This window comes from Pipra filicauda, unplaced genomic scaffold (genome assembly GCF_003945595.2).
Source record: "Pipra filicauda isolate LSUMZ 115617 unplaced genomic scaffold, ASM394559v2 scaffold1_size10287979_pilon, whole genome shotgun sequence".
Classification (NCBI taxonomy): domain Eukaryota; kingdom Metazoa; phylum Chordata; class Aves; order Passeriformes; family Pipridae; genus Pipra; species Pipra filicauda.
Window position 1 is genome coordinate 2,889,650 of NW_024104310.1, and position 143,908 is coordinate 3,033,557.

The following is a 143,908-nucleotide window of genomic DNA, read 5'->3' on the forward strand; positions in this document are numbered from 1 at the left end:
GCATCACTCTGTTTAACATGTGCTATGTGCAAAGCTGTCACTTAAGTCCGTATTAAGTACATAATAGAACCTCACTAAATAACACAGAAATCACATCTGGAAGATGATTACTGAAGACTGATGGGTATGTCAGAATTTTTGCCCGGGGAGTTTCGAGCTGATGAATCTTTTTGAGTCCCCTACAGGACTGTTCATCGTTTTATCTTTAAGCACTCCTTGCTGGGGGGAATGACGTGGGACTGGGCAGGGAGGGTAATTTGAGCTGCTGCCTCCTTTTAATGTTCCATTGTGAAAGCTGAAGGTGCAGAGGGTATCATTCAGCTCAGCTGTCCAGTATAATGGGCAGAGGAAAAATTACATGAAGGAAAATACAGTACAAAAGAAAAGAACCTATTTAAATTTGAAAAGGAAGTAAGAGGCTGATGACTTTAAAGTGGAAAGATAGGGGTGTTTCAGGAGCGCGTTTCAGTAGCGCACTCCCTGTTGTGGAACAGAGCTCAATCCATCGAATGGCTTCTCCTACAGTACCAAGGCAAGTGTTGTTCTGTGCCTGCAGGAAGTAACAGCAGTGGGAGAGCAGCATAACCCGCATTCTCTGCGTTCCTAAATCCACAAAACTAGGCGTGGAAATGACTCAGAGGTGCCCCCAGGCGTGTGTTAAGGAGCTGTTTCCACGGCTTCTATTGCGAGGAACAAATGCCTGAGAACTGTCCTGTAAGTCAACTAAATTGTCTCCTGCAGTTGGAGACAAATACACTTCACGGCTGATAACACCATATTGAAGATACTTGTGAAGCCACTTGCTGTTTTAGTGGATTCTTGATGTGGCTTTTGCCAGGAAATTAAAAGGTTAGAAGTAAATTAGCTCAGCAAAGTGTAAATATCGGTGTTATCCTGTCTACTTATCTCCTTCATCAACAGGTCCAATTCTCATCAGCCAGGGGGTTTTGTGCTGCCGAGACTGATGTTTTACATGATCACCCAGCATCCTATAAGCAAGTGGGTGTTGGCAGAGTATTTCGTGCTGATCTTCTCCTGAGAGGGTGTAAATGATTGTTTAAACGATTTTACTGTAGGAAATACCCTTCAGCAGAAACCATGGCAGAACTCAATCTGCTGCCCAGGAAAGCTCGTTTCAACCACTGCGAGGCCTCTCTGTGTGCAGTGCCGGCTGCCTTGTGACTGTGGTGTCCAGGGCCTGGTTTGCAGAGGGGGCTGCAGCAGGGTGACCCCCCCCTTCCTGCTGCTGATGGAAGAGGGAAGCTCCTTTGGGAGAGGGTGTCCTCTCACACGTGCACTGGGGGCTGTGCCCTGTCGGGTTCCCTCATCCTGGTGGGTTGTCCTGCAGAGGCAGCACAGCTCCCTCTGCTCACACGCGCTAAGAAGGGAGTCCTGGTTCTGCCGCTACCACCCTCTGCCCCTTCAGCCTGGAGGGCTCCCCTCTGCCCCCCTGGGGACCTGGGCTTGAGTGCTGGGGAAAGGGACAAGCTGCCTGCTTTTCCTGAAAGAAGTTGATATTGCTGCTCCTACAGGTCTGCTTTCCTCTGGAACATGAGGCCGTGTGCTCAGGGCCATGCAACAGGAGATGAGCTGAGCCACAAGTCTCGAGTGGAAAGAACACAGGCCAGGCTGTGGTGGAGTAATAAAAGTTTCGACTTTAGTGTGTGACACTTTCTAGATCTGAGGTTCAGCTTATAATAACAAATGATGAGTTCTTCCCCTGCCATGGCTGAGCTCATCCTCGCTGCCCAGTAAAGCACTGTTGTGTCAGTGAGCCCACAAGGATGTGATGAAGCATGAGCCACACTTGTCATCTCACTGCTCAGGGCAGTAAAAACAGAATTCCCATCTGGGGTTAAAGTTCCAGCTGGTGAGTGACAGCCAGCACTAACCTGGCTCATGGCAGCTCCTGCTGTGGGCGCTGTATTGACCCGAGACCTCACGGCCACGAGAGAGCACGGGGAAAGATGGGGCCTCGTGCGCTGGGAACCGCCGATCCAGGGATCCCTGCTCCCTCCCTTGGATTGGGTCTCTGTTCTTCCTTTGGTCTGGAATCCCGGTTTGGCAGCCGGGCCCTGGATCAGTTCGGGATCCGGTGCCCGTTCAGCGCCAGGGGGCGCGCGGGGGATCCCCTGTGGATACCTTGGGGTCGCGTTTGATTCCCGGCGTTCGGCAACGCGACGGTCGCTCGGATCGCCCGCTGTCACCAGCCCGGGGCTCCCGGGCACCGCTGCCCCCCTGCCTGTGTTCCCGTGTCCCGCTGCCACGCCAAGAGCCACGTGTTCCCACAGCTGGCGATGCAGCTCCTTCCCGCCGAGCTGCATAGGATTGCATCCCGACATTAAAATACTGAGAAAAACTGCGTGTTATGTTTCAGAACATAACTGCGTGTTATGTTTCAGGTGCCAGAATATTCTCCTAGGCATTTCCCACTCTTTACTTAAACCTTTTTTTCTTTTTTGCTCAAGAAAATACTTTGAAATTTCACAAAAATTTATTTCCTTATTTGAACTGCAAAATAATGGTATAAGATGGAGAAAGTCAGACCTGTGCAGTGGGTGAATCATTATCAAATCAACTCGTAGGTGAAGCTTGAGACATTTTTGTATTTTTCTCTCATTTCCAGCTGACTTGTCTTCACTGATCCACAGACACTTGAGCAGCACGTGAGAGGTGGGAAGAGTCATTCCTGATGAGAAATGGATATTTTTCCCCCACAGTCATTATTGTAGAGGACTGTCAGTTTCCCTTGGCAGCCTGTACAATGGGCTTGCTCTGTAATAAATGCAGATAGCATTAAATTAATGTTTCATTCCCATGGTGACAAACACTGGCATCCAGTTCCAGGGCAGGATAATTCAGTGACAATACGACAGCAAACAAGTACTTTGCCTGTTACAGGCTAATCAGAGATGCAGTGTTCAAATTGGACTCAGAGCATCCACATAGCTTGGAGTGAGTTTATTAACCTGGTCACATGCTGGTGAAAATGAGCTATGGACTGGGAAATGAGAGAAAATGCATTAAAAAAAAATAAAAACACACAAAAAAAGGTGCCAAGATGCATAAAATAAGCAATTTTAATAAAAAATTTCCTTCTATTCTTCATCCAGCTGGAACCTGCACAGGAGTTGTCAGGGGAGGAGAACTGTATGCACACCTGACTGTGGGAGTGTAAGCACAAGTGGAGATGAAGAAGCAGATCCTTGGTTCATATGCTTTTCTGATAAAGCTGGTAGAAATTGGGCTATCAGCCTCAAGAATGGAGTTTGGCTTTGTCGTGTTCTCAGTCAGAGTCTGGCAACCTAGGACAAGGCAAGGTGACCCAGAGATGTTTGGAAAATATTGCATGAAAAAGCTGTAGCAAATGAGCAGATACCCACCACAGAGAGACTCCAAGGGCTGGTGAAGCCTGAAGGATGAACAGAGCCCCCCAGCACCCTGCCATGCTGCTGGGAAGGGACCTGCTGGCCCTCGGGCAAGACCTGATTCTGAGGCTCCTCTCTCAGCTTCTCCTCTGCTCCCTTTGTCCCCCCCTGCTGATGCATAGCTGGTGGGCCTTCATTAGGGCCAACAGTGGATGCATCTTTCTTTTGAAGTTGTAATACATACTCCAGAGGGAACAAGATGCTGAGTTTTTTGAGACAACTTGCAAACAAGAAGAGATTTTGCAAGGACAGGAAATTCAGCCTTCACTATTACAAGTGCCCCAGGGTTTTGTTCTGCACATCAGCAGTTCTGCAGGAGGGAAAGGACCAGCGTCAGCCTGGTAAAACACAGGGTTCCCCTTTCACTTTTGCTCAGCTTTCTGGGCTGTGTGTTTCTGAAAAGGCTGTTTTGCTGCATGTGTTCTCACGGAGAGCAATGCTTCAGTTAGTGCTTGGGATAAAATCTTACGGGTGCTAGTTGCTTTTTACTTTTCATCAGATTAGTTATTTAAAAGCATTTCATTCATGTCCCCTAGAATTAGTCTGAAGATTCTCATCACACTTGTTTTTTTATTAATGAAAGCTCTTGGAGACACATCTGGCATGTTTTATTGATGATAATCTCATGGCTGGAAGCTCATTTTTGGTAGCTATAGCAACAGAACTTTTTTTTCAAATGTCAACATAACTCCATGAAAAGTAGAGTAAGGGGGAGCAGATCATGTAAATTACTAGACAGCTAATAACTCCTTTTTCTGTAACCAATTCTGAGATTTCTAATTTGATACAGTGAATAATGGATAGCAACAGAATCATTTGACAACTACATCTGCTGTGGAAGCTCTTGAAAGCAAATAGCATGGATGCACATGGTGTCTCAGGAGTCCTTTTTGGTGGTTGTCCATTGCTCCCATCCTGCTGGGTTGCAGGGATCACAGGCGGCTGGGGGCACAGACCCTGGAGGAGCAGCACCATGGAGCACATATTTGCAGCCCTCCCTCTGCTGCCTGGACAGGCAGAGGTCTCAAACACTGCTCACAGCAACAGGGCTCACTCCTGCTCCCAGGGGGAAGAGGTGCTCCCAAAATGTGCCTGAGGGTTAAGACAAAATTATATAGACTGAAATGGTAACTCTCTATAAGTGTACTCTGATGCCTAAAGACCCCTGTGGGGCTGGCACTACCAGGTTGTACTTATCAGAAATTTTCTCAGGTGTGTCTACTCAGGCACAGGCCTCCTCTGAACCAGGGGTCATTCAGGTAACCTGGCCTGTGTTGTGGGCTGGCTCTTCCCTCTGCTTCCAGCTCTGGTGTTTGGCTCTGAGAGCATTCATAGCCATGTTTCTTCATCCTGCCTAATAGCAGCATCCTGCTTACACTTGAAAATGATGGTGCTGGGACAGCCAAATGAAGCGGTGGGTGGATGCTGTTACCTCCCTTGCTTTCCCTTAGGGCTTTCCAGCAAGGCAAGTGGAGAACCACCCTCAGCCTCCAGCCAGAGCAGAAAGTCAGATCCAGCTCTGGCTGGCTGACTTGAACAAGTCTGCAAGAAACAACATACAGAGATAAACAGTATTTCTAAAAAATTTCTAGACATTCAAACTTTGACATCATCTTTTCAGAAACTAAAAAAAAAATTAGCCCTTTGGAAGTGCTAGTCAGCTCAGTCCTGAGAAAATTGCAGAGGGTGAAGGGCAGTTTCCTTCCCTGGGGGCCCCAACTGCTGCCCAGGTAGGGGCTGGAAACTGTTCCCATCAGTTCTGTGGTTGGTGGGCAGAACAAAACACTTTGGTGTCCTTAACGTGTTCCCCCAGTTGGTGATTGCATTCCTCAAGTCCCACTCCTAGTGTGGGAGGTCTCCCTGGGCCACACAGCCTCAGGCAGAACTGAGGTTCTTGGCAGCACTCTACAAAGGGCCAACATTAATATTAATAATAATATTATTATTACTATTATTAAAATCAAGCATGCAGCTGACTGGCAAGTCATCATCTGGGGGTTCTGCTGCTCCAAATACCACCTCTGTGACCCCCACTTCTGTGCAGTCCTTCTCCCTGCAGCCCCACCAGCAATTCAACACGAGGCTTTCCCTGCACATGCCCTTTCCAGCCCAGAAACTGCATAGATCACCCTCTCAAAAACCAGGGTGGGTTGGGTTTGAATTTTTTTTTTTTAATCATCTTTCCTGGGCTGTGTTAAATCTCCATCCACCCCAGCAGCTGGCTGAGGACGGGTCTAAGTGGCCACTTACACCCGGATGCAGCCCCGGCATTCTTTCCCTGTGCAGATGATGCAGCTGCTCATGCGTGTTAATCCCAGCACCAGGTCACTGAGCGGGAACAAGGCGAGGATTGTTCCTCTGGAGTCTGAGAGAAAGCAGGAACACAAGGCACGGTGGAGGGGAGAGAAAAGACACACCACCCCATCCCGGACAGCGGCAGAGCTGTGTTTCTGTTGTGCTGTGGGTGATACCCAGGGCCGGTTGCTGGAAGCGATGCTGGAAGAGATGCTGCTGAATTAAAGTTGGCGCGGGTTGGCGCTGACTTGGTGAGACATGTTTCCCCTGAGCTGCACCCACAGAGCATCCTGGGAAAGGAGATAACCATCGGGAAAATATGCAGCTACGGTGCTGGCAGGGATTTGACACAGCAAAATACTTCTGCCGTTATCGGTTTCTGCTGGTTAAAATGCAACTCCCTGCCGGGGCAGGTCTCCCGCTGCTTTAGCAGTTAGAAATTTGGGGAGGTGAGGCCAGTGGGAAGGACCAATTTGCCACATGGTTAACTATGGGCTCCCTGAGGTTTTGCTTCCAGTTGAGTAGGTCAAGTGCATCACTGTGAAGGGTTTGAAATTTTATATGGCGAGAGAAAAAACGGAAGAATAAAGGTACACCCTTAAGAGCAGATAAAACCAATGTGCCTGGAGAGAATTTCAAAGACAAAATAACCCATGCGGTTGGGGAAAGTCAAGGGGACTTCTTCAGGAAAGTGAGTGTTGTGTTACACTGGAAAGACATAAAGGTGTATAGAGCTTCTCTTTCCTCAATTGAATTTTCCCCCTGCCTTCACATGTCCCTAACGCTATCCCAGGAAAAGTCTTTCACCTTAAGCAAATGTTTTATTGTATTAACATGAGGCCCTCTAACAGAGCAGAGATGGAAGTTTGCCTGGTGCTGCTGCTAGCAGAGGGCAGCATCACTGACAGGATCATCAACAGAAAATTGAGCGTCCACTGGAATTTTTGAACTTGTACAGACCTCAGATATTTTAGAAAAGATTAATGAAGCCAACTTTTATTTTAATTCCTGTTGTATCCTTATAGCTGTGTGAGTTACACACCACCCACTCGCATCTAAGAGGAGCCTCAGACAACATAATAACCCAACGTTTAGGTGTATCACAGCAACCTGCCCTCACCCTGTAAGGATCTAGTTCTATTATCTCCTGCTTTTCTACACTTGCAGACATCAAAGTCCCTCCATGTCTGTCACCTCCCAGGACACCACAGCCAGGGAGAGGGGAGGTGCTGATCCATCTCACACTCAGATTAGGTCTTGGTGGCAGGGAATGTGCTGCAGGACATGTTTCAGTATTTGGTATTTAATACTTATAGAAGTGAGGATGGGAAAGGGCTTTTCAACCTCTGCTGATGAGTGGTGACCTCTAGGCCAGAGACTCATGCTGACTTGACCCAAGAAATATTTACAGATTCTGTACCAAAAGGGAGAACTTGCAGCAGTGGAGCTGAGAGGGCAACAAGGGCTTGCAACATCTCTGGGAGGAGGAAGGGGCTGGACCAGGGGTTCCCACATCTTGGCTGACTAGTTTAACCACAAAAAACTACTAAACCAGTTGGTGAAAGTAACAGCAATGAAACCTGAACCCAGCACCTAAATGAACCAAAACAGAAAGTAATGACTCATGTATGGGTCTACACAGAGGATTCCCTACTCCCGCTTCCCTTATACCTTCAAAGAGCTCAAAAACCTCCCCTCTCTTTCTATTTTTTTTTTTTTTTTTGAAGATGAGCTTATAAAGAATATCTGCAAAGTGTTTCAGCCCTCATGGGAAGCAGTGCTGGGCTCTGCCCTCCTCAACAGCTATTCCAGTGTCTGCCCAGGGCATGCTGCACTCCCTGTGCTGGCTTTTCATGTTGTGGGTAGGAACCTACTTCTTCTGCATTCCCCATGTAGTTGGGATGTTATGAATGCTATTAAAAAATTTAAATATCACAGGGCACTATTGCAGCCTAAATCATCTCCGTAGCTCTGGTCTGTGTTTGTAGCTAGTCGTGTGTAATGATTGTAGCAGAACTGTTTTCTAGGCTTGGAGCCTCTAAACGCCAGATAGAGAAGGAGAGCAGGGCCGTGCATTTAGCTGAGGAGTTAGATTTGTTTTCTGTATATGTTACTGATATGATCATTTGTATTTGACTCAGCATTCACTTAATGCACAGGCATTAACAAACATTCATTAAAGTCAGATAGAAGCTGACTACTGTCTAATACACCAAATACCTCAGGTTACTCATAGCACTACAAAAGGTTACAGTATTTATTCAGGAGCATATATATATATATATACATATATATATATATACACACACACACACACAGATGTATACGTATGTATATGTATGTACACAAAGATGTGTGTAAATACATGCATGTATATGTATGTTTGGATTTCTTATTCCTCAAGACAGTTATGTTCTGCTGATCCTTCAATACCTAGACATCCTTGTGGATGCTCTCTGGTTGAAATGACCTCACTCAGTTTGTGCCGTGAGTGTGGGGCGAGGCAGGGCCGTTCTCACTGTTCATGCAGCCCCAACCCACGCAGCCTAAAGTCAGCAGCAGCCCCACCAGTGCCTGGGGAGGCCGTGGCCGGAGTTCCTCCCACTCCAGGGAGCAGAGCAGCTGAGAATGAGCATCCCTCCACATGGCAGGAAGGGAGCAGCTACTCTGCCCCAGCAGGGCATTAACTACATAAAACAACTTGGTGCAGATTGGGCCTGCTACTATTTATATGTCTGCTTCCACGGCAGAGTCTGAGTTGGCAACAATCCTGCATGGTGGGCTCCTTGCTGCCCACTCCACGGAGCAGAGTAAACATTCACCAAGTAGCACACAGCACCCTGGAAATGCAGTGTGTCTTTCTAATGCTGTGGTCACACCAGAAGTGCTGGCAGCAGCAAGGCAGTGGCTGCTCCACTGAGGGGGCACCTCGCTGTCAGGTACCAGCAGTGACTGCTGCCACTTCTGCACCAGGAGGGTGGTAGGAAGCTTCTTGCTATCACCTCTCTTTCTGCACAAGCATCCCCAGAGCATCAGTAAAGATCTTGTTCTGTACTCCGATTCACTTGGAAAAAGATATGTCACTAAATATTGACTCACTCTGCAGAGACTAATACTTTCCAAACAGCTGCATGTCTCTCCTACCCTCTGAAATATTCTTGTGGGGGAGTGACGTGGAATATGTTCCTCTCTGAAATATTATTTTCATTTGATGTGTGTGCTAATGCGTGTGCAATACTGTCAGTGAGATTACCCCAGACTGTCACGTGTTGGAGACTCTGTACAGTTTGTTTTCTCTGACTCTTACTGCTGAACATTTTAAATTTTTTTTTTAAATGAAAAACCGACATATAAATATTGGGAAAGTCTTGCTTCAGATAGAGAAAACAGCTCCCACGGGAAAACCATTTTTATTGTTCTTGGTTTATGAAACACTTCACAGAGGTCAGACTTCTTTTCTGTATAAAGATCACACATGGGGGTACAGAATGATTTTTTGAGTCTGACAGTATATTAGCAGTAGAGGTAGCATATATGTTATTAATTAAACATTAAATAATTAATGTTAATAACTAAGATGCTGATGGAAGGGCTGGGGTGGTAGGGCTGTGTTCAGACTAAAGCTCCTTGCTCCTGGTGTGCCTCTTAAACTGCTCTGAAGCAGGTGTACATGACATCTTGCCTCTGCCTGTGTGATTCAGCTGTTCTAGCTGAGCTCTGTCCTGGCCCTCCCTATCTTACCTTGCAAAGGACAACAGGCTTTTTCCCAAAGGAAAGGGTATATTAAAAGGGAAAAACCAAAACCAAAACCAATCCCCAAACATCAGGAAAGGGCATTGTGCTCCGAAGGAAGCCAGCCTGCTCACCCGCTCCCTGGTGACTCACGTCCTTGGTGGCTGTGAGCAGCAGCCATGGCATGAACCGGAACCAGGATGTTGATGGATACCAGGGACAGCTGTGGGCATGTTTAGACTAAACGGGAAGTTTGGGTCTTGGGTAGCAAGGCCGTGGCACACATTGCCATTTCTGCCACAAAACAGGCTTGTACCAGACTCAGCACAGGTGCTTGGGGATACTGTGCTTGCTTTGCAGGCACTTTTTGAGCACCTCTGGCTGTTTGTGACAGTGTCCAGAGTGTCACCTGTGCTGGAGCCATCACCTGTAATTGCTGGATGATTCAGTACCTTCAGAGGTGCAGGAGGCAGCTGAGGGAGGTGTTTAACAGGGAGGAGCCACAGCAGTGCTGCCCCAAGGAGCAGTGACTCAGTTGTGCTGCCGGCCCTGAGGCACCCGGCTGGCACTGAGCTGCCCCATGGCAGGCGTGGGTGTGCGCCAGCTGCCACCCTGCTTCCTGGAAGGAGCCTCTGCTGCTGCTCCGCTTTAAAAGTTATGAAATTAGCTTGTTTGGAAAAGTATTATTTACAGTCGTATTTCACCTGGTAAACCTCTGAGTTGGGTGTGATGCCAGAAAAGGTCTGAGGTCAACAAGCCAGGGAGTCAAAATCCACTCTTTCCACTTGATGGAAGAGTGCATGAATTTCACCCTCACACCATGACTTGGGAATGTACCTCCAGCTGGTCCTCAGCCTTTTGCTGGCACTACTTGCCTAAGATTCATTGCAGTTTTATACTTCTTGAATGACTGGCTTGGGTAGAGCAAAATATGTTCCTACCAACACTGTGTGTGAACAGGATGAAGTATAGAAACACTCATCAGGACAATAGTAATTAGTTGCAGCTTCTGATTCAAAATGCATAATTAATGCTGTGTCACATACTGAGTATCAGTCATGCAATGAGACGGTTGTGATGGCAATTATAAATTCCTGAGTTTTAAGGCCATTGCTGTGTCAAAAATCCTACTCAACTTGTACAAGTTGTCTAGGCAGTATCAATCCTTTTTGCAGCATCCAGTAGAGAGGCTGCTTGCACCTCACAGTAACCCTATTGCAACCCCACCTCTGAAGAAATGGCAGTTCCTCTGTCCTGGAGCACATTTCTGGGTAATAAAATAAGCCTGAGCCCAAGTGAGAAGCCAGCTCTCTCCTTGCAAAAAACAGTCAGTGAATATTGAAGTCCTCCTGCTCACCTTTCTTTGCCTAAAGTCTCCTCCTATGCAAACTCCAAGAGCTCTGTCCCTCCTGCACGAGCTTCTTCCCTTCCACAGAATGTGGGGAGTGGTCGTGCCACAGGCAGCTCATGGTTCCATCAAAGAGCAGGGGCACAGTGATGGCAGCACCTGAGCAGCACTTCCCTCCACCACAGTCACCACCAGGTTACATGAATTGCACACACCACACTGATGGTGTCTCTCCCTGACAGCACCTGGGAGGAGACTTGTCACCTGCCCTATGAATAGGGAGCATGGAGAACCCCCAGGTTCTGTGCTCTGATGTGCTGGAGGGACTAAAAGATTAAAAGCTTCACAAAACCATGTTTTCTTGCTCTAAACATGCCAGTTTTACAAGTGCCATCAGCCTTTACCTGCCACCTACTGGTTTGGGGAACAGCTCTCAGACTTGTGCATGCCATCAGAGATGTGTGAACAAAACTGAGCTGTGCCTGTTCAACAATGCTGTCACTGAAAACTCCGGGATATGCAGCTTGTCCATGTGTATCCTACCTCCAATGCTGGATGTCCTACACATCCAAAATACCTGTCCAAGGTCTGAGACACCTTTGCAATGACTAATCTCAGGAGCTGCCTACCAATAACATCTGCTGTTGCAAAAGACATCCTGGGCTGATGCCACCGTGTTTGTCCTCTGGTCCTGTCGAAGGCTTCTGACATCACAGAGGCACTGCCAGACACGTTTAATCTGGGGATTCAACCTAATATTTCACAGTATTGGGGTTTTCTCAGTCATGGTGAATGTTGGGGCACTTTCACGGTCATCTCTGAATACAGGGAAAGGATGGACCAGCTGCCCTACTGAACAAAGGGGGGACAAAGAAGTGGTGTCCCCACTGAGGCTGAAATTTAAAGTCACATTGCTTATAATATGCTAAGGCATTTAATAAAAGAGGGAGCTCGGTGCTGGTGCAGACAGCACAGCATGTCCTGTGCCTGTCAGAGGGAGGAGACTGAGGGGATTACTGATCTCCCCAGAGTCCCCATTACCATCTCTCCAGTTCTTTCTTCTTGATTTTCTAGAAAGAAAACTTGCTTTTGCATCAAGTGCCTCCCTCTTCTATACCCCAAAATCCTCATGGCCTGTTACTGGTTTTCCTAAAGCATTTTGAACTAAATGCTGCTTTCAAACCTGTCCTGAAGCCCTGCTGGTGCTGCTGGATCATCTGTTTTAGCCTTCCACCCCTTAATGGTCCTTTTACAATATTTATGGTTCACACTTTCAATAATGTGAGATTAATCTAACTCTGTACCTTTTTCACATAGTAATTGTAATTAAATCTCTGAATCCTGATGAAATATTATTGAACAGCTTCTACCAGCTGCTACAGTGGTAGGGCTGGATCCACAGACCACTGATTTCCTTAATTTTGTGGAAGCCATACAGGACTCAAGAAGAATTAAATATTATTTTTTGCTGCAGCCTTTCCACAGGTCACTAAACCAATGCCTGTACTAACCAGACTGACATTATTATTCTGAACAGGGAGGCAGCCCCATCCCAGCATTATGAACTGGTTTGAGAAAATTACTGATTTTTTTCAGTTCAGCAGCTGAACCAAAATGTTACTAAAAGAAACAAAGAGGTAATTATCAGAGTGAGCAGTACATAATATTTGCAGGTGTTTCTTTTAGCTAAAAAAAAGCCTTGTCCACAAAAGCTATCCTGTCTGACCCAAGGCAAAACACTTTCTTTCCTTGTATTTATTAAAAAAAAAAAAAGAAAAAAGAGAGACTCCATACACAGATTTCTTCCTACACATTCAAGATGCCAGCCAGCACCACGCTGACAAATCCTCCCTCAGAAAGCAGCTGTGCCCCCACTGCACTGGGTGAATGACAAGGCTCTACCAGGATGTCATGCTGACCCAAAAGGTTGCTGCTGTGTCCAATTGACCAATAAATAATGTCTTGTTCAGGGATGCTCTCCTGAATAGCCGGGTAATCGCTATTCCGCGGCTAAATGGTCCCTAATGGGTGAGGTTTCCTTTGGAGTGGATGTGCGTCTCTGATGCCTGCGGGTGAGGGTTTTTCAGTGGTGCAAACTGAAAGAGCCTCCGAGGGAGTGAGGCCAAGAGCATCCTGCAGAATCCTTGCTCTGTACTGGGGAAAATTGTCACCAACAATTAATCATGGTTTTGTTTTTTGTTATTTTTCCCTACAAATAACTATTTGGGTCAAAATTTTACAGTTTTTGGATAACTGAATTTCTTTCGGGGGAGAATTTGCAATTTCCTTCTAATTAACTGCTGAGATCTACCTCAGCAGTTAATTATTATTGGCAGCTCTGAGGATCCTTTGGGCAGGTGGAGACAGTGCGGAAGAGACAGAAGTGAGACAAAATATTTTCCAAGCAAAGATATAATTAGGGATTAGACAGACTGATCCTACTGCACAGAATAATTAGGAGATTATGGCGTGGCATTGGCTGGGATTAGAGTTGACAGAAAAATCTCTACCCTGCTATATAAAACCTTCCAGATTTTGAACTGGAAATCTGTTAAAAAAAGTCCTGACTGCCTTAAAGCTGTGTCCTGCTGCTAAGGCTTGCATGTTGAGGAATGAATGGAACCTTGTATGGTCTCCTGGGCAGAGGTGGAGAAACTCCTGAAGGGAGGTGACCACCAGCTCTGTCTGCTGCTTCCCCTTCCCTGCACGGAAACCGGTCCCAGCTGAGCCTCCTCTGGTGTCCCCAGCACCCCCTCAGCCAAATCTTTCTTTGACCACCTTCCAGGTGTTGGCACCACGAGGCAGTGGGGTTGAAGGCCCCCTGCTTCTGCTCTGGCTTCTAGGCAGGGTTCTGTTGGGATCCCCCCTAGGGTTTTGGGAAGAGGCTTCAAGTGCACCTGTCACCTCTCTAGCCCTGGGCATCATGTGGGAGGACAGAACCACCCTCTTACACAGTAAGGGGGGCCAAGGAAGGCACCCTGTGGGCTGGTGGGCAAGGAGAGAGAGAGAAACCAGCCTGTGCACAGCCCCGGTGTCGCAGTGGTCTGCATCAGCCAAGCCCGATCCTAAATCAAATGAACATGAATAAAACTGTGAGAATCAGCTACATGGATCACATTTCCTTGTCTCCTACTCTAAAGCATTTCTAAAATCAGTAACTCAAAAAAAAATAAAAATAATTAAACTATACCTCTAAATGAACCAGTAGCAGGATAGGCTTGGTGTGCTTTTGGTACACTAGTTGATTAGTTCTTGTTAAAATTCAATAAAACACTCCAGTGAAGCATCCCCCAAAACAAGCAATAAGACCAATGCTGCCATCCAACAGCAGTATTTTTTGTGGTGCCCAGAGATGTAGATTCCCTGAGGAGAAGAGGGAAGTGGAGAACTGTAGTGGCCCCCTGCAGCTCTGAGCACTTTGCCATGGGTTCGTCATGCTCTGTGGTTGCAGCATCAAGGCTGTCCAGTTCTCACAGCATCTTCTTCTCTCTACCACTTTTTTTTTTAATTTTATATAGTATTAATTCTTCAGCACCGGAGCCACCTTTTTACTATGTTGTATTTACTACCAGCTACTCATGGCAGTGTAGATTGTAAATGTGAACAACTCTGAGTACTTAATTTCCCTCATTATATTCACCAGCACAGGAGGTGAATAATAAAATAATAATTTCATCCTCTGGTCAATTAACATGAATAAATCTGGGTATGAGATACATGTGACAAAAGCCCAGTGTGAGAAGGTTCTTCAAGCCTCTGCGGATCCATTTTTTCATTTTCTTTCTGATGTTCAAAAATCAATGTATAGTAAAATTTGAACAGCCTTCACAAGAAGATTTTAACCAAATCAAAGACTCTTTTACTTTTGGGAGCATTGATTTTAACAAGGTCAGTTGTCTTTCTCTTGCTGTGCAATCACAGAATGAAAAATTGCAGAATTTACAGAAAATAGAGAGTCATCAGCACATCATCTTGTCAGACTTGTCAGATTTGTCTGGAGACAAATGACTGTCAGATTTCCTCAGCCAAGGAAGTTAATCTGAACACTATCTGTCATCTAGTAATTGTGTTAAACTTCCCAATACTCACATCAAGCCAAATATTCAGGACACTAAAATGAAGATTAAACATTGATTTTAATCAGAAATTATTCCAGAGCAAATGCTTGGATTCTTAAACCTTTTAAGATATTATTTTGTATTGTTTTGCAATTTTATCCAGCATATGAACTAAATCTTTGTGACATACCATAGGCTTGTCTAGTAAATGTACTTGTGTCTCTCCTCTACATTGTATTTTCCTTGGCCAAGATTATTACCCTCTGGAGTACTTCACTTAGCCTTTTTGCTGCCTGACAAGCTAATTAAAAAGGCACTTAAAGTTGCAAATAAAGAAGTAAAAGAAGATTTAGAACTATAAAAGTAATCTGTATGCTTCTATAAAAGCACCTATCTGGGGGATATTAAATTACTACAATGTACAGTCAGGAATAAAAGGTAACAGTAAATTGGAGCTGTAATTTCATCTCCCATTAAGAGATTAATTAATTTTCTTTTGACAATGACAGCAATTGAACTTCGGCATAAGGACACATGGTATGAAATCATAAAAACTTGTTTTAAAAGTGTGTATTGACAGTCATCTGTCTGAGATCCTACAGAATACAGTATACTTTTCCCCCATGTTTGGCCCATCAGGACCATTAGGTGTTTTGTCATAGGCTAAAGAAAGTTTCAGGAGCTCCTGAAATCGGAATGCATCTCTATTTCCAGAGAGGGTTTTTTGTTTTTGCAAGATGTTGAAGATTTTACTGCCTAAAATACCTGCTTTCTTACGGGAATTTTAAACATGAGTCTTCTCACTTGTGCTTGAGATCAATTCACCCTTGGGAGAAAGAAGACTTCTTGTATGTCTAACAAAATGGCCTGAAAAGATCTGTGTTTAAAGCAAGCCTACCATCCTGCCTGACAGCCCAGTTTTGAGGAATAATCCTGTTGCTTGGGGTTCCCCCAGAGCCCCAGGGGCAGCTTGGTCCCCCAACACTCCCAAAGATGCCACTTGTACTGCAGTGAGCACAACATCATGCACTGAATTTAAGGGGCCTGACCTTACCTCCTGGATGAGTTTCCCTGGCAGTCCCCCCTGGTTTTCCAGCAGATGGCAATAACCCATAATGGGTCAGTAGGAGGAGGGGGGGCCTGCACAGAGTCGGGGCAGGAGCCCTCCCAGCAGCTCTGCCAAATCCCTACGGTGTGGGGAGAGGGGAAAAGCAGGGAAGAGAGAGCAAGCCAATGAATAATAGATTACTAAGATCTAGCCAGCAAGAAAGTGCATACACAGGAGAGGGGAAGAGTGCATAATTCATCTATAATTGCTCGGGGGGGGGGATTTTAAATAAAGAAGAGGGACGGGTTGCACATTCCTTTTGTTTCTTTTTTAAGTTTTCCAGCAGTAGAAATGTGTTTTTATTCACCTGTTTTGGCCTTAGGGCTCAAAGGTGACCCAGCTACCATCCTGCCATCTGTCAGGTGATGTGGCTGGTCACACATGGGATACCAAGGCGTGACTGAAGCATGACCTAAAAATGACTGTAGGCACAAAGTGGTGAGCGTAGTGTATGCACCTTTAAAAAGACTGGGACAAAATTCTGATAGCATCTTGTCAATGGCTATATCACAGCTCCCTGGAGGAATTTCTACCTTGTGATTCATCCTGCTCATTTTGCAAACCATAGAATTTATGTGGGACTGGCTTTTGTCACACCTGTTTAACTTTCTTGTGTTTCTGCAAAATAAACAAGGAAACAGGAGAGAACAACACTGGTTGACTAACCTGGAGTCTATAAAGGATGTTTCCTAGGGAATTGAGCATGTTTGTATCTGAAAGTGATGATTTTATGTGACAACTTACACCCTGCATTTGTCAAGATTAAACACTTCAAAATTCTTATTTTTTTTACAGAAAGTCACATAAATATAAGCCCATAGTCTCAGCTCAGGGCTCTGTTTGTGCCAATATCCTGTCTCTGAATGTTAAAAAAATTCAAGCTCTTCTGGAGAAATAACAAATGAGACAACATGCCCTGGTTTCCTATTCACTGTGGGGAGGAACAAAAGGCTGGTGTCTGCTGTAAAACCTGAGCATTTGTGACTGCTCACAGCTACCTGTGAAAAATGCCTTTTGTTTTCTCATCTTGCTGCACTCCTGGCCTCAGTGAAAGACTTTGGCAATAAGTTCCATGTTCTAGTTTGTGTGAAAACCTTTCTCAGTTTCTGCTTTGTAACATTTCGGTATCATCGAATGTTCCCTTCTTTTTTCTTTTCTTTTTATGAAAAAGTTCACTTAGAATCTTTTGATCTGATTTGTCCTTGCCATGAGGATATATTTTGTTCTTAAAGGATGTCCTTGTACTGGTCTCTTCCAAAGATGAATGTTTTCGATGTCTTTAAAAAAAAAAGTTGTAATAAAATGGGAATAATGGGTAATGCCCACTCGTGAAACATGCAGAAGAATACAGAACTACTCTTACAAGAGAAGACAACTCTTCAAATTCCACGTCTCCCTTACCCTCTTTCAAGAAGAAAATGCAAAGGCTGAGAAAGGCAATTGTTTTGGGTGGGTATGTGATTACAAGAGCAATAGTTGAAGACCTGTAACTGTTAAATATTAGTGACTGTTTATTATTTCCCCACTACTGTATCAGCAGATTTATTTTAACTTCTGCTGGCATGACAGCTTCTCAGCCTCCACGACAACCTGTTTCATGCTTGTTCTTGAATTACTGTGCATTCAGCACCTAACAAGATACTCAATTTGTGGCATGCATGGACTATGTGGTCCAGATTACCAGCTCTGTGTTTATATTACTATTCTATTAAGATGATGCAGGGAGGTGAACACCAGCACATCATTTACTGCCGGATGGACTGGCACAGAAAACTGCACTTTGAGAGGCCTCCTCAAAAGTAACTGTCTCACCCTTTATTTTTTGACCAAGAGTCAGAACTTTTAAGGATAACTTGAGGTTCTTATAGCACAAAACAATGTCGATTAAACAGGAGTGGAAACGGATTATGTATTTGCCATTCAATAGTAAAATCACAACAAATATGGGCTCATTCATTCAAAAAGATTCAGATTTGATCTGAATTCATTTGAACAATGCTGCCTAGGGAGAGCAAAGGAAAAGGGATGTCACTGCATTCCCATCACAGAGCTGGGGAGGGAGGTGCCTCTCTTTGAACATTCACACTTGGCATGAAAAATGCAGGTTCAGTGTCTGCTTGAAGGGATTTAAGCCCCCTCTAACGCCGCTTTCTCAGTCCTTCACCGCTAATCGCCACACCATTAAGTATTCTGGGGTGCCTGCAATCCTGTTGCTGCTGTTCCACTTAGCATTAATAATTAAATCTTCACTGCAGAGGGACTGAGCTTCGAATATCTTCCATCCTCAAGGAGTGCTCCAGGCTGAGAGGCATTCACACCCTTTGTTGAAACTGTTTATATATTTTCCACACACCAAAACTGTGGCAGTCAGAGGAACTGAAGGTGGCCCATTTAGAGTGACTTTTATGGTTAGGATGCTAATCTGGAAGAGATTATAAACATGATTTTAAATCCAGTTTCTTCTTAATTTGAACTAAACTGCAAGGTCTTTGTTTTGCTATAAAAACTATCACATCTAAATTTGTTTTGACCCAAATTGGGGCCTGTTTTTAATTTTGCTTTTCCACCCCCCCGCCCTCCCTTGCTTTTTTTGTCTCAGCAGGAAGCCTGAGAACTCTCCCTCCCTTTTCATTAATTGCAAACATAATGTTAACAAAACTCTGAGCCAGTGAACATCACTCATTTGGCTTTGGAGTTTATTCATCCCTAAGGTAGGAGCTATTATTTCATAATTGGAAGCACCTTCTAGGGACTCTTTTATCAGTAGTTTAATAGATACTTACAGCTCTGCCACTACTTCCTCGGGAGTCTGCCTTGGTGTTAACAGTTTTTATCTTGGCTCAGATGTTTGCAACTGCTCTGGGGCCCCTCCCTTCCAGGACATAGTTTCATCCTGACCGAAACCAACGTCCTACACAGCATCACTCTGTCACTGGGGCGGACAGGTGCTGCATCATATTTCTTCCCACTCTGCAGGAAGAGATCATGACCTCAGTTATGTAAAACAGCGGATGGAGCGAATATATTATGTACTGGTAATGTCATGACCTAGTATACACAAGGCTTCTAGACTTTCTAATTAGGGACTGAGCTAATTAGAACTGGCTAAAATGCCCATATACTGCACAGGTTTTTATTTTATGGCCTTCAAAAGAGCTATAAGCCTCTAAAAATTTAGCATCTATTAAATTGAAACCTGACTTTTCAAATGAAGTCTGTGATTACATGAATCAAGGATTTTGGTGAAAATAAAAAGAGTTTGGGGATTGGCTTAATGACTTCGATAAGGGTAGGATGTTTCCATGAACACTTTAGGGAGTGCCAGCTCAGTGAATGGTGGAAAAGGCAGTGGACAACAACTATGGCAAAGAGGTGCAAAACAATGTCACAGCTGACACAGTCTTTGATTTCTCCCTTTCTTTATCACAGAGCAACTGTAGGGTCAACCTATGATCTACCAGAAATGTTCCAGGGGATCCTTCATGTCAGTTTGGGGGGTAAACCTATGCTGGTCCAGCCAAAATACAAAAAAAATCCATTCTTTCCAATCAATCTTCTATTTTACTATTTAAAAACCACATGCAAATAACAGAGACCCATCCAATCCCTTTTTATCACTTTCTCCCATGGTTGCCTTTCTAGTGAAAAGCTGGAATGACTCATTTCTGCCTAGAAGCAGGTGAGACAGCAGAACTAACAGCAGCATTGACTGTGTCACCTATGGCATTATTGCTACGCCAGCCTTCAAGCAATGAAATACTTTATAAGGGTTTCTTTTTGATTTTCAATGGAAAACAATTGGCCAAACAGAAAGAGCAAGGAAAACCAGTAGAGAACCTTGCAGGAAAGCAAACATAAGACAAAATATGGACTTGGATTCTTGAGGATATCTCTATTTGAAGAAGGAGTGACATGATTGGAAAGGGTTTGGGCTCTGAACTACAGTGACTCCTTGGGAATGGCTACAATATACTGAAATTACTAAGAACTCTGAGCCAGCACATAGTTTCCTTCATACCAGCCCACTCAGGAACTTGAAATAACTTTTTTTGTCAGAAGCAAAACACAGAAATGAAAGCTAGAAATACAGCTTGTCATGGAAATGTCATGACCTTCTACCTGACTCTTTCTGCAGTAGCTATTAGGATACGAGGATTGGGGTTTTTTCCCTTCATGAAGCAGAATTAAATAGAGAAGAGTTGGTGCAGGGGCTATAATGGAACAGAGGAACCGGAGAAGGAAGAACAAAAGGTAACATCTGTACTAGTCAATTAAACATGGTGACAGGCACTGGAACTTGATCATCTATACTGTGAAATTGTTTGAGCAGTCCTCCCCATGGCTTTGGTCAGAGACCAGCTTGCTGTCTCCCACACATGTCCTGCGATGGGACCTTTCCCAATAAGTAGTTTAGATGTGAACATCTGATTTTGAAGACGAAGAGCTCTATGACTGGGCTGGTTGGCCTCCCTGTCTGAGAGATGCTCAGGCCTGTTTAACTCATTGGTTTAGGCATAGCCTTAGAGAATTCAGGGACCTTCACTTCCTTCTTTCTTGGACATAGCAACCAAATCACATATTTTGTCTAAATGTATCTAACAGCATCTTGAAATAAGTTAAGATTTTTTCTGATTCTAGTATTCTCTCTGAAGCCATTCAAAATCTACACTCTACTGTTGACAAGGAGTTAAAAAAAAAAGGGTCTCTTCCATGCTGAATGATAAAAAGAGTATTTTTTACCCTTGCTACCACTGGCTACCCTAGTTATTATTTCTGTTATAGGTAGAAGGCACCTCCTAATTTCCAACTCATGTCTATTCACAGCTCAAATAGGAGAGCCACCCTGCACATACGGTACTTTGTGCGGGAGCAGGTTACCCAGTCGCATAGACAGCCCTGGACACTGAAGCTGTGTCTGCACTAGTAAATAGAACTGGCTAAGACTGTCCTCTAGCCATAGTGAACTGGCAGCATCTGTCAGCTACACTCTTCCATCCTCAAAACCAGGGTGGACGTATCCAAAAAGCCTAATGGGAACAGTCTCTGGCGTGTGCTAATTCTCAAACTGCTTGAACATGACCTTATGTTTGGCCAAAACCATGTGCCAAAAACATGTCAGGGAGCATGATAACAGTTTAACATGGTGGGTGGCCCAGTTTGTTTACCAGCACGGCTGCAGTCTTAGACTGTCATCTGTGAGAATGTTTACCAAGTTGATTATCACAGTTATCAGATGAAATATTTTTCTGAATCACTGAGATCCCTAAAGTGAAACCTCTTCCAGCAGGATTGCTCTCTAGCTCAGTTTTCTTCAAGACCAACACCATGGTGACCAAGCAATACCATTTCAGAGAAAATAGCATGCCTATATAAGAAAAGGTTTCAGAGAAAAACTGAAATATAACACATGAGTGTCTATTTTTCTGGTGATAGGTAGGATTAAATTAATTTCGGGCAGCCGAAAATTAAAATCTAAGTCACTTTTTTCCTCCATGAATTTGTCTAATTCTTTTTGAACATGAGAACTTCTGACATTTACCAATTCCAGTGATAGTGATTTCCACTGTTTAAGTACCTGAACAGACTCTAGAGTGCAATTGCTCTGACCAGAAATGAGAGCCTACTTTAAAACGAGATGAATTACTCTCCAGACTCCTTTTACTGTAACAAATAGAACTCCACTGAGTCCGAAGGGAGCTTAGACACCTATCTTTGATGCAGATACACACTAACAGACACTCAAAAAACCTTGGGCAGGATGAACCTCTCCCCTGACTCTTTGCTATGCCTGTTAAACTGAGGTGAACCCCACCCAGTCTATCAATTTTTGCTGTTCCTCATAAAAAATATTCAGTATTAACCAGACAACCTCACGTAACTTCACTTTAACTGCCCACTGGGAACTTCACTGGACATTGAGAAGCCTCTGGGGTTGCATGGGTCTAGAAACTTGCAGTATGAGTTGGAGCTTCCAGTTTCAGAGCACCCATCAGCAAGCGGGTTGTTTACCAAGTCATGCTGGGCCCTTGCACTGGAGCAGATTCTGAACTTGTGTGATTTGGGGAACCAGAAACTCCCTCTTGTATCTTCCTTAAGCCTGAATTTGGAGCAGTACAATAAAATGAACTTAAAAATGAAAAAAATTTAACACGCAAGGTTTTGTTAAATTTTTTTTTTTGCACAGCTATGTAACATCTTTATTCTGCTTATCAGTGGTTCATAGACATATTTCCTTCCTTTCCACTGGACAAAAAAATAATGTATTTAGAAATGAAAGACACTGATGCAGGACTGTCCTTAATTTTCAAGGTATAAATGGACATTTACATAATGCTTTTTTGAATATCAGCATTTTTCATTATAGGTTTATGCCAGGAAAGAGATGTCATTATTTAATGGATTAATTGTGCCTTTTGTATGTTTTGTCTGGTAGCTCAGATCATGATGAAATCAAGACACAACTGGCTGTGCAGAGCTGACTAAGATTTAGCTTACACAAAGGTCTTAAGTCAAGGTAGCACAAAGAAAATGTCCCACTTCAGCCACTGTCAGCTTTAGCTATTCTGTCAGGAACTTATCCACTACCGTTCTCCACTTTTAATTCTGTGCTGTGACTCAGAGGTATATTTTTGTGCTCAACATAGAAGTGATATAGTTTGGAACACCATGCTCAAGGAGACATAAACAGTTTAACTTCACAGGTAAGCAGTGAGCCAGGTCCTGGCAAGAGTAGAATTAAAGGATCAATTTTACCAAAACAAACCCCACTTTGTTCTTTAGTAATGCTGACAATCAGATAGTTGTAAAAAACTGTCCTTTACTTGCAAACTGAGACTGCTAATACAAACAATAGGCGTGTTTGAATTTTTGTCACAGCTTCCACTGGGTGATGTGAGAGAGATGTAAATGCTGAACACCATAAAAGCCATGTGGCTAATGAACAGAGCAAAGTAAAAAAACATGTGTTGGACATTGTCCACTCTGGTTAATAAGATTTGCAAAAATAATCTGCTGGCAAAATGGAAAAAATTTACAAATTCCTTGCTGATTTTTCACAGTAAAACAAGTAATTTTCTCTGAACTGTGGATAAAAGTTCCTCCTTAAGGCAGAGAACATTCCTTTGTAGTGTCATGGTGAAAGAAGTTCTTTGCCGAACTTCAGAGGAATCTGGGTTCCTTTTTCTATGTTCTTTACTTTAGTTGTTCCCTTGTCAATTGATTTTCCATATAATGCACAGTTATATAAATAAAAATGGCTCATCTGTTAGTTGAGTCAGGAGATGGAGAGTAAATTGTCAAGTTCATGCAAAAAGCCCACAGCATCTGCACTTTGTGAAAAAGTGCTTTTGTAGTACTGAGAAAGAACAGAAAGGAGGGATTGATTGTATGTCTATGTGTAGGTGGTAGAAGTATTTTTAGATAGAGGTGAGAGGCTGGAAGCTGTAAAAAACCCGAGAGTAGGAGCAGAGTAGACAGGAGATGCCACAGGTAACGTGTTTTATATCAGGCAAATTGAGCCATTTAATAAAATAAATTTTTAAACAGTATTATAAGTAAAATAAAAATATTTTCTATTTATATCAGAACTGTTTGCTGAATTAAGTGCCTTTGTCTAAATTCAGAATGGTTTCTCTAGTGCATATCACTGCTGAGATTATAGGATCAAACAGAGAAGAAGTCTCTAAAAAGGAATGAAAACCCAGGGAAATATCAAATGAACAAGGTGGATATTTGCAGTATCTGCCTTTTAGATGTGACAAAGCTTCTTGTATTTGCTTTCTCGGTCACTTCCGAAAGAAAGAATCAACATAGTTCATAATGAGATTAGTCTGTTTGGTGAGGAGGGGTGGCAAACAATGAATAAACAACCCAGGTTTAATACTGATCACGTTTTAAGCAGCACATTTCTGCTGGTTACCTAACATCAGTCCTGGCACTATGAGTAATAGGATAGCAACAGGCACTCTCAGATATGCGTTTCAAATTAATTAAAACATGACACACATCTAGAATTACTGAACTGAGGCATAAAATAATGGACAGCTGAACTTGCAGAGATTTGAAACAGAATCAGAAGAAAAAGAACAGAAAAAAAGTAAAATGGGAATTTGCCCTTCAAAATTAGTAGCTCATCTTTTTAGCCATATGACCCTGGTACTTCAGAACTTTGAATCTAATGAAAGAAAGTAACATTTCTATGTCTAATTCAAACACCAGAAATGGATTTTTCCAAGACCGGATTTTCAGAACTATGAAGACTGTTTTCTATGGATTTGTGTTTTATGATAGATTGTAAGTATCAACTTTTTCTCCAGAATTGCAGCATTTACAATGTCACTTTCTTATGTGGCTTCTTCACCTTTGTATGGCTGACTGCTTTAACAGAATGTGTGGGAGCTTACCTGCCTTTAGGACAACTCCTTTTTGCAAACATAATTAAATTTGGACAAAGGTTTTGAAAGTCTGGCCTAACAGAACAGACAGGCACAGTTCAAACTCTGACTTTTTGTAAGGAATCTGTTTATAAATACAGAGATTGATGTCATTGTGTGGAAGTTATTATACAGAACATTCAGAATACAACAGATACATGAACTGTAATTTCTACCATAGCTTGCATATGCTACACAAAGCAATTACAGGTGGCAGTGTTTCAATCTGAGATTTGTGGGGTCAATACATGTACTGGATGTTTCCAATTAACATATACATATAGTCCCATCTGAGGTGTCAGTATGACAGCACTCCTGCATCTCCAAGAGAAAAAAGTCACAGTGAGTAGAGGTTGTGAACTCCAGCTCCTTCTACTGCAGTGAAATGATGGAGAAATCCTTCAAAGGCAGAAAACATAACAGATGCTAAAATTGGAACCTGGACTGGACAGTTTATGTGTAATGTGGAATCTTTCATGACTGCACTTGGGCAGGGACTCAAAATTACATATCTTCTGGCACCTTTGGCTCTATTATGCATGTTGATATTGTGTGGGACCATTGGTTCAACATTGACTCAGAGGGAAGAGTGCCTCAGACTGAATCACTAATGCCATATCCTGCAGCACTCTAGTAAAGCCTTGGCAGTAAGGAAGGATAATTACAGTGTGGTTACTATGACTGATTTTTGAGATGCTTTTATATATACCTGAGGCATGTCAGTAGGTAAAATGCAGTCAGCTTGCTCAGAAATAATCAAATGTCCCAAGTATATTATTCTTTACCGCAAAACTGGACATACAGATAGAATCCTACTAGACAAAAACATCCAGCCAAACACCCTACCCTGAATTACTCTATATCTTTTTCATTATATGTAATTTACAAAAGTGTAAGTATGAATACAAAACTACTGTCCTTTTACATGTTCCTTTTGCCTTTTAATGATAAATAAACATCCATATACAAGATGTTATTTCCCTTACAATAGAAATCCTGGTCTCCAGTTTGTTCTTGAAGACTGTGAATAACTGCTGAAGGAGTAGGTGTGACAGTGGTATCAGCCTCACAACATCAACAGAATTTTAATAATGTTTTTTTTTGTAAACAGACAGCCCAGAGTCAAATGATTCTTGGTGTGTCAAGGAGACATTCTCAAAAGTATTCAGGCTAAGATACACAGAAGCAAAACTATAAGGTATGTGCAGTGTTTACTACTTGTCTTACATGTTTGTCATATAACACCTGCTATGAGACATCAAGAAAATATCGATAGTGCAAATTCAGTATGAATTGGGGGTCAGTATGAAAATAAGTCCACATGTTCAATTACGCCTATTGATGTTATTTTTTATCTTTTCCTCAATAAGAGTCTGTTTCTCTCTGTCTCTTACTGGAATTCATCTGGTTTCTTGCCATTGCCTTTCCTTCCGTCAGCAAACCTGTTCTTTCCACCTTCTGACGATTTTACTGTCTCCTTCCTTCTTCCGCGTGTTAAAATAATCAAAGAAAAAGTCAGGCCAGCATTAGCCTTCATTAGATTAATGGAGTGCAGACAGTTTACAGTCTCCATGCCATTGTTTCAGGATGTTTGCAGATTCATTCAGATACTGCTGTATCAGTTACAGTCAGTTCATGCTTTCAAGGTTATCTTTGCAACCAAGAGAACTAGACGCCATTTTTTAAAGGAGAAAGATAAGATTACTCATAATTTCAAAATGCTGTGAAGGCCACCTAAATATTCCCATACAATGTGTGAATACTTTTAACAACAAGAGACAACAAGTAAGTTGTAACTGACAAGGTGTAACAGACAAGGACTAATTAGTTATTTTATTATTTATTTTATTACTCAAAAAATATAGTTTCTTCAGTTATCCATTATTTAACACTCAGATCGACCCTTACTTGCAGCGAGGAAGGGGTGCAGTTTTTGTTTTCCATCTGCTGTTCTTACTGGGGACAGAAAGGCCGAGATGTTTCACACCACCGTGTGAATTAGATGATGATGGTATCACTGTAGCGGCCGCATTGGGTCGGTTTAGGGGGGTGTAGTAGGACGGACGGCGGGACGGACGGAATGCCCAGTGCGATCCCCAATTTCGGGGTCCGGGGCCCCGCCCCCGCCACGCCCCCGAGGCCACACCCCCGCGCGGCCCCGCCCCGGCACGTGACGCGGAGCGGTGACGCCGCCGTGCCCGGAGCCGACACTCGGCGGGGCTGCGGCGGGAGCGGAGCGGGAACCGGAGGGACCGCAGGCGGAGCGGGGCCCGGGGCGGCAGGTGAGCGGTGGTGCCGCGCCGCTCGGCCCGGCGCGGGGAGGAGGAGAGCGGGGAGGGGGGGGAGCGGGGAGGAGCGGGAGCGGGGAGGAGCGCGGGGCCGCCGGCGGGACGATCGGGCAGGGCTGGGTGGCCCCGCGGTGGCACCTCCGCGCCCGGGCCGGCGCAGGGCGGCCGCAGCGCCCCCGGCGCGGTGCCGCCCCCCGGTGCGGTGCCGCCCTCTCGGCCAGTCCCGGGGCGCCGGCGGGAGCGCCCCCCGCGCCCGGCGCCCCGCGAGGGGTCCGGGCGGCGCCGCCCCGCAGTGCCCCCGGCGGCGGCAGCGGCTCCGCTCCGCGGGCGGCGCCGGGAGGCAGCTCCGCACCTGGGCAGTGCCGGCGGGCCCGCCGTGCCCGGGGGCAGCCGGGCAGGGCCGCCCGAGCCGCCGTGTGCGGGCGGCGCTCGCTCACCTGCGGGAGACAAAGGGAGGCAGCGGCGGCCCCGCGGCCCTTCCCGGGCGCCCCCGCCGGGCCGGGGGGGTCTGGCGCCCTTGTGTGAACTTGAGCGCGGCACCTCGGGCGGGTCGGTGCGGGTGTGCCGCGCTATTTGTGGCCGGCCCTCGGAGTCAACAACTTAACAAAAGCCCACACCGAGGAACCAGCGGGGCCGGTAGGGAGCTCGTGGAGGTGCGGGGTGCTGCAGCCCGGCTGGAAAGTTGTCCTGACAGTTGTTTGAAATGCATCACTTGTTCAATATCTGAGTCACGAGGAATTATTAAATGCTTACTTATTATGCCGTTAGTGTTTAGGGACGTGTGAGCTCCCGGAAGGTAGTTTACTCCCAGGTACTGCTTGATGTTAGTAATCTCTGAGAAAACAGTGAAGGGCTAAGCTTGTTTTCATAAAGCTTGCAAGTTGTCTGTGTTTTGGTTATATACGTTGTTTCCATTTGCATGTTTGCATCTATTTTTATACAACTTTTGCATGTTCTAGATGAACACTTTGCGGGTGGTGGTTCTTACAGGCATCGGTGAAGGCTGGTCTGCATGAAAATACTGGCTGAGGAGTCAGGTGTGCTCGACAAGGAGTGGTGCCCCTTGGGAAGAAAGGTATGAATAGGGTTGGATTCTGACAAGGTTATTGTAGGACCAGTCTCCCAGGCAGTGGCAGTGCAGAGTACAGCCTGAACCCTTAGGAAAACTGCCCAGGGAGAAGCAGAACCATGGAATCTATTGAGCTGTAGCCAGGGTATCTCATCTGGCCTGAACTGTTAAGAATTTATCTTAATTTAACCTCTGTAATTGAGTTTATTTCTGTATCAGCACTGTGGAAGGGTTCATTTCAGCAGTGGGTGAAGTTTGATGCTGAAAATGGAAAAAGATTACACAAGTCAACTGCTGCTGCTTTATAGGACACTGTGAACAAGGTCACACAAAGAAACTTAAGGCAATGAGTTAATAGTGGCGTTTTTAACAACTTATCTTCTTGTATTATAAAGTAAGTAACAATTCCATAGCTACAGTGAGTAAGGGGTTTTTTTCCCCAGAGGAAAATAAAAGAAATATCACAAAGTATTTTTAGTATTTCTCAAGTCAGTTACCTGGTTCTGGAAGATCAGAAGAAAATACTCTGTGCCTGATAATCTCAAGAGAGAGGTATGAAATACCTATTGCTTAAATCCTGATTTTTTGGGGGATGGTGGGGAGTCTTGAGTTCTAGGATAATGCTGAAGTTAGGAGTGATCATATCTAATACGATATATGAGCCAACTGTATATATATCATATATGATCATACTTACAAGACTGTGTCTTACGTAAATGGTCTTGAAGGAAACACGGTCTTGTGTTTCAAGGTAATTGAGTGAGCATCATTCTGCAGTTAAGACTGGACGCTACAGGGAGGTGAGGGTGCTGCTGCGGGGTTTGGGTTGCCCTAGGAAAGGCTCACCTCAGAGCAACCCTACAGCTCTCTGAACCCTACCTGTCTGAGGGTGGCTGAAGCTGTCACATCGGGTCTAGATAAACACAGTGTCGTTTTGTGGGGACACACGAAATCTAGCTAGAGGCAAATGTTTGCATGCAGAATCCCTGGTGCTACGCGTGCACCCGCCTGTGGGGAGAGCTGCCCCCGGGCCCTGAGTGCGGAGCGGGCTGTGCCATCCCGGGAGGAGCGGAGCTGATCGGGCTGTGCCATCCCGGGAGGAGCGGAGCTGATCGGGCTGTGCCGTCCCGGGAGGAGCGGAGCTGATCGGGCTGTGCCATCCCGGGAGGAGCGGAGCTGATCGGGCTGTGCCGCCCAGGGCAGGGGCGCGGCGGCGCCCGCGGGCGGAGTGCTGGGGGAGAGGGAGGAGCTGACCTCTCGAACACCGAGGGTTGCCAGCCTTACTCAGCCTTAGCTGAGTAAGACGTGGGAACAGTTCCATCGGCAGTCGGAGTCCGAAGGGATCTCTGCCTCGAGTGGAAGACCTGCTCGCCTATCGCTTCCCGGACGTGGCCGGGCTGCTGCACCCGGGGCCGTGCGTGTCATCACCCGTGTCCTCTCTCGCGGGACAGCGTGAATGCTCCGTGAAAGACGTGGTTCATGTTTCCACATAGGGATGTGGCCCACCTTAGCTACCCTGTAGCGATTGGGTTTTTCCTCACTAGAATAAAAGTGAGGCCTGAGTCTGTTTTTTGGTGTTCATGAATAAGTTTTCTTAGGTCTTCATTGCTAGTGAGACCATTTGTTATTATTAACCTCTTAATCAGATATTGAGACTGTATTTGAGGTATTAAAGCTTACAGTAAATGATTTTTCATACTTATTGTCCTCTAATTAGGGTTCTTCAACCTTCTTTACTAAATTGGGTGCCATCAGCGTTACAGGTAATTGTAAAGGAAAACAAATGCAGTGAGGTTACAAGGTCTGACCAGCCATATCACTTCAGTTGTTGATTAGTAACATAATGAAGTCAGTACTCCAAATGTCAATATTGTGCATTCACACCTGCTTCATTGTGAACCCCTCATAGGGGAGGTCTGATCAAGGCTTCCATGGCTCTTCAATCTGTGTTCTCTGAGACAGCTTCATGAAAGGACATTACAATTAGCCATCCTCTGTGCTGCACATAGAGTACGTGACACAACAGCTGCATTAAAAAAATTCAAGCAAAATAAAAATTAATGCATTTGAATTAAATCAAGGTCATGGTATTTGTTTGCAGACCTACAGGGTTAATTTCCCACCTATACCATAGGTATCTCTTTCTTCTGTGTTGTGGAGGAGAATTAGAGCCTTTCTTGATCCTGATGATGTGATCTCTTTGTATAACTGCTTTGGTGTTCTGGCCAAACACAGAACAGAGCCTGTCTCTTTTTGATCATATGTTCAACATTACCAAATGTTTGCTATTGACTTGATAATTTTGTAGCTTGGATGAAAGAACAAAATTTCTGCTGTTTATTTTTGTTGTTTCTTTTTTTGTTGTTGTTTTGGAAAGGGATGAGACTGCAAAACTGACTTCAGAAGTGGATAGAACTATTTTTGTAGCGGTTCTGTTTTATTTAACTAGTATTTCTTAAAATTTTGTGGTTTTTTAAACATAAAATGCAACTTGTTGAATCTCTCTGTCTTGAAAAAATTTTAAGCATGCATTCTCAATAAATAGTCATTTGGAACTGGCAGAAGAGAAATGAAAAATTCAAGCTTTTAAACACTTGTTAGCCCTGTGGGAAACGGGAGGCTTATGTTCTGTTTTTGGTTTCTGTGTGAGAGAAAGGGCAAGGACCCATTCACTGTTTCTCTATATTCAACTTTTGTGGTAGCAGAGCTTTGAGGTAGACTGCAACTCGGTAAGACTTGCATTTTTCTGGCATATGACCTGGAAGCCATGAAAGGTGTTGGTAACAACTTTGAAGAAGTGTTGCAAGAAGTCTGGTTTAGTAACAAGAAAAAAATAACACTTGCATGGCAGAGCTTCCAAAACTAGGAACAGAGTGGGAATGGCTGCAATTTGTTCATGTTTACCTCCTGCTATTGTTGCTAAACAACTGCAGAGCTGCACTTGAAAATATCTATTTATGTAGAGCAGCAGGTAAGCAAGTTGTTTTGTACCGAGGCTGCAAATAGACTGTAATAATATGAATGTCAACGTACCATTTTATGGTAGAGAGTAAACACCAGAATCCTGGCATTCTTTTCTACTGCTTTGTGTTCCTATTGTCAGCTTTGTTGAATGTGGTACCATCATTCCTTCTGCCAAGTCCTCGATAAAATTGTAAATCTGGCTTTGTGATTCCATTTAGAGTCCTGTAAATGGTGGTTGCTTTCTAGTTACCTGTAGGAAATGCTTTCTGGAAGTAAAAGATGATGGATGCAAGAGAGAGAAAGACACATATTAAAGATGGGCACTTCTGTCTTGGCATCATACTTTAGCTTTTTACCTTCTACTTTTTCTCCTAAGTTATGTGGCAAATGTATTTTTTTCAAGGCTCAGATCAAATAACAGAAGTGGCAAAAGAAAACTGAAGAACTCTCAGTGGTTTCTGCTTTAGCTCTCCCCAGAAGTTCTTTTTTGTTATTTCTGTCTGTAGTACTGTTTAGGAACTGAGTTCACTCTGCATGTGTGTGCCTGCATAGAATTGCATTAGTTCCCCTCTGTGGCAGGGTAAATGCTACAAATCTCATCATAAAGTCTTAACTTGCAGAGCTACAAGTTTCTACATAACTTTTTTTATTCATTAAGCATGGATTTAAAAATGAAAAGATGTGTTTGTTAATCTTTATAAGATTAAATGTGGCAGCATTTTACTTGAATTTTCCTATGTTCTCTGTGAATGCTGGAGGTCTTTCCATTTACTTTCATGCGTTGTTTTTCAAGATTAAAAATCACATCTTTCATGTTAATTTACTATGTTTTGTTCAGTGTAAGTTGGCAAGACTGATGCTTATCCACTCATGAATTCTGACATTAGTGCTACATGATTAAATAGAGAGAACTTGTAATTCATGGGTGTGGATGCAGTTGTCTGGATTATAAGGTGCTGAAAGTACTTTTAAAAATTTTCATGTATTATTATCCTTTCATTTATTATCCATTTTAGTTTTGGTTCATAGTCCTTTTTTATTACTGTTGAGGTTTTTGTTTGCATTTTCAGTTTTAACCCTTAAATCTTTGGTTAGATCAGGTTTTCTATGAGTTAAGTATCACAAAAAGCTCTCTTAAGAGCAAACTTAATATACAGAATTTAAACCAATGAAACCAAAGTATTTGGGAAATGTTGAATACTTTTATCTCATACTACCATGATTCTGGGTGTTGCAGTTATAGTAGCAATTTAGATAAATGAATAAGAAAAAGTGATTATACCACTTGTTTAAAAGGCAACATGACCTGCAGCCTTAGGCAGCGTGGGTCATGCAACCCCCGGTTGTCTCCTGCTCCAGTGAGAAGGTGAGCAGGCTCTCTGGGGCCTGCAACACATGTGGGTCAGGGATTGCCAGTACATTCTGAACCTAGTGACTGGGGTGTAGCACTGCAGGAAGATTGAAGGGATTCTGTAAGGAATGCTGAGCACTCTGAAGGAAGTCCTGAACTGAAAGAGGAATCAAAATAAGGGAATAATAGTCTTCTTTTGACTATTTTGATTAAAATCAGTGTAGTAACACAGTTTCGTGAAGAAATTAAGCCTGTGTGTGAGCAAGAGATTGACTCAGACCAGTCCTCCCACCAAACCTCTGATGATCAATCAACCTTATTTAGTAAAAGAAATAACAAGCCATTTGATAGCAGGAGACTTGTGTGAATAGGAGAGTTAAATCGGTGGCAGCTGTTCTACTGATTTTTCTGTTTCATCACCAGGAGAGATATCTGAAAATACTGCACTTTTCCATCAATTAATTAGTCTAAGGTTGACATAGGCAGGATTACTTTTGAAATTATTTTCTCCTGTAGTTGTCTTAAACAATCACTTTATTGCATATACGCTTTTTGTCTTACAGCTCTGATTATTAACGGGAAAATAATACTGGAACAGAATGTTGCTTACCTTTTGCCTGAAAAGGTGAAATCTTTTCAAACAGAAATGGCTGATAAGGGTGGAAAGATCCTTCCAGGACAATTGTACATTCAAGTGGAGTACGACTATGAGTACGAGGCCAAGGACAAGAAAATTGTGATTAAGCAAGGGGAGAAATACATCTTAGTGAAAAAAACTAATGATGATTGGTGGCAGGTCAAAAGAGACGAAAATTCCAAACCCTTTTATGTGCCAGCACAGTACGTGAAGGAAATACCCCGAAAAGCACTGATGCCACCTGTTAAGCAGGCAAGCATGCTGCCAAATAACACTTTGAAGTTGACACATGGATTACAGAGATCGACAGAAAATGTGAATAAGTCACCAGAGCTTTCTAGTTTTGGAAAATCTCCAGTTCAAGTGTCTTGCTTAGTTCGAGATGCCAATCAAAATCTGGGACCGAACAGTACCCCTGCTCAAACTCTTGGTTTGAGTCTGGACCTTACCCAAAACAATGGAAAACTTAACAACGAGTTGCAATCTCCCAAGGTTTCCAATCAGTTTAGAACCATCTCCATGGGTCATTTCCCATGCCCAGAGTTCTTGGAAATAGAGAAGACCAGCTTTTTGCATGAACAATCTTGTGATTCAGCAGGAGAAGGCTCAGAAAAAATTCACCAAGATTCAGAGTCTGGAGATGAACTCAGTAGTAGCTCCACGGAACAAGCACAGGTAAGCTAAAAAATGGCCCCTGTATGTGATTTGTTTTCTCTCATTATTGCCGTAATTGCTTGCTACTGTTTTGAGATTTATTGCTAATAAATTCAGAGGAAGTAAAAATGTCTTCTCTCAGCATGAACTTGTTATTGGAATCTGAACAGTTGATGAGTATAGCTCTAGTCCTTGCAGAATTACTGTGCTTTGGGAATTCCATTTACATTATACTGTGATTGAAAGTTACAGAAACGCTATTGTTCTTTCTTTATTAAGATTGTTTTGATATGACACTGAATTTGGGTTATATTTTCTTTCAGAGGAAGGGAGCCTACTGCTGTAACTCCTCACTACTTGGCTTGTTGAAATAACAGTGCTAGTTACTGTTAATTTTTCCTAGGTGTGTATAGGTAGCATAAGAGCTGTAAATTAATTTATGAGTGGGTTTAATAGTTTTAAAATGTTACACTTAAGATTTTCATGGAGTTTAATTTCTGGCTTGATTATTTTATTTGTAGACTTTTTTAATGAGTCAGCCCTGCCAATTCCGCTTCTCACAACTTTACTCTAGATTAAAACTCAAAACATGTGAGTTTGTTAATTAGTATGGAAGAATCTCAGGAATGGTGTACTCCTACTTCAGGCTAAAACTGAGCATTGATGGCCTTTGTCCTTAGTAAAGCAGTTTCTCTCAGTCTTTATTGTTTTTTTTAACAGGCCTACCCCGCCCCCACCAAAAGATTAGAACTGACTTAATCAGGTCACTTCTGGTACTGGTAACCAAGTTAATTAGTGTGTTGTAATCCAGGTTTGTTCTTAAACCAGTGATGTATGTGTACATACACATAATTATATATGTGTGTGTGTATGTAGATAATTCCCCCACCTCACATCTGCCTCCCCCATCTTTCTGTAGGGAGATGTTAAATTATTTTAAGTTCTTTTAAACGCTCCCTGGTCTTGAACTTTCTTACTCTGTAGTGTGGAACTGTTGTTGAAACTGTTGTTGCTTGGGTAAAACTGATTTGGTTAAATTCCACTTGGCAGCATGTATTCAGAGTACCAGAGGATCTCAAGTCAAACTTGATGCTAACTTTAGAAATTGAAAACCATTGAGAGCTGTGAATCAGTAAGATAAGACACAATGAAGACAAATCTGCTTAGGAATGAGTCAGTGTAGGAAGATCTTAAAGATAGAAGATTTATTAGGTGATTTATGTAGTCTTGAACTGTATGAGCTCATATATATTTATTGAAATACTTAGAATCATTGGTTTTTCAATATCCTACTATATTTTTGGCCTCATTCTTGAAATTCAGAGTTTCTCTAGTTATGGGACAATATGCCTCTAATATTTGTATATTTCATGATAATTTTATTTTAGCTTCACTCCCCTGCCCCCAGAGAAGGAATAAATACGATTGCTGAATTTAATTTCTTTTCTTCAATAATGTCTTTTGTATGCAATGAGTTACCAATTGTATACCAATGAGCTTTCTTACACTTTCTTTACAGCACTGTCCTAGCTCAGTGTAGTTGATATGAGCCAGTTGGAACGATAAAATGATAATTAGATATTTATTTTAGAAGCATGTGTTGGCCTGTTGACTGCCATAGTAATCGATTGCCAAACAGATTATGAGAATATTAAGGAATGCTTAGAAAGTATATCCTACTTTAAATAGTTTACCACATTAAAATTTATATTGCATGTTGGGACAGTTCCTTCTTCTGTGTTGATATAATTTGATGCATTTCCTTCTCTAAAGTAGATGGAATTAATATTACATGGGTGTCTTTTGTGAATAATAAATATATGGCCTGCTGCTCAGTTTTCACTGGACTTTGTGCCTGTTGGTGCAGTGACACTTAATCTTTTCACCTTTCTCCCCTCTCTCACCCTGCCCCACTGTACTCAACCAATTTATAACTTTGGATTTAAACGGGGCAGCAATGCACATACTGTAGACTTCACTGGGTTATGGAAGGTCTGAAGAGGGGAGTTTTCACAGTGCTTAAAAATAAATGCTAAAAATCCCGGATTTGGGCTGTGGAAAACTTGTGGCAGTTTCTGACTGATGTTGCTGAAGAACTTGCCATTATCGCAGTCTAGGGCAAGGAGAGCGCGGGTGCTCGCTGTGCCTTGCAGTTCGTCTTATTTTGTAACTTAATCTCATTGTGCGTAATCACAAGCTCTTTAAATACAATGAAAATGTTTGACATTTAGTAGCCGTGGGGATTAAAGCAGTGGTAGCACTGATGTCACCGTTAGCTCAGTCTAAATATTCGGAGTGCCAGGCTTCTCACTGGAACAGCCTGGCGGTTTTTTAGAATTCTTTCAATAATGAGCATTGTTTAGTAGAAATCAGCTGTGCAGAAATTAATGGCTCAGAAAGCTGTTTTTATTGCTCTTAGTCTGTAGTGAGAACATCAAGTTCCCGGCTTTCACGCATAAACAGGATTTCACTTCACAAGACTTGACTGTGCTTCTCCCTCCCCTGCCTGCTGTAGAGTTCAGTTTTATGCAGTCTGCATTGTAATAAACTCTTAAGCTACAGGTGTTTTCTCTTAAATTTGTAAGATTAGAAGCTAGAATGACCTTACTAATAATACCTTTGTGTGGGTAATTTTTTTGGGGGTATTGAGGTGATAGTATTCAGCTTTGGCCCAACCTTCAGTGTGTTTTCAGAGGAATGCTTCTGTTAGGAGATTCTTCTAAGAGGTGGTTACATTATTCCCAGAAGATGATCCTCCTTCTCCTTTGCAGTAATGAAGTGCAGGTTCTGCAACTGTACAGTCTTGAGCTCATGGGCATGCTGGCTGTGGAAATCCTGGAAAATCCAGAGCCTCCAAAGTACTGCATAAAAGAAAGATTTTTTTTTTTTTTTTTTTAGCAGATGAGATATATGAAATGAAGGATAGAGAGGTGGCAGTGTGAGCAGAAGTATTTGCTAATGGAGATGTGGCACAGGATCTGGTTAAGAGAAACCTCAGGACTGGGAAATGAACATTCTTCACATTTTATGCAAAGAAATTCCCACTATTGGGTGCAACTGTGGTGCATAAGGCATTGTAAGAGTCATGTTAGTTTATGGACTAGGAAGGCTGGAGGTAATTAGAGGAAGTAGGGCTTGACAGGAAACAAGTTTCAATTTAACCAGATTTAAATCTCTGGTGGAGACAGTAACTGCTGGTAGAATTGGAACTGAATGAAATGGTTCAGGAGCGAATGCACAGCTGGGTGTAAGAATCACTGACATGATGGTGTCACTTGAAGGTGTGAGAATCCATGCAATTCAATAAAATTTTAGGAAACTGTTGTCAGGTGTGATGTGCTGATCCCCTAGGAAGGTCAAAAATACTCAGAGGTGCTGGAAATGCGAGGGAAAAGAAAATTTTGCAAGAGGAATTCTTCAGCAGATATGGATAGTACTTGAAAGAAGCAGATGGGAGGTCCCAGCAATATGCAGTAGGAGAGACCTCAGTAATTGTTCTGAAGAAAAAAAAAATTACATGTTCAGGCATGCCTAAACAGGCAGGAAAAGATGAAGCAAAAGTAGAAGACATTTAAAATGGTCTTGAAATCAGCCTTGGGCAGAGTTTGCAGGTAAAATCTAATAATAAGTTTTGAGAGAGAAGGTGTGCAGACAGGGAGAGAGTTGGGTAAGTTCAGAGATCATGTCCAGGATATTTAAGTGTTATCTTTGAGGATAATACTTTGGAATAAAGTTGTTACAGAAAGAAATTAGAGTCTGCTTTCAGCAATGCTAATGCATGACCTATGGGAAATAACTTTGTGTCTGATCAGTGCTACCTCCTCTTCTGTCACAGGAGACATAGTATATATTTAAGAGTAAATACATGCCTGGTCTTAATGTTACTTTTTATGCTTATTAAAAGTTACTTTTAGTAGCAGGCTGGTTTTAATCATTATAAATATAGACAGTGACCTATTTGCAAAGATTGTTCTGTCTTTCATCCTCTTTAGTAATTGACTATTGCATAAACTGTGAAGCACTAAAGGGGATTATCACTAGGATGACTGTTTTGCTTTGATTAATTCTGAATAGTAAAGATCTTAAAGGGCTCTTCCTGTCTTACCTTTGCGTTTTCTTTGGGATTGCTGTAACTTTTTAATCAAGAAAACAAAATATTTTGTGTTTCTGTAGTGTCAGAGCAGATCTTCTGGAGATATTGGCATTCTTGGTTTTGTCACTTAGTTTAAGGACTGGTGGCAAATGATTAGTATTAGATTGCCTTGCTGGTCAAATATTAAACCTCTAAAATAAATGGCTATCACTGGTTTGTGAGGCCCAGAATTAGTTTGCTTCAATGATAGGAAATTTCATGCTGTTATTTTCCTCATTCACTTGTTCAAGAGATAAATAATTTGACAGCATCAAGGAAGCATACAAGAACTTTTTTCTTAATAAAACTGAGCATATTTGCAGATTCATGGTGTCATGTATAATGTAATATTTTGAATTATGCTTTAAGTACCATCCTTTAATCTCTTAACTCCCTAAAATCAGTATTTGTTATTATAGTGGTGCTAAATGCTGAAATAAGACTATTATAATGAGGTGAAGAATAACTTTCAATGACAAGGAACTAAAAGCTTTATAGTTTGAGTTTTATAAAACATTAATTAAATTTTTTTTTTTGTAATTACAGTAACTTCAGCCAGAACTTTGTAAACAGCTTGAAATGTTTGCTAAGTTACATCAGTAACTCAAAGGTTCTAGGCAGATGACATTAAAGAATACTTTTCCTGGCTGGCTTTGTGTGTCTTTGTTGTTGTTTGTTTTTTTTTTTTTTTCCTACCTAGTGTCAACAGGTCTGGATAGTTTCACTTTACAGTGATGCTGTTTGTGATCAGCTTGGTCTCAGTATTTTTAATATGTAAGTCAGATAGCAGATAGTTGTCCCTCTCAGTCTGAGTGAGTAATTCTGAATTTAGATGCCCTAAAATGAGAAGCCACCGTGTCCCATGAACACTGCCCGTACGTATCCCATATACCCCTCTGAACGTCCCTGCTGCAAATCAGATTGACCTTCTTTTAAAAAAGCCCAACAAACACAAGTATTACCTGTGTCAGGCAGTTGTCAAAAAATTGTGAACTGCGAGACAGGTTGGTTTTAGTTGTTCTAATGCTGGTGTTTGAATGCTCAGCTGAGTAAGGTACAGATCTACTTGTTACGTGCAGTTTCGTGTTGAGCTTTTAGAATTGAAACAAACATCTAGAGCACGATTAAAATTCTGCAAGTGCCAACGCAGTCTTTTGACTTTTCACCCCTATTTACTTTAATTTCATGCAGAAAACGATAAAGTGGAACTTCCAAGACTTCAACTTACATGAATAAACTTCTCCCTTTCATCCTGCTAGAATTACTTACCAGCTCAAATGAAGCTCAAGCTGCACTGCCTAAGGAATAAGGGTCATAATATGGAATTGATTTTTTCTCTTTTTATCTAGAAAAGTGTAATTTCGAGTGTGCAATATGAGTCTTGTTGCCTGCTGTCCCACCTGCCTTTTCTTTTGAATTAGTGCAAAGTGCCAGCCTCAGCAGGGTGAGGACAGAATCTTTACAGGTGGTGGAGTAAATGCTTAAACAGAAAAGTGGCCCTAGGAAAAGGAATGGGTGTTTTGTCTTGCTGCTTTCTAAATTGAAAGCAGCTGGAGATACTGGGGACTTGCTTGTTCTCCCTTGGCAGTGCTTCTGTCATTTTAAGTTGGGAACCTCCAGACATAGAAAAGACTTTGTAGTAGATAAAACTCTGTTTGAGGCTGTTTGAGAATATTTGATCATATCTTGCTCTCTCACATAACTCTGGATATAAACAACTGCATTTGGTATGTCTTTACCTAGTTGTGATCTAGGCAGTTGTTTAATATTGCAGTGCTTGCCTATGGAACAAATGTGCTGTTATTCTGTAGAATGCTAAAGAAAGTGTCGTTTGTTTCACAGCAGCGTGACAAAACGGTGGGGAACGTATGACTCGGTAGAACAAAATACAGAACGCTTTTTTCCTTTTCTTTAGACAGCTCTCTGGAATAATAGACATTAGTGCTTAAAAAAAAGAAAGTAAAATCTATGCATATCTAGTATCCAAACAGCTGATATTTCTCTGACGTGCCCTGCCAGGTATGTTTGATTTAAAAATGATTGAGAGAAATGGGTTTTGTCTTTATGTGGAGTTTGTTCTAATGATAAGAACAATACTTTTGACCAAAGCAGTCTTTTAGGATAGCATGAACTGAAGATTTTCAGATCACTTTTGCGATGGTGAGTAACTGGACAACGTACTGTTAGTTTACATGTATCAATTTTGAATTTAGCCTATCTTAATATGGCTTCTGAGCTAGTTCTTGGGAAAGACAGTAGATTTCTAGTGGATTTTAGTTCTATTGTAGTAGATTCTTTTATGAAAGTGATAGGTTAGTGCAGAGAAGCAATCAAATAAGCATGGAGAATGTCAGTAGTAGGAAATGGAGCAAAACAGAAATGCAGCATGCTAATTCAATGGTATTTCTGAATTCTAAATAGCATGCAGTTGCCAGCTTCTCTCATCTTGAAAAGGAGATAATAGTGCTGAAAATATTGTAGAAGAGGTGAAAAGTAGGAGCAGAGACATGGAATAGTTCTGTGAAGGCTTCATAAAAACCTTCTGTGATAGTCAGTACACATTTGGTGCTGCATACAGAGGACTCCCGATTTTTTAAGTTGTTAATGTGCTTATTGTTGCTGACATGGCTGAGAGATTGTTGAGAACTAAAGCAACCTTAATTTTGGTATTTTTTCCTTTCAACGTTTTTTATCTGCTTGTCTTGTCTTTGTAAATTCTTTTGACAGAGATTTGGAGCTTGTGTACAATGATGCTGTGAAGACTGGCATAGGTGTTCAGAGTCTATATTTTAATTCATTCTAGTTCTCTGATAAAAGTTTTGTAAATGAAAGCTAGAAGTTGAAGAGCTGTCTGAGTTAAGGTTATTGCTTATGTTGGGTTTTGATGTTACATTATCTGTCTTCAACTTCTGTTTGTAATCAAAATCATGATTAGAATCTTACTTGCTCCTGTTTTGAATCTGAAATTATATATTACATTTTGAATTTAATTAACATAGTTTTAATTGTTCCCTTTTTTAATGGTTTACCTAGGGCTTCTGGATGATCTTCAGATTATCTAGTTAAATTAAGCAACTTCCCTGTGTTTTGTTTAAACACAGTGCTGAAGAGCAGAGTTTTGTTTATGATTTCTGGACATGTCTAGTGTACACAGTTTCATCTTTTGCTTTTTGTGGATTATTGTTCAGTTGAGTCACTTTGCTGCTCTAGTCACCACCTGAAGTAAATACAAATATTTACTTCAGTACAGCAGTGAGATGGTGGTGCTGGCCTATGTGATATTGTGATGAGCACATCCGTTGCCCTTTATTGCAACTTGAGCAGTCATAGTCTAGTGCCAAGTCAGCAAATCTGATGGACTGACTTTTTAGTGTCATTGATGTGATGGGACACACATGCAACAAATATGCTTATGTAAAGACATACTGTAATAAAATGTTGTGTCTGATAAAACCAAAAATACAGTTAACAAACTTTCTACACTCTCAACTGCTTGTTCAACATATCCAGGAGTATTGTATATGCTTTTCTTTTCCAGAGGCCTTGAAAGATTGCCAGGACATTGTCTAGAAATTATTCATGCTACAACAGAAACTCTATAGTATTGCACTTAGCCATTGTTTATCTTTTAAGTATTTAGAAGAAGTTTTATCCTGCCTTAAAGTGTTGTAACACTAAATATGAGGTTCTTGAGCAACTTTGATTTGACTGCTTTTCCTGTTGAAATTGAATAAAGGTGCTTTCCCCTTGCCACTGATGATCTATCAACATGCTTGGCACTATCCGTATCAATTCTTGGTTATCTACATCCAATTGAAAAAGTTAATAGATGTTAACATGTCACGTCATAATATGTCATGCATAGCTGCATTGTGCTTTAGACATAGGGAACTATATATGTGCATGTGTATATATGTATATACATATATTCTCTACATACAATTATATATATGAGATACAAAAAAAATCAGGGGTTGTTGTTCTGTTTCTTGATAGCACTTTGCTCTTGAGATGCACATCATAGAGTGTGGCTACCAACTTTAAGCTCCTTCATGAAAACCCCATGAGATGTACTCATCAGTACTCTTTTCTGTCCTCCAAGTAAGTCCATTTGTCCTGGCTGTGACTTTGTTCTTATCATCCCTCCCAGGTGCTGCACTCTAACTTTCAGTGGCATTTTCACGCTACCCTGGGGCTCTGTACTTTTCATACTGCACGTAGTGTGTTACTCCTTCGTGCTCACGCCCCCGGGCTTTGCCAGAGGACGGCATCGCCTCCTCCCAGGCGAGATATTCACAGCCAGGCTCTGTGGCTGCCTTGCTTTAGGCAGGGAGCTGAATACTGAGCGCTTCAGAAGAGGCAGTGTGGCCCTGCCCGTGGCCCCGTGGTCACACAGCATTGTCCTCCCGACCCTTTGCTCATCTCTCATTCACTCGCTGAGCTCATCTGCTCGCGCTTGTGCCCGTGGCAGCTCCTAAACCGTCGTCCAGTGCAGCCTTCTCAGTAACAAGCTACAGCCTTCAGCTCCACTTGCTTTCCTTCCTCTTGCCTTTGCCAACCTGAAGGTCATGTGACTGCCTAAGAAGACACAACATACAGGATGAGGGAAGTAAAACTTCAGATACTTTTTCCTGTTATTTTTTCGTACTTCAATCACAGAGACACCTGTCTCTGTTTCCCAAGGTTGAGAGCACTTGTTCCTATAGCAGGTTGTGGGTTGTGATGCACCAAGGTGTAAGTTTTAATTTTTGTTTACTTTTCAGTTAATTATATATATATAAACTACATCTGCTTGGGCTTGGGGTTTTGGTTTTTTTTTTTTTCCCTTCTGTTCTTTTATGGAAAAACAGAAAACCCCAAATCCCAAGTGCTGAGGCAAAGATCTAGCTCTAAACTCTTTTATTATTTTCTTCTTATGTAAATCTTCTTATGTAAAGCCTCAGCAGATTGTGTCCAAACTTAAGGTGTGATGATACCCTGTACAGCATTTGTGGGGGCTGTAAGACAGTGCTTTCTAGCTGCTGCAGGTCTTTGGTATGCTCTTTATTAAAACAACTGAAGAGAACGCTGTGGGGTAAGATGATACTACACTGACACATTCTTTCTTTGCAGTTGGTTTTCTGAGGAAAGTTTTTGACTGTAGCGTGAAGAGCTACATTTAAATTCTGTGCCTAGAGGTGGTCTCAGGAATTCCATATGCTTATCCTGCTCTGACATCATCTTCTCACAGTGGCTTCTTACTCTCTGTCCAGAAACTGCTGCTTTGCTTCTCAAAGTATTATGTTAAACAGCGATTTGAGTGCCAAGCCAGGCCTCTGTGTTGTCCTTGGTATGGCTGGATCTGGGCTTGAATACAGCCTCAAACTGTAAAGTAAATAAAATTCCACAAATACTAAGTCTTTTTGTGTCTTCTTAACTGTCATCTGAAACAAAAATTGCTGGTTTAATGTCTAATTTCATTGAGGTAAAGTGGTAGTTGCAGACTTACTTTGTTTTAACATCTTTTTGAATGTTGAAACATGAAATAAAGTGACAGAGGGATACTTATTTGCTTTGGATACTGAATTGCAGAAATAGCTGTTCTTAAAAATGAAAGACATTCTTGCTAGTGTAAGGAAAATAAAGGGGAAGAAAAAGTGGAGAAATGCATGGCTGACTGTTTCATGCTTTCTGCCCTGAAACTGGGTGCCAACAAACTGTCTGCAAGTAGAGAGAAACAGACTGAGAAATACAGTCAAAGAACAAATACTTTTTTTTAGTTGTAGGGGGGAAAAAGAGATGAAACCTGGTTGAGATTCCCATAACAATTTTATTGCTTGCTTAGTTCTGCTGCAAGCAGTACGAATAGCCCATGGCTGAGTATTTCTGGGGTTATGAGATGTCTTCAAATGTACAACTGTGTACTTACTTGCCTTCAACATTTAAAAAAACCCTCAGAAGTGATCTTCAAATATCTCTAACTTCTTGAAGTTATGCACAGTAGGTTGGATGTATTTCTAAAAATATTCATCCTACTATTCGACATACTTTTGTAAAACAGGATCGTAGTGTTAGAAGTAGAGTTATTGTAGCCTATTTTAGCTCAGTTAAAAGTTGAAAATTAAAAAATATCTTAGAAGCACCATGGCATAATTATGTACAGGCTTTTCTTTGCGTGGTCTTAAACAGCTACTAAGGAAAATATTCCTGCTTTGCTCAAAATTTGAAGCACCTCTTATATAAATATATAAATATGATGTATATAAATATGCCAACTGCTGACACTTACTTTGTTCACTGTATTATGTTTTTTAAGGCATAATTTTAAACTGAAGTCTTGATTTAGTGTTCTCTGTATGTCTTCTCTGGCATGAGACTTGGCTTTCTACTTTATCCTTCATTAACAGACAAAAATGTTATACATGATGTAGTAGTAGATCTTCTTTGTCCTAAGTCATTAAAATACATGAGTTTGAGGTGGTTCAAGCAGCCCTAACAAAACTTGAAAGTTTTGCTTGTGTGCTGGAGCATATATATTGTGGAGACAATGTCTTGTGAATTTAGAATTACTTGTGACATTTTGTCTTAATTCTTTATGTATCTCTTCCCTCCAGTATAAGTGATAGATGTTAATATATGTGGGATTTTTATGGTTTATTTAGAAACTTCAACATGCAAACTAAACAGCTGATGTAGGTATGTGTACTGGAGGTGACAATATGTAAAGAGCCTGTTAAAAGCCCAACTTGTAAAGGAAATTTAATTTTTAAATATTTGTCCAGTGGAGCTGTGAACTTTATTTCCATAAGTGCCAAAATCAGAAGTATTTTTTTTTTCCTGGTCAGAGGAGTTTTCAACACAAAACACATGTGAAGTATTGGAAAAACAACAAGTACATTCATTTTAATGTCAGGCATGTTTTCCATCTATTGCTTTTTGCCTTAAGATTTGATTGCTTCAGGGAGGCTGGTGAATGTCCCATTCCGATGTACTGGGAGACAGTGAGGATGTCAAAGAAATACAGTGTCCTAAAATACCAAAGACTCCTTTGAAAATGAAATTGTAATCTCTTCTCTAAGTTGTTATACAGTGACTGTCTTGCACCTTGTACAAAATCTTGCTGTCTGTCACGGAACCCACTAATTATATTCAGTGTTACACAGTAAACATGTGAGAGGATACTGGATCTGAATGCAGATTTCATAAAGGATAATCTAGTACAGGGACTGGTGGTTTTTAAAGACAGGAAGGTTTAATGTGTTGACTGTTGGTTGAAAGCTGCCAGGTGAAAATGAGTTTTGATTTTAAATAAATGAAATTTTAGATATCTATTTTAATAATGAGCTAAGTGAATAAGTGGGAGCATGACATCTAATTTTAATTTAACAATTTAAAAGATTACTTGTTAACTGAAATTATGTTTATGTGTGTTAAAAATGATGAATAGTGTGTGAAAATGTCTTTTTTATCATCTGTAATCTTCACTGTTTCTTGAGCAAAGATTTATGTGGAGAAAGAAGCTTATGAAAACAAGCTGCCAAAACCATCAATCAGCTTCTTGGTCCAAATAATTTGTTGGGGGAATCTTCTCATAAGAGCATATTATGCTAAGAATCTCATTAAGGGCATACTTTGTGACAAGTGACTTTTTTTTTAATTGATATTTGTAACTTCTTGCTGCTCCTAGATGCATTTTGTCCTGGTATGCCAGCTAGTATGGCAAAAAGCTCTGTGCTGCCATGGCAAAAGGTGGCATAAAACTTCAGTTTCTGCTCAGAAGGGATGAATCCATATTCTAAAATGTGAAGCAGGTGTTCTTAGCGGAGCTTAGCTGTTTAACATCTCGCTGTGTTCCTCTGAGGGGATTGATGGCTGCAAGGCTCATCTTGAAGCTTGAGGCTTCATTGTAGGTTTGTTACCACTGCTGCACTGTTGCTGTGCCAGATTGCTTGCCCGTCCTCTAATCCCCTATTTCAATGGCAATCTAAAGAGCACGGCTATAACACTTCCAATAAGTATTATTTAGAAGATACAGCTAATCACCCTCTCTACTCAATTGCTGCTCTTGTGAAGACAAAAGCATTTGGAGTAATCTTAGCCTAGAGCCTCTTCAGGTATTTAAATTTTCCCAATAAGCTTTATGTTTTTAATATAACTGTTGTACTGGATGTGAGTGAACAGCAAAATTTTAACAGTCAATAGGAAGAATAAGCTCTATGAATTGACAGCTGTGCTGTAGAAAGGTCTCTGGGCAGTACACTGATCAGCTTTCAGCACTTTTACTCTACAGGCCCTCATGGGACCTGGAACCCGGAGCTCCTACAATGTCTGCAGTTGCTATAATACACCTTTTGAGAGGAGCTCAAAGGAAATGTTGCTAGAAAACAGCGTAGAAGTCAATGACAAAATATTCTTGTATACAGTAATTTTAAATACATTTGTTTTTCTGGCTGTTCTATTCATGGCAAATTAATTGTTTTTCCTGAAATAGAAATGCTTTAAATGTCACTTGTTTGTGATACTCTGTTTTAGCTAAATCATCAAACAATACAACAGATATCTAAAGGTGTGTCATTTACTGATGACCATTGTAGAAAAATAACATGCCCTTTGCCCAGTATATGTTTCTCTTGGAGATCCCCAGAAATTTCAGCTTCCATTCAACCTGTGTTTTCTGCAGATGAACAGCTGCTTTCTGTCAGCTTTCAAGAACAGCTTCATGTGCTCGACTTTACTATATGCTCTAGGGTAGAGATTTTTAAAACATACATGTCCTTAAAAGCATTTTTTTCCCCAGTAGCTTGGCAGATAGTGCTGCCATACTTTATTATACTTGTAGTTTCAATGAGAATGTTCTCTAAAGGCTGGTGGCTCCAGCTGATCCGCTGAATGCTGAGCACAGAATTATAATTCAGCAGCGTGGGGGAGGGCCGCACTTGCAGTGGCGAGCACAGGGCACCGCTGACTGCCTGTTGCTTAATCAGCATGAAACTATTAGCAAATTCTTGCTATCTCAGCTATAATGTACTGCTAATAGGTCTGCTTTATTGCATAGGACAGTCAAAAAAGCCTGGAATGTTTTAGTAATTTTGAGTAGCATAACATTCCTCTTAATGAAGTTTGACAGCGTTTTCTGAACTCCCTCATGCTGTATAACGAGTACCATAAATGCATTCCTGTGTACTAAGTGCTGATAACTTGTGTCTTTCCTAATGCAGGTCTTCTTACATGAAAGCTTTTGACATAATTTTAAATTCTAACGTTTTATATAAATTAGATGCCTGACAACAAAAGCATCTGTATAATTAGTTCATTTAAACGTACTCTCTAAATTTTGTCAAAAGTTTTACATTTGTCAGAAGACTCTATAAGGCTTACTTCAGTTGAAAAAATGTCACAGAACTTGTTTGTTTGAGGTTTTTAAATTTAGATTACCTTTCACCCCTGATATTTTAGAATGTGCTTTGTAATCTGGAGTACACAGTGCACAGGAGATGTGCGTGGTGTGTGCTACTGTGGCCTCTTTTGCTGGGATCATCAGGAGTAAGTTTCAGAGAGGACTGGTGTCAGGTATCCAAATCTGACTTTTTCTTTTGCCTCTCTGCCTTTTGTTTTAGGGGCAGTATTTTTTCTTTTTAATGGCAGTTTAATAACTTCTTCATTTACTGATAAATCAGAATGGATCTTTGATATCTGGGGCTTGGGATGATTTTCAGTTTTAGTTGTCAGCAGTGAAAAATGGTGTTGCGTGGCAGAAAGACAATTCAATTATGTCAGTTTATTTTGCTTTTAGTAAGTTGCGAATTTGTCTTTATAATCATGGGAAAAGTGGGAAGGGTCACTGTTTTCCTGTTTCCCAGCTTGGTACTGGGCAGTCTGCACAGACAGTCTGCATGGTGAGCAGGGATGTGACAGAGATCTCAGTTTCCTATTTTTATTGCAGGGTCTGGTTTGCTTGCAGCTGCTCTCACTCATTTCTCTCTTACATCTGAGAGTCTTATCTCGTTCCTGGAGCCAGAATTCAAGAGGAGTTTTTACAGTCTTAATCCAGCACTGCTGCTCATAGTCAGAATGGCTCTAGCTTGACTACGGTGCCATGCCTGGGAAGACGTAAAGATATGATCTTTATGATCAGTGCATCTTTAGCAGACCTTGTCTGGATTGATCTAACTGTGACAGCAGACCTTTGGAGACAGAGTCTATTTCAAATATCAAAATACTTGACTCCCTCCCCACACACACCACCTCCTCTTTTCTGGCAGGCTGTACCTCTTTGTTTCAGCTCTTCATAAGAGGTCTTTCATCCTCAGGACCTGCAAACAAGCAGGGGGATTTCTGTTAAACATTTAATTACAGTAGTTGTTGATACTTGTCTGAAGGAATGAAATGCACACAGAAAGCTGGAGTAAGGCTTTTTTTGTGTGTCTGTGTCCCCTGTTACTTACACAGTTGGCTTCTACATCAAACACAGCGTTATATATTGAATAGATAGTTCCAAGCCTTTGAATTGTTTAGTCGTCCATGCAGGACATAAGGGGCCATTGGAACGTGTTCTGACACCTGTTTTGTAACACATACCAGTGGACATAATGCAGTAATTTTCTGTGTGAAACCTGTAACTGTTATGTTTAAGAAAGACTGTTGAAGGAACAGAGATACTCAGATCTAGTTTTGGCTTTTGAGGGTAGATGGCTGTGCTGAGCTTTCGGGGGAATTGTTGAGGAGCCCATCTATTATTATTCTTTGAATCTGTGGCACACACCACTTCTCCTTCCCCCCCTCCTTCTTTTTTTTACCTAAGTTTCTAGACCATGTGACACCCTGCCTTGGTCCCTTCCCAAATTCTTTTATTGAAGATATAATAGACATGCTATATGTAGTATGCATTGATGCTATTTTGTGGATCTTTCTCAGTTACTGTAGCATACAATCCACAGAATTTTTTTTATCCTAATGACCACATAGAAATTATATTTGAACTCCAAAAATTACAACTAACTGCTTCTGAATAGGTAAATATTGAATTTTAGATTGCACTGCAGTTACTCAGAAGTGCAAAGAAGTTATGCAAAAGCCCCAAAGCCCAGTTCACTTAGTTTGCAAGACCCCTATTTTGTATTACAAAATGCAACTTGTTTCATCATTTGCTTATTTGCAACTTCTCAAGGAAGACAAGTGACTTGAAAATTTCCTGTCAGTGCTGCAGCTGTATAAGTGAACCAGGGGGAAATGGCCACAGGTGCCAGTAAAACTGCTCTTCATTAAATGTGTGGTTTGCCAGCTCATAACAGTTTGGGGTTATTTTTGCAAATTGTACCTGGAAATTAAGTTACTAGCTCTGATTCTGAGGGCTGTGAAGTGATAATTCACAGTCAAAGCACAAGCATTTCTACTTGTCTGGCACATTTCAGGATATTGCTTTGGGTGACTTAAGTTCTGTGCTGGAAAGCTTCTTAGTATAGAGGTGATTTTACTGCCTTTGTGATCATCTCTGAAGACAGAAGTGGATTTGTCCACTGTTGAACTTTCTTGCTCTGAAAAAAATGTATGTATTATTATAAAAAACATATGTATTAATCCCACAAAGTATAGCACTGTGTATATTTTCTTTGTTTTGCATATTACTGATTTTTTGGGGGTTAACCACCTCAATGAACAGGACAGGAGCCACTAGAGGGTCAATGTGATTGAGAATGGTGGCATGTCCTTATTTTTTCTGAAATCTGAGAAGCTTGATTCTCCAAATTTCATCCCTCAGATTTGTGGGGATGTCTGAAATAGGAAGAATGAGTGGACCTGGTGGAAATTTCTTGCTTTATCCATGTCAGTTTTGCTACAGGTTGAAGAAAATTGTCCTCAGATTTTTTGTTTTTGGGAAAGGTGCGTGAGGGGAGGGGAGGAAAAAATCTCCCCTTCCCTTATTGGTATGTTTTTATAACACTTCTGGGTTGTAACTTATTTTGAGTGTTGATATACCCTGGTGGTTTGCAGAGGAGAGGAGAATATAGCATCTTTTCTTGCTTAAATTAAGATATTCCCACCATTCCTAACCCAGATTTTTCTACTAAAATTAATGTCAGTAATATTTTTTTAATTTTTTCAAGAAGTGACAATAAGCACTCTGAGTAATGCACTGTTCCTATTTTTCTTGAAAATAAAAATTAACAGACGTAGCAGTGCAGCATGTAGTCCTTTGCCTCCATATGTTTTCCATTCCATCTCATTTGATGACACTATGGCAAAAGTATCCCTTTTCCTTCTAGTTCTGTAAGGTTATATACTAGATGCAGACTGATGGGCAGTTCTCTTTGCTTGTCCATGCAGACTGGTGGAAGCCCTTCAGCATTGCCAGAATTGGTGAGTGCCTCACTGGTAAGCACTCTCACTCTAGTCTGTGCCACAGCTGAATTCCCTAGATGGGCTTATTTTACAGTTACCTTGGTTTGTGTGTTTCCTGAAATAGTCATAATGAATAATGCTTTTCATCAGGTTTTATCAGCCATCGGTGGTGTGTCAGCCATGTATGGTACCCTTTTTCTTGTGGTTGGAAGGAAGGGTTTGTGTGGCTGTGAGGAAAACGTTTTATTTTTTAGTGCATATGTAAATTGTTGCATGTGTTAAATTTTGTGTTGAAATAGTTTTTCTCAAAATGCTAAGAGAGTTCAAAATTTTTGTTCCAAGTGGGGGACTTAAGCTGGTAAGCAGAATTATCTTTCTCTCTTCGCCTTTCATCCTACTGCTGTGTTCAGTACTCTGAGGTGGCAGGAAGAGCTGTCCTTGTTCATCTTAAGAATCTTTGTTATTCTCTGCCTGAGTTACTTGGGTTGCATGAGGCCTCTTTTGCTTCAGGTATGTTCTTTAATGCTCCAGTCGCTATGGTACCATATTGCTCGTTCTTACAGACTGTTAGTTTTTCATGAGAAAAACCAAGGATTTAAACCCAACCTTTCTGTTGTGCATACTTGTACAACAAATCAACTTCTTACTATACACTTTTAATAGCTTCTCCATTTGTTTCTAACTTCAAATGTGAATGTGCTGCCTTTCAGGATTAAGGATACAAATGTGTGACATTGTGAGAGTAAGAAAAATAGAGAACAACCCATTGTGGTTCTTTCTCACTGCATAGAGACAGGAGCAAGAATGCCAAAAGTGCTGTTGAAAGGTGTGGACTAAACTGCACGTAAACTTTCAAGGAAAGTTCCCTGTTTTCCTGATCAGGCTGTTGCAAAGTTTAATTCCTTGTTTGCTCTGTATCTTAGTATTTTTTTTTTTCAATTTAGCCTTTTTTGCCCTGTCCCTGGGAGAAATAGACAATTATTTACTTATTATTGTTTCTATAACTGATTCTGTTTTAGATACTTGAAGATAATTCCTTCTCTCAACCACCTTTGGAATTTATTTATGCACCTAAATCTCCTTAAGAGCTGACAAAGATGTTCTGAAAGAGAAGGTCCTGTTCTCCTGTCACCTTAGTCAGTCAGACACTTAAAAGGTGTCACTGGCTGACCTTGCCGTGACCTACAAATACCTAAGGAGTCTAAATATGGGGTTTTTTGGTTGTTTGTGGGGGTTTTGTTTGTTTTGTTTTTAAAGTCTCAGTGGGGTTAATATATTGCCATTTCCCTTTCTTCCGACAGTTTGCTGTAGGGTCACATTGGCATCACAGGGGCAGAGGGCAAGAGAGATGGGGCTGCTCCTTTTGATGGCCGGTGGCCAGTAGACCAGCTTAGCTAGACATTAAAAACATGTCAATAACCTTTTATTTTCTGAAATAGATAAAATTTGTGGTTTCTCTTCTTTACTAAACCTGGAGTTGTTGCTTGAGTCCATTGAACTATGTGCTTTATTAATCTGGTGACATGAACTGAATTAGCAAAAGCATTTGCTGAACTTCTGGTCTGGTATAAGCAGAAGTGTCAGTGTGACTTCTGCCTTTCTGCACAAAAGAAATTCTTTGCTTGTGTGCATGGGTAGTTAGGGTAACTAACTCATTTAAAATGGCAAGTTACTGTTCTCTTGGCTTCCCTTTCTACTAAGATGAGCAAACTAGTTTTTCCAAAAGGAAAAGGAGAAAAAAAAGTGGTTTTTATTTTGTTTTTTTAATAGTAGGTATTCTGATGTGTTAAAAAGGATAGCTGTGATAAATTTACCTGAAATTAAAAACATGGACTTTGTTTGTACAGACTTAAGAACATCCTGAGATTCTTATTTCCTTAACTCAAGTTTGTTTTATATGTATGAATACATTACTTGATTAACAGGTTTTATCATATTTTTTTTTGACTTTGGGTGTGTAATTTGATTTTTGGTTTGTAAAGGTCTAGAGTTAGCATGACAGCATATAAAATGTAATTCTTCAAATCATGTATTTTGAAGTTGTATAGCCAGTCGGGATCCCTAGAACACACTCTTCAGGTGTTTTTCTCTGTTTCTAAATTGGGCGGTGTCGAAACTTGTTTCTCAGATTTTTAATGTAATATTTACGGAAGTTAACGTGAATAGCTACAGCTACACTGGCTATTTTCTGGAGTTTATTCCTGAGGGGGACATTCTAATCAAGGAAGTTACCCGATGGAGATTTGGGGTGCATGAGTAGTGTAGTACCTTGTGAATGGTAGTTGCAAGTAATAACTCAGGGAATGCTCGGAGAGGCAGATGTAGAGGGGGCAGCGAGGTAGAAAGTGACTGGGTGTTCAGGAAAGGATGGAGTCTACCAGTTACACGACAGAATATATTACTTTTAATATATTAGTAAGGCAAACCAACAGATACTATTCCAGTATCTGGTTTGATACTGTACCACAGTTACTTCCCACACCAGTTAACTGTTCTTCACTGGGATTTGCCACCTTAATTCCATTATGTATTTCCAGTATCCCAGTAAGTTTGCTCATACTTTAGCATTGCTTGCACTGTTTGAATACCGGTGGTGTTCTGCAGCTGCATATGTTATTAAAAACTTCTAAGCGCTGCAGTTCATAAACTCAAGGAGATATTTTGAAATTATTCTAACACCTAACAAAAGAATACTAACATAACAAATGCTTGCAGAATTTGCTGCCACAAGCAACATTTAGTGAAGCAGAGTTTTACACAAGTGAAATTTGCTTTTACAGCAGAGTAAAAGGACAGCAGCTGTAAATTGTGTGGGAGTTCTGCATTTTCTTGTCAAGTATTTGGAATTAAATACCCTTTCTAACAGAACACAGATTTGATGACTGCTCTGTTTTAGAACGGTCTATTGAAAATTGTTATTTTCTCTATTTTTGAAAAAAACCTTCAACTATATATTGTGAAAGTGAGCCATTAATATATGCATATATAGTTTTAAAATTCTTTATGGCTCTACCTTTTTCCTTCTCTTTCAAATAGTAGAATATTACAATTTTTCTTCTACTGAACAACCTACATGGTAGTAGTTAGACTTCATTCTGTTTCTCAAGTGGTTCTCAAGCTGTCTTTTTAGGGTTTTGAGCTTGCTCAGTAGTACAACTTAAGTAACTTTTGAGTAACCTGGGAATTTTATCAGAGGTGATGTTTACTTTCCCATCTGTACTTTTCATGGGCTCCTGGCTTTACACTGCTTTGTGTAAGCACTGGACCCTCAAAAGTACACTTAAAGGCTATGAGATCTGTACTTTTGAAAATGTAAAGTGTAGAAAAAATTGCTATTCAGTTTGAAGTGACTATAATGGAAACTTTTCCACAACCTTTAAGCTATTATGAGTTCAAATAACAGCATTCTACACTCCCTTCCCACAGTAATATTTTGTAGGAGCTAACGTTTTAGATATGCTGTGGTCCTACATGGAGACAACATAGAAGTATTCCATGAAGATGTTAGTAATCTGTCTTTAAAAATACTTTGACATCTCTGAGGCAAATGAGATGTACATTAAAGCAGTTAAAACAGTAAATGGCTTGATAAGCAAGGGCTCCCCACTACTTCTGAAACTTTAAGAGATTATTCTGCTGTAACAGTTCTAGAACAACTGAAGAGCATGCTGTGCTCTTGTGATACTTCCTGTCTGAAAAGCAGTATCTATTGGCATATTACAGGACAACTTCCCAATGGAGAAAGCAAGCTAGGCTTTTCTTATGTTTTCTTAGTGTGCTGTCTTAGTTTTTATAGCAAATTATCCTTGAGAGACATCACAAATGATTCCCAACAGCTTTATTCTTCACAAATCTGCACTCAAACATGTACTATAGGTTTCACAGAGCTGATGAATTGTCAGCAGTTGAACTAAAATGCAGAATAAACTTGTTTCTGCTGGTGTTGTTGAAACATTCTTATTAGAGAACCAACTTGAAATGAACTTCCATGAAAGTGGAGGAAAACTAAATGTGTAAATCTCCTTCTGCATGGCACATCCAGATGCTGACTAAATTTCTGAGTTAGATTTCAGATACTACATTATGTGTGTTGAAAGTATCAGCGTTTTATCTGGTGAAGTGGACAGGGTGAAAAAGGAGGGAAGGAAGTTTGCTGTCTGACTTTTCAACATTGTTAAATTTGGCCACTCTTTCCAAATCAGGGTAAGCTTGCTGTGTAAGCATGTATGACGTAAAGTGTTTCATATGGTATTGAAATTTTCTACTATAGGAAAAGCAGCTTTGTCTATATCCTTGGACAAAAGCTTTTTCATGGAAGGGAGAAGCTAGATTGTGCAAGTGGCAAAGTACAAGTAGGGTAAACACTGTCATCTTTGTGCATGTTTTACAAAGGATCCCATTGTAAGGTCTTATTTCCGTTTTTTAAAATATTTGACATCACTGTTGCAATCCTTCAATATACTTTCTTTTATTGCTATAAATTTCCTAAGTTCCTATGTAATAGTTCGCTCATGCAGTGAACAACTGCAGAAATGTGGATGGGAAATCTGCACACCATGCAGGAAAAAAGGTTTTCCATCAACTTTGTTTGATCGGTCACTTACAGTGAATGACCTGGGAGTGGTCCCTGGTACTCTGAGGCTCAGCCAAGTGCTTCCTCCTGTGGCAGGCTGTGTGGTACCAGAGAGCCCTCCTGCTGCTGCAGCCAGTTTCCATTTCTGTTCCCAAGTGCTTGTAAATGTGCCAGAAGCAGCCACCTCTTGGCTTTTTGTGCTGCAGGATTTTATAGTACAATTAAATAAATCATTGTCTTGACTAGTATGAAAATAACCCACTTGTTTTAGGCTACTGAGGGAAGGGAATGTATTTAGTTTGAGAGGCTTTTTGCTATGCATTTAGATATTGATAAAGCCTTACAGTAGCACTAGAAAAAGATTTTATATTTTTGTCAACCTTGTTTTTTTTTTTCTTTTTGTGTGTGTCTTATGAGAGAGCTAAAACAGAAGGGAACTGAAATGGCTGAAATAACACAAGCACATTCTGGCAGACTCTCATGCCCTCTGTACTAAGACTTTTTGTTTCATAATCTGGTTTCATAAACCAAAATATTAATAGAGGTATATATAAAAATTATATTTCCAGTAATAGAAGGGAGTAATATCTCAGTCTATAATTCAGTGCAAGCAAAATGCAAAATTTACTGAAAGATAAAATTAGTGAAGGTGAATCAGATGCTTAATTGTTTCCAGGCTGATGGAAATTTACTGGCTAACCATTAAAAAAAAATTACTTGGAGTCTATCTGCTTAGTTTTTAAATGGGACACTTGGAAAATTTAACTGTTGAATGGCCATTATTAGGCAGATATATTTGAATTACTTGTATGGGATGATTTTAGTTCTGTATTGTTTTATAATGTCATATTTTTGCTTACCACTTTATAATGGCAAATCAACTGAACACCACAAGAATTTCAATGCTGTTAAATAACATTTGCATTACTAGAGCTTATTTGAAATTTATAGTCAACTATTAACGGGCTTATATTTACTGTCATTGTTTTATGTGTTCCTTAGACTTACAGAGTGAATTATCCAGCTAAAGTTGGAGAAGATTAGTGCATAAAAAATTTTTTGGGTTCCCATTTCAATTTGACTTGTTAAATTAGCTTGCTGTTGTCACTTCTGAGGCAGTAGAGGACTTGCTGAAAAATCTTCCTCATGGATTTTTGGGTATTACAATAAATGTTAAATATGCCTGTATCTGTTAGAAAGAAAATAGAGTCCAGAACATGTTTGTAAAAACATAAGCCAAGGGCAGAAAAGGAAGGAGAAGATGAGCTAATTATTCCAGCTGAAGATGTCACTTTGTGAAAATGAAACTGTAGAGTTTTTGAGATTTCTTTTGTATCACTTCTGTTGAATAAAGCTGGTATTGAAGTCCCAGGGCTTCGTAAAAGGACAGCGGCAATTCCTTGGCAAGAAGCTCAGTTGTTGAGGGAACTCGGATGCTTCATTCCCTGGCTCAGGATGCTGAGGGATGTGCCTGTTCTCCTTTCTTCAGCTTGCTGCTGTGAAGAGACAGTATTCCCTTGCTCTCCTTTAGTATAATGCTCTTCTTTCGAATGAGTATGGACAATCTGTTACTTGTAACTTCATAAAGAGTGTTGAGATTTGCCTTTAAATAAGCCAAAAGCATTTTCAGGTGCTGGTTAGGGAAGACATCTATACTTCTCTTTTTCTCCCAGAACTGAAGACTTACCCTGCTTAAGTACACTGAACTTTTTTTTTTTTTAGTTTACTTTAATTTTGAATGCTTAAATAAATACTGCCATCTGAAAAAATCCATTTGTAAAAGGTAACATTAAAATTTAAGGTAACCTCTGTGAAGCTGATAAGCATTTTGGTAACGAAAAGTATGTTTTGAAGAAGGTTTGCTTTTCATTGCACTGAGCTCAGGTTTTCAGAGGCCTGATAGCATATCTGTGGCCTTTGTTGAAAATGTTGACTGTTCATTCATGAATGATTAACAGGTTGTTTTATTTAAAGGCACGTATCTGCTTCCTACTGTGCCAGTAGAAAATCTGTGTTGTGAAAATGCTTTGTGTGCAGTCTCTACTTGAAGAATGCTGTGTGTTGATCCCAGAAACTTTGTCCTGCTTGCATGAAACTCTTTTTCTTATCAATTTGCAAGGATTTAGTGCTAGCAGACTTTTCTGAGAGACCGAAGTTAAACGTGGCAGATTTCTATAGTATAATAATACAGAGCATTGCTGAGCTCTGGGAGAGGTCCTTATGTTCTTGAAGTTGCCAGATTGCTTAATGGGGTGTACAATTTTCATTCGTGGTGTAGTGTCATAGAAGTATTTCTGTTTTCTAATTTTTCTTTATCGCTTTTCTAGCAAGAGTGCTTCACTGTTCTTAGCAGAAGAAAGCAACATGAAAAAGTCTGAAATCCATACCAAATAGCAAATGAATGTTGAAATGTTTGGAGTATAAGTCATTTTGTGTGTGCGTGCATGGGCACGTTGAAGGACGTGTTCTTGTGATTCTGATAGTGAGAAGACAAAGAATCTCTTTTGGCAGATTTAATTCCATGTTTATGAGCATTCAGAGTTTGTTAGTGCAAAAAAGAACCTCGGGGGGGTGAAGTTCTAGCTGGAAGTCTTGCTTAGTGTTTAGCATATATTTAAGTTTCCCTTAACTGCGTATGTCTGGTTTTGGGAAAACAGCCATGGAAGTGGTCAGAAACTATTTTGATCTAGGTAATGCTTTGTCTATTTGGATTTATATATTGGCAGTGAGTAATGGTTTAGGTAAATGAAAGGAATACAGTTAAATTAATCCACTTTTTGGCTTGGAACTATTAAATGTTTTTGCAGAACACAGTCTTGAACTCAAAAAATGGTCATCCGAAAGGAAAGGGGGAGGTGATGCAGGGCCCTGGAGCTTTACAGGGACATCTGTGGGGACCTGCCCCTCCAGGACTCCCTTCCCAACGTGGGGAGATGGGGGCGAGGGGGAGATTGACCTTCCTGCCAACACTGGTGTAGAAAGTACACTAAAGTTAATTACAGAAAACTTTGAACTTTCTAAAAGCTATTTTTCTTATCAATAAATAAGAAATTCTTGACAAAATTGGCCTTGATAAGGTTGGGTGCAGTTGAACCGAGCGTAATTGTAGACACAACAACAAATCTCATCACATGGCTTGACGTATGAGGAAGTATTGTTGTGTGCTACGTGGTTATTTAAAATAGTTCCTGATAAAGTTGTATCTCTCAAAATGTACTCAAGCTATGTGTTGTTTTCAGATTGGTGGATTTGCTTTTTTTTTTTTTTTTTTAAATTCTTTGCTGAAAGCAGTAACTTCCGAGGGCCTTTCAAAAATCTTGCAATTCTCCCTTAAAAGTCTGTCAGAAGAGAGAACAATAGGGAATGAAAGTAGCTGGAGGATTGGCTGGATTGTCTTGTTGCTTAGGACAAAAATTCTGGCTTTTCCTTGAAAATCAGAAGTTGGTATATTGAGTTTGGAAGCACTAAGCATTCAGAAGAAAATCCCTCATTCCACTTTCGTATCATGTTAGTGTTTTAAACATCACTAATATGCTGCTGGAGTGTGGCAGTACACTGGCTGTGAGCTCCCAGTATTGGCTTAGCACATCCACGTCCTGCAGTTTCATCTGGAGTTGTGCTGCTTGTGTTCCTATGTGCTACTTGAGAAAACGTTCCTAAAACTATACTAAGCATTCTGTGTCACAGCCTATATAGAAAACACTTTTATTAATACACAGAACTGTTCTTTTAATGATGGCATCTAATTAAAACAAAAAAAAGCAACTGGCAAGTGCGGTCCAGACAGAAAGCCTTCTTATTGTCTTGTGTGGAAGAGGAATTTCAGGAGGAGGTGAGAGTTGTGCAAGCCACCAGCCTCCCACTGCAGCAGCCAGGGTGCTTAGAGGTGCCACTTCCTTGAAACAGGGGAAGCAGCGGAAGGTTTGTGTGCTCTGTGGTGCAGGTGTGTGGTGTCATTTCAATGACAAGCCCTGTGGTTGTGTGGCAGGATGATTTACACGGGAAATGCAGCTCTGCAGGCTATTGGGAAACCAAAGCAGGAACTGCAGTCTTGCATGAGGAGACATCTAGGTTTCTGCCCCAGCATCCTGGGAAATCGAGGGTCGTCCCTGAAGGATGATGCTTTGTTCATAGTAGCGCTCTTTATGCTGTCAGTGCTCTCAAGATCAACTCTACCAAAGGCAGCCATTCTACCCTCCTCTCATAAAAAAAAAAAAAAAAAAGGCAGACATGTGTGACCTGGATAGTAGAAAAATAGTCTTTTACTGTTCATCAAGTTTTTTAGCAGATTTTTCCTTTGAATTAGGTAGAGGAGGGTACTAATTAGTTTTGGGTCTCTGATTTTACCAGTGCTGCATTTTTTTTTTTTTAGCACTTGTGGTTTGCCTTAAATGTACTGTACTTGCTATATCTAGTAAGCTGTGTTTTCTCTTTTAAAGGCATGCAAAACAAGTCCATGCCCGTTATAATCTCATTAAGTTCCTCTCTAGCTGTTTCCCCCTTTGGTTGTGGATATTGCCCATATTTGGTTCTAGCTGTGGTGCAATCAGTTTATATCTGATTGTGTGGTATGATAAGCTGTCTTGCCTGAGCAAACCCTGATAATTTATGATTAGATGTGGCCTAGATTAACATCTTATGATTTTAATGTTTAAAAGTACTTTATAAAAGATCTTTTATAATGCAATAGCAACAAGAGGCACAAGGACTTGCCTACAGCAAAGCTTCTCAATTCAAACCAAGGGGATGGTATGAATAATATAGTTTCTTCCTTTAGTGCCTAAATAATGTGCCCCAAAGTATGGAGACGCTATTGCATTACCAAGAAACTCTTCAATTTGGTTTAATAATTATCTGCTTTCACGATTTTATAATCACAGCTCTTGTGAAAACACATGCTCTTGAATTCTGAATTGCATGTTTGTATTATACTTTAAAATTTGAACATCTGAAACTTTATTTCTCTCCTAAGCACCTTAGTGGCTTATTTAAAAGTACTCATGGTTTCAGAAAGTACTGTGGACTTCTAACCATGATTTCTGCTGGCTGTTATGTTATAAAATTATTTATTAATGAGAAATTGTCAATGTAGGTATTTGTTGTTCTTCTTTTGTGCATGTATATCAGGTGGGTAAGAACATCCACTTAATTTCTACAAGAAGAGAGCATTAATCAAAACATTTGGTAGTGTTGCCTAAAATATTTTTAAATAAGCATCTGTTTGGAAAGGCATACAGGTAAACTGTCCAGGTGTTTTTCAGAGTTTCTTAGTCACAACATTGCGCTCATCTTTCCAGCTGAGCTTCCTGTTTAGATCGTGCTGAGAAAATAAAAGTGCTACTTTACATTCACCATCCTTTTATTAGCAGTGAGGAGGAAAGGTTGAGGAACAATCTTTGCCTAACAAGTGGCATCTGAGAAATGCTACGTTTTTGGTTTTTTTTGAACAAGATCACGTTACTTACAGTTTCTAAGCAATACTTGAACAGTAAAGCTGAAGTTTTCCAGCAAGGCAAGCATACAGTTTTTTGATGATGACTCCAGTGTATTTCAAATCCACTTTAAGACATAATTATCAGCTGTCATCTGGAAAAATGCTGAGAAATTGGTTCAGCATTAAGTAAAGAGAGCTTGTGATATCTACCTTAGAATTAACAATCTAATATTCTCCCACCCCAGCATCTTGTGGCTGTTCTTTGTGCTTTTGTACTTAACAACAAAAAGAGGAGTTTGTTGGTTTGTTTTGCTGCTGTATTCTGATTTGTAAGGGAGCATTCAAAAATTCATTTGCTCTTTAACAGTACATTTCTTCTCTCAATAGCCAACTACTCCACCAAGCCAAGGGAGGCCTGATTCACCAGTTTATGCTAATTTGCAAGAACTGAAAATATCTCAGTCTGCACTTCCACCACTACCTACAAGTGCTCCGGTCCAAATAAATGGGGAATGGGAAACCCATAAAGATACGACAGGACGCTGTTATTACTACAACAGAGGATCACAGGAGCGAACCTGGAAACCTCCACGGTGGGCCCGAGATGCAAGCATTAATAAAGGGGATCCCCAGAGCCATGCAGATCATGAGGTAGTTCCTTCTGAGATCACAAGCATTGAGATTGTAATGCATATGAATGCTCTTTTGTTGTGGAATTTGGTATCTCTGAGTTTCAAGGTGTCAAGGAGTGTCTTAGTTTCTCTTTTTTGTTATGTGTCTTGGTATGAAGTAGTCAGCAGTTTCACTCTTCAGTTACTTTTGTGTACAAGAATGTGTACATGAACTGTGTACAAGAGTACTAAGTTGTAAAAATGCCTGTAAAAACAGCTCCTCAGCAGGTATTGCAGGTTTTGACTAAATTATCTTCAGGCCATAAACATCTTTTTTAGATATATCAATGGATTTCTTTTCATTACATAAACATATTGCTTTTGGGAAAGCTTTGCTGCCAACCTTGCTTAATAGAGAGTTGAAGCTTACTGTGAAGTTATTTGTGTTAAAAGATAATTTTGGATAATATTTGAGGTGTCAATTTATTCTGTGCAGCCAGTTGGTAGGGAAAGCCAGACAGTGATGTCTGTTTATCTGAAATGCAATGGTTCAGATTAAGCAAAGGAATAGTTGTGAGTTGTATATTACTATTTAAATATGATTAAAATAGTGCTCTTGTGTTCAAACAGTACTTAGGTTAACCAGTTTCCTGATTGAAAGAAAAAACAAATACTTCTCAAGAAATCTTCTACACACTTCATTTTTATATACCCTTTTCAAATATATATAGTTTAGGTGGATTTTTTTCCTGGGCCAATATATTTATATAAACTATATATAGTATATATAGTTTATATATATATATATATATATATATATATATCTCCCAACTGTGGACTGATCAAAAGTTTTTGATTGCTGGAAGCCTGTCGTAGAAGTCTACCCCTGGAACAGTAGTAACAGAAACAGGAGAGAAAGAGAAAAAGGAAACCTTTCATTGCCTTTGGCGATGGTCTTCATAGTAGCCATGACATCCTCAAGCATTTAAATAGCCAAATTCTCTTGCCACAGGCTAATTGCAGCAATAGGTAAACAGGTGAAATGTTGGTGCCTTTCCCTTTAATATCTCTGGTGATGGTCTATTAATTTATCACTGACTGTCCTTTTGCTGGATAAGATTCTGATTTTAATCTGGATAAGGTGATTACTTTTTTGAGTAGTAATTCTCCTTGTAGTAAATGTAACTGGTTTTCTCATTGCCGTCATTCTTCCTTCTTTTCATGGAAGGTCTTGTAAGAATTCTTTCTTGCTTCCCATCTGCAAGTGATTCCTTTGATTCTTCCTCATACCTCTGTACCATTTCATCACATGGTTGCATCTTCAGAATGCTTGATTTTGTTAATTTTTTTTTTTATTGCCCGTAACATCTTTCAGCTCAATTCTTCTGTTTATTTGTGATGCTTGAGGTATCACAGATTGGCCTTCAGACTGTTATATCTATCAAGTTTTCAGTCTTTGTGAGACCAGTGGATGATAATACATGTTTTGATTTTTAACTAGACACTAATTTGTATTTCCAGTAGCATAAGCTCCTTAAGTAATTTGTGTCTTGAATGGATTATCAAAGTTTGAGTCTAGGGAGATACATGTTGCAAAGTCATCTCAATCCACTTACCAGCAGTCATGTGTTGATTTTGAAGCTGTTTTGGTTTTTGGTTTTGTTTTTTTTTTTTTTTTTTGATCTCCCTTCCCCCCGCTTGCCTTTTCTGTTCTGCATTTGAGATTGTACATCACACTCCACTGTTTGTGTTCCTTTTTGTTTTTGATCAAAACTTAAGATTTGGTCAAAAGTACTTAAAAAAAAAATAGAGTAAAGGTTGAGATCCAAGCCTAAGCTACAGTAAAATATAGGGCATCCCAAATTTTGTCTGATTGTGAAGAATTAGAGTAAATATGTCCTAATAATTAGTAAAACTAGATTTAATTTATTATAATAAAGTTAAGTTGTTTTTTACACTAGTCTGAGTTAGGCTCATTTAGTGATAAAAGAGTACATGCAGGAAGGTAAAATCCTAGTTGTATCTTTACTGGTTTGTCCTCAGAGGAACTTGTATCATATTAGGTAGCAAAATGTCAAGGTGATGTAAAAATGAGAACTTTGAATGATCACATATTCTAATATATGTGTAATATGTTAGAACATGAAATAGTTTATAGTCAGTCTTAGAACTTTATGGTTAGGAAATTGAATTTCATTGGCTAATTAAGAAGGGACAGAATTGCACCTAATTTGTCAAAGAAGTTGGTAACAGACATGGCACAAACAGTTGTAGCTTATGACAGTTGTATGGTTGTTATATGTTATATGGCAGGGATGTGGGAAAGCAGTGAAGTCCTATCGACACGGCCTCTAGGAAAGTGTATAGATTTTGGAATTGCAGATAAAATGTATTAGAGGTAGTGATTTCCTAAGGTATTTGAGGAAGGAGTGCTTAACAGTAACTAGGAGAAATTTGTCAAGTGAAGTGATTTAATTAAGTTGGACTGTAAAAGGAATGAGAATGTCACCATATCAGAGAAGGGCAAACCTCTAATACCCAGCTAGGAGGCCATAACATGAAGCAGACGTCAATAAATTACCCAACAAGCTATAGAAAAGCAAAGGAATTTCATTTAAATTCAAAACTACATTTAAAACATATGACCAAGGTGCAATTTCATTCCCTGTTTTTTTTTTCCAAAACAAACAAATGGTAATATAGGGATGCTAGCTTCTTTAGTTAATGTTCTCTATTATTTTCACTTTTAGAAGTAGTAGTGACTTTAAAAATTAGACTAGTTAAGTGATAGAAGAGAGACAGTAATTGTTCCTATTAAATGCATGGTGATGAACTGGTCTCCGCCCCCAAGAATTTTCCAGGTAAATGGAAAAAAAGCAAAGAAGTGATAATGTAGGGGACCATTTCAGTAATTCCCTTTAGTGTCACAGCAAGTTTCTTACAAGGTGAAAGGTTGGGCAATTGTCTGCTTAAGATGGCTTTATTTAAGTGTGATGTAGTATAATTGGGGATGGGACTGGGGAAAAAAGCATGGATCATACTTAAAAAGCATATAGGCAGTTAATACAGAAAAAGTGTTGAAAGTGAAATTGAAAGCTGTTGAATGTGGTTTGGCCAGCATTCTCTAACCCCTGTCGATGCAGCTCTAGCAGTTGTTCCTGCTAGCTGAGCGACAAGGAATGCCTTGGCTTGGCAAGCTTTGTAACAGCTCAGGAATTCTGTTGAACTTTAGATCTGCAAAGGTACAGGACATGAGTTAAACCTTGAAGCATCTAAATATCATTATGTGGATGCCTTACAGATAGACACATTAACAGTCATTCTTACTGAACAGCAGTTATTTTTCTAGGAGAATTTTCATTTTTAGGTCTTCTGTTTAGTTTTACATGTGTAGGGTGTTTCTTCAGTATAGGAGTTGCTTGGAAGGGGCAAATACAAATGCAATATATCATTACAATGATAGTAATAATAAAAATGTCCAAAGTCTACTAGTTTGACCATATGGCAATGCAATTAATATTTAACCATTAAAACAAGGTAAACAAAATACATGTATACAATATCATTCATTCACCTTTGAGCCTGCGCAGTGGATTTTTTAGGTGAGACGCAGCATGCGCGGAACTGGACCCACCCTTTAATCCTAAGGTTCATCTGCCAGGGCCAAGCGAGTTTGGACGGTGGCAGCGAGGTCCTTAGGACATAGGTTTAATTAGAGTGACCTTCTCTTAGATGGATGGCCTTACAGGGCTAAGTGAGCTCCATCTGCCTGGGTTTGGAATTAGAGTTGTCCTTCTCCTAGGATGACTGCCAGAAGGCTAGCGAGCTCATCCTGCCCATGTATACAATATAGTTATCTTATAAAACAGTAGTTCAAGTGGGGCCAATATCAACAACTCCTCAGTCTTAATTCTGCAAGTATAAAAATGGGACTGAAGACTCCCCATAGTGGTTAGAAATTGGCACATCAGAATTTCTCATTATCCCCTGTGCAAGAGAGGTAGCGTTGGTAAATCCATAGTTTACATGCTCACGTTCTGTAAACTGTGGAGGGCACTTAAATTTTTTTCATGTTCCTTTATTAATGATCTGAAAATGTCCTGTGGGTTTTGCTGTGCTTGTTAAGCTGGCTCGTGTCAGTGGAGGGAGTTTGTCACACAAGTGATAAGGTACTCAGAAAAGTACCACCAAAAACCTGTGTAGTAATCATTTGGAAATGTCACTAAACGTGTAGTTTCTAAACCCACTGACTTTTAAAAACCGTTTCTGATAACTGAATATTTTTTTGTAAGATTTAAGTTCTTAGGAGAGGTTTTTTCCTATTTAAAACTGAAATCCTGTTGTTCTCCTGCAGTCTTCTCCTTACAGTTTTTCTCAAAACTCTTATGCTAGTGTTACTGAACAGTAGTCAGTATTTTACTGCTGTAGTTTCTGAGTAGCAGGATGTTCCCTCTGAAGTGTTAATGCCTCCTGCTAGCTGAGGATCCAAGACACTGTGAAAGGCAATCTACATTGAATTCCTCAGGAGACCATGGCATAGAGATATTATGGGAGATGAAAACAAGGAGATTTTTTTTTGATGCACAGAATGGATGCTTAGACTAAGACTACAATACATTAGCAAGGAGACGAACAAGGTTTACAAGGAACAGAAATTATTTGACGTTTGTGCAAAATCTTTTTTCTGTATTGTGCACGTCAAACTTGTTCCACACATTATAATTCACTTCTATCTTCAGAGAATAATTTTGCATCTCAACTAGCTATGTCTGGTAGAAAGCCTTGCTTTTGCATTGCTCTTTGTCACGTGTGTAAGAGTTGAAAAAAGGACAGTGGAAATTCCTGGTATTTTAGGATGAATGGCTCAAGTACTGTGAAGTGTGGGGGCATAAAAAGGTGCAACTGGAGTTTCAAGTTGTCCTTAATGATAATTGTGTTTCCAAATGTATTTGAGAAACAAGAAAGGATTTAGGTATGAAAGTTGTGATATTGCCAGAAAACCAAGTTAGCAGGTATCCCAGGTTTTTTGAGGCAATGCAGATTACCAAAGCTAACTCTCTTCATCATTCAGTAATGTTAATTTGTACGAATAAGATTTAGATAAGCAAAAAACCCCGGAGTTTAAATTTGAGTAGACGAAACTTGGTATAGTGGAAATAAAAAAAAAGATGGATCAGTATAAACCAGTTGTTCTGAATATACTTTGAATTGTCTGTACTGTGAAAATGCATCTCATTCTCTGATGTAAGATATAAAATGTGAACTCCCTGAATTCATTACTATTCTCTTTCTAGTCAAATAATCTTTGATCTTTCAGATTTTAAAGCACTTTCATTCTCAAAACTGCCTTATATGTTTCTGACTACTTGTAGCATCTTTCATCAGAAGAAAACGACCACAGTTCTTGTTACAGCCAGTCAGATAGTCAGTATGGTTCTCCTCCAAAGGGTTGGTCAGAAGAGTTGGATGAACATGGTCAAACCCTATATACCAATGACTATACTAATGAAAAGGTACTTTTTCTTTCTTCTCATCACGTGTTCTAAATCTTTTCCACTAATTCACTTCTAGAAATGAAATCTGCATTTCCAAAAGTGAAAAGCATTCCTCAGGAGTATCTCCTTTTGTTTTCTTAAATATGCATGAAACTTTAGCAACTGAACTGACTTTTTTTTGTATGTATGTTCTTTGCTATCTAAAAAGTTTTCTTATTTCCAGTTGCATATTAGATGTTATTAAATGAACATATTATGTATAGTTGTAATTTCCACCCTCCCCCATCCTCCTGGTTGTACTTCAGGAATGAACTTCTTGCTGTCCTTTCAGAGCTGCTCTTGTCTACATAGACCGTCCAGTCAGGATGGTTTTGAACTGAATATAATATAATACAACTTTATCAGTTTCATGATTTCCTTTATCAGATATTTTCGATACTGCTTTCAGATTTAGACAAACTTTGTAATTAAACTACAGCCTTATCAGCAGATTTGTGCTCTATTCTTATTGTCTAATTGCTACAGACAACTTACTGTTATTCTGGGCATGTCATAAGAAGTTCTCCCACATAGGATAACGAACAGTAGTTGCCTATATTTGCAAAGCAGTCCATTTTTCTAATTGTTGACTAAAGTTGCATTTTGTTTTTTTAAACTTCAAAAGTATTCACTGAAACTGTCCTTTTTAATCGTATTATAGCACCACCTCTTCTCCAGTTGAAGTATACAAGTTTTATTTGCAAGAAGTTTTTAAATAATTGAGTTTTATCTCAGTTTTGGAATTTTATCCTGTTTAATCTGTTTCTGATGAACATCTGTAGAGAGCGTACCTCTGTTCTAGCAAATATGCTGACATTTTTTTAAATTGCACTGGGATTGATAGAGAACAGTGTTTCTTATCACATTTTATTGGAAGATGATTTTGTGAAACTTGCTTGAGCCAAGAGCCTTGCTGTGAGTGTTTCTGTGCGTATTTTTCTGCAATATTCTTGTAGATTTTTGCTCATCACAATTCTTTCCTTTCTGCATGAGCAGTCCCAGTTGTCATGGGTTTACCTCTTTGATTGTAGGAGTTGCTTGTAGAGGTTACAGGAATGATATTGTCTTCGTGTTTTATCAAGGAACTGCATCTCATGTTCCCATTAATGTTTTTTAAAAGTTGTTCAACAAATGCATATATCTCTTAAATTATCAGCAGTTGCTGACTGAGCTTCTTGTAATTTTATGTATAAGATTCTGACACGGATGTGATGGAAAGATTGTGCCATCTTAATATATATGCCATCTTAAAAGAATATCTATTTATCACAATCTCTTGTATGATATTGCAGGACTGTTTTCTGAGGAGTTACAGAAAGAAAAGATGTTAATGAACCCAATTCAGGATGTTGTTCTCATTGCAATCTAACCTTAGTTAATTAATGTAGGTTGTGCATTAGACACTGCTGAAGTGGATGGCACTTTATTAAAAATTAACTTTAAATCTCAGGTCTCAGAGATTTTGTTTCAACTGTCACTCTGATTACATTTTGTATCATCACATTTCTTTCTGCAGTGGATAAAACATGCAGATGAACAAGGTAGACCATACTACTACAGTGCTGATGGTTCCCGATCAGAATGGGAGTTACCTAAGGTGAGTGACCTAAAAAAGAAACTTTAACAACTTGGGACTTTCCCCTCCTCCTGAATACATGTTCTATGGGGCCTTTAATGGTACTTATTCACCACAAGAGGACTTAAATATTGCACTTTGTTGTTTATTGCATTTTTGTGTAATTTTTGATGGTGAAGAGGAAAAAAATATACTCGAGGACATGAAAAATGGATGTATGTAATAATTCAGATGTCAAAGGAGATCTTGTATCTCTGCTGAACTGAGCTTTTCATGCAAGGCTGCAGAATAATATCTGTGATTTTGCTGTGATAAGAAAACCTTTATAGGAAAAAAGAAATTTTTTTTGCTGAAAAATGTCCCTGAGAAACTGGTCTATTTTTAGTAGCCTTCTAAATGCTTGTAAGACAACTGTTGAAAAACAAAAGTTTCAGCAGAGTTCTGTGGTATCTTTGAGGATGACACAGTTTCACAAGATTGTGTTCTGGTATTTATTAGTTTTGTAATGAAAATAAAAATTTGTAGAGAAGTGACAGATCTAGGGACACTTGGTAGTCTGAAGGTGTACCTAATACTATTTCATTCTCATTTTCACTTTGAAAAACTATAGGGCGTTTGTCATAATGATATTGTTGTATACATCTTTTCTCCTATTAGGATGCTTGTTCAATCCTACATAGTAAGGTGTGGCCAGTAAAAAAATTGTGTTTCACACGGACTTGTGTGCATAAGTGTATGAAAGAGCATGTTTCTCCATTATTGTTTCATCAGTACAAAAATCAGTGTCCTAAGTCACTTTCACTTTTAAAGGAGCAACCTTAATAGATAGTGCTTTCATAATATTTGTGAGAAAATATTTACATTAAAGTTTGAGTGAAGTTAAATACTAAGCTGTTTTGTTATGTTAGTAGAAGAATTTGTATCTGAGTCACTGAAGAGTTGAGTTGGGTTTGGGAATTCTCCTATGTTAGTCTGACGTTAGATAACTTAAATTTTGTAACATGCATAAATGTAACAATATAATCTGTACCTATTGGTTTTAAAAGCTATGTAGCTATTGCTTTATTATCAGATTTATTAGACGTCTGAAAATCTGATAGACCGGGTTTCACCAGAAGCAATTATTGGTTCAGTATATATAAATGAAGTTAATTTTGGGGAAAAATTCCGCATGACTTCTGTAATGCGGAATGTTTTGACTTGGAAGAAACTGGTTTTCATTAAAATGGATTGAGTTTGGATTTGAGCTAAATAGCAAATTGCCTTTAATCCAACTAGAATAAGTCACAAAGATAATCTAGTACTGTTACCTGTGTCTTATTAGTATTTATTCTAGTATTTATTAGTGCATGCTATTTTAGTGATTCTAAAAAAATCTGAGTTCTGTTGTATTAGCAGCCACCTCCAGAATGAAACATAGCCTTTGGTTTGGAATTAGTGATCTGATATGCTTTAGTTCTTGTTTATATGAAAATCATCACATATTACTGTTACAAATTTTCCTTGAAAATTATTTCTTATTATTCTGTGGGCAGAATGTACTTTTTAATTCCTTCTTGAAACTAGTAAATCTTGGCTGGCAGCAAATGTAAGGTTAACAGAAGAAAATGAGCAGTTGACTCTTAGATTCATGATCCAAGAGCCTATGTATTTCCAGAAATCCTTAGATTTTAACTTTAAATGCTGTGGAATAGATTAAATATTTCAACAAAAGATTTTGGCTAGTTTATATAGCTATATATTTGGAGATGTTATTCCTGTAAGTAATTAAGTGTGATTGAAGATTAGTCTCAAAGATCTTGCTGAAGCTGGCTCTAAACGTACTTAGAACAAATAAATTGGAAAGACAATGCAGACCACAAAACTACTTTGAAGAAAAATAATCTATATTGAAAACTCTCATGAGTAATGAAAGAAAACCATAGAAACACTTTGGTGTTATAACACTTGCTTAAATGAAAAGTAAGTTACTAGGAAAAAAACCCTACTCTTGGTCAGTTTTAGATCCCAGTGTATTTAGCTCAAATATTGCCTTCCAAAACTTGTGAAATAAAGTGATGGAATAGCAGGTCATGTAGTGCTGTTAAACCAGAAAAAGAAGATAATCCTTTTGTTAGATGGTTCTTAATAATCTGAACTTCTTTAGAACTAAAAATGGTTCAGAGGTTTCTGGAAATAGCACACTAGCTGAGCTAATACTGTGACATTAAAAATCTTCATGGTAATAGCATTAACTGTAAATGTGCACATGCTCGGGAATAACACAGTATTCTTGTACGTGTGTTAAAAATTATGAGGGTATATGTTGGGAAGGGAGGGCAGTTACAAAACAAATTACTTTAGACAGTCTCACAGAAAGCCCTCCAGTCATGTGAATTTAAATAACATCTAGGAATAGCTGAATGCCTCTGGCTGAAAACGATGTTTCAGATGGAGTAGCTTTGACAACTGCTGCAAAGTCTATTAAGGCTCATGATGAGTGTGACCCAGCTTTCTGTAGTGGAAGAGAAGAACATAGTGAATTAATCTTTAAAATGGGTAATAATATTTTAACCATAGTCTCTACTACATCTTGCAAAAAGACTTTGAGTTTTCTGCTATGCAGCATTCTGTTGGTTTTTGCCAGTTATTAGAAAAACCCAAAACAGCCAAACAACAAAAAAAACAACAAACCAACTAATAAAAGTTCATTCCTGTGCAGATCACTATGATAAAATATTTTTATTTCCTGTGTAGTGAATGAACAATACCTAAATCATGCTGAGAAGGGCTACAGCCCTATTCCAGAAACCTAGTTTTCTAATATGAGTTTTATGACTTTAGCAAATGAGAAATCTGTATTAAGGGTGGGGGTAATTAAATTGATCTCAGGAGTGAGAACACTCTTAATTTCTAAAGTTTTTAAAAAAGTTAATCTATCAAAATGACAAAAAAAGTGAGGAAAGCTATGTAATAAATAATGAAAAATAGCTCAAAGGGGAATTAGAGAGGACAACCCAATAAAAAGTAGAGATCAAAGATCTCTCTGATTTTTTAAAATGCATTCCTAAGCCGATACCTACCCTCCTCTGAGTGAGCTTTCTGATCCGAAAGTAGCCTTTGAAAGAAAATAAATGTATACTATAATCCTCTGGAGTGAACTCATAGTTTTAGTGTTGATATTTACAGACTGTGACATTGCAATTGCATGTTTGCTTCTCACAAGTGCCTGCAGCATTAGCTCCCCTTGCTGTATCCACAGAGGAAGCAATAGGTGGAGGAGCTTAATTTTTAGCAGTCTTAATGGACCAGCACTCTGTTAATTCACTCTGTGCACTGTCAACATGGGGTATGAGCTCAGGGACCTCAGTTTCTGGTACGTGGGGAATGATTTTCCTGTTGGAGACCCGAATGCTGTCAGACAGAGCATGCTAGCTGAAAAAATGACAGTAAAACATGATGCAGGTCATGTCAGGAAGATATCACAAAATTATATGGTGAAAGGAAATAAAGATGTGAACATGTAAAGAGGGCTTGGTTGTCTTCTGGTAAATTTGTCTTCTAAGCTGTGCTGCTCCTTTTGAGGTTACAAACTGTGTGTGTTGGCAGTTGTATCTACTGCAAGTCGGTGTACTAGACAGTATCATTGGCAATACTGAATCAGCTTCACATTCTTGTCCTAAAATTTTGGACTGCTTGGTGGAAGTTGAGACAATCTAGCTGGTCCAAGGATCTAAATTGTTTTTGATGACACAAGTGGCACAACAAACCTGCAATAAGTATGAGAAGACAGATTTTTTCCCCCCCTTTTTCCTTTCTCTTTAATATGTATATTTGTACTCACAAAGCCTGGCCTGGTCTTCCTCATTTGTCCTGGTGTTTGGTGGTTCCCACCTGCCTTCCCTCTTCCCAGATAAGATGAGGGAGGAGGGGAAAGTGCCCCCAGCTTTTGCTTAGGCAAGCAGCAGGACCTGTGGCAATCAGTGCTGACTTAGAGCTGCTCATCAAAGATGAGCAGTCTTGGTGATCCTGAGGATTAAAAGGTGAAGCAATGGGCATCCAAGACAGCAAAGCAAACAAAGCAGGTTATCCAGAGGTGTCTTTCAGTCACTTGTATGTTAGAGCTAGAGCTTCTTGTCCCAGGGGTCTCTTCATTATGTGTGGGTTCTGTTCCTTCAAGTGCAGCTGATGCCTCCAACTGCTACCACTCAGGCATCCTATGGCATAGAATGAGGAATCACTTTCCCTAGAGAAGGAAAGGGAATGAAGTCCTTAAAAAGATAGAAGTATTTCTTATTTGCTTATGTAGGTAAAAAAAAAAAATTATTACTGATTTAGTTGATAAGAAAAGCATAAGCTGTAATGTAGGTGTTTATAACAACACAAAAAAAGTTTGTTCAAAGCCAATGACAGTAGTAGCACTAGAAAGTTGTTTTGTTCTGAGGCAACATTTAATTTTTTTGAAAAAAAAAAAAAATTCTGTTTCAGACAGTGTATTGGGACAACTGCCAATAACATATGAGGTGCTAAAGGGTACTAGGGTAGCACAATAATTTTTTAAATGCTGCTGTTTTGATCACTGATTGCATGAAGGTAAAATACTTGACTTCAGGTCTTTACTGACTTTCAGTACCCATTGCTTCCCAGTCTTTTTTCCCTTCACTCACCCAGTTCCTTTCATCTGACTGAGAATTCATCAACACAAACCAAGAAGAATATTTTTTCTTTCTTAAAGCTGACATATCTGTGTCATCTCTGTAAGAATGGGGACAACTGCTACAAATAACTTGGAGGTGTTACGTTTATTTCAGCCACAATTAGGCTGGGACAGAGCCTTGAGCCATGCCACGTATCAGGTTAAAATTAAATATAAATCACTCAGCCAGTTGAGAAGGTTAGTAAATTTTATACCAAGGCAAAGAAAGCCTTTACATAGACAGTGAAGGTATTGAACAAATTCAGCAATGAAAAGAATACTGTGTGACCTAAATTTGTACCACTGATGTCCTTAACCTACATCAAGAGCTGTTACAAGAAGATGTCTGTTTTACTTGGTATGTACATTCAGAGAATGAATAAATTGCTCACGTGCTCACTTAATGATAGGAGATGCTCCCAATGAAATGGGGAACAAACTGAGGTTATGATGGGTTCGTGTGATGTGACAAATTTGAATTTGTGGAGGATTTTCAAGGAGCATAAGTGTGTATATTTGGAGTTGTGTGCCACATTAAAAAAATGCTTTAGAATTTGGAGAATAACATTGCACCCTAAGAAGATGCTATTAAGGCACATGGCTGTAGCAGAGATTATTCTGCCAGTCAATGTGTAGTCTTGGATGGGTCAGTTTTATTGCAGTGTAGGGCCCTTGCCTGATCTAAAGATTACCCCAAGACTTAGGCCTAGAAAGCCTTCTTAGGGTTATGTAAAAACAAGATTTCATGCGAGGGGAGGCAAGCCCAACCTAGTTGCTTATTTTTGCTGGTAAACAGTGGTAAATATTGTAAAATGCATGTGGGAGAGACAGCAGTTCCTCTGCAGGTGGGTGTCCTGTAGAGGGTCAGTAAGTGAATCAGAGCTGAAACTGTTCTGCAAGGGCTTTTTGAACTAAGATTGAGTCAGAGCAGACCAAAGAGTTGAAGGGTGGTGTCATCCAACCTGGTGAGGCTACTGGCTCTGGCTGCTTCCCTCTAGCCAGTGGACTCTGCCTGGTCTAGAGGATGGAGAGTTCTGTTGGACAATGTGGAGTCTGGAGCAGTCTCTGAATCTCACTCTGATTCTCCTTGAAGATCACAGATCAGTTCATGTAATTTAAAAGTGGAGGCTTGTCTTGACCCAGAAATATATAAGGTTTTTATTTCCACATCACTTCCCCCCACAACCTTGCCAGTTTTACTATTTATAATGAATAAAACAAACAAATGAAAAACAAACCCTGCATAAAGATCTGAGCAAAAGATGTTTACTTGAAGTCCCTATTGTGAGGAAAATGGGGCAAAAATGTCAAATGTTCACTTTAAAGACTTGTCAGTTTACTAACACTGTATCACCAATGCAAATTATTTAAGCTGCTAAGATGCATATAGCTCAGTGTTCCAGAGTTTTTAGCAGAGCTTTGTTGATGAGCTTTGCTTTCTTGTTAAATATGTTTAATAGAACTTGAATTTTGTATTACAAGTCCTTTCTCCTTCAAGATGGTGTTGTCTGTTAGATAAGTTAACTCCTGATGTCTTGTGATAGTATCAAAGGCACCTTTTAAATATAAAACACCTGTAATTAGGCTTATGCCCATATCCTAACATAATTTAAGTCTATGTTGAGATATGGGCACATATCTGAACGTATGTTAGGATATGTGCCCATATCTTAGCATAGACTTAAATTCAAGATACATTACTTTAAAATACATCTTTGTTTAAACTTCAGTTCCTCAGGTTACTCAAATGGAAAGCGCACTGAGGATTTCCATAAATAATGTACACCAGTGTCACTAAAGTGTAAATCTATTTCTGAAATAAGAAGTTCTGTTTCACAGCAAGAAATGTATTTGAATTGCCTACTTAAATAGGTTAGAGCTGCTGCAGGGAATAATGTTTGTTGCAGCCATTTGTGACTTAGACATAGTTTCACTGAAAATTGTTTAGATTTTAGTTGTAGTACTGATGGGCAATTTTGTTGTAGATTGCTCAGCTTGCTGCTGCAGTTTGGGCTGTGGGAGCATCTGCAGAGTGGGTACTTCCATAACAAGAAAGTAAGCCAGTATTAGGGCCCTTGCAGCATGAATGATGGTTCAGCTTTTGATTTAACAAGGAGACTAACAGAGAGTTGCTTGAAACCTCACTATTGTAAGGAAGCATGTTGCCATGTGAGTGTAAATGTGCTGAACCCAGTACAAAGGCAGTGCAGGCTCAGAAGTGAATTTCTGCAGTGACAGCCGATACATTTGTTGTACATGAGCTACCAACTTTTATTCTCAGTACTGCAAGATCCATTCACCAGGGAGTATTTTTCTCTCTTATGCCTATTGAAATAATTTAATGAAACATTAGAGTTATTTAGCTTTTAAGCATCTGTTGACTTATTGGAGCATTAGCTCTCTTCATAGTGAAATACAAAGCTAACTCAAGCATCGTGACTACCATGGCAGTAGTAATGCTGGTTCTTTATTTGGGCAATAAATATAACTATTATGCAATTTAGCTTAGATTTAGCATTTATGTTGTTCAGGTTAAACCTTGGCATGCTTTGTTGTTATATGCAGGTATAGGTTATTCTGTCTGAAGACCTGAGGCTCTGAGCTTACAGTAGGAATCAGTAGCAAAATCATAGAACTCGGTGTGCTTGCGAAGATTATTGCTTTAGCCTTCTCAGATAAAAGGGGCACTTGACTTTTCCTTGTTACTTCTTACCTGGTGGATTCTAGTGCTTTACAGGACTCCAGAAATGCTGCCTTAAATTTCTTTCTGTGTGTAGATTTTAGTTTGATAATGACTAGAAAGAATGAGATTTTTTTTAATGACTTAAAAACCCATATGCTGATGTTGTCTTTTCTTGTTTGCATTTTAAACTTTGTTTAAAATATTTTTAGAACTTTTTATAATGTATTGATTGTTATGATGTAAAATGTCAACACTAGTAATGATAAGTATGCTACAGTTCTGAGATCTAATTAAACGCTGTGCTCTTCTGATGACCTTCACATTTTCTCAGTCTCTATATCTTTGCATGAGTTACTAGAAACCTATGTTATGGTGAATACAGTCTGTCCTTGGCTGTTACAGCTCTAATAAGTCTTAAAATTATTTCCTGCTAAATATTTATTTTCCGTGCTTATAGAATGTGTAGATTTGTACGTTGTGTGTTCGTTCCACACCAGAAAATTCTTTTATAAGTACTTTGGTGTGTTTATTCTGAAAAAGCAAGTCCTCACCCTCAAGTTTTCTCTCCTAGATATCCCAAATCTTTGGGTTAAAGAGGGTTATACCCAGGCAATTTTAAGAATTTAAGTACCGTACTGCAGGATAATAGGGTTTTCTTTTTCTTACACATGAACTGGACAGGTGCTATAGTACTGTCAGTGCAATATGAAGAGTGAATGATTAAATCTTATATTTATTGTGATTTCTTGGTGGTTCTCAATACCCTGTTGGGTTGCAAAATCAGCAGTAAGCTCTTGCACAAGAAATCGAATATCTCTCTGCCAATGGAGACTTATCCCAACAGGCCAGTCTTAGTTACTGCTGCAAAGAGGACTAAAGGAGAACGGAGAGTTCTGAAGACCAAATGCAAAATAAAGCCAAGGCTGTTTTCACATCCTTGGTGATAGTAGGAATCTGAAAGTTTGCACTGTTTAGGCATGAGTGGTATGTCCAAGTCTTGTTTGCATGAATCAGATTCTACTTACACTTTTATTTTTCTCTTCTTTAGTATAATGCTTCACCACAGCAACAGAGAGATATAATAAAGAGTAGGAGTCTGGACAGGAGGCTACAAGAACCAATAGTTTTAACAAAATGGAGGCACAGCACAATTGTGCTGGACACCAACGACAAGGTAGGAGCAAGTTCAACAGCATGCTGAAATACCAGCTGTTTCTGATGTGTGAAGTATTTAATGTAACAGAAATGAATAAGCATGAATTCCTGAAATTTCATTTGTATGTTTTCTTGTATCGTGTACAACGTTCAGCAAAACCAAGGGCTGTTCAATAACTTTACTACTGTTACTTTGTGAATAGTAGCTCTTTTCTTGTTGTCCTTGAAGTATTTTAACTAGTGTTAGTTCCGGGGTTGGCATGTACAGCGATTTTACTTATGACTGGGAATTTCCCAATTCAGTTTAAGCTATGAATTGTAATTAGGGTTTGTATTTGAGAATTATGGATGTGGGCAAGACTCTTCTGTAAGGTATAGTGATGTTTCAAGCCTGAATGTTTTAATTGTAAGAAACACCAAGTAGAAATACACTTGAAAGATTGCAGACGAATAATTGAAACATACATAGAATTGAAATAAAAGTTGCATTTGCTAAAGTAAAAACTATGACATAAAGATTTAAATAGCAGTGTTATATAGTGTATTTATCTTTTTAATGATGGTTCCATTGAGTGCCACTGTAATATCTCGAGGAAAGAGGAAAAGCTGTGTGTGGTTATTGCAGAGTTTTAATGTTGTTATTGAAGGGCAGACGATGGTACTGAAAGTGCTGAAATGCTTGGCTTTGATCCTGTCCAGAGCTGAGCTGGTGTTTAGTCTGAAAAGAGCTGTGGGTCAGTAAAAACAAAAGCTGTTTTCTGCCCCTTTTAGATAGTCTGTTTTGGGCTGCACAGTAACAGATTCTGCTTAGACCAACAAGGAGATGGAGCCTCTCTCTCCCTTGTTTCTCCCTCTGCCTGTCTCTCTTCACTTTGACTTTTGTCCCAGCCATTTCTGCTTGTGCTGGGACATTCTCCTCACCCACAGGCAGAGTTGATGTGAGCTGAGGAGAGAGGAACTGAAATGGGTGGTGTAGGGTGGTGAGTTGCTGGTTTCTTTACTTCACTGCAGTCTGAACCAAGATTCATGGAAAATGAAATACTTTGTCATGCTGAAATATTAGTACAGACTACTCAGAATGAGATACCAGGAAATGGCATTGTAAACTCCATTTTCCTAAAGATACAAGAAAAAATGAAATGAATGTAGATTTGGGAGTGTAAGGAAAAGCCTGTGAGTGGGCTTGCGTAATCGCAGATGTCAAAAGCAAATTTAAATGGACAAAACACAGTAGTAGGGATCTGCTACTCAGAACTTTACTTGCTTGGCTTGTTGTTTCCAGTACATTTTCATGGACTTCCTTTTCAGGAGTTGACTTAGGTCTTCAGAATAGGATTTATTGGATTTGATCTTGAGCTTTTGAGTTGTCAGTTTAGAATATATCCTATGTGGTGTTTAGGAGGCAGTGGACCATGGTTGGCTGGGGAGTTTGCACCTGTACACATTAGCTTAGCTTGAGCGATTCTGAGATCCCGCTGCTGCTCCTTTCCCCTCCTCCTCCTCCTCTTCCTCTGCCTTACACATCCTTCTGTACTCAGTGTGTGTTGTGGCATTGCATGAGGGACAGCCTAGATGGAGCCCTGATAAATCAAAACTGAGTAGACACTTCTAGCTTCATGTGCAGTTTATGCCTCACAGGTATGAACAATTTTTTTGGAGGTAGCTTAAAGTTTTGGCTTTGCTTTTAAAGTAAAACTTTTTAATTCTTGGCATAAGATTTACTTCTGTTTTGAAAAGACCTTCATGTAGTGGTGCACTGAATGAAGAAGCTTTTGTAACACATTGAATAAGTGGAGCTGTTTACTTTTCTTCAAGTTGCAGTGTTCAGGTATAAAGAACTTGAACACAGTGAAGCAAAGATGAATGTGTATAAATCCTAAGTTTAATAACCAAAAGAAATTGTATACGTCAGCCTTATTTGTAAAGCCTAAGGCAGTAGGCTTACATTCCTTTAACAGCTTCAAAGCGTGTAGGCAGCATGTATTTTTTAATGGTAAGGAGACTTATAGTTCATATAAAGCACAACATTAATGCTTTGAGAAAGTTAAACATATGTCGTGGAACATGAAACTGTTTTGTGGAAAGACAAATAATTTTTAGTGCATTAATGTACCTGTTTTATTACCACTAGCGGGCACACTGTTAGTATATTTGCTTTAAATTAGTATGTGGTTTGTTACCATAAATACTGGGTTTCTTGTTCCAGAGTTGCTTACTGTGTGAAAGCTATCCCACATCCAGAATGAAATAGGAAGGAAAACAACTGGTATTTATCTGGGTAGGCACATGAACTGCGAGTTTGCTTTTTAGCTGACTGCTAGAGAAGCTATCTTCTTTTTACTTATTTTGTTTTCCTGGAAAAACAACACAACTCAGTTGTATGAAAATAGGCCATTCAAAAGAGTACTTGAAATGTGTCAGAGTGAAAGTATGGGTTGCTATGGCTCGTGAGAATTTGATGATACCAAACATACTTATTAACAGTTTATTGGCTGTGGCGCATATCTGTGTATACCCATCAGCTAGAAAATTTCATAAGCAGAGGAAAAAATACCTTCCTGGGAGGGACAGTGTTGCTTTTCTTAAACTGAACAATTTTTTTGACTTTGCAGACATCTGAAAATATGGAACTTTTAGGCTGTTCTTAGGAGTGCTAAAGCTCTCTGTTATTATGCTACTGAAAACTAGTGGGCTACTTCTGTAGGTAGATTTACAAGTGAATTTTAAAGCACAGGTTTGCAGAGTGTTATGTAATGCTGCAAAAGCAAACTGAATTTGGGAGAGTTATCAAGGGAGTTAAAAAGAGGGAGTGGGGAAAATGTGTTAATGGTGGCAGAGAAAGTGATGTTTTTCTTCCATTTGAAATTCTTTAACAGATTTTCAAGCAGCATATTTGTTCAAAGCAATCATTACTTCAGAGGAAATGCACATGCCTTCGGTTTTTTTGCTCCAGATGGGCAATTTTTCTAGTTTTCAGAGATTTAATACTTTATTTTTATAAGTAGTTAACATTTAGTTTAAAACAAAAACCCAAACCTCTAGAGATTTTTAGTGTTTGATTATAAGGAAATTAATGATCATGACTCACAAAAATTAATAGAATTGGTGTATGTTTTTCTACACATATAATGACTTATTATACTAATCTTATATTTGAGAATGTCATGAGTAATGAAAAGAAGTACTTTTTTTCCTAATGTATGAATATGTAAAAAGAGAGAGGGAGAAAGTATCTTTAGGGTTAAAAAAAAAAAGAAAATAATTGTAAGAAAAATAATAACTTATATTGACTATTTGAATTTTATAGGAATCATCAACTGCTTCTAAGACCAGCTTTCCTGAAAATGAGTCCTCTCCTTCTTCACCAAAGCATCAAGCCACAGTCAGTATGCAAAGTGTTTAAATAGATAAGTAGATGTTGTAGAAACTGGGCTATTCATGACTAGAGAATTGAGGGTAAGCCTTCTTGTTGTTGGGAAAAATAATGGGATAAAACAATTTGAAGGCTTTACATTTTAAAAGGAATGCTTTACATCCAACTCTACTTTCAGGAAAAAATGTAAATTTCTTCGGTTTAAATGCAATTTAGTAATACAAGATTGAATTAGAAATTCACCATGGAATAAAGTTATTTCTAATTATGTAGAACTTGGTTGACTTTCTCCAACAGTCACGTCTTCTCATCTAACATCTTGAGAGGTAAAAACAGAAACAGATTCCCCCTCTTCACAGTATCCCTCACTGTCAGTAGTCAGTAATAGTTTGTAGTATTTGATATCTCTAATTTTGACTTGATTCAGTCTCCTTAAAGAGACAGAGGACCTGGCATAAATAAACTCTGTCCTTTTGATTTAGTAAAATAATTAGTGGGTGAAAAACCCGTTATGAATGTTTAACGGATTTTTTAATATCAGTTTATGTTTTAAATGTTATTCCTTTTTTAACAGCAGGGAATAATTTAAAAAAATGAAGGTTTTATCCTTTTTATTTTGGAACTGTACTACAGCAGTATTGAAATAAGTAACTTGATCAATTTTACCAACCCTTTAGTAGGAACCTCAGGGCATTAAAGGCACAACTTCTCTAGTTTCATTCTTACTCTGCATGCGGGGGAATGGTTCTCTGGCTTATTCACGATAATCCATTCTTAGAACTCTTCAAACAGTTTTTCACAATAAAATAAACATTGTTTATTGAGCAAGCATAGTTGATAGCCTTACACAAAAGGAACTATTACTGCATGTGATCCAATTTCTTTAAATATGGCTCAGACCTTGCATTTCTAAACTTGTGTTTTTCAGAAAGGCTCACTACTACTCTAGATAATAGAAAAAAAAAAATCCATATTTTTTTTAACTATCACCTGGGATTTAAATATTCCAAAGAAAGCTGGTAAATTTTTGAGTATATTCATCCTTAACTTGCTTTCCACTTCTTTTTCCTGACTACATTAATTTTCCCGTTAGTACCCCCTAGTGTTGCTGCTAAGTAGGACATTATGATACTTTTTCTGAATAGCTCTTCTGTGGAGCATCCCCACTGGTCCCATCATGAGTAATTTATTAAAACCATAATTTATTTCAGAAAGTACAGGTTGCTCAGTCACTGTGAAAGATGGTGAAAGGCTGTTCTGCTTATTAAAGCCAAAGGCCAATGAAGATATTAATTGAGTAAGAGTAATAGTTATCATTGGACTGAAATAACATCTGATCCACCAGCTAAACACCTTTGTCCTTTAACATATCCTTTCTGTGTTTTATGTGCTGGGTCTGAAACATGTAGGTAAAATTTTTAAAGTTCATGAAAAACAGATCCGTGTCTCTGGTAAGAGTGTTGTCATGGTATTCCAGCGAAAAAAGGTTCTTCAATATAGTATTCTGCAGTCAGGGTCCACTTAAATTTGAGATTTAGAGGAAAATGCTGAAGAAGATTTATCTTCTGTTTTCATTTTATCTAGAATTGAAGTAATTTTTTTAAGGATAAAACTAATTTGGATACTTTCAGTATTTGATTTTTTCAACTAATAGCTTAGTTCATAAACGAAGTTAGAAGCTGTTACTGAAAAGGAATTGATTAAAAAAATTATGTAATATTCTTTTAGCACCATTGACTGGGATGACAGGAGAAAATGATAGTGATAACTCATCTTGAGATGATGGTATAAATTAATGGTTTTACTTTTTATCCTAGAATGCTTTTTCAAATGTTCCGTTATACTATTATTTTTGCACAGAAACTAGAAATACTCTCTCCACCTATTTGAAACCTGCAAACACCCTTTTTGTTCAGCAGTGTTCTTTTTCCACCCGTCACTGACTGATCTCCAAATTTTTTAGTGGGCATACTAATATAGATGGTTTTCATCAACAAGACATAACTAAGTAGTTTAAAATTCTAATATTTTCCTTGGGGATAGGAAAAAAAAAATCAAAGAAATGTTTCTCTCATCTATTTTTAACATGAATATGTTAGTATTTTCATGCATTTCAACCATGTTTTATTTAAAATATGAAATTGTGTTAAAATTACTTGAAGAATTTGTCAGGGAATTTAGGCTGTTTGTCAGCCTTTTTTAGTAAAGGACAAAAACACTAATGGGCTATTACACAAATAATTATAAATTTACGTTCATAATTTCCACTGTCTACTATCACAAATTATTTAGTTTGGCTTGTCCAAATAACCTAGGTCTTGATGAAGGAAAGCTTTTTACCCTCTGAATGGTAATGAGTACTTCCCCAGAGGAATTTTGGTTTTGCTCATCTCTGCATATTTAAATAGGCTTAAAGACAGTTTCTTGAAGTTATTGCATGGGTAGAGATGGCTCCTTGCCAGCAATTGATTATTTGGAGGATTGAATTTGGTGATGTGATGTTAATAGAATCAGATTTTCTTTTATATTTCTTATATCTTACTCTTATCTTACAGGGCCAAGAAAAGTATGGTTTATTAAATGTGACAAAAATTACAGAAAATGGGAAGAAAGTTCGGTAAGTCTTGGACTTCTAGAAGTGCAGGTGCTTAAGGTTTGTGTAAAGTCTTTTATGTTAGGACAGCATGCTGGGATTTGCAGCTTCTTACTTTTTGTCTGAATTTGCCTTAGAGGCTTTCCTGTAGGACACAGTGTTAATCTTATCCCGTGTGTTTCTCCCAGTGAGCTAAAGAAAATGGACTTCAGAGAGCCAGAGGCTCATGTATGCCAGGACTTCACACAAGGCAGGGAATTCATGAAGGTGTATTGAGGAGCTTTTTAAAATGAGATTGATCGACTGATTTAAGAGAAAATCCGTATAGGCTATAGACTGTCTTGTTCCTTGGATAGAATTGGGGTAAGAGGAGCTTTCAGAGTTTCACTCCATGTCCTGTTATTTCCAAGAAGTGTACATGCTATGTGCTCCTTAATTCTTCCTTCACTCTGCATGTGAAGGGTTTGAAGCAGTGTAACACCTGACATCAGTCTCCCTGTAGGTGATGAGTGACCTCATTTCCAACTTCCTTTCTCTGCCTCCCAGGCAGGCATTTGCACTAGAAATCATAATGTGTAATCAGATAGTGCTGGCTAACATACATTTCTGGTGTTTTGCAGAGTCAATGAAAAATACTGCATAAGTGTGACACATCCTCAGATTTAACTTAGGTTTACTTTTTGCCTTTTTTTTTTTTAATTTAATCTTTTAGATCTAATATTGTGTTACCTCTAGTTCAGTGTTTCTGAGACTTCTGGTACATGAAGGATGCTTTTCCTGAGGATTAAATAATCAACACCCAGCTGATATTCTAGAGCCACCCTGACCTAGTCCAGTGGAGCTGAACAGCACATCTGACCTCCAGTTTGGTTCTGCAGGGATGCTCCTAAGAGCTCAGTAGGACAGAGTGGACAGTGGCTTATGTAAGCTGCTGTTGGTGCAATATACTGTCACCATTTCTGTTGCATCTGTTGGAGTCACTGGTCTGGATTACTGCTGCTGTACAGAAAAATGCAACATGTCCACCCTGTCACTTTGAGAGCTGCTGAGTCATAATTTATGTTTGGGTAATGGGGATAGATATTCAGGGCTTGTCAAGACTTTCTTTTTTTTTTTTTTTAAATGACCTCAGGAGGACAGGTCCTCAGACATAAGATCAAATAGACAACTGAAACAACTCATTTGTTCTTTATTTCCTTAATTTTTTTTAGATTTTCAGCAAATATTTTGTTGTCAGTGTAAATGAGCTTATTACATAAATATGGGACACTTGCATTTGAGATGTGATCAATGAATTTCAGAATTGTGCAGTACTTTAGCATGATCTGTTAAGTACACATTAGGCTGAGCGGTCCAGATTAGCCCCTTTGAAATTATAATTGCATGGTGTTTCTCCTGGTGAACTGCTTCCACTACTCTAATTAGCTTTGTTTGATTTAGACTTTGATGGTCAGGCTGGGACTGTTAACATACATTCCCTTCTACAAATATGATAGTAATTAAGACTTACTGATGCCACTAATGACTCTATATGCGCTTAAGTATGTTAACATACAGGTCAGCTGGGCAACAATGATGGGCAGTTTAAATATCTACTTTCAAAGTCAATTTATTTTGTTTGTTTACAATTATTTACAGAAAGAATTGGATGTCATCATGGGCAGTGTTACAAGGGTCGTCACTGCTGTTCACTAAAACCCAAGGAAGTGGAACTGGCTGGGTAAGCTCAGGAACAACCCCCACCCTCACTGAAGTGTTAGTCATGTAAAGCACAATAAATTAAAGCTCTCTTATTTGTATGGCCTAGACACCAATATATATACACCTAATTTAGAAAAAATAAGAGCGTGTAAGTTGGCAAGAAAATAGTTTAATGTAACAATTATGATGTACTGTAAGAAGGAAAACAGTTGTACTTCTGTGTCTATATTTGACAAGAAACTGATAAAGAGGTCTTCAGGTGCCCTGTAGGCTTGAAGTTTTTGCTCCAGAACAGATATTTTTGTGTTCCTTATTAATGTGTTTGTCTGAACAGTTTGTTTGTTTTACCCTTCTTGGATATCTTTTCATAAACTCCAAGTAATTTTGAATGTGACACATGTAATAAAATAGTCTGATACTTGGCTTCTTGTGTTGGCCTATTTGAGCAATGTCATATTGTTGTCTTATAATTTATGCTTTGTCTTGCTGGATTCCATATCTTGGTTTAGATCTGCTTAGAGCATGGCAAATACTTGTTTCTATTTTGTTGTCTGATGAAGACCTAAAGAGAAACATCACATTGAAGATGATGATTATTCAGTTTTTTATGTCACCTCTAGGGTAATAGCACAATAATTAAATTGGCTATATTTATCCAGCTACATTCCTACAATAATAGGTATAGAAATGGCTTTTTATCTATGCCTTACTTACCTACTTTTGAAGGTCTTGTGGATCTCCTGCAATAACTAAAGACAGACTGGATTCAGCGTTGGTTATTTTGGTGTATTATCATATGAATTCCAGCAAAATTGCCTGTTACAGATAATGCTGTCTTGCTGTTCTTTACTGATTTTTCTACTTGGCTCACTTTCTTCTGCTCTTCATTTTGGGTAGTGAATTGGAATTGACAATTCTTTTCTATAGCATTGAGTCCATTTCAGAGCTGTAAACATATTCTTTTTCCCCTTCTGCAGAAAGGGTGGTTGAAAAAATTGAGTGAGGATGGATAAATGAAATTTGGAGTAGAAGAGAATAGAAAGGGTAAAGTTGGCCAAGATGGTAAGCAAAGGGAAAAGAAAGGAAGGAAAAAACGTAAAGATGAAAATCATGTGAGAAGGTAAATTATGCTTTATGGTAGGAAGTGGATTTTGGTGACTTCTGCAATTTACTTTTATAGCTAAGGATCCAAAAAGTATTTTAGTTTTAGAGGTGTAAATATGCTTGTTTAGAAAGTAAAACATTTTGCCTGAATAACTAGTCAAGTTCCAGAGTCTTGATTACAGCTACTAATAGTCTTCATCCAAATGTAGCTGTAGATCAAAAAACCTTTTTTTCAGCTATGTGTTATTATCATTAAACACACAATGCCAAAGTGTTCATGAAGGTATGGTAATGTTATGGGTGATGTGTGCCCAAATGAATTATCCATAAAAGATAACCAATAAGCAGAGTTGCATGGCTTAGGGGCACCAGTGTAAGTTGTATTACACCATCCAAGTGTAGTCATTTGGTGGGAAAAATAAAAAGGCATAAATTCTTTTGATGATTTGAGTGGCGCAAAAATACCATAGACACAATATTTTTGTGAGACTCTGTCAGTTATGTGTACTATGAAGTATTAGAGTAGGGTCAGCAAAATGAGTATCAACAGTATAAACAATAAAGTGAAGCTGGAAATATTAAGCGAGAAACTCTTTCAAGGACTGAGTGTTGTGTATCTGCATACTCACAGTTGGCTTTGTAAATAATTAAGTATTCAGCACACACTCTTTTTGCTCTCTGTAGGAAATTTTTTTAGGGTATTAAAAATTCCACCTCCCCTCTCAAACTTGGTTCTGTGTGCATATTTTAATAAGGTGACGTCAAGTCTAACAGTTTGACGTAAAGAATTACATTTCTTATTCATCTTACAAGCAGAACATTTATTTAGCATTCGTCTAGTGATTGATATAACCATATCTTCTTTTTTTGTGCATTGTTTTGTGACTTCATCACTTTTCTTCCTTTTTCTCATCAAGTCATTTTGCCAAGTGGGCTCAATTCCTGAGCTCTTGCTCTCGCTGCTTTCTTCTTGGAAAAATGCTCTCAGTCGTCGACCTGCTGTCACCTATGTAAACTCTGCCCAAGTTTCAGCTATCACTGTATGTGTTCTTGTTGCATGCCTCGTGTCGCTGTAAGGCTATTTGCCACTAATCCTGAAAGTAAACTTGAATTTTTCCAAGATTTAGTTTTGACACTTCATATAACGCCTCACATATCTTGTTTGCTGTTTTTGAAAGTCATCCAAGGTGAAAATTAACACAAGTGTATTGCAGTAATTCTGTAATTGTTCTGCTGGAACAAAGCAGAAAGTGTATCTGGTTCATTGGTGCCAGAATTATAATCCCAAATTTGCCTACTATTTGAACCACTAGTGCCTTGACTAATAAGTAGCATGATATGGTTAGTTTTTTAACAGATATTTTATGTCTGATTCTTTCTAACACAACTAATTTAGAATCTTTGTATGGTGCCTATGGTAACTTTGATACAATGATGTAACTGTTGTTTGATAATTTTAGCTATAATTGGAATATCCAAAAATGTAAATGTTATGCATAAAGAGATGAAAGAAAAAGAACACAGAGACATTTTTGCTATATTCCACATATAGAAAACTGATGTAAATTTTATAGGGCTCTTTTTATATATAATTTAAGCATCTGTAGTTATGTTTTGAAGTCTAGATGCCAAGCACAGAAGCGCTGCTTATCAGAAACTCATAAAATGTTGGTAGCTAATATGGTAGCTTGTTGCTCAAGGTGAATGGGGAGGAATTTATATATTAATACTAGTGTGAAAAGTAAGTTCTGAAGCTCCCTTACCAGCCACAAAGGAGTATCTGTCTCCTCAGCTTTCTTTCTGCAGTGCATCCTTGGGTGAGCAGGACTTGGAATTAAAACATTCCACCCAGCTCTAATTAGAAACAGAATTACAAGAAAACCAGGTGTCATTTGCACATCCAAGGTCTTTGCATAAATAACATCCATTTCTGTTTCCAAAGAATGCTGCGTATGTCACAGTACAGACTGTGTGGCTTGTCCTGTGCAGGCGTTCAGGACTTAGAGAAAATCCTGAAAATTATCCTATTTATTGATGTCAGTATACATCTGTCCTTAAGCTGCACAGCATCTACTATATGCAAAGCAAAGAAAACACCCTATTCTTTCCAAAAAATAAAAGATATCTCAGCATAAGCACATCCTGTGACTGTTTTTTTCTTTTTAAAAAAGGCTGTCAGAAGTGACTGTAGGGACAGCTTGATATCTAAGACAGCTGGCAGCACCACGTGTAGACTTCTCCCTCTTTCTGCCTCACACTGCTGCCCTTTCCAAACTTTCTAGGCAGCTCAGAAGAGAAATCCGGTAAGGATAAGGTGTCTGCTCAGTAAGAACTGAATTTATCCTGACTGGTGCTGACTGGGTAGTACACTCTGTTTTGAGAAAGCAGACTTAATGTCTGTGTGGCAGCAGTTGCAAAGGGAAAGGCTTTTTTTTTTTTACTTCTGTCAGCAGAATCTACTTGCTTCAGGAGGGTTCAATTGCCTGTAGCTGACCTTTGTAAGCAGAGTGTCTGAGCAGCCCTGTTCAGGACTTGCTCCTTGAAGCTTTCAAGGAGGGAAATAGCTGCTGGCATCTCATCTTCATAGACTCACAAACAGAAAAGAGCCTTGACAGTAAAGCTCATAGGAGAGCCTGCATGGTAAATTTAAAATGTCCTGGAATAGAAAAGTTAAGTTTGTGAATAATTATGTAATATATTGGTATATCAGAAGAGCTTTGCAGTGAGGCTGAATTATTTGCATGGGTTTACCTATCCTTGGATCTCACACAGCAATTTGGCCACCATTTGAGTGAAGAAGTGGGGGGAGACTTCTTTTTTCCTCTTTTTTAGCTTCTAGTTTTTGCTTTCTTCTGTGCTTCTCTGAAATGCTGGAGTCAGGCCGAAATGATGGGTGGAGTGTAAAGGTGTTGGAGGTAGTGCTGCGATCTCTCAGTTGTGGAGTTCAGCAAGCTAAGTATTGGAGGGCTTTCCTTTTGGTCAGAGCAGCAGTGAGCAGCAGTGACTCGTATTTTTGTTGTTGTTGTTTGTTCACTTCACCTGCAGCAGGTCCTCTCCTCCTCTCCCGTGCTGCTCAGCATCATCTGGGTTGTGTTTTTAACTAATCACACGCAAACCCTCCCCACCCACAGTCCCACAGTGGACTTTGGCACCAGCTTCCTGCTCTCTCCAGTGCCAAACTCTATAAATTGATTTGAATTTTTTTCCAACACGCAGCAATATTGATCTAGGCTGCCAGGAAGTGCGTCTGGGATGCTTTTGTTGTGTGTGCAGCAGTTATGTGACATTCTCTTGAACAGGCAGCTGCTGCAAGAGCCATAGTGGCCCAGAGATTGTTCCTGTGGACTCCGCTGCTGAGCTGGGCCTCTCTCAAAAGCTCTACTATAATTAACAAGAAATGTTCTTAGATGAGGTATTTGAGATTTAAGTTAGAGAGGGAAAAGTGGTGGAGGTTTTTTTTTTCCCAAGTGCTAATTGGCATTGGGTAAATTAGAAATACTTCCCTTCTCTGATATTTCAGGGGTAAAATAAAGAATTTAAGATGCTACTTTCCATTCAACACTTCATTGCCCTTAGGACTCAAGGCAGGGAGATTTTTCAGTGGTAAACAGCCTTTCTAAAACACAATTAGCATTAATTAACATCCATGCTGGGAATTTAATCAGAAGCAGCAGATTAGTCCTGTTTTCTGAACCATTTTTTTTCTCCCCTTGGATATGGCTGTTCTTGTACAGGCTGGAAGCTTGTGTTTGCAACAAGGAGCTTGTCCTGGGGCTTAGGTCCCCCAGAGCTGTCACAGGAGCAGCATTCACACATCAAAGACTTCTTAAAGGAATAGAAAAGAGCCTTTCTGATGGAGCAGATGCTACAAGCTTTCCCTGGAACTACAACATTAAATTTCTGTGCTATAACTCAGTGACTTACAGCTTTTCCTGTTCCATATTTTACTCACAATTAAAGCTTTTTGTTCGTATGGACCACTGAATTGATTTCCTTCAGGAATTGCATTTCAAAGCTATGTGGTGTATGTTGAAATCCTAGTGAAAGTACTTTATTTAAAAAAATTTAGATAGCTAACATAGATGTAAAAGTAGTAGGTAAAAATAGCTCCCTGATGTTTGCTTCCAAATTCTTTGAAGGGTTACTTGTGAGTTAAATGTTTCAGGGTTTTTTTTGTTCATTGCTTTGGTTATTTGCTGTTTATTTGGTTATTTACTAGTTTAGTAGCTAGACAGTGAGTTCTGTTTACTTGGTAAGATATGCCCCAGTATTGCAATGGAAGCACTACAGAAAAATATAAAAGCATTGGGACGTAAATGTTTTAAAAAAATAATAAATAAAAATGTGTAGATAAATGTAAAAACTGATAGTGCTATTTCAGTGTGGAGGGATGTGATTTCTGTCTAGCAAACCCACTGTCTGGTTTGATTTTTGGTTTGATATACAACCACTGATTAAGTGACAATGTTTGGGGTTTTTTTTTGTTCAGTTATTAGCTAGTTTTGTTTAAAGCTTGTGACTATCTTGATTAAAATCAAGCAACAATCAAACGCTGTTTGGACTTCTACCATTTCTGATAGGCAAAAAAACTGCTGGAATCTGATCAACACTTGGTTATGGAATTTTGAAGGCTTTAATTTGAGCAGCTTGTAATAGATATGCTTACAGGGTGTTCAGTGTAAGGTTTTTTGTTTTCCTGGTATTATGCCTGTGGATTTGTGGCAAAGTACTGTATTTGGGTTAAGTTGTATAGACTGTAAATAACAATGTTGTATTTAGGGGATTGCCAGATTGTGTACCTGTAAGGAATTTCTTTGTTTTTAAGTTTGACATCATTGTTCCTGTTTTTTTCCAGAAGTTTGGTGTCAATCAGTCTAAGCCAGAATTTACAGTGGATCTCAAAGGGGCGTTGATTGACTGGGCCTCAAAGGACAAATCCAGCAAAAAGAATGTTATTGAGGTGAATTATTTCATTTAAATGAAGAGATCTATGCACTTCAATTATTGATGTAAGAGGTTTTTCCTAAATTAAAATCAAAACCTCAAAAAAAAGTTTTTTTTATCCATTTCTACCAGCTTAAATGTATATGGTATCTTTAGTACCTGCAAGAAACGTCCATTTTAAATATTTCTATATGGGGTATGCTTTTCAATTTTAAGCAGATTGTTATTTACTGTTTTCACTGGTAAGTGTTCTTGAGTGGCTATGTATTATCTAAGTTATGCCAGGGAGAAGTTTAATTTGATTTGGATAATTTCACTTTTGAATTGTAGTGTGTTTATTAATTCTAATGGTATCTGTTTTTATTTCTTTAAAGCTAAAAACCCGCCAAGGAACTGAGCTCTTAATTCAATCTGATAATGACGGCTTTATTAATGAATGGTATAAGGTTCTTAACTATACCATCAATAATCAGGTATGTATTTGAGTCATGAAGGCTCTATTTTCAAGGTAATATTATTTAGTAAACTGATTGATGTAACAACTTCTGATGCTCCATGTACATCTTCATTTACTGATCTTCTTGAGAGTGAGCAGGAGTTTGAGGATATGGTGACAAGTGAAATATAATTAATAGTGGCAGAGGAAGAACGATGGTCCACTGGATTAAGAAAGAGAAAGCATGGGCTGACCTCCATCTCAGAAATGAACTTGCTTTTGTGGCCAAATACTTGTCTGTCTCAGTGACCTGAAAGGTTCTGACAGAGAGGGAATGAAGCAGGGAGGATGGCTGAGGGAATGCTTCGTGACACATTTGTCCTCATTTGATAGTGCTGTTCACTTAGTAAGGCTGCACTAAAGTGCAAATTAAAAGCCCTGGCAAAATACTGTATTATCTCTTCCTGTCTGACAGCATAGTGCTAACTACTTAAATATCAGAAAATGCTTGAGCATTTGATCTAGATATTGCCAAACAAGAAGAACATTTTTTTAATTCAGAAGGAGTTGGAGGAGATTTTGGGAAAAAATTCCTCTCATACCAAGTTTTACTTCATATGTATTCTTATTTTTTAATAGTTCCAGATTGGCTGCTACCTGTTATCTCCGTTTTATGTTGCTTTCAATGCCACTCAGTGGCCTTCATTTCTCTTGACTCTGATGTTTTTCACATATGGCTGTTTTCCACCAAAACACAGCAGGCTAATATGAGTAGTTCAGTTTCTTTCCGAGTGCTCATGGTTTAGACTTCTGATCTGCTTTCTCGTGGTATGAAAATGTCATGACCCCTTAATAGCCAGGCAAGGCAGTGACTCAGCGACAACCTTCCTTCTGGCCTGTGTAACACCACTGAGGCCACTTCTTTCCTGCTTAAATGCAAATGGAGATGAAAAGGCTGAGATATGCTGAGATGTGAGTGAGATACTGCATGTTAGGTTGAGGAAGTGATAGTGGAATAAGAAGAGTTTATCAGCACTCTGGAAGAAATGGTGATGTATTATTACTGCTGGGAGCTGGTAGCCAAGAGACCCAAGATAACAAGGCATGAGTTAAAGTACATCAGACTACCTGATAACTTGGAGCACTGAAGCTTTGGGTACAAATAGCCATCGGATCTAAAGCCAGCTTTTAATTTTGGAAAACTTATGGTAATAGTAACTGTGAATATTTTTCCCATGATCAAAGCACTAGTTCCTAGTGTGATGAGATCTTCCTCAAAAGAAGGGGCAGATGAGATTGTTCTCTTTGCTCCTTTGCTGTTGTGGCAATATTCTGTGCAAGAGGAATAGCTGCCTACAAAGGATGTGACAACTCTGTTTTGCATACAGAAATTTCCAAGTTATTAGATTAGATTTGTTACATAATACAAATTAGATTCCAGGTGATTTTTTTTTTCCCCAGGACAGTTACTAGGTTTAAAGTGTGTGAATCCTAAAGAACTTTGAGGCCTCATGAGGAATGGCGGAGGATCCTTGGGGACATGAATTGGGCAGTTGAATAAACTGGTCTTTGTGTAAAAAGGCTATCCAAAGTTTTCAAAAAGGAACAAGAAATGAAGGTGTTTGAAGCCAACACCTGCCCTTTGAGTTAAAATGCAACTTAGTGAAGTCATGCTGCTACTCACTGAATGCTCTGGAGTACACAACTGTCTTATTTTTAAAAGGTCCTTCCTTGTAACATAAGGCACTCTATGGTCAGATTTTGGTAACTGTGTAGGCAGTCTAGTTCACTTCAGTAGAAGTGAAGTAAGAAAAAATGTGGTTTTGAAAGGGAATATGTTGTCCTGAAACCCGAGGAAGTTTCTTTTCCCATCTCCTGATGTGCAGTCATGCACATAGCATAGGTATGAGGCTGCAGATGTACGGATTACCCGCCTCCACACTTCAATGTGATCTACATTTTCACTTGACAGTGTTGAATGAGAATATGCTGAGATAGCAGTAACACGGGACAAGAATTTTAGGCAGGGGTACATTTAGTTTTTCAGAGTGAATTCAGTGTATGTTTTGATGGTAGTGAAATTTTCCAATTGGTAACCCTCATTTCTATAAAGAAAATTTTAGTTACAGAGATAAGAAATTAGGTAAATGCTCTAGAAGTGTTCAACTCTTATCAGTCAGGCATTTTTATAGCAGACCATTAAATAGCTGATGTTTGTCTATTGGATTTGGAAAATAAACCTAACCAAAAATAATTTCTATTGTTTATTGGTTGATGTAATGAAGTGTTATCATGAAGGGCTGGTTGTACTTTGTTCAGTGTCCAGCAAAACTTTCTTTATTGAGTCTTATGATGAAACAGTGTTTCTCGAAGTAATTCACTCTACCAGAAATGGTATCATCTCTGAAGAGATATTTAACACCTAGAGATCAGGAAAGAACCAACTGAATATCATTATGGGAGGAAAAATTATGTATTGTAGAACTGTCTACAGGAAACCTGTGTGTTAATGCTATATTCTGTGAACTGGCAAACTGATCACTGTGTATCTTAAATCTAATAGGTAATAGAGCCTGATGAACCATTAGAAGATGAGGTACCAGATTCTCCTGGGGTGGAAAAACAAGACAAAGAGAAAGAGAAGGAGAATAAAGACTCTAAGAAACTTCGTTGTGAGTTGAAATTTTTCCATTCATTTTTTCTAGCAATGCCAGTTTTCATTTTCTGCATCTTCATTATTACGTGTAAATAGGGAAGAATTCAAAAGGACAGATAAAAATGAAACTACTCAAGTTTGGAAACTGATTCTTATGTAGTTCATTCTGCATCCTAATGCCATTTGGTAAATTTTCTTCCATGTCTTATTGACCAAATTTTTTAAAAAAAATGTGAAATGTCTTTATCTTCTACTGTATAACACATTAAAAATGGTAAAATAAGTGGCGGTGAAATGAATTATTTTTGAGGTGGTGTCAAATGCACAGAAGTAATTAGGTGTTTGTTTTATCTGACCTTTATAAATAGTTTTGAATAAGAATTCTTTTGTTGATCTACTGATTGTAATAGTTTTACTTGATTTTTATCTGGGGCACGGCATCTATAAATATTTGCACTGTTAGCTTAAACTGCAATTTCACTAAGTTAGTAATGATGTATTGGCTGATTTAGAGAAACTAAACATTTTTAATTACAACTTTAGAATTTTGGAGCTAAATTTCTTTAAAATGCAGAAATTAACTTCCTGTGCACAGAAAAATTAATCAGGCAGACTGGTTTTTTCCAGGTCTTATATGTAATTTTCAAGAAAATATTTATTTCTTTCAAAAATAGCTAACCTAATGAGACACAAGACAGGTTTGCAAACATAGCTGTATTTTTAAAATCCCACATTGATTCCTTATGTAAGCTACCATTTAGTTGGCTTTGCAGGTTTGTCTTAGTGGTTTGAAAACTGGATGCTATTTATGAGGAGTTCCAAAAAGTTAAGGTAAAAATTGTGGATGCATTGCAAATTTGAATAGCTTTTTTATGTATCTTGGAGCTTAATTCTTTTTTTTTTTTTTTGTAATGTTGGTTTCTTGGCTGATAAATGCAGTGTTGGTTCTTTGGCTAGTAATGCTAAATGTGTTTCTCTTTTCAGCAGTGAAAGCACCTAGCAATATAGATTCCACAGATCAGAAAAAGACCAAAACGAAGCTCAAGAAGTTTCTGACACGGCGCCCTACGTTACAAGCCGTCCGTGAAAAAGGCTACATTAAGGGTAAATGAACCTTTTTAACAGAGGAAATAATTTGGAAAGCTGAGTTTTGTAGTTCATGTGTAAAATGGGGGTTAAAATGGTCTAGTTCCAGAGTAAAATACATGTGTATAGTTTGTTTAACAAAAGTCTTGGATGTATAGTGGAACTGGTGATTGACTGTTGTACTTCTTGAGTGCTGCTACGAGCCATTAAACTGCACAGGGGTTTATGAGCAATGAGCTCTCCTTCAGCTCACTGCTGGCAAAACTGCAGTGAAAACTGAGGGCCTAGGAGCCCATTTGGACTTGGACTCTCTAGCTAAGAAGCACTGCATTTCACTCTTCTGAGCTGTGCATATAAGGGAAAGAAAAGCCCTTTGGGTACAAAGCTGGGTGCATGTGCTCACCTGTTTCACAAGGGTGTTTTAGTCTGTGTGGAACCAGACAACTGTGCCATCTCATAAGAAATGAGATATTTAGGCAAACCAGGACAAGGTTAAAGGAATCCTAACTTAAAACATTTTTCCCATAACTTTTTTTGAATGTATACATTGTTTTGTTTCACAAACAATGGGTCTTACAGATACTCTTGAGTGAAAGTTATGAAAGAATTGATTTCCTTTTGTCACGCTTGTAGAAACTTTCAGAGAACAGTATTTGCACAGGTTTAAGTCGATTTGTTTGTGTAAATTATTGACTTGGTACTCACTGTAAAACTTCATTTATTTATTTATTTGTATGCTTTAGCAGGACTTGTAGATGGTGCTCTACTAGGGTCAAAATAGCATATGGGTAGGCAAATACCAGACCAAATCCTACTGTAATTTGCCTAACTACATACTTTAACAGGTGTGCTTCTGTTGCATGTGGTGTTTGATATATTTGTGTATCTGCAAATATAATATAACTGTAAATGATGGAAATTTTGTTTGGGATAAGGAGGCATTATTCCCAGATTTCGACATTTTACTCTGCTTTACAGCTTAGTATTCATGTCACGGCTCAGTGACATAACTTTTGACATTAGCAACAGTAAACACTAAGCCAAGTTTAATTTGTACATGTGCATGCTAATGATTGGATTTCTAATAAAGGCATTAAGGAATTAAGAGTTTGTTTTTATTTAAAAGCATGGTGTAAATTTTAAAAGTTGGATCTGCACTGTACAGTTTTACATTTGCTGTATGAATGAAGAATACAGAAGTCTTTATTTAAAAGACCGATGTACTTTTGTGGCTGCTACAGAACAAGCTTAGTAAATGGAAAGCTTGGCAAACACAGTATGAGCAGAAAAAATAGTGAAAAGTTCTAGAAAGAAAAATCCACTTGAAACAGCATGCACTAAGTGGAGAAGTAACTGTGCTAAAGTTTTTTGTCACATGGAAAAGCCAAAGTACAGAAGTTACTTTTGAGATAAGAAGAAAAAATATTATTCCTGTGTATGTTGAAATTAATAAAGCGAAAGGTAATTGTAGCAAATTACTTTGTTACATGCTACTATTTTCTTCTGCTACCTAATCTGCACTGCTTTACCTGCCACAGCTGCATGCTAACCTGGCTTCCTACTGAGTGCACTTTTTCAGTCCTTTGCTACTGATTCTGCTTATACAGCTGGCTGCATGAGTAGCTACAGCAGGGCTCCAGGTGGTTTAGCCTTATATGTGTATGCTAATAATATCATTAAATGCCCATTTTCATACTGTATAGTTGGTTTGGTGTGCTGTTTGGATTTCCCAAAGCAGTTGTCAAGATGCAAGAGTTGTTAATGAATCTACTTAAATTACTAAACATGAAAAATGGAAATGAAGTAGATACTATGCATGATGTAAATGCAAGAGCAGTCTCTGCAGAAGCTGTGAAGTAAGATATGCTTCATTCTGGGAAGATGGCCACTTACATACCTTATTTAACAGGTTAAAAAACCAACCAAACAAAAACCTTCTTCCCTTTAAGAGTGTGAGCTTTGCTTCTCTGTCTCATGCATCTGAACAGAGGAGGCCGTCTATTATTTGGTCATCTTTGATGAAAGCCATAGAAATGGGTCTATTAAAGGGTTTGGTGATAACATAATTGAAATAAGAGGAATCAATGTTGCTGAAATTCAGAGAGACGTTGCAAGATTCTCTTCTCTGCCCAAGCTGATTTTCATTTTGCTCCAGTTTATGATAGAAAACACTCCCCCTGGATTCTGTAGTTTTGAAAACAAGACTCAAATTTATCTTTGACCATAAATATCTATATTTAGATTCTGACCTTGCAGAGAGGTTACCTATGCATGGTCACGTTTGTATCCATTCAGAGCTCTGTTAAGGTTTTTTTACAAATCTATATCAGAACTTAAAAGTGTTAGAAGACTATACATTAAAGTAAATTGATACATATTGCTGTGTTAAATAGTAGGTTCAGTGAAAGAAATTTTAAAGGGTTTTTCCCCAAGGAATACCTAAAGCTTTCACTCTAGTTAAAGCTTATTATCTCTGTTCACATTTTTAACAAAGATTACAATAAATATATTTTGAAGTCAGAACAGGAATGGAGTGTAACAGGACACGTTTGAATCCACTGCATTTCTCATTATATTATTAACTGTATGACTCTTACAAGTACCACCTGATGGGTTAAAATGATTTCAGTAGCAAAAGTTCCTTATTCAGAGGTTCACATTTGTGTAACTGCTGACACTCTTTCTTACTGGGAGCTTTTTCTCGCTGGGAGCTGCTGCAAACTCTTTTCAAAACTTTCCTATTTCCACTCCAATACCATGACAATTGTATCCAGTAGTCTTTGCCCTTTGTAGAGGTTTGTTTTAACCTGAACTAGTTCTGTCACTTGGTCCCTGTTCCACCGTAAATCAGTCTCTTTACTTGGTTCCAGATCAAGTTTTTGGTTCAAATCTCACCAGCTTGTGTCAAAGAGAAAACGGCACGGTGCCAAAGTTCGTGAAGCTGTGCATTGAGCATGTTGAGGAACATGGTATGGTTGAAGTTTTTTGTTTTCAAATCTCTCTTGCTCACCACTCTTACCTAATTTGGAATGTTTTAATCTTAAAATGCTGTAGAGTTATTTGGGGAAAATAATCTGAAACTTGTATCTGTAGTTAGCATTGCGTTTTCAAGAATGGGGACATAGGTGGAATCCAAAATGGGAAGAGGGGAAGAAATCTTCTATCTGAGCAGCTGGTCTGCTTCGGTATATTTCAAGCTGATGAGAAGGCAGAGCAGCCTCCTGGCAGCAAGGCTCTAAGGAAAGAGGGATTACAAGAAGTAGTAATCTTCTCAGATTAAGAGAGAAACAAAATGCAACCATTCATTTTTTGAAGGTTTAAGCATGCTAACAATCACTTCTATTAAAACTTCCTTGAAACAAACTTCTCGGAAGAGGTTGTGTTCCTGCTGTGTATACACATTGACTGCCAGAAGATGAGTCTATCAGTTTGATGCCCTTCAGACAGTTACACCGACTGCTAAATTTTATGCAATTCTGGAGATTATCAGTGCCCACACATTGACTCAATTTTTCTTTGCTTTCATTGCAAATAAGTGTCTCCTACCTAATAACTGAGAAAACTTTGAAAGCTACATGTGACATTCTGGGTTGTCTGCTGTAAAGGACACCTTAAATCTTTGTTGAAAATATGTTGGTTGTGACTCCTGACATGGCTGTAGTCTCTGCTGGTTTTCTTGCTTGTTTCTTGCTGTTGTCATTGCCCTATCTCTTGGAAAAGATGACTGAGAGGGGATTATGGCATCTCCATAATCATCATTCAGATATATTCCAGTCCGTTAATCTGAGAACGTTCTCTTGAGAATCAGGGTAAGTGTTACAGGGGGAATACATGTGAATTCTAAGGCATCTTCATGGAAACTTCATTTAGGATTTTGTTGCAGCCTGTAGACCTCTTTCTCAATGCTGTTATCTTATGACCTGGGAGGGGAAAAATAACTGCTTCCATTGCCTTACTGCAGCTTGACAAACTGCCACCTTGCCTGTGACAGCAGGTTTTATTCCACCTGTGATCTGCAGGTTGTAAGAAAGAGGTTATTCTGCTTTGTTCCTTTTTTTTTTTTATTTCTTTTTTATTTTAAAGACAGGACTGCAGTGAAGATAGTGAAGTTTTCCTTTTTTAAATACCTGAGGGGAAGCTGACAGAAATGAACAGCTTATTCCCCCCACTTCTCCAACTCTTCTTCCTACTGCCAATACACTTCAAATCAGTTCTTTCTGTAAAGGAATGACTAGTGGATTATGGGGAAAAGGGATATGTCAGATGGTGCTGGTAACTGTGCTCTGTTGCATCAGACAACTCCGTGAGGAGCTACAGGGACTTGCAGGTATTCTGGCAACACTCACCTGCTCAGTGGCACTGACTCACATGCTGTATTCAAGTGACTCTTTAAATAAATTCCTTACCTCCTAATCACTGCTGAGTAACTGCAGTAACAAGCACAGAGACACAGTTTTCTTCTTTTCCGGTTGAATGTACAATCCTTTAAGGCAAGGGCTACCCATTTTAGTGTTGTAGGCTGTTGGGTAGCTCTGTGCATGCACAGCATTCCTTCTCTATGCAAACCTGGTCACTTGACAACTTTGAGATGCTCTCTATGCATGATTTGATTGGATTTCTTAACCATACGTAAAAAAATTGAACATTGTTTCCACAAAATACTTGGTTCTTGCATGTTGGACTCCCGTGTATTCCCTGCCCACCCACCAAGAGCATCTTAAAGAAGACATAATGAGTCTCACTGGGGAAACTTGGAGCTGTTGCCTCATTTCTGCTTGCATAGGAAGTTATAGAGACCACTTTGAACTTGGCCCTACCAAACCTCTGTCAGCAAATTAAACCTCTTCTTATAAACCCTGCCCATCAAAAAAAACTAGTTTAACTTCCCCCCCCTTTGTTACAAGGTGGGTTTCTTTTGTTTTTAATTTTGCTGAGTAGACCTATAAAGAAGCAGCCTAATGATTTTAGAATTCAAATATGTGTGAGGTATTAAAATGGATTTATCTCTTTGTTTCAGGATTAGATATTGATGGCTTATACAGAGTTAGTGGCAATCTTGCAGTGATACAGAAGCTAAGATTTGCAGTCAACCATGGTAAGCTTCTTCCAACTACATTACAATTGCATATATTTTCAGATGGTTGAAATTCATAGAAAACTCAGGAAAAAAATTTCTCTATAACTGTAGTATTTCATGAGAAATTACTGCCATCTTCAAAGTAAAGTTACTTCAGAATTGTGGAACTGAGTATGTAATATACACCACTTGAAAAACCCAATAACCTGGAGGCTTGGTCTCATGTGGAGCATAGAGGCATAACTAGAACAGAATTCTAAAGAAAGGTGGTAATAGAATTTGAGGAGAGGGGATTATTTCAGACAAAATAACTCCATACCTTATGGAAAAACAGCAAGCATGTTAACCTTCCACTAGCATTAAAATTGTAAGTTAATGGGGGTTTTTTTAGTGAGATTTGCTACTGCCTTTTAGTGTGGAGGGGCTTAACTCCTCTTCACCATGCTCTGTGTAGAAAACCCTTTCATCTGGCAAAATCATAGTGTTTTGTTCGGTGCAACTAGGAAGGGGACAGTAGCCCATCCACAGTTGACCTCTCATTTCCTAATTGACAAGAAAAAAATTTGTGTTATGTCAGCAACTCCTGTTCCCTTCTGGAAAATGCCCTCAGTGTAGGGGAGCTGCATGTAGTGCAGTAGGCAGAGTTTAGCCATCTCTGCCTGTAGCAATTGAGGTTTTGTATCCCTTTTTATGCTGCCACAGCTCTATATCCCAGAATGGGTTACAAAAGGGGCTGAAGTGGAGCAAGTCTTCGCTGCTTTAAAAGCAATAGGTACAAAAGAATAGTTAAGTTTATTTAAAACAAAAAAAAAGCTTTTATAGTTAAATTATTAGCACTAATTATTCATTTTTCTCTCTCAGATGAGAAACTGGACTTGAATGACAGTAAATGGGAAGATATTCATGTCATCACAGGAGCTTTAAAGATGTTTTTCAGAGAATTGCCAGAGCCGCTGTTCACTTACAATCACTTCAATGACTTTGTCAATGCAATTAGTAAGTCTGAAAAATGTGGATGTGGTGTTTGTACGAGTTCTGCTCGATTGTTTTAATTATTTTGGACATAAAAAGAATGTTTTGATTATAAACGGCGGTAACTACCGTGGAATTGCCCGTCTGCAATGCAGGGGCCGGTCGGGAGGTGGCAGTGTCCTATCTCATATTGCCACTGCAAACCATGGCTTTTATTCCCAGCCTGTTAAATTTTATGCCGAAGTTTTAAACAAAAATACTGAATTTTTGTTTGTATACCTCATCCTTTTGCAGAGCAAGAGCCAAGGCAGCGTGTCCCTGCTGTTAAAGATTTAATAAAACAGTTGCCAAAACCAAATCAGGACACTATGCAGGTACTCTTTAGACACCTGAAGAGGTAAGTAAGAGATAGAAGGAAAGACTTCGTATTGCTGACCCTCTCTTAAAGCTAAATAATCTGGTTGAAAGTACTAGATGGCTGTTTCCACTGCATTTTTATTTCCTATATTGGACTTGTTATGAGCAATATGTCAGTCTGTTTTTATGTGAGCTTGCAGAGCACCAAATAGACCTTAGACAGTATGCTTCATAGTTGTGATGTTTACTGCCAAGCCCTTATGTTTGAGGGATTGTGAGAGGACCAGGAATAACATTTCAAAACAAAACTTTTGTAGAGAGGGAAATTACAGCAGCTGCATGTCCTAGTAACAAGACATTACAAAATACTATGACTAGTCTTTGGCTTTGGATTGGGTCTTTTTCTGTCATCCTATTAACACTGATAAGTCTCTTTTTGTGTATGTTTTTGTCTTTCAGAGTTGTAGAAAATGGAGAAAAGAACCGAATGACCTATCAAAGTATAGCGATAGTTTTTGGTCCAACCTTATTAAAACCAGAGAAAGAGACTGGTAACATAGCAGTCCACACAGTATACCAGAATCAGATTGTAGAGTTAATTCTACTGGAATTGAATTCCATCTTTGGACGCTGACGTTTTTCTTGAAGTAGAAACTGGAAGTGATGAGTTGGCAGCAGTACTCCATCAGAAGGAATTATTTTATGTTTGTGGACCAAGCAGCAACTCATTTTTTGCACTTTTGGGGGGGGGAAGAAACAGGAGAAATGTTTGACCACTTTAATGCGAATTAAAGACAACACTTTGGATTTCTTTGAGAAGTTCAATGTAAAAAGTGAATTGAAAAGTTTATAGTTTGCCTTTTTCAAGTAGCATTGGAAAAATGTAATATAGGTTCATACACTGGAGTTCTTGGAGAGTAAAGCCATTAATCTCAAACTGGATAATCTGGAATTTAATCTCAAAATTCTTCCACTTGGTAGGGAAAAGTCCTGCCAAATAGTATGGAAAAATTCAGTGAAGAAACACCTTAAGCTTGTGTATTACAACCTACTCAGATCTCTATGACACTTTTCCAAGGGGTTTCTGCATGTGGTGCCTGTCTTGGACTTGCGCTAACAGTTTGGTTTAGTTATTCAAATCTAGTGCTTCACTTGGTATCTGCTGCCCCTTTTCCTTTTTTTTTTTTTTCCCCCCCTTTTTTTGTTTTTTTTTGGTTTTTTTTTCACTTCTCTTTGTTTCCTTTTTTTCCCCAGCAACCTTTCTAGAAGTTCTTAGCTGCTTCATAGAGCAGCACACTATTACACTATTTCAAACACTGAACTTGTAAGAATATCCAGCAATGGATATGGCTTATGGCATAACAGAAGTAATATTTAATAAACATGTTCTTTTTTTCAGGGTATTTCTTGAGCTAAGTTTTGTGTTATACTGATCTAAATCTGAAGTCCTAAGTAAACACCGACTGTAACACTGTATTGAGTTCATGGTATAATGCTGTGGTAGTGGAAGTTCATTCTTGATGTAAATATGAGCTGTCCTTTTGATTCTTGTATATAATTCAGTCCCTGTATAGTTTAAGAACACTTTAGTCACACATTTCTAATCATGGGTAGATTAGCTACAGTAGCATAATGTTTCCAGTGGATGTCTGGGTTTCAGCAGGGAAACAGGTTATGGGGAGGGAGGGGATCTAACTGTGTGCACTTTTAGATGTTAATTACATTTGCAGGCAAATAACTGTAATGCAAATGGTACTGGAGAAATACTGAGTGTGCTTGCTAAATGGTTAATGCACTACAAGAGGAGCCTTTTAGGTTATTTAATATGTACAGGATACATTAGAAAAATGTATTATGAATTCTAACACCTACAAATAGTGAAAGTCATGTTTTGATAGATAGATAGATATTTGGTGGAATCCATGATGCTAAATTTAAGATTTTCTTTTTACATTAATGTAGAATAATTTGTAAAATTGGTTTTGAAAGATTTTGTTACAGGGAGCATGGTCTGCTGAAGATTTTTTTAAATGTATTTTTCTAGACTAACTGCTGTATCTGACATATTTGTTATGTCTAACCTGAATAAAGAAAACCAATAGTTCTTTTAGAGTTTACCATTCACACTTCAGACAACATGAACCCCCTTTAAACAAGACCAATGTATCTTACCCCTTAGCATGGGTGGATACCATGGGTGTCACGTATTTAGTTCAGTGTCACACTGAACTAAAAGATGAATGCCTGCTCTATAACCTGACAATTTTAGGAACTTCCCAGTCCCTTTCTTTAACAACTTAAATGCTAACATAAGGTTCAGAGAGGGCAGAAGTAATTTATGGATATAAATTTACAGTCTTTAAAACACATCCTAACGTGGAACCTACTGTACAGAAAGCAGTTGCGTTGAGGAAGTGGTTGTATGTCAGTAGCCTTTGATCTGCTGTGTACCTTCCACACACAGCCCTGGCTTACAGCAGAGGGGATGTGTGGTGACGCACTGAGGCGTAATCAGATGAATGGTACGAGAATTTCATGAGCATAGGGCTTGCATGAAAAGTTTTTGGAGATAAACGAGAAGATTAGTTACCCTGTGGCTTTCTCAGTGTCTTCTTGTGGTAATGGTGAAGTCTTGTGGTTTGTTGCAAAGCGACCTGTGTGAGAGCTGTGAAAGCCCCATCTCCACGGTGTGTCGTCACACCGGAGCAGTGCTGAGTGGCTGCCATGTCCCAAGCTACTGGAAAATACCAGCAAAGTTGAAATCTGTGGCTGTATGTTGTTCAAATCCTTACTTTGGCTGTAAAATAAGGAAGAATTCCCACTGCTAAATGAGAGGGCTTGTTCACCGGTCACGTTTTTTGTACGAGTGTTACCTTTTTCAAAGGAAGAATGCCTTTTTAAAGCAATTTGATAATGAGGATGTCACACTTTTCCTTGTTTTCCCCCCAAATAAAGCATTTTGTTATTACAAATATATAGTATGGTTTTATGCAGTGTTCTTAATATTCTAATTTTTAGTTTGGGGATGGGAGGGTATTCTTTTTAATTGAAAGAGGTGTAGGTAAACACTTGAAACATTCGGGAGGAGGAGGATGAAGTCCAATCTGATGGTACATTTGTTGTGACCAATTTAAAACTGTGTAAGTCACCGCATTGGAGTTTTTTACTGCTTGAAAGTTCTTGTCTTGTTCCTGCAGTTAGCATTCTTTTAAATATTCAAAACCAGGGGTTTGCACAGACACAGCTATTTGTATTAGATGAGACATAGTTAATTTTATATATTCCTCAGTTTAGGCTCTAAATCAGATTTGGTTTTGGCTTAAAACCAATTTAAGGCTTGAATATACATTTTTGTGGCCATAAGCACTCAAAGATAGTGGAGGGCCAACATCATATATCGCTGCCAGCTGAGTTTGCTCCAGCACTGGAGCTGTGTTCAGCTCTGTAGTTCAGCTACACAGCATTAGTACCAGGCAACTTGCAGATATGCTTGATCTATACCAGTTATGGGTCTCTTTACTTTGAAGCTGGAGAGAGAAGTGGACACAAAAAAGACAAGGCAAATATACAGAGTCAATTCATGTAAACTAATTTTTTTTGAATCGGAGTTGCTTGCAGGAAGCTTTATTTACATGCAAGTGGATAGGTCACGCTTACTGCCTGGGCCCTGGCTTTCCTCCCCATCTTCACAGAAATCCATGATAAATTCCCTTTGTACTGAACCCTTTGTATCCTGGCAAGTGAATCCTCAACTGGCAGCCTCAGAGGGAAGGGAGTTTGTAGGTAATACAGTATCAGTTTATTCCTATGGAGAGCCCAGGCTTTTTCCCCTTTAAGGGAAGAGCTTTATTTAGCCCTAAAGTAATGATATTTTCAGAATCAATTGGTTAATTCATAAGCCATAACGTAGAACAAGCACAGTAGGGCATTCTGCCGGGCCCAGGGGGAGGGACAGCATGTCTGATGAGGCTACTGCAGCCGCTGGGAGAGGAGAGCTCCTCTGAAGAATCTTAATTAGCTTCCACAATTGCGAAGTTTTGTGGGCAAGCAGCTGGTAGGACTGGATCAGGCCTTTACAAAAGTAGCCCTATGTGAATGTGGGACTTAAATGAACATCCCCACACCCCCCCTCCAGCTCCCCCAGCATTCTTGTAAACAGAGCACTTGTAAAACAAGCTCACACTGTGTAACAAACCAACATGAAAGACATTCAGAGGCAACTTGGCCTCTCAGTCCTTTTTATTGCCTTGAGAATTAAATGGCAGCTCTAATATTAGTTTCCTACAACTTCCCCAAATGGATTCAGTTTGGTAAGGTACTCAGCTGCTACTTTGAAAAAATAAAAGATATATGTGTTGAATACATCTAACTCAGAACTGCAAAGTGGAACAAGCAGGAATAGTGTCAGTTTTATTTCTCTTGGTACCTCATCTTGCAGCTTATTGCACTAAAATAAAGTTGGCTGGGGAAGGGGAGAGAGATCCTTAGTGTGGGAATAAGTAAATGCAAAACGCTGAAGGCAACCAGACAAAGCAGGTGTGACAGACAAGCAAGATAGCAAAGAAACAGGCACTCAGAACTGCAGGAATCCTGGCCAGAGACCTGGGAGAGAGCCAGGCTTCCAAGAGTGTGGGTTAGGGTTGTTTTTTCTTTTCTCTTTTTCTTCTTTTGCACTTCTTACAATACAGATGAAGGCCTGGCTATATTTTTTAAGGATAATTTGCTCTGTAAACAGACAGAGTTAAGTAACATTACAAAATGGCAGCTTTCTCTGGCTTTTCCAGAGTAGCTTCTATGTGTGAGCTCCTTAGGGGTGTGCTTGTGTCCAGCTTCACTGGATACAAGCACCTGAGTGCTGAAGTCAAGAACTATGTTCCTTCAACCAGCATCTTCACAATACAAAAATAAACTTCTTCTCAGTTTGGGACTGTTACTCTGGTGACACTGAGTGCCCTATCTGAGATCCAACCCTTGTTGGATCATGAGAAGCACTGTTACAGCCTCAGCACACCAGAAGAAAGAAATGTATGAAGCTGAAAAGTGAGAGTACGGGCAAAAAAATAAAGCTCCAAGCTAAACTATCTTCACAACTAGTTTAGATTTGCTTACATAGTGCAAATCTGTTCAGAGTAGTTTGTTAACTCATAATGTGAAAGAAACTGCTGTCCTCTAAAGAAATAAATACCATAATTAAAAGCTGTCATTTCTTATGTCATGCATTAGAAGATACTCATTAAACATCGGTCAGCTTGTCTGGTTCATCAAGTGCTGTGGCCAAACAGCTGTAATCAAACTACTGTCGATGTGTTTGCTGGCCTCAGATGTGCCAGTGCTCACTGCCTTTACAAAGAGGGTGTTTCTGAGCTGGTGGTGGCTTGTTCACTTCCTGCATGTGAGTGTCCTGACTGGTTACTTGTTCCAGTAAAGGAGTACCTAACCTAGAAACAGAACTGAAAATCACCTTTCTCCAAGAAAATCTTTCCTATCAGCCCAGGCTGGGCAGTGCTGTGTCTGCAAGCACTTGACCTGTCCCTGCCTGCTGCAGGGACACTCTGTCCTTTAGCACTGAGTGGGTACATCTTCTTGTGGGTGCTGGCCTTGACAAGCACACCTGTGACCTGCTCAACTTCACAGCTTTCTTCTGTGAAGAAAAACTGAGACAAGGTAGTGCCTCTCCTCTGCACTCCTTTAAAGTGTTATGTAGGATAAAGGATGCCACCATATTTCCCGTTATGAACAAGCTGTTTCAGAGCTGAAGTGCTGTTCTTGCTGATGTACTAGTCCTGCTCTAGCTTTTCTCTTTGAAATTTTAATGATGACTTTTTTTCCTATTAATCTCTCCTTTTGCTTTATTCATCCACCTACTACTATTCCTGCTGCACTGGAAGCCAGTCCAGCTTGGACCTTTTGCTTCCTTATTTGTACAACAGCCTGGAGCCTGGGGACTGGAATGTGCTGTGCCTTGCCCAGAGCACTGCTTTGCCTGCGGAGGCTGAGGCACAGGCCGCTCAGCCATAGACACTTCATTACAGAGCAGTCATCATCATAAAAGCATGGACTAGAGAATTAAAAAATATCCCTTTACAGGTAATAGGTAAAGCAGGTTGTGTGCTGCTCCCTATTTCGCAGGCTGCGTCTTCTTCTGTGTTGTAGAAATGTATGTAAGCTAAGCAATTAGGTGTTATATTTGCCACGAGACTGAAGGAAAGCAATATAATTCCATGCAACCTTTAAATTCCCATCCACATCACTTGTGTAGGCTGAGCTGTGAGCCAGCTGCCAAAAGGACTGCACAGTCTTCGGGTTTGCAGTAAAACACTGCAGTTATAGGCCACAATCATGCTTGTCCCCTTCTTTTGCCAGAGCTTCCCAGCCTACCCCATTCAAATGGACGAAAATAAATTACTTTCTGTCCCCCTTTCCTATTTGTGGAGTACAGCAGCTCCATGCAGCAAGCCAAGTGCTCAGAGTGTCCTTGGGTACAGCTTCTTACCCTGTATATACACAATTTAGTTAAGAGGGGGAGAGGACAGTTTATTATAAACATTGAACAGTGGGCGGCATCATTAGCTCTTTAAAATCATAACTAACTCCCCAGGTGGTTGTCCTGGGCTTTCTTTGCATCCCTGAGATAAAAAGAAAGCCTGAGCACATGAGAGCAGGATGCAGCACAATGAAACACTGAGTGCTGCTGTTGCTGGCGAGGCAAACTCCTCTCTGCCAGCATCAGTCTCAGGTCTCAGAAGCACTGCCTATGCTGTATGAGCCAGAAGTGGGGAGACCAGTGCTTTCCTTCCTTCCTGCTGCCTTTCTAATTTGCTAGGTCATGAGCTAAGGCTCGTGGCGTGTTACAGGCCAGACATCGTGATTATAATGGTCCTCTCTGGTTTTAAAGAATCTATGAATGGAATTGGCACATAGCCTTCCATTTAGCCATCAGCTTCCTTGTTCCTACTTGGCCATTCATGTCCTATATCAAATGAAAGTGCCTCTCCTGGCCAAATCTTCCTTCCCATTTATCTCCTAAAGTAATGCTGCTCAATTGAGCAAAAATGACTCATCACCCACAGCAGCACTCGCAGCTACAATGTGCTGGAGCATTCCTGGGGACTGGGATGGTCATGGTGGAACCAGGTCCTGTCACTGTCCTCACGAGTTCAGTAAAGTCCAGCTGAAGTTATTCTTTCTTTACCATAGTCTGTGATGCGAGAGTTGGGTGTGACAAAGAAATCCTGGAGCCATGAACTGCTGCCAGGTGCCACCATGCAGAGATCCAGGCATGAATGGACCCTGTCAGCCCCCAGCAAGACAGGCCTGCCCTGGGACATGGCACCCAGCACCACAGCCTCTCTCCCAGCCCAGCAAGGGAAGCCCCTCCAGGAAAAACATAGGTAAAGCAAGCACCCAGCACACCTGCTCAGCCCTACCTGGACACAGCAGCACAATCATCCCCAGCCCTTCAGGGGCACTGGAGGCAAATGCAGGCACAGAACAAGGCTGGAGTCACAGAGCTGTGTTTCTCCCAGGCCCAGAAGCAGTTTGGGCTTGTCTTAAAGACGTCCACTGATGGAGAGAGTAGAGCCTCCAGGCAGTCTTATCTAGCACATAACACTCATCTTACTCAGAAGTTTTTCCTTTTGCACATCTAAGTAGCTCTTGATCTGTCCTTATCCACTACTTCTTTTCCCATTCTGCAATGTATTTGGTGATCTGTTTTCCCCTGTGTCTCTAAGAAGTCCATGAAGTGATAAAAGGTTACCATATCTCACTTCTTCATTCTCTAGAGTAAGTAAAGAAAGGGAGAAGGGTGTGCAAATCAGTCTGCTTGATATCTGTAGGGACACGTCCCTGTGAGGAGCAAAAGCTCAGATAAACAGCTGATATATCAAAGTGCTCCAAAATTTACACATCTACTGAGAAGTGTTGGCAAGGAAAGCCAGCATTAGCAGGGAGGACAGTGAAAGCCATCATGGGCAGTGGCACTGGGTCTGTGCAGATGAGGTATTTACTTTTATCTCTTTCCAGACCAAGATGTTTGTATGATGTCAACACTCAGGTAGCTGCAACTCTTGCTGTCCACGTGAACAAAAGCTCTGCTGAAGCACCAGGGACCAGAGCACTGGTAGAAAGTGTTGCTCCAAGGGCTGGGCTATAGGTGAGGGTGATGGAGCCTGAAGCAGCACTCACAAACTACCTCCCTTGCTGTCACCAGGGCACTGCAAATGGACTGCACTGACCCCTGAAACACAGAGTTTGGAGAGAGAAGAGAAAGAATCACTTTCAGGAGCTGTCACCTAAAGCAGCAGACCTGGCACTACTTGCTGCTGTCTCCTTAGAGCACATGGCAAAGCCTCACAAACATCCTGGATAGGGCCAGTGCCACAAAATGGGGCAGACCTTGGGGTTCCCCTCCCCTGCTTCTGCCAGGACCCATCCCTCTGTGTCTCCCACAGTGGTGACCATGATAGCTGCTACATTGTCCTGCCCTAACCTGTAGCTGCCATGAGTCAGGTCATCAGGGGAAGAGCTGCTCCACTAGCTGCGCGCTGGAGAGATAAGGAAAAGTTGGAATTACATTTCTGCTCAGGGTGAGAAAGCCAACACTTGAAGGTGCTGTTAGCTACCTTATGGCATCTGGAAGAGGTTTGGGAGGCAAACATCAAAAACATTTAGCTTGATTATTATTTCAAAGACAAAGCTTGTTGTGACAAATATTTAACTTTGTGCGGGTCTTAGCATCTTACAATTATGTACAAAAGATTAAGGCTCTGAATATTAAGAACCAATATTAAAATAAAAACAAAGTACTAGCACATTTGGCTTAGTCTAGCAGATTTGCCTGACAAATTAAAAGAATATACAAAGGTGCTATTTATTACTATTTCACCTGAGCTGGTGATCAGAACTACAACTGCGTTATTAGGAAGAGCATGGCATCCATGAAAAGGCTGTGATTTAAACTCTGAAAAAAAAATATTGTAAAGCCATGCAGTGGTATTTTAGGGGCTAGTAACGATTTCCCCATAGTGCATTGCTGTGCAGAATATGTGCCCCAATACCCTTCCTGACAGATAGCTCAAGGTCTGCAAAACAGAGCCTCCATTTCCCTTTTTATTTGCAGAAAGCAGTCCCCGAACAAGTCACAAAGCCCTGGGTGAAGTTGGAAGAGCTGAAAATTATAACCCAGGGCAGAGCAGATGGCACAGTCATAGTGACTGAGTTACTGCTCCTTTGATCCCACCATCTGGGCCCCTTCCCACCTGCCCTGAAAACAAACACTGGGCAAAGTACTTGCCCTCCCCCAAAGCTCCGTTCCCCACCAAGCTGCCCAGCAGCATCTCACACTCTTCCACAGTCACTTTTTATGGTTAAAAGAGAGGGAAGACACAATTAGGAGGATTCTAATCCTCTTTTTGCAACCTTAACCCTGCTCCTGTTCAATCTAGCAGAACAGCACTGTCACCTTCTCCCAGGATAATGAACTCGGGTCTGTCAGATTCTTTCCTAGGGAGGTGAAATATCTAACAAATTCTGGCCCCTGTTACCCATTAAGCACAAGTAGCTCCAGAATTGCCTTGACCTGATCACATCGGTCATCCTTGGTCCTGGTCATCGTCCTCATTACATCTCCTCTGCAGAGTGCACTCAAGAATGCTATGAGGCTACAAAAATCCCCCCTTTTTATCCTGCTCCTTGAGTTGTACACTGGATGCAGCTCCACATGGTCAGGAGGGCCCCAACTTTTGGCCAAGCCAGCCACAATAGCTAGGGGCAAGGTTCTGGGTTGGCTGTGACTCACCCCACCACAGCCCTCACCTGCACAAGCAGGAGGCACAGCCCAGGCCAAGGGTAGGCTGTATCCTCTCACCGAAGAGTGCCCCTTGCTCACCAACACAGGGGCAAGTGGGTTTTCCAGGGAAAATTTGGCCAAGTTCTCTCCTTGCCTAAGACGTCATTTTTGTTTGTTTGATTGTCTTGCAGTGGTTGGCTACCAGCAGAATTAAGGTCGCAGCTCGGTCAGTTAAAAACACCCACCCGCTTATCTGTTGGACCATGTTTATCCTTTATTTTCCTGGCTGCAAGTAGTTCTGGAAGGCACAGAACCACTCACTTCAATGAAGGCAGCCAGTCTGGACATATGGTCTTTTTATTCTCACCCACTTTCTCCCAAAAAGTGTCGTGTGAGGGCTCTGATCTCCCTTTTAAAGGGGTCTCACAGTCTTCCCTTTGAGAGTGCTGCGAGGTCTCTGCCACGCAGCAATTGCTTCACGGCATAATTATTCTCCTTTAAAGCCTCAGAGACCGTGAGGCTCCTGACATTTTTCATTGCCTGGAGAGGGGTAATTTTTCATTGCTTTCCTGAGGACTCCTGTGCTTCACAACAGTAATGGAGCATCCAGCTACACTCAGCTGCAGTCTACAGTTTATTTTTATCTCTTGATGGACATAAGCTGAAGGACTTCCAGCTAAGACTGGGAAAATGGGGAGGTATAAGCAAAGCTATTAAGTAAACAGAGGAAGCCCATAGCAAATCACAGACTCTGTCATGGTGGATGTAACATGATTTTGAAATTGTATAATAACAAGATATGCTTTACCAAATACTAAGCAAAAAATAACAGGAGAGACAGGATCTCGACTTCCATTAAAAAAAATAAACTCTGAAATACAATCGGCACTATCATACATGCTTCTAACTTTATCTGTCTCCAGCTACAGATCTAGAGGCCAGATCCCTGCTGCAGCTGGTATGGGATTGTGTCAGCTGAGCTGCTGGTGAGGAAAAGGCATCACTTCATTTCTGGGATACACACTGAGGAAAACAAAGCCTAGAAACTGTACTTTGGCAGGATCTGCACATCTCCAGCAGTTATTGCATTTTTTCACATAGTCTCTTTAAAAGAAAGTAATTATAACAGAAACTGGTCTTGCAAGGAGCCGGTAAAAAAAAAATCATAGCAAAAAAAGGGTTGAAATTACAGCACTGATTTGAAATACCATTGCATGCAATAAGTGTTTTCAAATACTTTTGAAATTTAACATCTAATTTAACTTACCGAAACAGATAAACAACTATCTAGAGGCCCAAAAAAAAAAAATATCCGAGTTTTGACAAACCTTTCCAGTGATTTGCCAAAGAATAAGTATTTTAATTTCAAGCTCCAAAAAGGAAATTAGCTCTGAGAATAAAGATGTAAAGCAAAAAATAAACTCTCTTTTCATTTATTTTTCTGGTAGCATTCCCAGTGGTGCTGATGAAAGTGTATGGGTGGTGGGGGGAGGTAGAAACAGGACTGGGGACACTGCTCTGGGTAGGGCAAATCCCTGCTCCCAAGTCAACTGAACGCCTTCCTGTCCTGCAATTACTTCTCTCTTATATTAGACAGTCAGGTGACAGAGTAAAAGTCAGTCAATTTTCTTTAGTACAGTCTAGGGCAAAAATTAAGTTGATGCTGCTTTGCTCCAGACAGGTTCTTTGGTTTTGTGGGGGGTTTTTTTCTTTTTTTTTTTTTCCCTTTCTGTCCTTTCATTTTAAACCCAGCCCTAAAATTCAAATTAGGCTCCAGCTCAAAGCCTTTACCACCAGGGCATGAATGCTAAATAGCCTGTTCCCAGTCCAATCTGTTCACTGCCTGGCTAATGATTATTCTCCATAGAAACCCCACCAGAGTCAGTTATTATTCTCTCCTCATGCACTTGTATCTCTCTTGTATTTATATAAGATTAAGTAGCCCTGTTAAGTTTTTACCTCTCTGATTGGAGCTTATTTTAACCTCAATTAAGCCATCAGCTTGGCTTTCTGAAGGCAGAGCAATAGCATAGCCATTATCATTCTCCCCACCTTTTGTATGAAAATGATGTTGAGGATTGGTTGCTTTGGGGATTGCTCTGTGGCAGGTAACCAACGCTGAGAGTCGGGGAGGATAAATGGTGCCAGACTCCCAGAGGTACCATGGCACTGTGTAATTATTGTTCCAGACAGCTGAAAGCAGCAGGGTTTCTGGTTCCCCTGCTTAGTTTCAGTCTGCCATGATTGCTGGCACAGAAAGATGCTGATTGTAAGTAAACATTAATTATGCCCTGGTACCCCACTGCTAGCATCGCTGGGCTTGCAAGAAACAGAAGCACAGTGCTGTGCTTGGCTCCTGCTACTGAAAAAAACCATCTATACAGATTTCAATGTCCATGTTTTCATTTTGCTTGGTCAGGGGACATTGCTCCTAAATTTCATCCTCATGAATAGCAAGAGTTATGGTGCTCTTTGTATCACTGCTTATTCACTGCACTTCAATGCTGTTGCTAATATAATGACTAAAGTACTTATTCTCTGAAGAAGGCAAGCTCAGGTGATGCAGCAAGCAATTCTGTTATCTGCTCTGGAGCAGAGGAATCATTTTAGTGTCTTTAAAAGAAAAAAAAAACAATCAACCAACAAGGTAAGTATAACTTATCAATCATCCTATATGTCAAGGTAATTTTTTTCAGATGTGTTTTTGTAAAATGTCAGCCTACTTCTTCATCATTTTTTTTACGTGGTTTTGGGATTTCTTTTTTTTCTTTGCTACAGGAGGCTTAAAAATGCAGAGCCCACACTGTCACAGATGGCAAACACTGCTCCTCAGGTTGCGTGGACAGTTACAAAGCGATTTCCGAGGCACTCGAAATGCAGCCTCCGACGCTGATGGAATTTCGCTGTGCTGTGATTGCACCGCACTGCAGTGAAATAGGTTCAATTTGATTATCTGGCTATTCCATTTCGCCTATATTTACAACCTGCCTGACTTCTGGGGGAAGGGGAGGACAGGCAGCCAGTCATGCTGGAGACATTTCAAAAGGTCAAAGCAATACAGCATTTACCACTATAATTCACAGGCTCTACAATTCAGAGACAGTGCTCTCATGACAAAAATTGGCAGAAGAACATAGTTAATGTAAAATATTTATCCATTCCCAGAGCAAACACAGAAAGTAGAGAATGTTTAAAAAATTTTCCCCTTTCTCCTTTTGGTATGTGATTATGTGCAAGTGCATAAAAGCAGTGTGCAGACAACATCTTCTTTTTTAAAAGTTGCCCTTGGCTAGTGCTGAAAGGTTTGTGTTGGACTGGCTACCTTGTCTGCAGCCTCAGCGCTGATATTAACACATTTACAGCCCCATGGGAATGCTTTTTGAGTGTGTTACTGCTGCCGACACCACTCCCAGATGGGTGTTGCCCACAGCAACTCAACGACTCTACTCCTTTGCCTGCGGTCAGCAGTGAGGCCACGACATCCTTCAATGTTGCACCAGCACCTCGGGGGGCTTGGGGGCAGAAATGCTTGGCAGATCTTAATTAAGCTTCACATGCCAACCTCCTGTCCTGAGGTACAGATTCATTAAGGTCATAAACAACCACCACTCATTCCAACAGGTTAGATAATAAAATGGTGTGTTGACTGCAAAACATTATTTTAAAAATCTTGCATATTTAATACCCAAAAGTCATAAAGTAAGAAAAGCAGCTTCAGGGTCATGCAAATTTATGTAGCTACCCAGTTCTGAGATTTCCATCCCTCCCAAGCCTGGATCCCAGTTCTGGGTGGGCACACAATCTAGTGCACCTCTTACCTGTTTGTATTTAAACACTATTTTGTCTTAAATCTCCCCCTAAATAAAGCTTTCTAGAACTAGTGGACCTGGACATGCTGTGAGTTACAGTAGTTTCATTTTGAATACGGGACTGGTTTTTCTTTGGTTTAAAATGAACACTTTGTATTACATCTCCTGAGAACTCATGTCAATTGTTTTACAGGTTATTGGATTAATATAGGAGAGAGTGGAGTCTGAAAGACAGCTCTAAGACCTCCTTCTTAGCATCTTTTATCTTTGCTCGAAAGATATTTGAAAGGCAGCCTAACAGAGCAGAGTTGCTTTAAGAAGGTACTGCCTCAGCTTCATGAATCATCACAGGGGAGCACTACAAAGTGGTTCTCATAAGGAAGCATTTCAGTTAGATGCTGCATCACATTCCAAAAGGATCACTTGAGGCTCATGCTGCCTCTCCCTGCAGCCGCCATGTGCTCCTGGTCCTCTTCTTAGTCCCTAACAGAGGTCTCTGGTGATACCCAGCCCCTGCACAGAGCCAAGAAGATGAGTTTTCTGTCTGGGACAGGGACAAGCACTGGCTTGACTAGTGCCGCTCAGACTCTTTCAGGCAGAAAACAGTTTGTTCATGTAGCTCTGTCTGCTCCAGTCAGCACCACACCATCAGCTTCTGCCCAGTCTTCACAAGGATATTTGATGACACACCAAAACTATAGCAGCTTGCAGGGAAGGGAGGAAGAGGAAATGAGACCAGTGTGTCATTGAATATGACAAGCCAAAAGAGCAAGGAACACAAAATGGAGTGTGCCAGAGGCACAGACTGTGCTTATGAAACGAGTTCAATTCTCACTCACAGACCATCTTCCCTGCATCCCAGCTCACCCTCACAGAGGAAGTACCCAACATGGGCCAAGGAGCAACTCTCTGGTTAGAAAGTCACTGAAAGCAGCTTCTGCTCACACACAGGGCTTAAAACAAGCTTTGCACCAGAGGAGGTAAGTACTGCTTTAAGGTCACAGCCCCTGTGAGTGTCCAGGACCTGGGAGCAGGACATGGTTAGGCAAGGTCCTTGGGGATGTTTCATCCAAGCTCAATCACTGGCACACATTTGGGGTTTTCTCATACATGGAAAAGCTTACAATTTATCTTTAGTTCTTTTAAACAATTCTCTCTCTTTGCCATTTCCTTTCATTTCTTTTTCCTCACCTTGCATTTTATGTTTCCCATAGTTCATAAGAATTAGTCATGTCCCCATAACCCTTTCCCAAAGCATCTCAGTATTTATAACTATAAGCAGTTCAGGCAGTCCAAAACTCTTTAATACAAGATTCCAGTGGATTATGAAAGCATAAAAAGCAGAAAAGTCTGACAAGATTTGCTATGTGGGATTTCTGCTTTGGTTCATAATCCTGGAGCGATGCCATCACAAAACCTCCTCAGAGAAATCTCAGAAGGAGCTCAGGGGAAAACCCTGAGGTGACAGACCTTTGTTAGGGAGAATTAGCACATCTATTGTTCAAGGCAGAAATTTAGAAACTTGCTGAGAGATCACTCTCACGTCGTTGATGGGATTTTGTCATTCCACGCAGTCTCTGTAAACTTCCAGACTGCACATGGGCAATAAGTGCCAGCTGGAGTTTACCAGCTGAAATGTCTTTGCACTGGACATGCTCCTGTTGAGGGGTCACGAGATGCTAACTGAGCTTTTCACACCTCCCCTTGTGGGGTGCAAGCACTGGGGGGCAAAGGACCAAATTACAGTTATTTTAGCAGCCTTAATCTTGAAGTTCCCTTTATGTCAGTCAGTGCTTGGCTCAACAACCCTACTTGAAGCTGTGCAGACAGACAAGATGAAGACTCCCAGTGTAATGGAGCCATTGGAGAAAATAATATTCGCTGTATTTAAAGTATGCAAAAATAAAGCTTGTGAAGAAACATGTTCATGTCACCAAAAATGTCAAAGGTATGTCTTTATTGTTTGTCAAAATAATTGTTTAATTATTTATAACTCTGCATTGCATTGCATTGCCAAGATTTACACACTAGTTCAAATAACAGAGTTGCTTGAAGAGCCAGATGATGTCTTTATAGAAAAAGCTTATGTAATTGGCATAAACTCTTGGCTGGTCTCTATCATGGATTGTCTATAATATTAAATTACTGGGACATAGAGTAAAAAGGAGATAAGTCCACCAGACTGAAGCTCAGAATGGGGAATGAGGGAGACAGTGCCTGCAGAAGCAAGTTTCTCTCCTTGAGCAGTTTGGAAACCAGGCTCAGCAAAAACCTTTGTAAAAGTGAAGCAAGGGATAAAAATAACAAGGGCAGGAAAAAAAATGAAAACAAAACAAAAATATCCATGGCAAGAAATGAACGCATCTCCAAAGCAGGATGAGAGACCAACTCCCGGAATTTTTCTGCAGGTAAGACAATTCTGTAAAAAATGCCCAAACCCTCCACCCTGCAATTCATTCACTGATGATGGGAGGATGAAGGATTTAATGTACTGTGAATGTACTGTTGCTCTTATAGCTTACAGAGACCATGGCTGCTGCAGAAATTGGCCTTCAAAAAGGTGTCAGGAAGTACACAACTCTGCCAAAGCCATCACCTTGAAATGTCAGGCATATGCTCACTGAGCAGAGCCAGGGGAAGGCGACTGGTGGAGCCAGAGCCTCCAGGTGTGAGGCGGCCAGAGAGAACCACCCAGACCAGGTAAAGGAATGCCTGTGAGCCACACGAAGAAATGTCATACAACTAACAAAAAGCTGCTTTTAGAAAGTCTATAAAGGAAAAAATACCCTATTGTGTTTCTTGTTATTAAGGCTCCTTTCCTATTTTTTTCTATTTAATTCTAGCAGTAAGCAGAGAAAAAAGCTTTGAGAAGAAGCAGGGCAAACCTCTAACCCAGCACGGATTCCTCCAGGCCATTAACAGCTCTCCAGACAAGTGCAGCTACACAGCCTTGTACACAGCCTTGACATTCCTGATCTTTTACAACAAACTGGGCATTGAAACAAGATTTTCCATGTTTGCTTCTTCATGTTACAAAAATTAGAAAGGAACGAAAAATTACAGGCTGCACCAAAACACACAGACCCAGAGGGACATTCCTGAGTGTCCGCCCTGTGTCTGACCCTGGGCTGGCACATGGAACTCGGGCCGCTTTGGAAATGCCAGATACGCCAGTGGCCATTGTGTAGTTTTCCTGCCAGTGCTAAAACTCCAGCAGCAGGTTGCTGAAGACCCATGATAGGAGCCTTGTGATACAAATGGGCAGTCAGTGCCACCATCCCAATCATCCATGGCTGTAGGGTCTCTGGAACTTTGCTCTGCTGGAAACAGAGTCAGAATCACAGAATCACTGTAGAGCTGAGGTTGGAAGGGACCTCTGGAGGTCATCTGATCCAAGGCCCTGCTCAGCCAGGGACACCTAGAGGACATTGCCGAGGATCATGTCCAGATGGCATTTGAACATCTCCAAGGATGGAGACTGCACTACACCCCTGATCATCCTGTGCCTGTGCTTCGTCACCTTCACAGTGAAAAAATGCTTCCTGATGTTTAGAGGAAACCTCTGGTGTTTTAGTCTGCACCCATTCCCTTTGGTCCTCTTGCTGGGCACCACTGAAAAGAACCTGGCTTCGTCCTCTTTGCACGCTCTCTTCAGATATTTATATGCATTGATAAGATTCCCCTCTGAGCCCTGTCTTCTGCAGGTTGAACAGTCCAAGCTCTCTCAGCCTTTCCTCATAGGAGAGATGTTCCAGTCCCTTAATCATCTTTGTAGCCTTTCATGGGACCCTCTCCAGCATATCTGCATGTGTTGGGTACTGGAGAGCTCAGAAAAAAATGGACACAGCACTCCAGGTGTGGCCATGCTGGTGTTGTTCCTTCTCAGGTGCAGGATTTTGCACTTCTCCTTGTTGAACTTCATGGCACCCCAGGCTGGTCTGAACTGAACCTGTAGCCTTTCATAATCTGACCTGAAGACCCAAATCTGGCATACTCTATCTCCACCTGCTTTCTACTTCTCAGAAACGTGATCTAGGAAACACATCAGAAAACACATCAGCATTTGAAAGTCCCCTTTCCCACCAAATAAGCACTTTCTGGCAGTATCAGTACTGCTGGTACCTCACTTCCCTTTTCTCTGGCTTCACCATTAGAACAGCCACACAGCATGGACAAGCCCAGCATTCAGCTGCTTGTCTGGCTTGGAAGGTACCAGAGCCTTCCATGCCATGGATGCTCTTCACTTGTTGATCATGTGATGGACACAGCCACAGGGACAGAAGTCATCTGCTATCACAGGCCACACATCCCAGCATCTCTGCCTGCTCCTCATCCCTCCTCTAGAGCATCCCATGGTGCTCTTCCTCTGGGATTGGGGCACTTTGACAGGAAAGCACAGCCACATCTCTGGCCTGGGACAGTCCAGTGTTCAGGGGAGCAGTAGTAGCTACCCAAGATGGGGGGAATTATCATTCAAACTGCACTTCTACAACTGGTGCTACTTCTACAGGCAGCATGGGGCTGTGGCCATCCTGTCTTCCTTTAGCTAGGTCTGGAAAAGAAGCCTTTTGTCTCAGCCCATCCTTAGTGACTACTTGAGGAACAAGTTCGCACGATGACCCCTCAAAATGGCAGGACCCATAGCCCTAAGCAAAACACCTCCTGGGTGCCCAGTCATGCAACCCCCCTTGAATGATCCTTTTCTATGAGGGCCACATGCCCATCATAGGGAAAGCAGAGCTAAACAAGGGCTTCACATTCCAAATGGCTAAAGACTGGGTGCTGCAAGAAGTGGCATTGCAGTACCTGAAAGGGTTTGAGTACTTAGGCTTTAGATTCTTGTGAAGAAGCAGGAGCAGAGGGGAATGAAACAGCCTGCCAGGGCTTCTTTGGTGGCTGGCAGGCAATGAGTCTCCAGCCTCCTCTTTTCCCATCACAAGTTTATTGACTACTGTAATTGTGGCTGTACCCACTGACAAAGCAAAATGAACGTTCAAGCCCGAATTGTTAACAGATGTTGGGAACTTCTCAGAAAACATATGAAGCCCTAAATTGGTCCTTCACTGAGATTAATATTACAATGTCATCCCAGCATGGTGCAGCTCACAGTAATCTGCCAAGCCAAAGAAAGTCAATAACAAAGTTAAGACTGCACTCTAAGTCCAAATAAGGGAAGAGGAAAATAGAGGTTTATCTTAAGCTATCCTTGGCTCACCTTACTCTGCCTAGACATGGCAGGTTGTCAGAGAACTCTTAAGTGCCTTGGGAGCAGGTATGCAGAAGATCAAGTTTTTCAGCTCCCATCTGAGTAAGACATCGCTGGTACTTGCGGGCTGAAACTCATTGTGAACCTCAGCATAGCATGGTTGGATTTTAAGTCTGTGTTTTTCAGTCTCCTGATGTATTGATCCATGGGTTGAATTTACAAACAAACCCAACACTACAAGTCTTATGCACAAAGGTTTGGGACTTTTGTTACTCTCATGCTGCCTTTTGGAAGGTATTTTGGAAGCGTCTGAAGAATGGCTCACTAGAGAGACCTCCAGGGACCATCCTACCACCTGTTAGCTGATTTATAAAAGGAAGACAGTTAAGTATCAGCATAAAGGCAATACAAAAGCCATGAAGTTTTGCATTGACACTTCAAACTGCCTACTACACTTACACAAAACTCCCCCCCAAGAGGGAATTTCACATCAGGTGCAAGGACAAAGATGGGTAGTAGGGCTATGGATTCAACAACTTTGAAAGGAAATGAACGCATCCAAAGAAAAGGACCTGAGCTGTTCACAGAACAGTTCAGTCTTCTACATGCTGGTGCTTTTTGAACCTACCTTGGTGCAAAAGAGTTCTCTTTAAGCACAGGTTTTTAAAGAAAGGCTTGGAGATGTTTTGCCTTAGAAATTAGTACCTAATGCAGCAATAGAAGCAGATAATGACGGGCAAGAGCTGGTTACAAAGAAGGAAGAAGACAAAAGCCAAAGGGAGCTGGGAAGGTCAATAAGCACGAGTGGAGCACAAAGCAGACTATAGCAATTACAGCATCATTTTGCTCTTATGTACTTTAATGTACTTTGAAAACAAGGTGTTTTTCTGTTCTCTGCAGCATAACCCACAAAGTCAGAGGCTTGCTGTGCCAGAAACCTTCAAGTTAACATGCTGTATATTCATATCACTAAAGAAATAAGAGGCCACTTTATTCATGGTATTTAAGCCCATATATTTCAAGATGTAAATGTTTTGAGTGACAAAGCTAAGTAAGGGTATTCCTTAATTGCCTGCTATGAAATTCTTCAAAAGCTTCTGACTGACTGTTGCTACAGACACAGACTGGCACAGCCAGAACACTCACTATAGCAATGTCTCCATATTTGCACACAGCCTTACACTCCCCCTATCCCTATCTGAGATCAAAGATGCTGCCGTGTCCTGGTTCACAGTAGGGCAGGAGCTGAAACTGGAAGTGACATGTTTAGAGAGTGGTCATGTAATGCTAGCACAGGCTTCGTGAGTTTCCACTCGCCTTGATGTTAAACAGGTGCTAAACAGTAGGCAATTTTATAAGTTTCTTTTAACTGGAAACTGTCTTGAAAGCCATGAAAACTTCCCAGAGAAGGTTTTGCGAAATGTCAGAGGGAAACATCTGTTATTCAAAAACCTAATAGGAGGAAAGCACTCCAGTTAGAAATTTCTCTTTTGCACGATTTTCCCATGCTGGGAAGTGCTCCCCTGGGACTCTCACTCTCACCTGCCTGCAGCGCTGCTTGTTGAAGGCTGGCCTGCAAGAGCGGTAGGATCTAGAGCTGCCAGAGGTTCAGTCAGGACCTGAGCTACCAGAGAGCAGGTGGGATGAAGCAGCTCAGCATCACACAACACTTCCCAGGCACACAAGGCCACACAACAGCTTAGCACCCTTTTGCCTTTAATTTGTTGCGCTTCCAGCAAAACTTGACTTTTAAGCACCGCTGGAGTTCATTAAATTGTGTTGTTTGGCAGAAAAAAAAGATCTCAGGGCCTGTCCCTTAACTGAAGTTTACTGAGGACATCAAGGAAGACTCCAAATACAGGACAGGGAATAACAGGTAAGAATGAATAAGGAGCATTTGCAGTATAGACAGATCCATCACACTCCTTCTCTCAGCATCTACTACTGGTCACCCGCCATAGGCCACTGAGCAACTCAGACACAGATTATCCTAAGGGATAGATTTGAGATGGCTCCTGAAAAGCTGTTGTTTATGTCACAGTTTTAGCCCTGGATGCTTTTCTGAGGCTCAAGGAGGGAAAATGATACTTTTAGAGCATCATGCAGCTGGTGTTTCAGCCTCTCCTGACACGCTCTCTTTTTCTGCTCCAACTTCAGGCACAAGGATGCTGTGGGTCGCCAGTTTGTCACAACCTCAGAAACTCTTGACAAGAGCAGTTTGAGAGGACATGCAGTGGATCTCAGGAGAGAGCAAAGAGGTTACTTTTCTATCTAGACCTGAGGCTTGAGCTATGACCTGAGTCTGCTGTACACTTCAATATTAATATATACAAACTCAGGAGATCTAAAGTAGATCAGCAAGACAAGACATATTCAGGTTATTGTTTCTACAGTCATTTCTTTATTTTTCAACTTAGTCTGAGAGCAGCAGGGTTTGGTATCCTGCCACACTCTGGGAGAGAGGTTAGCAAAAGGACCTGCAAGGTTTTTCATCTCTGTCCTATGAATAGGTGACAACCAAAGAAGAAAACAAATCCAGCCTTGGGGGACTTCTGTCAGCTCTGTTTGGCTTAGAGCAAACTCTCAGAGCCAAAGACACTGGTTGTTTACTACTGTGCTGTCAGCTTTAAACTGCTCGGTGTGACTGTTTTGGGTAGCATAAATAGCTTTTGTTTCACTCCTCTGCTGTCTTTGGCTCCTGCATGTACTGGTTTATTGGATTAAAACATGCAGATTAAGGGGATAAGATAATCAACAAACAGGCACCGAACTCCGCAGGCTGGAGCAGATGGTGATGCAGTGCATAGTACCAGCTTAGCATCCACACCTGGGAGCATCACTCCTCCCAGTGCCTGCCACTGTTGGGATCACCTCAGCTATCCCTGGGGCATCACACTCATGAGCAAGCACCACTACACACACCTCAATGAGAAGTCACATCCGTGTCCTATTCTCCTGGACTCACCTTCTTGTAGGTTTGTGTGGGCCCATTTGATCTGTGTCTGCACATGTCTAGACATCTCTAGACATAATTTTAGATCCTGACCAAGTACTTTCAATATCTTTTCTGGAAAAAGCCTCAGGCAAACTCAGTCCAGGGCCCATGACACAAAACTCTATAAATAAGACATGAAGGTATTTGTTGGTCACACATTTTCATTTCATCTTATTTAGCTAACAACAGACAACTGGCACAGGAGAGAGCTAATATGTAAGGTAAAACCTTACTAGACATCCCTGCACTGATTTTCATGGGCACAAAGACCATGTGCTGGTGTGCAGGCTGCTGAGAGGATTGAGGCACTGGCTGACACAAATTTTTACAGCCCTCCAACCATTAAACAGAAAAGAAAACCCAAAAAAACCTCCTTGTTTTTTCGGGGAAGGGGGAAAGCAACACATCTACACACATAATGCACTTTCTTGCCCAGGCATGGGCTCAGTCAGATATGCTGCTTTTCCTCTAAGTAATCTCCAGAGACACTATATGGTTGAGTTATCCCAGCTCTTTGCACAGGCTGTTTGCTGCTGTGTTATATCCCCACGGTATTTGCTATAAGCCAGGCTTCAAAAAGGCTTAGCATGAAGTCCCTTATAGGAAAGTTATTTGACATTCATCTGCTGCTCAGATCCAGGGAAGGTTACCTCGGATAGGCTGCAAAATGATGATGTAAATACGTGTAGCTTTACATTACAGAGCTAGCTCAGCTGGGCTGGGGACCCAACTCTGAGCATGCAGGAGAAACCAGCAAATGCCTCCACAACCCTCCTGCAAAGTGCTCTGCCCTCCCCGGCAGCAGCAAGGCTGCTGTGTTGGCAGACAGTCCAACCCCATGCCTCAGGCTTCACAGCTGGTGCAGTGCCACAGCCTCCTCCTTCCTGCACCATACATGATCACAGTCATCCTGACTACATTTCCATGCGGCCATCACAATCACACTCTTCTCCCCCACACCTCACAGTCCTATTTCCCACATCCTCTCCTGAACCAACCACTGTGGTTAGAGATATCATTGTACATTCATCCATAATTTGTCCACATGCTGGTTTTAAAAGGAGCACTTCTAATACACAGACATCAGCTCAGAGGGCAGGCAGTGCCCTTGAGCACAGAGGATTAACTTCATGAGTTAGTTAAGAATAGCCACCCCGTCTTCATTATTATTCTAAAAATTCAGAATGTAGCAGGAAATCTGACCTCTGTAATTGCCATTTTCTCCAAGGCAGAAATCACATGAAATAAAAAGGCTCCAGCTTTTCACCCAGGGTCACACTTTTAACCTCCTGCAAATACACAAAGGTGATGGACAATGCCCATATTTTTATTTCAAATGTTGTACTGGGCAGACAGTACAGGCTGAACCAGCTGGATACTGGTTCTAAAAACAAATAACATATCCTGAAACAGTATTTCAGCATGTGTTCCTATTAGAAACACGGCTGAAAGACAAATCGTAGGTGCACTGATGGACAACTGCGACATCAAACCTGTGCTTTCCAGAGCCACAGCCACTGCTGCACAAACTAGAAAGCCCCAACCCATTCCTACCTGTGCTGTGCAAGTCACTTTCTCCAGCCACCACCCCTTTTGTCTCCTTTTGATTGTCTTGATTTTGTGGACTGAAAGATATGGACACTTACTGCAGTAGCCTCTTCCCTTACAAAACCCCCGAGTTTTGAGCAAAGTCATGAGCTTTGTGTAAGCTTAACCTTCACTAATTAGGAGCCCTGTTTTTAAGGATATATTTTTTAGGCTATACTGACATCTGCAGGTGCACCATAATGGATTTTGAAAATTAGGCATATCATCATCGAAAAATCAGCCTCCAGGTTTGCAATGAAAATGTTGATTGCACCATTCTGTCTGAAGGGAGTGGAGGAGCCGGGCCAGTTCCCAGGAGAGGGTGCTATGCAGTGCAGTGACCACGCTCTGCTGCCAAACCCTCACTGGTGCTGCAAGAGCAGGTTTATTCCTTGTTCATGAGATTGTTCTCAGGCCAGTAGATTCTGCAAGGTGCAGATCCTCAGGATTAGCAGAGAGTTGTGTTTGGGTATATTTTTCCTAGTATTCAAACCTGTATCAATCAGTGTTGATCTTAGTTTAAACATTAGGCACAAAAACCTACATTTAGAAAAATGCAAGAGATTGTAGGTGAGAATGAGGGTCAGATTAACTCAAGTAATTGTTACTTGAATATATAAACACCCACTGAAATTCAGCCAGAACATAATGTGCTTTGCAAATGTTCCCAATTTTTCTACAGTTCTGGTGTTATAGGGAAGTGAACACCTCTGCTTGCTGCACATATCACTGCAGCAAGATGTCATATGTTCTTCAAAATCAAGAGGGGTTCAAAGTGCCTTGCCTTTAATGAAGCTGTAAACAAAAAATCTGTGAGAGATGCAACTTGAAGTAGTTGAATGACAGAGCAAAGCCCAGATGCCAAGACAGGTGGTGTAATCCATGCCTGGAAGTTGCAGAACTGAAAGAAATTGCCTGGAGCTTAACTACCCATGTGTAGTAGTATACCATAACAATTTTTCAAGGGTGAGTTGTTCTTAGATAATTTCTTCATTAAGTAAATAAACACACAGAATTATCCTCATGTACCTTCCAAATACTTTTCTGGCTTCTAAAGATATTATATTACCAATACGAGACTTTTTGTTTTATCTCATCCTGAAAGTATTTCAAGGCATGAGGACTTGGACAGCTATTGTGTTGCTTCTGGGTATTCTTAAACTATTAAAAAAGAATAAATCAATGAAAGCAAGACACAGTCCTTTTAGTTTAAACAGAGAAACTTCTAGTGTCTAAGCTGTGATTTGTTTGTCTCACGTCGAATTAAAATTTAGGCTCTTTGCCCACTGGTTAAAGGACCTCGAGACACCCAGGCCTGCCTAAGCACAGGGAGCCCTGAAGCAGGGGCCTACAGGGAGACAATGCCTGCTTTATCCCTGCAAACCATGCTCATGCAGTCTGTGCTCAAGACTTACACCTCTGAGCCCTCTAGACACCTTGTCACTCATGCCAGTGGCAGCAGGGACTAATCCTGGAAGATGTTACTTTTTAAGATGAGATTGTCATGGTTTAGTTCCAGAAATTTGGTGTCACACAAATGAACCCCATCAGTTCACAGAACAGAACAGAGAAAGTCTGGGAACAGAACACAGAACAGCAGGAGAAAGTCTGGGATAAAGGCACCAGTCTCTTCTGCCAAAAGTCAACCTCTGCTCACTTTGGCTTTCCAGATAGCCCGATTGAAGTTAAAGCAGATACTGGAGAAGCTAAAGAGAAGGAAGTTGGACTGCAAGTGCGCTAATGTTAGAAGATCTCTCCTCCCCCAGCCAAGGCACTGTATCTGTGTGTTGTTTCAGTGTTCATGCAGGTGCAGAGCAGCCTTTGCACCATTTATGGGACCTGATTGATCTGGTCGGTGCGTGGAGAAGGAGATAAGCTGCCATTTCTGCTGTGAGCTGGACAGGGAAGGGGCTCAGGCACCTCCTCCTCTGCTGGGGACTAAGTGGCCCAAGTCACAGCATACACAAGGAGGCAAGTCAGCTAACACAGCTGTCCTCTGCACAGCGCCTGGGAGGACCATCCCAGAGCTGGATCGAACAAGTTCCAGAAGACTGCAGCAGAGCCCCAGTGTGCGTAGTGGTCAGCTGTGGATCAGGGGTGTGTGAGCATGAGAAATGGACCTCTGCCAACACCACGCTCTCAGTACACATCTCTCAGGGCAAGATGAACAAAAGTGGTTTTTAAGACCTTATCTGCCAACTAGAACCCACTGTCCTTAGTTATGTCCCTAAGCTCTCTGTACACTCTAAGATGCAGAGAGTTAAGGACCTCTGCATAACAAATGATGAAAACTCCTTACCTGCAGGGTAAGGAGTAAACCAGCACAGCAACTAGGAAACACTCAGGTCTGTCTTGTGTACCTGCCTATGTATCCAGAAAAGATATAGAAGTCCTGCAGCGAGAGCACTGGCTAATCTCCATCTGAGGTTCACACCCTTGGAGCTACAGAGCCTATATCCTTCCAGGCACAGCTCTCTGCAGCTTTTATAAATTCTGCAATGGCACATTGCCTGGTGAGGCAGGAGGCAGAGGTATAGCTCTCCCTGGCTGTAGTGGCTTCGCACACGTCCCTGGACAGTCCCAGGTGCTCTTGCAGTAAAGATCTGAGTTGAGGGCAATATGGGTCTTCTAGTCCTTGTAGCAGAAGTCTTTTCTTTTGCAGGATGATATAGGACAAGGCTGGAGAGCTGGAGCCAAAGTGGACCAAAGAGACAAAATACTTAGTCAGCAAATCAGGAATGACAGTTCTGTGGCAGACTTCACAGAGTGTGAGCTGAGCTTCTCTTCTCTATCCATTTAACCATCACAATAAACTGCCTTACATGGGGAAAGCTGGTCCTTCTGACTTGGCTGCACTGGGGAGAGAGAAACCTTCAAACATCCTATAGAGAGAATAGAGGCTAAAGCTACTTGAATATCAGCAGATCTTCATTGTTTTCTCTGTTTACTTTGGGCATAAGGACAGAGGTCTTGCCCTACCTGTGAGCTGTGGGGCAGCTCAACAACCCACCAGACATGTTCCAGAAGTCCTTGATAGCACAGAATCTCCTGAGAGTTCGTCACTTAGCCAAAGCTTTGCCATATGGCTTCCTTGTGCTTTGCATCCTCGTGTTTAAATTCAACAATGCAACAAGCACGCCTCCAAACTAAGCAAACTGGCCAAGAACCCATTGTTTCCCCGATACCTTTATACATGTGGAGAGGAAAAAAAATCTCCTAATCTCTTTGTTTCCACAAGAAAAGCCCTGGGACAGGTAAACCCTGTGGTACATCTGTCACACATTGTGTGCAGCATAGCTGACAGCCATGAACATGGGGCAACCATGAAACAGATGAGGAGAAGATGGGTCCTCTTCCTATACTGCCATCCCAGCAATGGTAGAGACCTTGGAAAGTGGTGCACAGGAGGAACACAAGTACCAGCTTCTTATTTCTGTGTGCCAAGAGGATTGTAGTACAAATCACCTGACAGACAGAAGCATAAAAACCACGCCCCTAAAGGCCAGAGCAAGCCTTCCTCCTCTTCTGCTATGAAGATTAAACATTTAATAAACCAGGGAAAATTAATTGCATGCAAGACCTGCTGAAGCCCTTTGGCTGAGGACCTTGCTCATTTGATGACATGACACAGCTTTAGTTCAGCAAATAGGAACACGAGAGCAAGTAAAATCCTCATCCAAACCCTACTTGAAAGTGATGTGGAGAGAAGAAAGGAAAAAAAAAACCCTGAGTCAAGAGCCAGAATGTATGTTTTGGTTTGTGCTTTGTGATGTTCTAAACCTGAAGTCTGATCTGAAAGCATCTAAAATGCAAGGAATTAAAATTCAGGTCCAGACTTTGTATTTGGATCCATTCCAAGCAAAACAAAAAATGGACTAAGTCTTCTGCTGTCTGAAGATTAGACACCTTTTTCTGCCGAACTGTCTGTTACCAAGCATGAATTTAGAACAATTTAAAAAAAAAAAAAAAAAAAAAGAAAAGGAAAAAAAGTAGGGGGGCAGTAGACTACATTTACTCAATATTTAAGCAGAGATTAAATAGCCTAGATATGAAAATGCCACTTATTAGGACATAAGATGCTAGCCCAGCTCTGAAACTGGGAGTTTTCCAAGCTCTTAAAAAAACACCTAACACATTGTCAAAACAAGCTACAGACAAACAAGCAAACAACAGGTGAAAAATGCGACTGCAAGGGCTGTGATGACAGTTCTGTTTGCACAATGCATTCATTTCAAGGTACTTGAGCATCTGTTATATATTTAGTTCCTTCCTGCTAAAGACAATAAAGCAGGTGAGCATCACTTACACCTAAGAGACCATATGCTTGCGGGATCCTGGGAGGTGCACTCAGCAGAGGGAAATGCATTCCCTTCAGGGGAGAGCAAAGCAGACCAAATTTCTTCTTTGCACTTTATTATCATGACGTTATTAATGCAAGTGATTTAAAATAATGTACACAGAATATAGCACCTGGGCTAAATGCTTCCTCTTCCTTTTTGCCAAGACATTATAAAAGCATCTTGCTTTGGCTTTTGTGGACAAAAGAAATTATGGAAAAGAAAGTTAAGAGTGGCTGCTTTCTTCTACCCTTCCTCTTCTAAATTGTCAGAAGGGGGAATTGGGCATGAATGGTGGCTTTCAAGCACATTTCTACTACTAAAGAGAAGCTCACAGGTGCTTAGCTTAAATATTCAGCTAAAGACAGAAAAGGAAGAGGTTACTTTGTTTTCAAAATTCCTGTTTATGATGTCCCCATTCCCAGTAACACAGCAATGGCTGCTTCTGTTCCCACTATTTGAAATGCTTTTTCATGTTTTGAGGAAGAAACAGACCAAGGAAAGCAGTGACTACGTTTTACTCAGAATGTGTGAGGCCACACTGGGAGTGCCATGTCCAGGTTTGGACTCTCCAGTACAAGACAGACCTTGATATACTGAATTATGCCCAGTGGAGGCCAGCAAGACATTTGGAGGCTGGTGCATGTGGATCTGGAGAGGCTGAGAGGGCAGGGCCTGCCCAGTCTGGTGAGGGATGCTTGTCAGGGTTCTTGCTGTTGTTTACAGCTACACAGGAGGTGGGAAGAAGGAAGATGGAGCCAGTCTCTTTCCAGAGATGAACAGCAAAAGGCAATGGATCCAAACTGGAACATGGAAAGTTCCAGTTAGCAACTAAGTTGGACGTTATTTGCTGTAAGTGGAGTTTGGGTGAGATGTCTCGAGGTGACTTCCAATTTACATCATTCTGTGATTCTAAAATTGGAGGAACAATCCACCTTCTTCACACTTCAGGCTGTAATGGGAAATGCAAAGAAAGGGAGAGAAATCATATGAAAATGATGATGTGTTTTTGACTAATTCGTGTACAGGACAATTCAGCTAGAAGGACACAAGTAAAGAAAGTCCCCAGTTTCTAACTTCTAATATAGTTCACCCAGCTCGAAAAACTAACCAGGTGAATGTCTCTCCTCTTCATTGACCATGAGGTCTCAGCCTAGAGAGGGGTTATAAATTTAGGAATTAAATTTAGGTGTGTGCACTAATTGGCCAAATGATTTAATATTAGTGTAGGTGCAAAAGCAGAGCTTAAGACCAGTTTCACTGGAGCTGAAGAAGCTGGTCAAGTCATAACAGCAAAATATTGCTAGCTATGAAGATACACAGACTGCTTGCTGAAAGTGTTTTGAAGTATTTAAAAACCAAATAAGACGATACTCTTCTTTTCCAAGTCTAAGAAATTCAGGTCTACACTACAAATCATAGTTATACTAAAAAGACAGAAAAATTATCTCTAAAAGACATTCAGAGAGGACTGTGTTCATATGTGTGTACTGAAGTGCAGATGTGCAAGTGTTACATTGTGACCTTGCACTACAAGTATGTGTAATGGTAACAAAGGGGATATTTTGTATGAGAAAAGCCAATGGATTTACTACCCGAATGGGTTTTGTTTAAACTAAAGCACTGGTATTCTAACTAATACTTATTGTGTGGGTTTTTTATGATGTATTAAATGTTTGTTTAGTAAGGAACGAAACAGTATTGCCTTACTGATGTTAACAGGGACTACTGACACGTTCAGTCAATAGCTGAGATCCTTGTAATGCCTTCCTAAAGGACAGAAGTGAAGCCAGTCTTTCAGGAAAGGGTTAGACAGACATCCCCAGTAAGGGAGAGCTGGATGGTTACAGTAGGGCTGGCACTGAAATGGGATTATATGGGCATGCAAATGGGGAGGACAATTCCTTTAGCTGAGCACTATCTCGCCTCAGCTTCCTCTTATCAAATCAGGATAATGTCACCCGATCTGTGGTGATGTCCAGCCCACCAGATAAAGACCCTGTTGAGTTGTAGCAGTTGGTCAGGAGAGAAATTTGCCCTTGGGGGGCCAGCTGGCACAGGAGGAGAAGTGGGAACCACCAGCCAGTCCCATGTCTCATTCCATGAGAAGTGTTAGTGTAAACAGATCTGCCCCACAAACAATCCTGCTTCTCCATGGCCATTACTGGGGGGTGAGGGGGGTGTCCCACTGACAGAAAGGGCAGAGGAGCAATCTCGGGGAGCTAACCAAACCTGTCAGCACTGTAGGGCTATCGATTTCAGGATGCATCTTTAGCTTTCCCAAGCCCTTTGGGACAACAGACAGGCAAGGGCTGAACACCATTTTGCTGGGCCAAGGCTCTGGCTGCCTGGGGTTCTGGGCTACTCGCCATACCAGTGTCCTCAGCAAGGCTGTGGTGGCAGAGGGGAAACAGCCCTGGGGGGAAAGTACAGCTACTGGACTGCTCTCATCAGGCGGGCTCCTGGGGCTGCTGGAGTAACACATTTCATTGGCCTGGAGCATTTAGTGGTGAGCAACTGAGCTGTACAAACTCCCCAGAGCAAAGCCAGTGCTGACCTTCACTGCGCCCTCTCGCTCACCTGCCACCTCCTCCTCCAGGCCTCCAGCAGCCCCAAGCCCGCCGAGCCCTCTGCCTGCTACTTATTTATTTATCTTGTGAAGATGAGCCTGGAGCGTTTCATCTTTCAGCCCTTCCTGTGCCCTTGAGGGAGGAGATAATGGAAGACCTGGCAGGACATGCACATGCTCATCAGCCCGGGGATCCCGCCCACCTTTAGAAAGCTCCCTGGGAGGGGACCACACTGGTATCAATAAACATTTATCAGCACTACACCATTAGTCCGTATGCTTTTTAAAATAAAGAACATGAACATAAATAAAGCCGGGGAAAGTGTATATATAAAATTTGCAGGAAGCACTGGAGACTTGGAGTAGCATCTTTCCTGTACTAGTGGGTTTCCTTCTGCATAAACACAACAATAAATAAGAAGTACTTCAACTAGCAGCTATAAATAGCATCTTGTGCACACACTCAGATGATTTACATGCTTGTCCTGAAGTGATTGGACTGGAATGAGTTGCAGACTGTTCCTCTTCCTACATGGCAGGAGTTCTCCATTACCTAAGCTTCATTGTTTTTTACACTTTTTATTCCAGGGCTTCAGGCATGGCTTGTTTGCTGCTCAGTTCCTTCCTGTGTCCAGCTTCCCACTGTGCCAGCATTTCCAGCGGTGGAGATGACACCTGATGGTGAGCTGATCAATGGCTGGTTTCCTTCCTCTGAACTCACCCTGTCCCACACACACCACAGCCCATCGGCTTCGCAGATGTTCCCACTTGTTTTGTTTTCACGGAATATTTGAAAACATATCAAATCCAACAGTGACTGGAAGAAAATAATTTGTGCCTGAAGCAACTGTGCTGATTTTAATCATATGCATCCTATTGTAGAGGGACACATACACACACATATACTGTACACACTCTTTTCACAATGTGCATGTGTACATGTTTTCTCATGCAAATAACACATTTCTTCTATTGGTTTCTCTTGGTGTGAAGCAGTATCTTTTGATCTACTGTTGCATAGTACCAACAAGAAAATTGTATGATTTGAATTGTTATGGAAAAGGCACTAATAGAAATTTCCCTTGAGAAAATACATGGCACCTGAGATTTCTCCCTACATTAATGAACATATATAAATGAGTCTTGACTGTATGAATTACTAATTGAGAAGATATAGTATAACTCCCCTTGTTATCACAGCCATAGAATTGCATTTGCCTTCTTTAAAGCTTTCCTGACACCTCAACTAAACAGAGGCCAGAGAAATCTAACTACTTTAGTGAAATACACCAGTCCCAGAACAGGAGTTCACAGACTTTGTAATCTGATGTGCCAATTCTCACCTTTTTGAACTGCAGCTCCACAGATAAGTGCCATCTCCTCTGCAACCCACATGTTGCTGGAGGTGATTCAAAGACATATGGGGAGTGAGAGCCTGTTAAAAGGAGCAGACAGCACAGCTTCTGCTGAAGGCCAGACACAAGCCAAATGAGAGCTTGTGATGTACCAAAATGTGCTCTCTTAGCCCGCTGCTCTGTCAGCCCTGGCAACTCCCACAGGCAACCACAGAGTCACAACCATTGAGTGAGAACTGGCCTAGGAGAATTCATCCGCTGCTTTGATATTTCCTGTAGGGAGATATGCAGGCAGACCTCCCAGTTTATCCCTGTGAAGCCCTGTGAAGATTCCCATTTCTCAAGCAGCAGTAACAATTGCAAAGAGGATATGCCTGTGCTAAGGCTCCTCACAGCTGCAGGGTGCTGCAGAAAGGCTGGAGGCACTCCCACTCACAATGACTATTCGCCTGCAGCTGGATTATGCACATGGTTGCTTCCAATGTCCACAAAAGGTTGAAGAATGCAGAGAAAACAGCTCAGGCAATTGTTTATTTGTTTTCAAAAAAGGAAAAGAAAGAGACTCTCTCAGTGGAAAGCATCAATTCATGGCCAAGTACGTGTCTTTGGAACTAGAATAAATGGTGCCTCCACCGAAGGAGATGAATGCTGGTATGTCCTGCCAGACTGGGCCATGACAGCACCTCGTGCTTCTGCCTCACCACAAGTGGCAGAACAGCCTCTCCCCGAGTTGAGTTCAGCAGAATTAGGGTCTCAACCTCTTTGTGCATCTGTCAGTAGAGGGCAATGTAGTTACAAATAACTGACCTGCTACAGGTCCACACCCAGAAGAAGACATAGACCTTACCTAGTATTTTATATTGCCCTGTATGATCTAACAGTGCCTCCTACCTGCTTTGGTGTGCCGTGTTTAACATACCAGCAACACTGTGTCATGCAGCTGATACTAGAGTTAAGGTCATTTGTTTATGAAGGCAGGTTCCCTTGTGATCTCTGCTATTTGTGGCAGGGGGAAAGGAGGGGACACAGCACTGGAATGGGTTTCCAGTGGGCGTTTGTTTACTGTACTTTAGATGCACTGGTTTATCAGCCCAGGGAATAAGTTATGGCTTCCCAGCCTGCCTGTCTGATTACAAATTCCAGTCTGTTCCTCCAGGCTGAATATAGAGAGCAGCTGGCTGAAGCTAAATGAATAATACTGCCTCACAAAACAATAGTGCTGGGCTCAACATGTTGCACAGACATCTATTTTGAGTTTGGATATTTAAAGACTAAGGAGGCATGACAGGCACATTTATGGGGCAGCAATTGCCAGCAGCTTGCAAACTGTGCCTTGGATGTGAACAGATTAACACCTTCTTCCCTGTGTGTGTCAAATGGTCGAGTAAAGAGTTCACCTTTACAAAGAAAGCGTCTCTGAAGAGTTGACAAGTCCTTCCACTTGTACATTCAGCGTTTGCCTGTGTGGTAACCTTAAGCAGAAAGTTTCTGTGCTACAATCAATCTTATCTAGAATGAAGAGATGAAATGTGATGCTGTTATTTTACTCCATCCTGTACCTTTCATCAGTGGGAAACAGCAGAAAGATCTAACAAGTCTTTATAGCACATAATTTTCTAATTTCATCCCGGAATAGTGAAAGTACTGCTAAGAATATCCTTAGCACATAAAGTACCTCAATACTCAAAAGCAATCATTGCTGTTCGAAAGCTAATGGACAGGGAGGTTATTTTCTGCTTTTCGAGACAATCAGATCTAGAACATGAAGAGATAGATAGCTTGCTTCTGGACATACTTCAACTCTTTCTGTTTCATTATCTCACTACAGCTATGAATGTCTACATATACCTATATTCCAGAAGGAGACTGAATTCCTGCTTTGGGCAGAACCTGCTAATCTCTACTCATTTCAGATCAAGTTGAATGTGTGCAGAAGAGTGATTTGTACAGCTTTGTGGCCTGAGCCTGCAAGTACGTGCTGAAAAGCATAGCCCTCTGTCACACCAGACTAAAACACTCTCATGCAGGGCAGTGCAAGGATGAGGCTTTAAAATGCATTTGTTTTACAAGTCTGTGTCATAAAACCATATACAAGCAGGCATAAAAACTTGCCTGAGGTTTTATAAGCTCATGGTAGCTTATAAAGCTCATGGTAGCTTTCAGGTACTTGGAAGTTCTAAACTTTGACTATTCTCTTCAGCAGAAAGGAAAAATACTCTCAATTAAATGATACTTCAGGGAAAAATTCAGTCTTTTTTAACAAGCTCACTGGTCATGGGTTTAGAGAAAGCTCTAGATCACAATGGGATGTTACACTATAATCTAGGTTTAGGGGCTGAGATACAAATGAATATGGGATAATAAGGCTCCTGGACCAGTCTCCAGCTAATTAGCAATGTGGACTGGCCCACAGGTAGTTTATGCACTGATGCATTAGTAGCTTCATGACAAGTAACTAAAAATACCTAGTAAACGATATTGAGATAAATTGATAAAAGAATGCTAGGAAATCCTAAACAGCTATTCATGCATGAGGAGACCAGCTCACCAGTTAGCCTGGACAGTGCCTTAGAAACACAGACTAACCTAGGTTGGAAGGGACCTCTGGAGATCATCTTGTCAACCTGCTGTTCAGAAGAGGGTCGACTACAGCAAGTTGCTCAGAGTTTTGACTATCTGGGTTTTGAACATCTACAAGGATGGAGACTTCATAACCTCCCTGGGAGAATTGTTGCAGTGTCAGGACCCTCTTCTGCCCCACTGATGAAAAAGGTTTTCCCACTACCTAATTCGAATTTCCCATCTTCCAGCTTGTGGTTATTGCCTATTGCTGTGTACCACTGAAGAGTCTGACTCCATCTGCCCTTTTGGGGAACCTGTCCTGAAATCTTCCCTTCTCCATGCTGAACAAACCCAGCTCAGTCTCTCCCCATACATTGTCTGCTGCAACCTCCTCGCTATCTCCTTGGCCTCCTCTGGACTCAATCCTGTTAGCTGATGTACTGTAGAGTCCAAAAGTGGATGCAGTGCTTCAGATACACTCTTATATCCCTCGGCCTACCATCTCTGTTTCATGCTCACACAACTCAGTGTGGAGCTGGCTGCCTTTGCTGCGGGGCACACTGCTGCCTCACATCCCACATTTGGTTCACCGGGACTTTCAGATCCTTTTCTGCCAAACTGCTGTCTGTCTGCCTGACCCTCACCTGTCCTGATATGTGGAGTTTTTCCACCCTAGGTAGCGAACTTAGTGTTTGTTTTGTTGAGTTTCATGAGATTATTCTCAATTCATTTATCCAGGTTGTTAAGTTAGCCCTGAACTGCAGCAGCTCTGTCCTCCAGCATGTAAATGATCCCTCCCATTTCTGTACCCTGCAAACTGCAGGGGATAGAAATAGGAAGTAATTAGTGGGACAACGTGCATCCAAAGCCTCCAAACAAGCCATGCTTGAGGTCTCCTCTGCACAACACAGTGTAGCAGCAGCCATGCACAGATCTCCTGCGAGTCAGCTGTAAGGACAGACACAGCACCTGGCAGTGCCAGGTCCACTGCTACAAAGCGTCCTGACACTTGCAGATGGCCTTTCTGGGTGCTCGTCATGTTTCAGACAGACAGAAGTGTAGGACCACGGTGACTGAATGTCTGGGGAATGCGTCCTGCTCTATCTGAAAGATTTATTGTTGCAATAATGTAATATTAGGACAGTAAGCAGGAGACAAAATGTCATTATATTTGTTATCAATCCTTTTGCCATCAGACTGCATTGCAAAATTTTTAATAACCGTGGGCATGGGAAATAAGAATCCCTAATTGACCTGACAGTTTTCCCTCATTTCAGCAGTTCCCTATACCACTTTTTATCCTGATTTTGAGTGTTTTTGCTGGGACCAACTCTGCCCTCCACTGACAAAGTCGCAGCTGGTCCAAATCAGACAGGTTAAAAGCTCTGTTGCTATCTCTGACAATGTTTTACTGCTCTGGAAACTTTGCCAGGGCCATGTCTCCGGTTTGAATGTGATCTAATGAGAGTCACAGTATGTAGATGGTGAAGCAAACTGCGCATGGAACCCACCTAGCCCGAGATCTGCTCACCGCCTCCACAACTCAGCGGTGCCGCACAGCTCCTCACCACAGCCTCCTGCCCAGATGGTTGGGAATGGCTCTTTGTGTCCGGTGGAGGATACCAAACCTCTTCTTGTACCAGGGCGAGCCCTCAGGCAAGAACAAACCGCTTGTCCTAAGCTCATGCAAATGTTACTCAGCACAAAAGGTTTCCCAGGGATGTGATTACAAAGCCGAGGAGGCACACACGGGCTGCCTATCAGTAACCATTCCGCTAATTAGGCAACTTAAGTCTTCTCCCTAAATGCTGAGTTTTGGCAGTGCCGGCCACATGGAGCTCCCAGCTTCGCCCTGCAGTGTGCACAGAACTCCCTGAATCCACAACTAACTCCTGCTGCAAGACCTGAGGAATCACTTGGCATTGCTTGCTTATAAATAGCATACACCTAATCCAAGTGCCAAATTATATTAAACTTAAAATATTCTCACAGTCTACACCTGGTTTCCTGTTAATGGCAGCTAACAGCTACATCAGTAAATATTCTTTTTCTCTACCAAAGGTGTCCCCTTCAGCGCAAATCTTGCAGAACTGTTTGCTCGGAGCAAGCATGACTGGCATTGGGGATGCACTCTATCTCTGCCTCACTCATGCCAAGTCTGCCACCCAAGGAGGCCACCCCTGAAGCCTGCTGACTTTTTTATTTCCCCCAAAGAAGTGTACTAAGTTTGGTATTTTTGCATCATGCACGAAGTATCAGCTTTTTCAGAGATGTTGGGAGAGTTTATACTGGGCACTTTTGAAAACACAAACTGGTATTTATTCAAAACATCTAATAGGTCTCTAACTAAAATCTTTCATTTTCTCAGTGACACTCTGAAAACAGAGATTGATGACATGACATTGTGGTTTAAGAATTGCTGCATAACTGTTTCCATATAATAATATGACAAAAGGTGTTGCTTCTTTTAGCACCTAACTTTGGTCTAAAAGGCCACTTGCTCTTCAAAGAACTGCTACAGGAGAAAACAGCTACTGCCATACATGTGGTTCAGTAGGTAGAGCCTTTGGCTGAGCAGTTTTGTTCAGCTCAGGCTACCACAGCTTCCTTTGCCAAGTTGGATGGTCCAGAAATTTGCAGGACAATCAAAACTGTTAGAAGTGTGAACAGTGAACCACCTAGGCTGTATCCCAACAGGTTCCCTCAAAACAGGAAGAAAACTTTGAAACTTCTGAATAATTCATTTTTATATTTAAAAAAAAGTAATATTTTTTCATTTTTATTTAACCTTGAATTATGCTTATAATAATGGTAAGGGCAGGTAAGCCAGAAAAAAACCCAAAAAAACCCCAAACAAACAAACAAAAAAACCCCACCAAAACCCAAAGCTTTTTCTCTGGTCTGAGGAAATATTTGGGGGTTCACTCTTTTGTAACAGTTTTGTCTGCCAGATTAAAAAAAAATCCATTATTCACACTGTTCTTTTCAGGATCTCTCAGCCTACATGGCCCATATGGCAAGGTTTAGGCTTTGAGATGCAGTAAATATCAAATATTTGATGCCATTTTGAGGTGGGGGGAGGAAAGAAAGACTAAGCAAGTGTTTATTGTTCAGGTTCTGTTTAACTCATGTTAAAAAAAAAGACTTTGAAAACCACTGTGTAGGCAGCATTTAATGTGTCTAACTGAGAACTATATCTTCTAGCAAGTTGGAACTGAGTAAGAGGCACTAAAAACAGCCTTCACAAGCTCTATAAAATCCTTGTACAGTTCCTTTCTGCTGGTGGTTATGCAGCTTTTTCTCAGTGGTGTGGAAGCTGTGCCAAAAACTGCATCCCTGTAACCAGGACTTGACTTCATCACTTTGGAAATGATAAAATAGCAGTAACACTCGGGGCATACAAGGAAATGACAGGCAGAGTTATGAATAACAGGGATAAAATATTAATCACTTGCAAACTGCCTATTATTTGCTGAGCATTGTGTAAAAATAGAGAAGCTGCCTGTTCCTACAAGCGCGTGAACCTTGTTTATTTTAGCCAGTAGCTTGCAGCCAGACTGTTGTGGCTGAAGGGTGAACCACTGCTTTCATCTGCACTTCTCACCAGCAGACTTACACATTAAAAGCTGCTGCCCAAACAGCAGAGCCACCCAGTAGGAAGGATGAAAGGGAAACTAGGATTTTGAAAACGGTCTTTCTGTTCCTTGCTTTACCTCAGAGACTGTGGGCAAGCTGAAGGCTCATGTTCCCCATCTTCTAAAGACTGGTGACAGCACTTTGCTACCCTGCAAGGATGATGAAGATACGTACATTTAATACTCTGAGACTGTCTGGTGCTAAAAAGAGAGAAGTGTCCTAAACGGATACAGAGTAGACAGGCTGCCCTGGAAAGGAATGAGTGAGGAATGTGGCTCGGTATTTGCAAATTAGAGTTGACACTTTTTTAGGACTTAGTATTTTCTGGCAATGATAAAGCTCTCAAAGGAACAGACCTACAGTCTCTTGCAAATCACACACCGAAGCAGATGTCATATTTCTGATACTTTGGTCCATTACATTTATTTTTGGAACTCTAAAAATTCCTAAATCCTCCAAATCTAGACTGAACATCCTATCTGTGTTGTAGCATAAATATGCATAGCTGAAACCCTGGTTATGACTGTCAATACTAACTAGAGAACCCTAATGTGCTTAAATTTAAGCCCACTTAATTTGCAGAAAGCTATTCAGGTGCTGTCAGTCAAGCTGGGAATTCGAGGAATATTTAAGTTGTTGATTAAGTACTTAACATTAGAGGTTAATGCAAAATCGTCTGTCCTACTTTTCTCGTGGTTATATGGTGACCTGTATAAATATTGGAGTTCTGTCTCATTCCTTCCACCACAATCAGATCCATGCCACCCCAAATTAGCCAGGACTAGAGGTGGTACAAATGTGCATTCCTATGCCAGACTGCCCATTATCAACTCCCTTGTGCTGCTCATTTACTCTCACCGATGAGATTCAGATATTCATTAGTTGTACATGTGAGACCCAAACAAGGCAGGAGGAAGAAGTAGAAAGTCCTCTGAGCTGTTCCTCTTTCCATACCTATAGTGAGGTCTTCTTGCATGGGAAGGGAAAAGGTCAGTGCCAGTGAAGGTATGAATGGGAACAGGAACAGTTTTCCAGGAGCCTTGGAAGAGGGTTTTATTACACCTCTGAAGTGCTGTGAGTCAAGGTGAAACTGGCAACACTAGATCCCTCCCTGCCCAAAACCACTTCCATCTGAGAAAATCCTGACCCTGTCACAATTTTGTACAGGAAAGCAGGAAGGTGAAACCCTCTCCCCTCTAGAGACTGGGGATTTGTGTGCAGGACAGCGGGTCAACATCACAGAGCAGAACAGAGCACTTGTGCCGCCAGCACCAGAGCTTTCATGGTGAGGCTTTGATTTCTTTTTTCTTGAAGTCATACACTCTGCAACAAGGGTTTACAGGATGTTTTCAGCATAAAACCCCCTAAAATATATACAAAACTCCCCACTAACTTTCTAATCCTTCTTCTCATAGAGAAATGACAGAAAAGATGATCAAATGCCGCGTAAGAGACTTCAAATTCAAAAGTCTCCCATCCTTGTTGTGGTCTATCGTAAAGTCTTGTAATTCTAAGCAGATGGACAGGCTGAATGTCAAGGCTGCCAGCACTACTTTGTTGAGCACAACATAGGCCAGGGCAATTGTGTACTTCTGGAATTCCTCCAGCCACTGTGTTAGCAGAGCTGTGCTACAAAGCTTCTATGCAGGTGTGTTTCTTGTGAACTTCATGTGGAGAGGAAGACCTTAGATGCCCTTTGTCCTCACAGGTCTCACTTGATATGTTTGAGGCCAGGAACAGTTCACTTTTGCCTACTCCTGATGCTGTTTCAAGAGATGAAAAAGATGCAGTGTGGTAGTTGAAACTCATCAACTGGTCGGAGCAGAGATCACCCATCCAGTGACAATGTTGTTCACCTCCTCATATGGTCAGAGAACACATCTCATGTTCTTCAAGTACTGACATGCCATTCCCATAGCTGCTGCAATTACTTGCTTTTATATGTGACATCAGGGAAGAATGTCATTGATTTCTTGCCTGTTTTAACAGAGTTTAGCAGCTAAAAGAGAGGTAGAACAAATTCTGCATCATCAGCCAGTTCTCACAGATAAGCACCAAATGGTCCTCAAACTGTAACTAGGAATGCAGCTGAAGAAGATGACATGTACAGACACATACATGGACTCGACATGATGGAGGAGTTCCTGGAACTATTTTGGGATTAGAATTTTTGGGGTTAGCTGCACAAACCCTCTGTTTTTACTGAGTTACTTTCTCTACAGTTAAGGAAATCAGATTAGCACCTGCCTATTTGACTCCTGGACTGTTAGGATGCAGTAGGTGTTAAAATAATATATTCTTTAAACATGATACGCATGCTTATAATTGGCCTAAAAATGCAGGTCTAGCAACAATGACACAAGGAGTATGTGCCTTTGTGCTGGTTTAGTCCTAAATGTACATGGGAATTGAATCAAATGTTGTTCACTACAGTGTTAATGAAAAAAGCTCATGGTTTATCTCTAAGTGTTCTAGTGTATTCTAGTACGTGTTCACTTCCCTAGGAGTTAGTTTTTTAACTGTATTCTCAGGGTAGTCAGGATGTTGGTAAATATTCATTGGCAAAAACATCCCCACATGACTGGAATTCACTCCCAGCAGGCATTAAATTGGAACAGAGGAACAAAGGATATGCCAGACTTGATCAGACCACTGGTCTGTCAAGCCTGGTACCCTGCTTCTAGCAGCGGCCCACTCTTTATGCTCTAGACAAAAGCAAAAAAAAAATAAAATTAAAAAAATGCACCTGTCTGAAAATGCATTCCAGATACTTAACTCAGACTTACTACCTCATGTTAAAGTAGTTGGGATTAGAGTAACAGAGAATAAAATAACTTTATATGGTATTGCAGGGAATTATTGTATTCACTTTATTTTTGCTGCACTTTATTGATCATTTCATTAGGAGAGATCTTACTTCAATATTTATGCAGTTCTGAGTTTCCCTGACACTGTTTAATAAGAGCTGAGGCTTCTCAGGATAGTTTTGGTGGGTGAATGTTTCAGAAATCAATCAGATTTCACTGGGGCAGTTTGATACACAAAAACTGCCTTTCACTTACGGCTCAGCAGTCCCTGAAGTCACCAGCTTGGGTTGCCTTGGCAGAAACAGTTGGATTCCAACAATTAGGTTATGCTTTTATCATTGTAGTTTATCTTGTATTAAGGCTTCATCAGGCCACTCTGCCCAGGACCCACTGTGGTTGCCCATGCACAAGCCTGTCTCAGTTCTGACACCTCTTGCCCTCAAAGGTTTTACTGTCCAAAAGAGAATTTGTGGCAAGAGAATGAAACAGGTAAGCCAGCAGCAAAGGTGGAGGGTGGACTGGTACATTCATCAGGATAAAATTAACAGGTTTCTCCCATACTGGTACAATGACAGACCTGATGTGCTCCTTAAGTGTGTGGTTTTATTGGCAGTGTCAGGAGAAAAACTGAGGTTTCAATGACATGGAAGCTGAGTAATGATCTCAGGTATATTGCCTTCTGGAGAAGATGTGAGGCATACTGACGAAGAAGGTGCTCATTGCCCAGGATTGAGTGGCAAATAATAGAGGCTCTCAGCAAACCTTAGAGATCCACAACTCTGTGTCCTTTATGAGGAACACACAAATAACACAAGTATGCTGTATCTTTGCATGCACGTGTGCAGGTCAAACCTCTTCAGATCTGTGAGCAGGCAGAGCATCTCTGATTCCAGGTGAGCAAAAAGAGCATTTAGACATACTTCCTTCACATTTTGAATCCCCCTGCCTCAGGCCAGTCTCAAGCACTTCAGCTGAGAAATCTTTGATCCCCACTGTGTTACATTACAGAAAATATATGTGTCATGAAGCCCTTGCTTTTGTCCCTAATAAATTGTAACCACGGATGTCGTGTGCTCAGTGAAACTAGTGTGCGTGAAAAGCAATGCTCGCAGAAGACTGGTGTGGTGAACGCCAGTGGCGATGAGTGACTGACTGCCGAGGAAGGCAGGCATGATAAAGGACCAGTGCTTTGACCTTAAAAGCTGCTCTGAGCACGTCCAGTCTGTATGGAAAACTCAGTCAAGAATGGACATCTGTGTTTTCGGTCTGTTAACTTGTATTTGACAGCTTGGGTTTTGGCAGCCTGAAAAGATTAAAAAAAAAATGCAGCCCAGCCAAGGCTACCCTTGCACTAAAGCAGATAGCTGCGAGGGGATTAGAGGTGGGAGGGAGGCTGAGACGCCAGACACAGCGGTAGTGGTGGACCCAAAGCTCTGGAACAGCCATGCTGCTCACTTACCCTCAGCTGGTAGCTTTTTGAGGATTTGAGCTGCCTGCCCCTGGGTGAGGGTTTGCAAAGTGCCTGTGTGGAAAACATTTCCATCTGCGTTTCTGCACACAGGTGCCAGAGAAGAGAAGCATGGCCTGGGAGTCCAACAGCTCTCTGCACATCCCATCTCCCTCTGGCATGCCTTGGGCTGAGCGGCTTCACTGCCAGATCCAAGCTCTTCCCAGTGCTTTTAGAGCTGGCAGAGCTCTCGCCCTGCCTCTAGGGAGCGCTCGCCCACTGAAGATAATTCAAAAGGGGAGCTCACATATCTGAAAGGTAGGGGGTATAAAACTGTCTTAAAGAAAAATGTGGAGCCTCCAATGGGCAACAAATGTTTGAGTCCATACCTGTGGTCTTATTTGCTGGTAAAGTTTTTTTTATTTCATTGCTCTAAGAAGGGAATCGGGATTTTTGCCTGATTGACCCTGTAACAAGACAGCAGATTTAGAGAAAGACATTTGTCAACTTTTTGCTGCTAGGAAGCCAAATGCCAAGAGAGAGAGAGATGCGTACAATACTCACGCCAAGACATTTATTAACCTTTGCCACTCTTAGGACTGTGTCAGACCAAAACACTCTGTATCACACTGAAGTATCTAATGGTGATACACTAATGTCAAAAGATTTTGCAGGCATTTTCCTCCCTCCAGGAGCAAAACCCAGTAAACTGAGACCACTGTGTTGATTTTGGAAAGGCATATATCCTGGCAAAGAGGTACTTCTATGCAACAAGATAGGAGCTCAGAGCACTGTTAAATGTCACTCTGAAAAATGTTGATTTGATGGAGGGGGCAACTTTGCAACACCCAGCAATGTTGCCTTCTGCTGGTGTGATGAAGGCAGCGGCCAGAAGGAAGGCAGGGATCTGCGGCTGCACTGCTCCAGAAACTTACCCGGTAGCTGAGCAGCAGCACTAGCTGAACCTTCCAGATCTCTGAGAGCCTGTGACCATTCTAGCTCGAGGTCACTTAGCAATAACACCTGACAGAGAGGGCATTTCTTGCAAGGTAATGTGATTGCAGATGTTTTGTGACCAAAAAGTAATCCAGTCAGTAAAGAGCAATAGGAAATGCCAGTTTAATTGGTCATTGCAATTAAACCATTTGTTGAAATTTGTGACTGGTAAGAGGGTAGGATTACGTTCCCAACATCTGTAATGCTTACAATGAAGTACGGAATAGAAAAGCACCATAACAGCCCAGTTCTATTCTCCGGCAAGGACAGTGAACGTTTGGAATTATTTTTGATTACTCCTCTAGAACAGCATGCACAGCCCTTATGGAGTGCCCAAGCTGCCATGTGGCTTGTTCAGGGGAGTCGTGAGTGTCTGAGCAGACATATGGTGAGGCGAGGAACCAGCCGGTGTGGGTTGATGCAGACACTGCCAACTCACTTTCTGCCGCTGCTGGGCA

At 40.5% G+C, this 143,908-nt stretch overlaps 1 protein-coding gene across 8 annotated transcripts; it reads left to right on the top strand.

The window, feature by feature from the left end:
- Window positions 1–25,578: 25,578 nt before the first annotated feature.
- On the top strand, window positions 25,579–101,561 carry ARHGAP12 (Rho GTPase activating protein 12). Of its 8 annotated transcripts, none has more exons than XM_039380718.1 (19): window positions 26,629–26,683; window positions 27,680–27,764; window positions 32,637–33,385; window positions 60,209–60,472; window positions 65,805–65,945; window positions 67,483–67,563; window positions 75,949–76,074; window positions 79,363–79,437; window positions 81,984–82,045; window positions 83,660–83,741; window positions 89,682–89,786; window positions 90,145–90,243; window positions 92,770–92,878; window positions 93,850–93,966; window positions 96,819–96,917; window positions 98,966–99,043; window positions 99,887–100,021; window positions 100,292–100,394; window positions 100,814–101,561. In XM_039380718.1, the coding sequence occupies exons 3-19, from the start codon at window positions 32,720–32,722 to the stop codon at window positions 100,986–100,988; spliced, it is 2,517 nt and encodes an 838-aa protein (XP_039236652.1). In that variant the 5' UTR covers window positions 26,629–26,683; window positions 27,680–27,764; window positions 32,637–32,719; the 3' UTR covers window positions 100,989–101,561. The 8 variants fall into 8 exon arrangements, with proteins under 8 accessions (XP_039236651.1, XP_039236650.1, XP_039236655.1 ...); XM_039380719.1 differs by having other exon boundaries at window positions 89,685–89,786; window positions 93,847–93,966; XM_039380715.1 differs by having other exon boundaries at window positions 26,631–26,683; window positions 93,847–93,966.
- Window positions 101,562–143,908: the final 42,347 nt, after the last annotated feature.

What these genes read in the sequence shown, in the direction of transcription:
- ARHGAP12 (XM_039380717.1), top strand. Translation starts at nt 32,720, where the DNA reads ATGGCTGATAAGGGTGGAAAGATCCTTCCAGGACAATTGTACATTCAA. An exon ending in ATGACTATACTAATGAAAAG is followed by an intron (nt 65,946 to 67,482) that starts GTACTTTTTCTT and finishes TTCTTTCTGCAG; the next exon opens with TGGATAAAACATGCAGATGA. An exon ending in TGAAAAAGGCTACATTAAGG is followed by an intron (nt 93,967 to 96,818) that starts GTAAATGAACCT and finishes ACTTGGTTCCAG; the next exon opens with ATCAAGTTTTTGGTTCAAAT.